This window comes from Rhinatrema bivittatum, chromosome 5 (genome assembly GCF_901001135.1).
Source record: "Rhinatrema bivittatum chromosome 5, aRhiBiv1.1, whole genome shotgun sequence".
Classification (NCBI taxonomy): Eukaryota; Metazoa; Chordata; class Amphibia; order Gymnophiona; family Rhinatrematidae; genus Rhinatrema; species Rhinatrema bivittatum.
Window position 1 is genome coordinate 3,540,011 of NC_042619.1, and position 122,500 is coordinate 3,662,510.

General features: G+C 47.5%; 2 protein-coding genes across 3 annotated transcripts; one reads left to right on the forward strand and one right to left on the reverse strand.

Annotated features, from left to right (window-relative positions):
• The first annotated feature begins 9,431 nt into the window (after nucleotides 1-9,431).
• Nucleotides 9,432-62,756, forward strand: HPX (hemopexin). Of its 2 annotated transcripts, none has more exons than XM_029601907.1 (10): nucleotides 9,432-9,564; nucleotides 22,579-22,688; nucleotides 30,944-31,021; nucleotides 33,472-33,614; nucleotides 40,717-40,870; nucleotides 43,905-44,120; nucleotides 53,636-53,752; nucleotides 57,169-57,299; nucleotides 58,514-58,658; nucleotides 62,286-62,756. In XM_029601907.1, exons 1-10 carry the CDS (start codon nucleotides 9,500-9,502, stop codon nucleotides 62,510-62,512), a joined length of 1,386 nt encoding a protein of 461 aa, XP_029457767.1. In that variant the 5' UTR covers nucleotides 9,432-9,499; the 3' UTR covers nucleotides 62,513-62,756. The 2 variants fall into 2 exon arrangements, with proteins under 2 accessions (XP_029457767.1, XP_029457768.1); XM_029601908.1 differs by having other exon boundaries at nucleotides 9,433-9,564; nucleotides 22,579-22,646.
• Nucleotides 62,757-71,452: 8,696 nt separating this feature from the next.
• LOC115091739 lies at nucleotides 71,453-84,652 on the reverse strand. The gene is made up of 2 exons (XM_029601909.1): nucleotides 83,668-84,652; nucleotides 71,453-72,783 (listed from the first exon to the last, which is right to left on the reverse strand). The coding sequence occupies exon 2, from the start codon at nucleotides 72,714-72,716 to the stop codon at nucleotides 71,583-71,585; it is 1,134 nt and encodes a 377-aa protein (XP_029457769.1). The 5' UTR covers nucleotides 72,717-72,783; nucleotides 83,668-84,652; the 3' UTR covers nucleotides 71,453-71,582.
• Between the last annotated feature and the right edge of the window lie 37,848 nt (nucleotides 84,653-122,500).

The following is a 122,500-nucleotide window of genomic DNA, read 5'->3' on the forward strand; positions in this document are numbered from 1 at the left end:
TGGGAAAAGTAATGGAGTCACTGTTGAAAGAGAGAATAGTGAACTATCTACAGTCCGGAGAATTGATGGACCAGAGGCAGCATGGATTCACCAGAGGAAGATCCTGTCAGACAAATCTGATTGACTTTTTTGACTGGGTAACCAAGGAATTGGATAGAGGAAGAGCGCTCGATATCATATACTTGGATTTCAGCAAAGCTTTTGATACGGTTCCGCACAGGAGACTGGTGAATAAAACGAGAAGCTTGGGAGTGAGTGCCGAGGTGGTGACCTGGATTGCAAATTGGTTGACGGACAGAAGACAATGTGTGATGGTAAATGGAACCTTCTCTGAAGAGAGAGCGGTTTTAAGTGGTGTACCGCAAGGATCGGTGTTGGGACCGGTCCTGTTCAATATCTTTGTGAGCGACATTGCGGACGGGATAGAAGGTAAGGTTTGTCTTTTTGCGGATGACACTAAGATCTGCAACAGAGTGGACACGCCGGAAGGAGTGGAGAGAATGAGACGGGATCTAAGGAAACTGGAAGAGTGGTCGAAGATATGGCAGCTGAGATTCAATGCCAAGAAGTGCAAAGTCATGCATATGGGGAGTGGAAATCCAAATGAACTGTATTTAATGGGGGGGGAAAGGCTGATATGCACGGAGCAGGAGAGGGACCTTGGGGTGATGGTGTCTAATGATCTGAAGTCGGCGAAACAATGCGACAAGGCGATAGCTAAAGCCAGAAGAATGCTGGGCTGCATAGAGAGAGGAATATCGAGTAAGAAAAGGGAAGTGATTATTCCCTTGTACAGGTCCTTGGTGAGGCCTCACCTGGAGTACTGTGTTCAGTTCTGGAGACCGTACCTTCAAAAAGACAAAGACAAGATGGAGGCGGTACAGAGAAGGGCGACCAGGAAGGTGGAGGATCTTCATCGGATGACGTACGAGGAGAGATTGAAGAATCTAAATATGTACAACCCTGGAGGAAAGGAGGAGCAGAGGTGATATGATACAGACTTTCAGATACTTGAAAGGTGTTAATGATCAAAAGACAACGACAAACCTTTTCCTAAGGAAAAAAATCAGCAGAACCAGGGGTCACGATTTGAAGCTCCAGGGAGGAAGATTCAGAACCAATGTCAGGAAGTATTTCTTCACGGAGAGGGTGGTGGATGCCTGGAATGCCCTTCCGGAGGATGTGGTGAAGACCAGAACTGTGAAGGACTTCAAAGGAGCGTGGGATAACACTGTGGATCCATAAAGTCAAGAGGCTGCCAATGAAGAGTGGGTGACTCGCCAGAATGATGGCTACTGCCTGGAGTCAATACCCTTATTAAATAAACATACACAGGCTTGACTCCAACATCGCTCTAAGCTTCAACAGCAAGAGGAAATGTGGAAAAAAGGATTCACACTCACAAAGAGGGGAGTAGCTGGCTTGTTACGGCGGTTACTACCCCAAATCAAATAAGCCTGATACTTCACTTTCAATGCATATACAGCATAGTTCTCTGATTCAACGGCAGGGGAGAAGAAAAGAGGGTTCACACTCACAAAGCGGGGAGTAGCTGGCTTGTTACGGCGGTTACTACCCCAAACCAAATGGGCCTGATACTTCACTTTCGATGCACATCCAGCATGGCTCTCTGCTTCAACGGCATGGGAGAAGACTTATACGTCACACATATCCAGCATAGCTCCCTGCTTCAACGGCAGGGGAGAAGAAAAACAACCAATAAGGGCTAATAACATAGTCTGGGTAAAACAAATAAGCATGGGTGCAGCTTGCTTATTGCGGCGGCTACTACCCCAAACTAATCAAGCTAGATATTTCACTTGGATGCAGCTCCATCACTGCTCTCTACATTAAAGGTGGGGATGGAAGGGAAATAGAACCAAGAGCTAAGAGAAACAGATAAGTATGAGAGAAAATATGTGTGAAGCTTGCTGGGCAGACTAGATGGGCCATTTGGTCTTCTTCTGCCGTCATTTCTATGTTTCTATGTTTCTATGTTTCATGGAATGCCCCCTAGTCGTTCTGTTATTCGAAAGTGTAAATAACCGAGTCACATCTACTCATTCAAGACCTCTCATGATCTTAAAGACCTCTATCATATCCCCCCTCAGCCGTCTCTTCTCCAAGCTGAACAGCCCTAACCTCTTCAGCCTTTCCTCATAGGGGAGCTGTTCCATTCCCTTTATCATTTTGGTTGCCCTTCTCTGTACATTCTCCATCGCAACTATATCTTTTTTGAGATGCGGCGACCAGAATTGTACATAGTATTCAAGGTACGGTCTCACCATGGAGCGATATAGAGGCATTATGACATTTTCCGTTTTATTAACCATTCCCTTCCTAATAATTCCTAACATTCTGTTTGCTTTTTTGACTGCTGCAGCACACTGAGCCGACGATTTTAAAGTATTATCCACTATGATGCCTAGATCTTTTCCTGGGTGGTAGCTCCTAATATGGAACCCAACATTGTGTAACTACAGCAAGGGTTATTTTTCCCTATATGCATCACCTTGCACTTGTCCACATTAAATTTCATCTGCCATTTGGATGCCCAATCTTCCAGTCTTGCAAGGTCCTCCTGTAATGTATCACAATCCTCTTGTGATTTAACTACTCTGAATAATTTTGTATCATCCACAAATTTGATAACCTCACTCGTCGTATTCCTTTCCAGATCATTTATAAATATATTGAAAAGCACCGGTCCAAGTACAGATCCCTGAGGCACTCCACTGTTTACCCTTTTCCACTGAGAAAATTGACCATTTAATCCTACTCTCTGTTTCCTGTCTTTTAACCAGTTTGTAATCCAGGAAAGGTCATCACTTCCTATCCCATAACTATTTAGTTTTCTTAGAAAGTGCAAGGTTTATACTGAGATTCTGTCTCTTCCTGTATAGATTCCAGACTTCACTCTCATATCTATATAGAATTGGTTGAACGAGCCAATCAAATAATTTTAATGGTAGTTTTACTCAATGGGTTGGGTTTTATAAAATTGCACAGAAGGACTTTGGACTGATTCTTATTGTCTCTTTGGCAGCCGATTTAAAGGCAAGGTCTATGCTGTTGTGGGGGTGTATAAGTGTTGTATGAAAACATCACTTTGCCTTGCCCCCCCCCTCCATATTTAGCTAGCTTCCCTTCCTCCCCAGACCCAAACATGTCTGTCTAGAGCTGCCACTGAGTATGGCTGTGTTAGAAGGTGTTAAGGGTGGTAGCAGGGATTATTTGGGAGGCAGTGTTAATAGTAGTAGGGTTGGTTGGGATGCATTATAAATGGTAAGAGAAGTGAATTGGGAGAAATTGCATTTGGGGATATATATGATAGGAGGCTTTAGGAGTGTAAGAGAGGTGGGAGGCAGAATGGATGGTAAGAAGGGTGTGAGAGGAGACAGTATGGAAGGAAGGAGCGGTGAGTTGGGAGACAGGGGTGGGATGGGAAGATATAGGGGTGAGTGAGGAGGCAATATGGTTGGTATAGAAGGCACGTTGGGAGGCATTATGAGTGATAGGAAGAATGGGTTGAGTTCAGTTATTATTGGGAGGCGGTATCTATTAGGAGATGTTATGGGAGGTAGAACCAGGTTGCAATCATTGTGGGTATATCGCTCCATGGTGAGACCACACCTTGAATATTGTGTACAATTCTGGTTGCCGCATCTCAAAAAGGATATAATTGCGATGGAGAAGGTACAGAGAAGGGCTACCAAAATGATAAGGGGAATGGAACAGCTCCCTTATGAAGATAGGCTGAAGAGGTTAGGGCTGTTCAGCTTGGAGAAGAGATGGCTGAGGGGGGATATGATAGAGGTCTTTAAAATCATGAGAGATCTTGAACGAGTAGATGTGAAGTTAGCATGTGGCACATTTAAAACTAATCGGAGAAAATTCTTTTTCACTCAACGCACAATAAAGCTCTGGAATTTGTTGCCAGAGGATGTGGTTAGAGCAGTTAGTGTAGCTGGGTTCAAAAAAGGTTTGGATAAGTTCTTGGAGGAGAAATCCATTAATGGCTATTAATCATGTTTACTTAGGGGCGGATTTTCATACACCGCGAATAGGCCTACTTTTGTTTGCGCTCCAGGCGGAGCCGCGCGTATCTGCTAAAAACCTGGATCGGCGCTCGCAAGGCTATCGATTTTGTATAGCCGGCGCGCGCCAAGCCGCGCAGCCTACCCCCGTTCCCTCCGAGGCCGCTCCGAAATCGGAGCGGCCTCGGAGGGAACTTCCTTTTGCCCTCCCCTCACCTTCCCCTCCCTTCCCCTACCTAACCCACCCGCCCGGCCCTGTCTAAACCCCCCCTTTACCTTTGTCGGGGGATTTACGCCTCCCGGAGGGAGGCGAAAATCCCCGCACGTCAGCGGGCCTCCTGTGCGCCGGGACGCGACCTGGGGGCGGGTCCGGAGGGCGCGGCCACGCCCCCGGGCCCGCCCCCGGAACGCTCCCAACACGCCCCGAAAACGCCGCGCGGTTCGGGCCCGCCCCCGACACGCCCCCCGACACACCCCCTCCGAAAACCCTGGGACTTACGCGAGTCCCGGGGCTCTGCGCGCGCCGGTAGGCCTATGTAAAATAGGCTTACCGGCGCGCAGGGCTCTGAAAATCCGCCCCTTAGGGAATAGCCACTGCTATTAATTGCATCAGTATTCACTGATCACTAACCAACCTCTTCCCCTTTTAATCAATTCACCATGTGAATGTAAGTGGGTGCGTACTATAGTACATTCTAACAGGTGCCACAAAAGGTTCAGTTACAATAAATCGTTAAAAACAATCAATTGTTTAGTGAATTAGGTCATGACCAAGTGTACCTGTAAGGTACGGTTCACGGGTAAAAATCATATTTATAGGGGTAGATTTTCAGAGCCCTGCTCGCCTAAATCCGCCCAAAACCGGGCGGATTTAGGTGAGCAGGGCCCTGCGCGCCGGGAAGCCTATTTTACATAGGCCTCCCGGCGCGCGCAGAGCCCCGGGACTCGCGTAAGTCCCGGGGTTCTCGGAGGGGGGCGTGTCGGGGGGCGGGTCCGGTCGTCGCGGCGTTCCGGGGGCGTGTCGGCAGCGTTTTGGGGGCGGGTACGGGGCGTGGCTACGGCCCGGGGGCGTGGCCGCGCCCTCCGTACCCGCCCCCAGGTCGCGGCCCGGCGCGCAGCAGGCCCGCTGGCGCGCGGGGATTTACGTCTCCCTCCGGGAGGCGTAAATCCCCCGACAAAGGTAAGGGGGGGGTGTAGACAGGGCCGGGCGGGTGGGTTAGGTAGGGGAAGGGAGGGGAAGGTGAGGGGAGGGCAAAGGAAAGTTCCCTCCAAGGCCGCTCCGATTTCGGAGCGGCCTTGGAGGGAACGGGGGGAGGCAGCGCGGCTCGGCGCGCGCAGGCTATACAAAATCGATAGCCTTGCGCGCGCCGATCCAGGATTTTAGTGGATGCGCGCGGCTCCGCGCGTATCTACTAAAATCCAGCGTACTTTTGCTTGAGTCTGATGCGCAAGCAAAAGTAGGCTGATCGCGCTTCTTTTAAAATCTACCCCATAGTGTTTACAATTACGTCTATTGTGAGGTAGAGTTCATAGATTATTAAAATGCACATTTATTTGAAACTTATTTATTTTATTTATTTGAAACTTTTATATACCGGCATTAGTATGCAAACATCATACCGGTTCACATTGTAACTAATAGGCTGAAAATACAATCAACAGGAAGGGGAAACGAGAGGGATTAAATACAAAGTGCAGAAGGCATTGAAAAATACAAGCATTAAAATTAAACTGTAACAGGCTATTTACAAAGGTCTATATATAAAGTGTTGAGTGGTAACAGGCTAATTACAAGAGTCTATATACAATTGGTCTATATACAATCTATATACACATTCTTAGAATAGTGCTGTGTGCTGGTGCTCTTCTGCCTATTCCTGTATATTTTCATCTCCGATCTCTTTATAAAAGGCTTGTTTAAAAAGCCGGGTTTTTAAACTTTTCTTAAAGGTTTTGAGATCTCTTTGCAATCTGATCTCTAGGGGCATTGTGTTCCAAAGTGTGGGGCCTGCTAAAGATAAGGCCCTTTCTCTCACTTGAGTTAGTCTTGCTGTTTTTGCTGAGGTTTCTGTGTAGGACGTGCACTCGCAATGCTGTGTTTAGCCAGTCCGATTTCTCATCATGTATTAGTTTATGGATGGTACATAGGGCTTTGTATTTAATTCTGTGTTCAATAGGTAGCCAATGTAATTCTGCCAGGGTTTCAGTTATATGGTCCCTCCTCCTTTTTCCGGTTAGTATTCTAAACTGCTGTGTTTTGAAGTATTTGAAGTGGCCTTAATGTTGAATTCGGGAGTCCTAGCAGCAGGGCATTACAGTAGTCCGTGCTGGAGAAAACTAGTGCTTGAAGTACTGTTCTGAAATCAGTTAGTGTTAGTAGTGGTTTTAGTTTTCTGAGTACCATGATTTTTGTGTATCCTTCCTTTACTTTTAGCGATATGTGCTGTTTTAGATTGATTTCTGGGTCCATTATTATTCCAAGGTTTCGTACTTTTCCTGCTAGTTCAATTTTCTGGTTGTATCTGCCTGAAACCCGAGCCATGACCGAATACATCCAGGAAAACCTGTCCAAGGGGTTTATCTGACTGTCTACCTCGCCTGCAGGAGCAGGTATTTTCTTCATCAAGAAGAAGGATGAGTCATTAAGACCTTGCATTGACTACTGCGGCCTAAATGCTATCACCCGTAAGGATCAGTACACGTTACCCTTGATCTCCAAATTGTTTGACTGCCTCCAGGGCGTTACTGTCTTTACCAAGCTGGACGTGCGGGGTGCCTACAATTTAGTCCGTATTCACCCAGAGGATGTCTGGAAGACAGCATTTAACACAAGAGATGGGCATTATGAATATCTCGTCATGCCTTTTGGACTCTGCAATGCCCCCCGCAGTATTTCAACGGATGATCAACGAGATCTTTCATGACCTCTTATACACCAGGGTCATCGTGTATCTGGATGATATCCTCATCTTCTCTAAGGACCTGGATTCCAATTGGGGCGATGTCCGCACCATGCTCCAACGGCTTCGTGAAAATCACCTGTTTGCCAAATTGGATAAATGTTTATTCGAGAAGTCCAGTTTGCCTTTCTTGGGATATATCATCTCCCAACGAGGATTTACCATGGATCCTAGTAAGCTATAGGGTATCTGCAACTGGCCTCAACCAGTAGGCCTATGGGCACTCCAAAGATTTCTCAGATTCACCAACTACTACCGTCATTTTATAGCAAATTACTCTGTGTTGGCCGCACCCCTCACAGCCATGACTAGGAAGGGCAGCGATACAAGAAACTGGTCTCCTGAAGCCTTGGCTGCCTTCCAAAATCTTAAGAATGCCTTCTTTTCTAGACCTTGTCTGCGCCACCTGGATCCAAGTCGCCCCTTCGTCATCAAGGTCAATGCCTCGGCTATTGGAGCTGGGGCAGTTCTAAGTCAGCACTCCACTCGAGGGACTCTCCTTCCTTGTTCCTTCTTTTCCCATAAGTTCTCCAGTATAGAACAGAACTATAGCATTGGAGACCAGTAATTGCTGGCCATTAAGCTTGCCCTTGAGGAATGGCACTCCTGGTTGAAGGGCGCGCAGCACAAATTTACCTTCTATACCGACCACAAGAATTTTGAACACCTTCAGCATGCCCAGCGTCTCAATGCTTGCTTGGCCCGCTGGGCTTTATTTTTCTCTCAATTTGATTTCGAGCTTCGATACCGTACGGCGGAAAAGAATCTCTTAGCAGATGCCCTGTCTCGTTCTTTTGACCCTGATGGCATTCAAGAAGAACCCAGCCATATAACTGATCCTGCTTGCATCTGTCTTTCTACCACCTTCACCGTCCCAGCCGGGAAAACCATTGTACCTCATCGGCTCCGAGAGAGGGTCCTAAGCTGGGCGCACAACTCCAAACTTGTTGGTCACCCTGGCACCTGGACCCTGGGGCTACTACAACGTTTTTACTGGTGGCCCACCATGGTTTCTGACACCTGTGCCTATGTGGACTCATGTGTCATCTGTGCGCAGCAGAAGCCTCCAGTTGGCCATCCTTGGGGCCTTCTCCAGCCGTTGCCTGCACCCGAAGAGCCGTGGACTCATCTTTTACGGATTTTGTCATAGACGTAATGCCATCTAAGGGAAATACTGTAATCTGGGTCATCTGGGTCATCTGGGTCATCTGGGTCATCTGGGCTTCTCCAAGATGGCCCATTTTGTGCCTCTGCCTGCCTTGCCCTTGGCTCCAGAGCTTGCACATGTCTTTTCCAACACGCATTTCATCTCCATGGCTTGCCCACAGATATTGCCTCAGACAAAGGACCTCAATTTATCGCTCGCTACTGGCACTCCCTCTGCAGGAAATTTGGTATAAACATCAGCCTGACAACAGCATACCATCCGCAAGCCAACAGCCAGGGTGAGCACACCAATCGCTCTTTGAAGAACTTCCTGCAGTCTTACTCCAATGATGAACAAGATAATTGAGCAGAGCTTTTACCGTGGGCAGAATTCTCACACAATTCCTATGTGGCACTGCCACTGGAGCTTCACCCTTCTCTATAGTCTACGGCAAACAACCGCGGCTCTCTTTACCAGTTCCATTGTCAGTGCCTTGTCAGGGTTGGTAGGAGCAGTGTGATGGAAGGCAGTATTAGTGGTAGGAGGGGAGGGATGAGATACATTATTAATGGTTGGAGGGTGGGTTGGGAGACAGTATGGATGGATGGAGAGGGTGGTTTAGGAAGCAGTGTGAGTGGTAGGAGGGGAAGGGAGGGGTGGGATGCATTATTTATGGTTGGAGGGTGGGTTGGGAGATAATATGGATGGAGGGGAGTGGTGGTTTAGGAGGAGGTGTGAATGATAGGAGAGGAGAGGTGGGATGCATATTTATGGTTTGAGGGTGGGTAGGGAGGCAGCATGGATGGATTAGGAGGCAGTGTGTGTTGGGGGGGGCTTTGTGAGGCATTATATGTTATAAGTGGGGTGAGTTGGGAGATAGTATGGATGGAGGGGGGTGGTTTAGGAGGATGTGTGAGTGATAGGAGGGGAGAGCTGGGTTGGAAATGTATGGTTGGAGGGTGGGTAGGGGGCAGCATGGATGGTTTAGGAGGCAGTGTGTGTTGGGGGTGCTTTGTGAGGCATTATATGTTATAAGTGGGGTGAATTGGGAGGTTGTATGTAGGCGACTGTAGGGCACTGCTGATTTGCAGCTTTGGGAGAATGAAAGGGGAAAGGTTTTGATGAGTCGTGGTTTACATGAAATCGATGTCACTGTTTATTTAGGATGGTCCTGGGGCAAGGGTCAATCCTGGGGGAGGGCATTGAGGTGAGAGTTATGTTGTAAGAAATTCCGGGATGCGAGTGTTGAAATCCCACGCTGTGGGACATATAAAGTGAGCAGGACTTGGGGACCCCTGCCTCCGTGTGTGTGACTCTCTGTACGGAGTGAGGGATCCTCTGCTCACTCTGGCAAGATGAAAGGCCTTTTCTTAATTTACTGCCTGTGTTGCAGCCTAGTGCTGGCTCTCACACTACCTATGTAAGTACAAACCGTCTGCATTTTTCATCTTTGTGCTATATACACGTATGTGGCTGTGCTCTATACATGTGTGTAGCTGTGCTATGTACGTAAATGTGTGAGTGCTGTTTGCACACATGTGGCTATGCTGTGTACATGTGTGTAGCTCTGCTATGTACGTAAATGTGTGAGTGCTGTTTGCACATGTATGTGGCTGTGCTCTATACATGTGTGTAGCTCTGCTATGTACATAAATGTGTGAGTGCTATGTACATGTGTGCTCTGTACATGTGTGTAGCTGTGCTATGTACGTAAATGTGTGAGTGCTGTTTGCACACATGTGGCTGTGCTGTGTACATGTGTGTAGCTGTGCTATGTACGTAAATGTGTGTGCTGTTTGCACAAGTATGTGGCTATGCTGTGTACATGTGTGTAGCTCTGCTAGGTACGTAAATGTGTGAGTGCTGTTTGCACATGTATGTGGCTGTGCTCTATACATGTGTGTAGCTCTGCTATGTACGTAAATGTGTGAGTGCTGTTTGCACATGTATGTGGCTGTGCTCTGTACACGTGTGTAGCTGTGCTATGTACGTAAATGTGTGAGTGCTGTTTGCACACATATGTGGCTGTGCTCTATACATGTGTGTAGCTGTGCTATTTACATAAATGTGTGAGTGCTGTTTGCACACATATGTGGCTGTGCTCTGTACATGTGTGTAGCTGTGCTATATATGTAAATGTGTGAGTGCTATTTGCACACATATGTGGCTGTGCTCTGTACATGTGTGTAGCTGTGCTATATATGTAAATGTGTGAGTGCTATTTGCACACATATGTGGCTGTGTGCTGTACATGTGTAGCTGTGCTATGTACGTAAATGTGTGTGCTGTTTGCACAAGTATGTGGCTGTGCTCTATACATGTGTGTAGCTGTGCTATGTACGTAAATGTGTGCGTGTTGTTTGTACATGTATGTGGCTGTGCTCTGTACAATGTGTGTAGCTGTGCTATGTACGTAAATGTGTGTGTGTGCTGTTTGCACACGAATCTGGCTGTGCTCTGTACATGTGTGTCTTGTATATGGTTTTTACTCAATGTTTGTAGACACAGTAATATCTTGTACTGTGTTTTTTAAATCTTACAGAATATTATTTTATCTGTATTCTGACACGTTAAAGCAGTTTACATTCAGGTACAGAAGCTACTTCCCTGTCCCCAGAGGGCTCATAATCTAAGTTTGTGCCTGAGGCAGTGGAGGAAGAAGTGACTTGCCCAAGGTCACAAGCAGCAGCAGCAGTGGGATTTGAACCCTGGCTTCCCTGGTTCTCAGCCCTCTGTGCTTAACAATAGGTTACTCCTATCAATAGAAGGAGAATCTAGGAGGTGTAGTGGAAAGCAATATAAAGCATTCAAATGGCATCCAATCATAAAAACATAAGAACATGTCAGACCAAGGGTCCATCAAACCCGGTATCCTGTTTCCAACAGTGGCCAATTCAGATCACAAGTACCTGGCAGGATCCCAAGGGGTAGAGAGATTTCAAGCTGCTTATCCCAGGAATAAGCAGTGGGTTTCTGCAACTCTGCCTTAATAATGGCTAATGATCTTTTCCTCCAGGAACTTGTCCAAACTTTTTTAAATGCAGCTATTCTAATAGCTTTCACCACATCCTCTGGCAATGAATTCCAGAGCTTAATTATGCATTGAGTAAAAGAATATTTTCTATTATTAGTTTTAAAAGTATCACCCAGTAAGTTCATTGTGTGTCCTCTGATCTTTCTACTTTTCAAAAGAGTAAACAACTGATTAATGTTTACTTGTCCCCTTCCACTCATGATCTTAAAGACCTCTCTCATATCTCCCCTCAGCCGTCTCTTCTCTAAGCTGAACAGCCCTAACCTCTTTAGTCTTTCCTCATAGGGAAGCTGTTCCATCCCCTTTATCATCTTGGTCTCCCTTCTCTGTACCTTTTCTAATTCTGCTATATCTTTCTTGAGATGTGGTGACCAGAACTGCACACTGTTAGGAAGCGCTAGGAGAGCGATTCCGCTTTCCAGGGGTTTGTGTGTCCTTGGACCACGGCTGGACCCCAGAGGAACTCCTAAGAGGTGCAGAGGCAGGCGAGGCATGCACGAGCATGGGCTGGACAGGAGCAAAGCTGGGCTGAAGACAGACGATGGAATCCGGAGCAGGAGCAAGACTGGAACGAAGACAATGATGACAAAGATACTGACCCTCCACCGGACCTGCACGCTTCGAGAAGATCATCAACACAATGGTGGTTGTATGAACAGTCTCCAACTGTTCCAAGCCCTTTCAGACCTGCTGCTGGGTAACGGCAAGAAGCGACAGGCTGGATGGAGGCCAGGGGCAAACGAAGACCTTGGATGAAAACTCAAGCGAAGACGTAGGTACTTGGACGAAGACTCAAGCGAGGACACTTGGACGAAGACGAAGGATCAGGTTCTGTAGACAAGGAGTCAGGAGCGAGGTTCAAGAGCAGGGTTGAGACTGTGATGCAGTGCACCCTACACAGCCCACCCACGGGGCTGGTCGCAGACCACGCTGGGACTGGCACAGACTCTAGATGAGATAGTGGAGTAACTGAGAAAGGCATGTTGCAGAAACTGTAGAGGCCTGCACCGGGGCGCGCCCTACACAGCCACCAGTACGGTACAGGTTCTGGCAGAGTCTTTAGCATGGACGGAGCAGGCACAAGGAATCCGAGGGCGAGCAAAGTTCAAGACACAGGGCCAAGACAGGACTTGGCTTCAAGAAGGGATTACCCTCCGGAGGCTTGAGCTGCAGAAGTGAGGAAGGGATTGTATCACGAAGCGCCCTACTCAGCCCACCCATGGAACTGGTCATGGACCATGACATGGCACGCCAGGAAAGGTGGCGACGAGGAAGCTGGGGTTCAGGACATCAGGGCTGGATCACAGACACCAGGAACGGAGGACGGACATCAGGGCTGGATCACAGATGTGAGGAAAGGAGGACGGACATCAGGACGAGACATGGAGCTCCGACAGGAAACAAAGAACACAGGACCTTGAAGAAGAGCTGGAACAACGAGACTCCTGGAGCAAAGGACAGGAATATCCAGGAGCATCTTACGAAGGCAACGCTGGAATGAACGCTGGGCCCTTTTGTAGGGCTGAAGAGGACAACGCCCAGGGAGGAGCCAGCAGGGGGCCACACCTGGCTGGCCCTTGAAATACCAAAAAGAGGCACGGGCCCGCACCTAAGGAAATCCAGGAAGCAGAGCAGGATCGCAGGTGGCGTCCTCAGCCACGTGGAAGGCCCGAGGAGAACAAGGCAGGCAGTGGGAGCAGCCCTGCCGTGGAGCTGGAGGAAGGCAGGCTGCAGGAGCGGCTTCCTGCCGCAAAGATGAGCAAAGACACCAAGAGTCCATCAAGCCCAGCATCCTGTTTCCAACAGAGGCCAAACCAGGCCACAAGAACCTGGCAAGTACCCAAACACCAAGAAGATCCCATGCTACTGATGCCACATTAGTAACACGAGCAATTTATCACTCTGTATCTACCTTACGGGCCGATACAGTAAAAATCGCGGGAGAGTAGGCAAGCACCCGCTCTCCTGTGCGTGCGATACAGTAATTTAATTTATTTAAATTAGGGCCGGCGGTAAAAAGAGGTGCTAGGGACACTAGTGCGTCCCTAGCACCTCTTTTCGGACAGGAGCGGCGGCTGTCAGTGGGTTTGACGGCCGATGCTCAATTTTGCCGGCGTCGGTTCTCGAGCCCGCTGACAGCCACTGGTTTGGAAAACAAATGCTGGCAAAATCGAGCGTCCGGTTTTCAACTCGCGAACCGTGGGCCTATTTCAAATTTTTTTTCTTTTACTTTTTTTAACTTTCGGGACCTCCGACTTAATATCGCCATGATATTAAGTCGGAGGGTGCACAGAAAAGCAGTTTTTACTGCTTTTCTGTGCACTTTCCCAGTGCCCGGAGAAATTAGCGCCTACCTTTGGGTAGGCGCTAATTTCTTAAAGTAAAATGTGCGGCTTGGCTGCACATTTTACTTTCTGAATCGCTCGCGAATACCTAATAGCGCCTGCAACATGCATTGGCATGTTGTAGGCGCTATTAGGTTCGGGGAGGGTTGGACGCGTGTTTTCAACACACTATTACCTCTTACTGAATAAGGGGTAAAGCTAGCGCGTCCAAAACGTGCATCCAATCACGGGTTAACAGTGCGCTCCGCCGGAGCACACTGTACTGTATCGGCCCGTTAGTAATCTGTATGCCTTATTACACTGCAGTTGCTTCTCTTATTATGCTATAGCCATTAGAGCCCCTGTAAAAGTAAAGCAAATTAATAATACCTTTTCAGACACCATAGGCCTCAAGACAGCAGTACCACAGGGAACTGCCCTATCGGCCACACTGTTCAACGTATACATGTTACCACTATGTCACCTACTGGCCGGATTAGGTCTCAGTCACTACATATATGCAGATGATGTTCAGATACTTGTACCAGTTCAGGATACACTGGATAAAACTTATGAACTCAGTTATGTATTCGAAAATCATTAAGCAGCTACTTACACAGATGAAATTGATTTTAAATGTTATCCTTTTAGAAAGGAAAACCTTAGATTTAGATCAAAAATGAACAGTACTGCAAGATAACTTCACGATTAAACTAGCAGATAATGTACGAGACCTAGGAGTCTGCATTGACCCTGAGCTTAACTTTAAAAACCACATAACAAATAAAGTAAAGGAAGGTTATAGTAAACTTATGATGCTTAGACGATTAAAGCCGTTATTGACACAAAGTGATTTCAGAATAGTTCTGCAATCTTTGATTTTTGATAGGACAGATTATTGTAATTCAGTACTACTTGGCCTTCCATCCTCTGCAGGTACTTCAGAATGCGGCAGCGAGGGTCTTAACGGGTAGTGGAAAAAAAGATCATATTACTCCTATTCTGATATCCTTGCATTGGCTGCCTGTTAAATATAGGATTCAATTTAAAGCACTTTGTACAATACACAAAGCAATTTACGACGAGAAAGTGGATTGAATTAATACGGTAATTCGGCTGCACACGCCGCAAAGAAATTTAAGGTCTGCAAATAAAGGCCTGCTCTCTATTCCCTCGGTAAACTCTGCCCGCCTCACCCAAGTCAGAGAAAGAGCGATCTCACTGGCCGGACCCAAACTATGGAACGCGTTACCTACAGACGTAAGATTGCAAGCAGATGTCAAGAAGTTTAAAAAGGATCTTAAAACCTGGCTGTTTGAGAAAGCTTACTCGATAGGAAACGGTGGATAACTTTAATATCTCTTAGTCTTATGGTAAAATGTTTTATGCTTCATTTTATCTTTTATTTCAGTTTATTAACTATATTTTATGATTAAGAGACTTTTCGTATGTATCACTGTGTATAGTGAATGTATTGCACTGTGTCAGTGAGAAGTGTGCACTTTAAATTATATTTTCATATGTTTTGCTGGAGACATATTGTTTGAAGGTAACAGAAGTTTGTGTTTTAGTACAGAAAGCAACTTGATGAATCAACATTTCTATCAATAAAGCTTCTTAAAAAAGTAAATCAAAGTTAAAATAAACTGCCTCCGACTCTCTTTAAAATAGCACTTTGAGTTTGGCGTAAAGCCGATTGTCCTGGAGACGGAATACCCAGCAGATGTCCCGGCAATGGGAAACTAGATCCTTGGAGAAGACTAAGATGTCATCAAAGTACACGACCAGTTACTCATATAGAAGGTCCCAGAAGATCTCATTCATCGTGTTTTGAAACACAGCTGGGTCATTGCACAAGCCGAACAGCATCACCATCATCATCAGGGGTGTTGAAGACTGTTTTCCATTCACCACTGTGACACAGTGAACGAATGGCATTGTAGGGCTCCCAGAGGTCCAAGTTACAGAAGATCTTTTGTTCCTTGTAGACGGTCAAACCACTCGGAGATTAAAGGCAAGGCATATAATGGTCCTTCTGGGTAACAGCTGCAGGGACAGAGAGTCCCACCCTTCTCTTCTACGAAGAAAAAGCCTGCACCAACTGCGGAAGTGGACCTTGTCCAAGTTCTCTTGTATATACTCAGACTTAACCTTCATCTCAGGTAGGGACAAGGGGTTCATCTTTCCCCGAGGAGGTTTGGCTCCAGCAAGCAAGTCAATGGAGCAGTTCTACTCTCTGTGAAGGGGGCAAGCTGTCTGCACGTTTTTTGGAAAAGACATCGGCATATTGCGCATACTGTGGAGGAAGGCCTGCCAGAGCAGCGGATGCAGAGAGACATTGCCAGGTCTCTACCCCCTTTAAAAAAGCAAACAGAATTTGGGAATTATTAGAAAGGGAATGGTGAATAAAATGCAAAATGTCATAATGCCTCTGTATCGCTCCATGGTGAGACTGCACCTTGAATACTGTGTACAATTCTGGTCGCCGCATCTAAAAAAAGATATAATTGTGATGGAGAAGGTACAGAGAAGGGCGACCAAAATGATAAAGGGGAATGGAACAGCTTCCCCTATGAGGAAAGACTAAAGAGGTTAGGACTTTTCAGCTTGGAGAAGAGACGACTGAGGGGGGATATGATAGAGGTGTTTAAAATCATGAGAGGTCTAGAACAGGTAGATGTGAATCGGTTATTTACTCTTTCGGATAATAGAAGGACTAGGGGACACTCCATGAAGTTAGCATGTGGCACATGTAAAACTAATTGGAGAAAGTTCTTTTTCACTCAACGCACAATTAAACTCTGGAATTTGTTGCCAGAGGATGTGGTTAGTGCAGTTAGTGTAGCTGGGTTCAAAAAAGGTTTGGATAAGTTCTTGGAGAAGCTCATTAACGGGTATTAATCAACTTTACTTGGGGAATAGCCACTGCTATTAATTGCATCAGTAGCATGGGATCTTCTTAGTGTTTGGGTACTTGCCAGGTTCTTATGGCCTGGATTGGCCAATGTTGGAAACAGGATGCTGGGCTTGATGGACCCTTGGTCTGACCCAGCATGGCAATTTCTTATGTTCTTATGTCATTTGTATGCTGATATGTTTGTTTTATTGTATTTTAGATTTTATGCTTATTTGGATTGAGAAGTGGTCTATACTTATTTATAAATAAATATCTGGCAGCTGACATGTGGCAGTGTTTTGAAGGGATCTATACTTGCTTGAAATGAATGTGCAATTTGAACCAAAAAGCCCATTTTTGGTTTGCTAATTTCAGATGAAGCAAATCCTCCTTAGTGCTTTCAAAAAATGAGAAAATGTTTGAATTTTTCATTTTGGCAAGTAACAGAACACATTATTATTTGCTGAAAAATGTGGAAAAAAAAATCTCGCCCTCGCTGAAGCTGTGTCTCTCTTTGGGGAGAGGAGCAGGAGCAATCCCGAGCCCCTCCTGCCCCGCTGGTTCCACCGTAGAAATGGCAGAGTGGAATTAGGTTTTAGCTGTAAAAGCCACTTGCTGCTAGCGGCTGGAGGGGAGCGATTCAGGGTGGTCGCTGCCCCTTTCACAGGAGAGAAAGAGATTCAGTGACAGAGCCGTGCTGCTGAATAGCCTTTGTAACAGGCCGATACAGTACAGTGAGCTCCGACGGAGTGCAGTGTTAATCCGCCCTGGGACGCGCGTTTTCTCTTACCCCTTATTCAGTAAGGGGCCAAAAACGCGCGTCCAACCCGCGGCACCTAATAGCGCCCTCAACATGCAAATATATGTTGATGGCCCTATTAGGTATGCGCGCGGGATACAGAAACTAAAATGTGCAGCCAAGCCGCACATTTTACTGTTCGAAATTAGCGCCTACCCAAAGGTCGGCGCTAATTTCTTCCTGCACCGGGAAAGTGCACAGAAAAGCACTAAAAACTGCTTTTCTGTGCACCCTCCAACTTTATATCATGGCGATATTAAGTCAGAGGTCCCGAAGGGTAAAAAAAGTAAAAAAGAAAAAAAAATTTGAAGTCGGCCAGTGGCTGTCCGGGTCAAAAACCGGACGCTCGATTTTGCCGGTGTCCGGTTTCCGAGCCCGTGGCTGTCAGCGGGCTCGAGAACAGACGCCGGCAAATTTGAGCGTTGGCTGTCAAACCCGCTGACAGCCACCGCTCCAGGCCAAAAGGAGGTGCTAGGGACGCGCTAGTGTCCCTAGCACCTCCTTTTGCCCGTTTCTACCGCCGGACCTAATTTAAATACTGAATCGCGAGCACAGGCGATGCAGTATTTAACTCACTTCTCTGGATTTTTTGCTTTTCGAGCCCTAAATACATAAACCCTGGAGGAGAGGAGAGGAGAGAGTGATAGAGACACTCAGATACTAAGAAAGGTGTAAATAAAGTAGAAAATGCAAATTTCTTTGGTGGAAAGTTCATTCTCTGATATGAGAGAGAAAGATTCAGGAGTAAGATAAGGAAAGGTTTTGCAGTAGAGAGAGCGATGATCTGCCAGGAGAGGAGGTGGTGGGTGCAGACACAGTGACAGGACTGGAGAGGCCCGGACGCTCCCCATCCTGAAGCCCAGAGATGAAACGGCAGCTGCAGCACAGAGCAGGAAGCTTGCACTCGCTGGGCAGGCCCGGGCTCTAGCTCCCTGCCCAGAGCTCTTTCAGCAGGACGGCCCCGTTTCTTAGGGGCCTGTGCATTTGAGGGTGCATAGTGATGCACATTCAGTATTTGTGTCTCGGACACACATTTCCAGCACAAATATTAAACAGAAATCTAGAAACAACAACTTTCTGAGCATAGGAAGGGGCTCCATGTGCATTAGATGAAGGAGCATCTTCAGCATTTCTATGTGCGAGTACGGTATCTGCAAGTGTTCTGCGTCTGCATCTGTCACGTGTCTGTACATGTACAGGGAGGGATCTCACAGCACATGTGTGCGAGCACGGTATATGCATGTGTTCTGCGTCTGCATGTGTCATATGTCTGTATATGTACAGGGGAGGATCTCACAGCACATGTGTGCACCCACGGTATCTGCATGTGTTCTGCGTCTGCATGTGTCACGTGTCTGTACATGTACAGGGAGGGATCTCACAGCACATGTGTGCGAGCACGGTATATGCATGTGTTCTGCGTCTGCATGTGTCATATGTCTGTATATGTACAGGGGGGATCTCACAGCACATGTGTGCGAGCACGGTATCTGCATGTGTTCTGCGTCTGCATGTGTCACATGTCTGTATATGTACAGGCTGGGATCTCACAGCACATGTGTGCGAGCACGGTATGGGCATGTGTTCTGCGTCTGCATGTGTCATATGTCTGTATATGTACAGGGGGGGATCTCACAGCACATGTGTGCGAGCACGGTATCTGCATGTGTTCTGCGTCTGCATGTGTCATATGTCTGTACATGTACAGGGTGGGATCTCACAGCACATGTGTGCGAGCACGGTTTCTGCATGTGTTCTGCGTCTGCATGTGTCCTATGTCTGTATATGTACAGGGGGGGATCTCACAGCACATGTGTGCGAGCACGGTATATGCATGTGTTCTGCGTCTGCATGTGTCATATGTCTGTATATGTACAGGGGGGGATCTCACAGCACATGTGTGCGAGCACGGTATCTGCATGTGTTCTGCGTCTGCATGTGTCACATGTCTGTATATGTACAGGGTGGGATCTCACAGCACATGTGTGCGAGCACGGTATCTGCATGTGTTCTGCGTCTGCATGTGTCATGTGTCTGTATATGTACAGGGTGGGATCTCACAGCACGTGTGCGAGCACGGTATCTGCATGTGTTCTGCGTCTGCATGTGTCATGTGTCTGTATATGTACAGGGTGGGATCTCACAGCACATGTGTGCGAGCACGGTATCTGCATGTGTTCTGCGTCTGCATGTGTCATATGTCTGTATATGTACAGGGGGGGATCTCACAGCACATGTGTGCGAACACGGTATCTGCATGTGTTCTGCGTCTGCATGTGTCACATGTCTGTATATGTACAGGGAGGGATCTCACAGCACATGTGTGCGAGCACGGTATCTGCATGTGTTCTGCGTCTGCATGTGTCATGTGTCTGTATATGTACAGGGTGGGATTTCACAGCACATGTGTGCGAGCACGGTATCTGCATGTGTTCTGCGTCTGCATGTGTCACATGTCTGTATATGTACAGGGTGGGATCTCACAGCACATGTGTGCGAGCACGGTATCTGCATGTGTTCTGCGTCTACATGTGTCGTGTCTGTATATGTACAGGGTGGGATCTCACAGCACTTGTGCGAGCACGGTATATGCATGTGTTCTGCGTCTGCATGTGTCACGTGTCTGTATATGTACAGGGTGGGATCTCACAGCACATGTGTGCGAGCACGGTATCTGCATGTGTTCTGCGTCTGCATGTGTCACGTGTCTGTATATGTACAGGGTGGGATCTCACAGCACATGTGTGCGAGCACGGTATCTGCATGTGTTCTGCATCTGCATGTGTCATGTGTCTGTATATGTACAGGGTGGGATCTCACAGCACATGTGTGCGAGCACGGTATCTGCATTTGTTCTGCGTCTGCATGTGTCATGTGTCTGTATATGTACAGGGTGGGATCTCACAGCACATGTGTGCGAGCACGGTATCTGCATGTGTTCTGCGTCTGCATGTGTCACATGTCTGTATATGTACAGGGTGGGATCTCACAGCATGTGTGCGAGCACGGTATATGCATGTGTTCTGTGTCTGCATGTGTCATGTGTCTGTATATGTACAGGGTGGGATCTCACAGCACATGTGTGCGAGCACGGTATCTGCATGTGCTCTGCGTCTCCATGTGTCACGTGTCTGTATATGTACAGGGGGTGATCTCACAGCACATGTGTGCACGCACGGTATATGCATGTGTTCTGCGTCTGCATGTCTCATGTGTCTGTACATGTACAGAGTGGGATCTCACAGCACGTGTGCGAGCACGGTATATGCATGTGTTCTGCGTCTGCATGTGTCATGTGTCTGTATATGTACAGGGTGGGATCTCACAGCACGTGTGCGAGCACGGTATCTGCATGTGTTCTGCGTCTGCATGTGTCACATGTCTGTATATGTACAGGGTGGGATCTCACAGCACATGTGTGCGAGCACGGTATATGCATGTGTTCTGCGTCTGCATATGTCACGTGTCTGTATATGTACAGGGTGGGATCTCACAGCACATGTGTGCGAGCACGGTATCTGCATGTGTTCTGCGTCTGCATGTGTCACGTGTCTGTACATGTACAGGGTGGGATCTCACAGCACATGTGTGCGAGCACGGTATATGCATGTGTTCTGCGTCTGCATGTGTCATATGTCTGAATATGTACAGGGTGGGATCTCACAGCACATGTGTGCGAGCACGGTATATGCATGTGTTCTGCGTCTGCATGTGTCACATGTCTGTATATGTACAGGGGGGGATCTCACAGCACATGTGTGCGAGCACGGTATCTGCCTGTGTTCTGCATCTGCATGTGTCCTATGTCTGTATATGTACAGGGTGGGATCTCACAGCACATGTGTGCGAGCACGGTATATGCATGTGGTCTGCGTCTGCATGTCTCATGTGTCTGTACATGTACAGGGTGGGATCTCACAGCACGTGTGCGAGCACAGTATATGCATGTGTTCTGCGTCTGCATGTGTCATGTGTCTGTATATGTACAGGGTGGGATCTCACAGCACATGTGTGCGAGCACGGTATCTTCATGTGTTCTGCATCTGCATGTGTCACGTGTCTGTACATATACAGGGTGGGATCTCACAGCACATGTGTGCGAGCATGGTATCTGCATGTGTTCTGCGTCTGCATGTGTCATGTGTCTGTATATGTACAGGGGGGGATCTCACAGCACATGTGTGCGAGCACGGTATATGCATGTGTTCTGCGTCTGCATGTGTCATGTGTCTTTATATGTACAGGTTGGGATCTCACAGCACATGTGTGCGAGCACGGTATATGCATGTGTTCTGCATCTGCATGTGTCATATGTCTGTACATGTACAGGGGGGGATCTCACAGCATATGTGTGCGAGCACGGTATCTGCATGTGTTCTGTGTCTGCATGTGTCATGTGTCTGTATATGTACAGGGGGTGATCTCACAGCACATGTGTGCACGCACGGTATATGCATGTGTTCTGCGTCTGCATGTCTCATGTGTCTGTACATGTACAGGGGTGATCTCACAGCACATGTGGGCACGCACGGTATATGCATGTGTTCTGCGTCTGCATGTCTCATGTGTCTGTACATGTACAGGGTGGGATCTCACAGCACATGTGTGCAAGCACGGTATATGCATGTGTTCTGCGTCTGCATGTGTCATATGTCTGTATATGTACAGGGTGGGATCTCACAGCACATGTGTGCGAGAACGGTATCTGCATGTGTTCTGCGTCTGCATGTGTCCTATGTCTGTATATGTACAAGGTGGGATCTCACAGCACATGTGTGCGAGCACGGTATCTGCATGTGTTCTGCATCTGCATGTGTCATGTGTCTGTATATGTACGGGGGGGATCTCACAGCACATGTGTGCAAGCACGGTATCTGCATGTGTTCTGCGTCTGCATGTCTCATGTGTCTGTACATGTACAGGGTGGGATCTCACAGCACATGTGTGCGAGCACGGTATCTGCATGTGTTCTGCGTCTGCATGTGTCCTATGTCTGTATATGTACAAGGTGGGATCTCACAGCACATGTGTGCGAGCAAGGTATCTGCATGTATTCTGCATCTGCATGTGTCATGTGTCTGTATATGTACGGGGGGGATCTCACAGCACATGTGTGCACGCACGGTATATGCATGTGTTCTGCGTCTGCATGTGTCATGTGTCTGTATATGTACAGGGTGGGATCTCACAGCACATGTGTGCAAGCACGGTATCTGCATGTGTTCTGCGTCTGCATGTGTCATATGTCTGTACATGTACAGGGGGGGATGTCACAGCACATGTGTGCAAGCACGGTATCTGCATGTGTTCTGCGTCTGCATGTCTCACATGTCTGTATATGTACAGGGGGTGATCTCACAGCACATGCCCTCTTTCTACAGGAAAAAGTCTAAACACGATGACACTGGAGCCAGCCTACACCCCAAAGATCCTGAAAGCTACAACACCAGTGAGTACCACACAGACCTTCACTGTGGCACAGAGCAGAGAGGTAATCATAGTGGGAATACAGTGCAGCTAAGACATGACATTCTCAGGGCTGGGATACAGCACGAATGCTGCAGGGCATCTCGGGGCTGGGATACAGCACGGATACTGCAGGGCATGTCAGGGCCGGGATACAGCATGGACACTGCAGGGCATGTCAGGGCTGGGATACAGCACGGATACTGCTGGGCATGTCAGGGCTGGGATACAGCACGGATACTGCAGGGCACCTCAGGGCTGGGATACAGCACGGATACTGCTGGGCATCTCAGGGCTGGGATACAGCACGGACACTGCAGGGTATGTCAGGGCTGGGATACAGCACGGATACTGCAGGGCATCTCAGGGCTGGGATACAGCACGGACACTGCTGGGCATGTCAGGGCTGGGATACAGCATGGACACTGCAGGGCATGTCAGGGCTGGGATACAGCACAGATACTGCAGGGCATCTCAGGACTGGGATACAGCACGGATACTGCAGGGCATCTCAGGGCTGGGATACAGCATGGATACTGCAGGAGACTCAGGGCTGGGATACAGCACGGATACTGCAGGGCATCTCAGGGCTGGGATACAGCACGGACACTGCAGGGCATGTCAGGGCTGGGATACAGCACGGATACTGCAGGGCATCTCAGAGCTGGGATATAGCACAGATACTGCAGGGCATCTGAGGGCTGGGATACAGCATGGATACTGCAGGGCATCTCAGGGCTGGGATACAGCACGGACACTGCAGGGCATGTCAGGGCTGGGATACAGCACGGATACTCAGGGCATCTCAGGGCTGGGATACAGCACGGATACTGCAGGGCATCTCAGGGCTGGGATACAGCACGGATACTGCAGGGCATCTTAGGGCTGGGATACAGCACGGATACTGCAGGAGACTCAGGGCTGGGATACAGCACAGATACTGCAGGCCATCTCAGGGCTGGGATACAGCACGGATACTGCTAGGCATCTCAGGGCTGGGATACAGCACGGATACTGCAGGGCATCTCAGGGCTGGGATACAGCACAGATACTGCAGGGCATCTCAGGGCTGGGATACAGCACGGATACTGCAGGGCATGTCAGGGCGGGGATACAGCACGGATACTGCAGGGCATCTCAGGGCTGGGATACAGCACGGATACTGCAGGGCATCTCAGGGCTGGGATACAGGACAGATACTGCAGGAGTCTCAGAGCTGGGATACAGAACGGATACTGCAGGGCATCTCAAGGCTGGGATACAGCACGGATACTGCAGGAGACTCAGGGCTGGGATACAGCACAGATACTGCAGGCCATCTCAGGGCTGGGATACAGCACGGATACTGCTGGGCATCTCAGGGCTGGGATACAGCACGGATACTGCAGGGCATCTCAGGGCTGGGATACAGCACAGATACTGCAGGACATCTCAGGGCTGGGATACAGGACAGATACTGCAGGAGTCTCAGAGCTGGGATACAGCACGGATACTGCAGGACATCTCAGGGCTGGGATACAGCACGGATACTGCAGGAGTCTCAGAGCTGGGATACAGAACGGATACTGCAGGACATCTCAGGGCTGGGATACAGCACGGATACTGCAGGGCATCTCAGAGCTGGGATATAGCACGGATACTGCAGGGCATCTCAGGGCTGGGATACAGGACAGATACTGCAGGAGTCTCAGAGCTGGGATACAGAACGGATACTGCTGGGCATCTCAGGGCTGGGATACAGCATGGATACTGCAGGAGTCTCAGAGCTGGGATACAGCACAGATACTGCAGGGCATCTCAGGGCTGGGATACAGCACGGATACTGCTGGGCATCTTAGGGCTGGGATACAGCACGGATACTGCAGGGCATCTCAGGGCTGGGATACAGCACGGATACTGCAGGGCATCTCAGGGCTGGGATACAGCACAGATACTGCAGGGCATCTCAGGGCTGGGATACAGGACAGATACTGCAGGGCATCTCAGGGCTGGGATACAGCACGGATACTGCAGGGCATCTCAGGGCTGGGATACAGCACGGATACTGCAGGGCATCTCAGAGCTGGGATACAGAATGGATACTGCAGGACATCTCAGTGCTGGGATACAGCACGGATACTGCAGGGCATCTCAGGGCTGGGATACAGCACGGATACTGCAGGGCATCTCAGGGCTGGGATACAGGACAGATACTGCAGGAGTCTCAGAGCTGGGATACAGAACGGATACTGCAGGGCATCTCAAGGCTGGGATACAGCACGGATACTGCAGGAGACTCAGGGCTGGGATACAGCACAGATACTGCAGGCCATCTCAGGGTTGGGATACAGCACGGATACTGCTGGGCATCTCAGGGCTGGGATACAGCACGGATACTGCAGGGCATCTCAGGGCTGGGATACAGCACAGATACTGCAGGACATCTCAGGGCTGAGATACAGGACAGATACTGCAGGAGTCTCAGAGCTGGGATACAGCACGGATACTGCAGGACATCTCAGGGCTGGGATACAGCACGGATACTGCAGGAGTCTCAGAGCTGGGATACAGAACGGATACTGCAGGACATCTCAGGGCTGGGATACAGCACGGATACTGCAGGGCATCTCAGAGCTGGGATATAGCACGGATACTGCAGGGCATCTGAGGGCTGGGATACAGCACGGATACTGCAGGGCATGTCAGGGCTGGGATACAGCACGGATACTGCAGGGCATCTCAGGGCTGGGATACAGGACAGATACTGCAGGAGTCTCAGAGCTGGGATACAGAACGGATACTGCAGGACATCTCAGGGCTGGGATACAGCACGGATACTGCAGGGCATCTCAGAGCTGGGATATAGCACGGTTACTGCAGGGCATCTGAGGGCTGGGATACAGCTCGGATACTGCAGGGCATGTCAGGGCTGGGATACAGCACGGATACTGCTGGGCATCTCTGGGCTGAGATACAGCACGGATACTGCAGGTGACTCAGGGCTGGGATACAGCACGGATACTGCAGGGCATCTCAGGGCTGGGATACAGCACGGATACTGCAGGGCATGTCAGGGCTGGGATACAGCACGGATACTGCTGGGCATCTCAGGGCTGGGATACAGCACGGATACTGCAGGGCATCTCAGGGCTGGGATACAGGACAGATACTGCAGGAGTCTCAGAGCTGGGATACAGAACGGATACTGCAGGACATCTCAGGGCTGGGATACAGCACGGATACTGCAGGGCATCTCAGAGCTGGGATATAGCACGGTTACTGCAGGGCATCTGAGGGCTGGGATTCAGCTCGGATACTGCAGGGCATGTCAGGGCTGGGATACAGCACGGATACTGCTGGGCATCTCTGGGCTGAGATACAGCACGGATACTGCAGGTGACTCAGGGCTGGGATACAGCATGGATACTGCAGGGCATCTCAGGGCTGGGATACAGCACGGATACTGCAGGGGATGTCAGGGCTGGGATATAGCACGGATACTGCTGGGCATCTCAGGGCTGGGATACAGGACAGATACTGCAGGAGTCTCAGAGCTGGGATACAGCACGGATACTGCAGGGCATCTCAGGCCTGGGATACAGCACGGATACTGCAGGGCATGTCAGGGCTGGGATACAGCACGGATACTGTTGGGCATCTCAGGGCTGAGACACAGCACGGATACTGCAGGAGTCTCAGAGCTGGGATACAGCACAGATACTGCAGGTGACTCAGGGCTGGGATACAGCACTGATAATGCAGGAGTCTCAGGGCAGTTTATAAATAAAATAGAATTGAACAGAATTTTTAACAACATTTTGCAGTTTAAGGTTTGTCCTGTCTTCCAAGCGTTTAGTTCGTCATAGAGCTCGATATACAGCGAGTTCAGAAGAGCAAGGGTAGGAGGAAACCTGAGAAAATCCTTCCTTATCTGAGGTAGAATTGAAAGCCATGCAGACGAATAAATGAATTCTGCCCGGCTAAAAGCACCGAAGCAGTCGCAGCTCAGCCCCCTTTTATAGCAGCATTGGGGGGGGGGGGGGGGGGGGGTCCGGATCAGGACCTGGTTGGGATTTTGTTATTGTGCCCCCAGCCTTGTCTGCAGGCGCGACATTACCCTCCCTACCCAGGCACCTTCAATTTGCAAATTAGCGGCAAGTTAAGTGCAATGCAAGTCACTTTCAATCAGTCCTAATGAAGGAAAGAACTGGGAGTTCCCCTGCACTGTGATCTGCAGCCCCGAGGCTCCCGAGTTAGTGAATCCCGAGGGGCGCTGGAGCCAGCCCCCTGCAACCCCTCCAGAATCAACAGCAGTGATGAGCTGACACCGGGGGATTCTGGACAGATTAACACACCTAATGCAATAAAGGCAGATAAAAACAACACAACAAACGAGAAGTAATAACAACCTATAATATTTAAGAACTGTGATTTCAATGAAAGCTAATGGCATCAACCAACTAATCGCAACAATAAGGCTTTCCTGACAAAAGAAAAGTACTAGGCAGATGCTTGCTGCAATAAATGTGTTTTTCAAGGACCTTGGGAAGATCAGATCCAGTCCTCACAGCCTCTGGCAGCAAATTCCATAGAACAGGTTCAGCAACATAAAAAAGTAGGAATTTCAAGTAGATTTTTGGAAGATGATGTGAGTAAGCACGAGGGACCATAGATCTTAAGAAATGAATTAAAACACAATGAAGCAATGCCATTAATTGCTTTAAAAACGAAAATGATATTCTTACATTTCAGCCACCAAGCAATAGGTAAGCAATGACCTTTAAAGAGAGCAGGCATAATGTGATCTCTTAACTTGGTGCCAGTGGTAAGGCCAGCTGTGGCTTTCTGTACCTAAATATAAGACATTGCAATAGTCCGCCTGAATGATTATTAAGGCCTGGGATACGGATCTCAGGTCAGCTTCCAGCCAGTAACCAGAGCTTATAAAAAACAATTGCAAATCAGGTTACTGACTGGGGTTTGAAAGGTAAAATCCCCAGATTCTGAAGCTTCCTAGATATAACTGTAGGAACACTTTCAAATGGAGATCAATCAACTGGAGAATAGACAGGAATAAAGTTGTGTTTTTTTTAAACATTGCATTAAGTGTGCCAGAAGACCAAAGAGCAAACGGAGAAAGCTTGCTTGGATAAGGTGTAATACCCTGCGATACTTCATCCTTAGCAGGAGAATCATGGACCCCTTAATTCTTTATCTGTTGTCAGTGGATTGGTGAAGGGAAAAGTTACCCAGTACCTGGATATTCAATGGAAAATACCACGGCAGGAAGTCCATTCAATATCACCCAGGGAGCTTGTAAGACAGCAGACGTACCCAGCGTTCACCAGCTAAACCTTTATCCACCTTCCCCAATGCCATCTCTTTTTTATCTGGGTACATTTTGTCCAGAGATGACACCCAGACAAAATGCTACCAGCCAGTGGGAGGAAATATTCACATCTCAGACAAATCCTTTTAATATTCACCTTCAGTTTACTGCAGCAGTGCAACGTCTCCTCTTTATCCAGTGGGGAGCTGTATTTGGATTTAACTTCTCCTCTTTATCCAGTGGGGAGGTGTATCTGGATTTAACTTCTCCTCTTTATCCAGTGGGGAGCTGTATTTGGATTTAACTTCTCCTCTTTATCCAGTGGGGAGCTGTATTTGGATTTAACTTCTCCTCTTTAACCAGTGGGGAGCTGTATTTGGATTCAACTTCTCCTCTTTATCCAGTGGGGAGCTGTATTTGGATTTAACTTCTCCTCTTTATCCAGTGGGGAGCTGTATTTGGATTTAACTTCTCCTCTTTAACCAGTGGGGAGCTGTATTTGGATTTAACTTCTCCTCTTTAACCAGTGGAGAGCTGTATTTGGATTTAACTTCTCCTCTTTATCCAGTGGGGAGCTGTATTTGGATTTAACTTCTCCTCTTTATCCAATGGGGAGCTGTATTTGGATTTAACTTCTCCTCTTTATCCAATGGGGAGCTGTATTTGGATTTAACTTCTCCTCTTTATCCAGTGGGGAGCTGTATTTGGATTTAACTTCTCCTCTTTATCCAGTGGGGAGCTGTATCTGGATTTAACTTCTCCTCTTTATCCAGTGGGGAGCTGTATCTGGATTTAACTTCTCCTCTTTATCCAGTGGGGAGCTGTATCTGGATTTAACTTCTCCTCTTTATCCAGTGGGGAGCTGTATTTGGATTTAAATTCTCCTCTTTATCCGGTGGGGAGCTGTATCTGGATTTAACGTCTCCTCTTTATCCAGTGAGGAGCTGTATTTGGATTTAACTTCTCCTCTTTATCCGGTGGGGAGCTGTATTTGGATTTAACTTCTCCTCTTTATCCGGTGAGGAGCTGTATCTGGATTTAACTTCTCCTCTTTATCCAGTGGGGGAGCTGTATTTGGATTTAACTTCTCCTCTTTATCCAGTGGGGAGGTGTATCTGGATTTAACTTCTCCTCTTTATCCAGTGGGGAGCTGTATCTGGATTTAACTTCTCCTCTTTATCCAGTGGGGAGCTGTATTTGGATTTAACTTCTCCTCTTTATCCAGTGGGGAGCTGTATCTGGATTTAACTTCTCCTCTTTATCCAGTGGGGAGCTGTATCTGGATTTAACTACCCAAGCACAGTTGGTAGGGCCCTGCCCTGGAGGGTCTACAATTTAAGGGGCTCATTTACTAAGCCGCAGTATTTTTTCCTGAGAGAAAAATATTGTAGGAACCCTTACACTTATACAGAATCACAATATGCAATGGTTCTCTAATCAATTCATCTTCTGCAACCCCCAAGAGACCTACCAGAACACACCATCAGGCGAAACTTGTTACACCATCACCCAAAACATACAAACTTAGATCCACAGGAGAACGCTCTCTCACCATTGCAGGAATAGCCCAATGGAATAAAATGCCCCCAAGCCTCCGACAGGAATCGTGCCACAGGAAATTCCTGCAAAACCTCAAGACCTGGCTTTGCAAGCAGTCATACATACGCTTGATCTTTTCCCTACCTTACCCACCCTCTGGCGCTTTCCCTTTTCCCCTGAATCACTGCCTTAGATAATTCATTTCCTTACACGTCCTCACTGCACATTTCTTCACTTCCACCTAATCATTCTCTATGTATGCACAACTACACTTACGCTCATACATATTTATGTTCATCTGTAATTATGATCTCATTATGATTATACACGTTCATATACATATTGCTCCTCGATTCTTATGCTTATACGTGCTCGTATATGCTCATACTGTTCCTTGCTCATTGATACTTATGTTACTATGTTTGCGTGTTTTATGTACTTGTTTCCAGTTATTATATTCTTGTGTTATATGTAAAGCCTGTTGTCTCATTATGTTTCAGTGTGAACCGAGGTGATGTTTCTAAACCTGCCGCGGTACATAAACTCACTTAAATAAATAAAGCCACAGTAATTGGCTCTGCCGCTTTGTGACTCCTGTGCTAATGTTCCTCATCTTTAAATACTACAGGGGGGAAACACCTCAGCGGTAAATGCCCTCCAAAGATCAGGCTTTGGCGGCTGCAGGACTGCGTGGCCGCCAGCACTTAAAGGAGCCGACAGCCCCTCCCGAAACTACAAAAAATCCCGGGGGTCTGCACAGACCCCCCTGTGCCACCCCCTGTGGGCAGCCTGTTTTCAAACTAAAAGTCTCCCTGCCTTTTTCTGCCCGTGTGGGGGGAGCATAGTGGGGGCCGTCAGCCCCTGTAAAACAGGGCCCTAGTTAATTAACATCCTGCTGCTCCCAGGGAAGGTCACCTGCGACTCGAGTTGTAGCTAACCTCAGGTCAAATAACGCTGCTTACTACTTTTTTGGCAAGCTGTGTCGATTTGCATTGTTTAAGGTATTTATGAGATGATTAGCATGCATTTGCATGGCATGGTGCTGGGGCTGAAATAAAGTGAAGTATTTGAAATATCTGGCACTATCCCCCACGTTAGGCTGTTTCTGGCCTAATGCGACTCAGTGGACGACTCCCTAAGTTTGTAGCATAAGCAAGGTCACAGGGCAATTCAGCGGGATCGGAAGCCTGGCTTCTGCTTTAATCAAAAGGTCGCTAGGGGACGTCACCACATGCTACACTCACTCCAATACTCGCAGTCCTGCCTTCCCATAGCTGGGGTTGTTGCTTCTCAGTGCTAGCAGTTAGTGCCGTTTTGTTACGGTAAGTTTGCTGTTTTTTGCAGGGTTTTAGTTGCAGGGAGCTTGTGTTGCTATTCCTGAGATATCAGCGGAAGATGAATTTTCATGTTCGCTACCCCCTGTTCTTGCCCAGGTCTGGCCGATCGCTGTACAGCTGAAGGCTTCGACGCAGTTTCTCTGGATGACAGTGGAATGATGAACTTCTTCCGAGGTAACGCACTGATGCTGGCTCCGAGGGTCTGTGTGATCTGTGATGAGCATAAGGGAAAGCCTCTTTCTATTTCAGTATAAAGCTGAGTTTGAAAGAACTGGTGGCAGGCAGGGTCCATGCAGAGTGAATTCTGGCAGTGTTCGAGTTTCACACCCTCATTTCACTGAGAAACAAGTTGCAAACAGACTCTGTAGACTTTCACTGAGTATCATCTGAAGAGCCTCCTTGTAGCTCAAAGGCTCTGACAGATTGAAACAGTAATCGTCCAGATGTGACTCCTCAGTCTAACGGTCCCTCACTGTGTCTAATCTCTGACCCCATCCATCTGACATCCCTTTGCTGTGTCCAAGCTCTGAACATCTGCCTAATGTCCCCTCTCTTTGTCTGACTTTTGACCCCATCACCCTGATATCCCCTCGCTATATCCAAGCTCTGATGGTCTCAGCCTAACATCCCCTCAATGTGTCCTACATCTGATCCCCCTCAGCCTAATGTCCCCTCGTTCTGTATCAGTTCTGACCCCTCAGCCTGACATCACTTCTGTGTCTGACCTCTGACCCCTCAGCCTGACATCATCTCCCTGTGTCTGACAGCTGATCCCCCTCAGCCTGACGTCTCCTCTCTGTGTCTGACATCTGATCCCCATCAGCCTGACATCACCTCTCTGTGTCTGACATCTGATCCCCCTCAGCCTGACGTCCCCTCTCTGTGTCTGACATCTGATCCCCCTCAGCCTGACGTCTCCTCTCTGTGTCTGACATCTGATCCCATCAGCCTGACGTCCCCTCTCTGTGTCTGACATCTGATCCCCCTCAGCCTGACGTCCCCTCTCTGTGTCTGACATCTGATCCCCCTCAGCCTGACGTCCCCTCTCTGTGTCTGACATCTGATCCCCCTCAGCCTGACATCTCCTCTCTGTGTCTGACATCTGATCCCCCTGAGCCTGACGTCTCCTGTCTGTGTCTGACATCTGATCCCCCTCAGCCTGACGTCTCCTCTCTGTGTCTGACATCTGATCCCCCTCAGCCTGACGTCTCCTCTCTGTGCCTGACATCTGATCCCCCTCAGCCTGACGTCTCCTCTCTGTGTCTGACATCTGATCCCCCTCAGCCTAATGTCCCCACGTTGTGTATCAGTTCTGACCCCTCAGCCTGACATCACTTCTGTGTCTGACCTCTGACCCCTCAGCCTGACATCATCTCCCTGTGTCTGACAGCTGATCCCCCTCAGCCTGACGTCCCCTCTCTGTGTCTGACATCTGATCCCCCTGAGCCTGATGTCTCCTGTCTGTGTCTGACATCTGATCCCCCTCAGCCTGACGTCTCCTCTCTGTGTCTGTCATCTGATCCCCCTGAGCCTGACGTCTCCTGTCTGTGTCTGACATCTGATCCCCCTCAGCCTGACGTCTCCTCTCTCTGTCTGACATCTGATCCCCCTCAGCCTGACGTCTCCTCTCTGTGTCTGACATCTGATCCCCCTCAGCCTGACGTCTCCTCTCTGTGCCTGACATCTGATCCCCCTCATCCTGACGTCTCCTCTCTGTGTCTGACATCTGATCCCCCTGAGCCTGACGTCTCCTGTCTGTGTCTGACATCTGATCCCCCTCAGCCTGACGTCTCCTCTCTGTGTCTGACATCTGGTCCCCCTCAGCCTGACGTCTCCCCTCTGTGTCTGACATCTGGTCCCCCTCAGCCTGACGTCTCCCCTCTGTGTCTGACATCTGATCCCCCTCAGCCTGACGTCTCCTCTCTGTGTCTTACATCTGATCCCCCTCAGCCTGACGTCTCCCCTCTGTGTCTGACATCTGATCCCCCTCAGCCTGACGTCTCCCCTCTGTGTCTGACATCTGATCCCCCTCAGCCTGACGTTTCCTCTCTGTGTCTTACATCTGATCCCCCTCAGCCTGACGTCTCTTCTCTGTGCCTGACATCTGATCCACCTCAGTCTGACGTCTCCTCTCTCTGTCTGACATCTGATCCCCCTCAGCCTGATGTCTCCTCTCTGTGTCTGACATCTGATCCACCTCAGCCTGACGTCTCCTCTCTGTGTCTGACATCTGATCCCCCTCAGCCTGACGTCCCCACTTTGTGTCTGACATCTGATCCCCTCAGTCTGACGTCTCCTCTCTGTGTCTGACATCTGATCCCCCTCAGCCTGACGTCTCCACTTTGTGTCTGACATCTGATCCCCCTCAGCCTGACGTCTCCTCTCTGTGTCTGACATCTGATCCCCCTCAGCCTGACGTCTCCACTTTGTGTCTGACATCTGATCCCCTCTCTGTGTCTGACATCTGATCCCCCTCAGCCTGACATCTGATTCCCCTCAGCCTGACGTATCCTCTCTGTGTCTGACCTCTGACCCCCTTAGCTGAGTGTCTGCTCCCTGCATCTGTGCTCTGATGCTGTCGGGCCTGTGTCATTTCCTCTCATCCTCGGCTTCTTTCTTTCCAGGTAATTATGTGTGGAAAGGCTTCAGAGGGACAGCAGAGTTAATAAATGCCACGTGGCCAGAAATTGATGGGGACATTGATGCAGCCTTCCGTATTCACCATAAGAACAAGCCAGAGGCTCATGAAAGGATGTATTTATTCAAGGTGAGCACCGAAAATGCCAACAAGACAGGGCAGAAACCCACTTCAGGGTCCCACATCCTTGTGCCATAGATTAGAGACTGAAATATACATCTGAAGTTTAAGAATAATGCAATTTGTTATACTGTCAGGCAGTGTCAGCTCCATATCTCACAGAGTAAAGACCTGATCACGTGAGTAACTACCTCGAGCCCAGCTCCATGCCCCAAAGATTCAGGAGCAGGTCTGAAACCCACTGACTCCACATCAGAATTTCACCTCAGGGGCCCAGCTCCACATCTGACAGAATCGGAGCCAGAATAAGCATCGCAGACGTGCCAAGGCATCAGAAGGGAGTCTCACGCTCGCCTCCACTCAAGCACTGGTGAAGATGAGTGCGTGGAGTCCTCACCCCCCACAGCGGCGGCAGGGGGATAATGTGCCCATGGAGGTCCCTTTCTCCATGAGCTGAAGAGGCAAACTGTGATGGCACCAAAGCTCATGCTCGGCAGATCAGAGGAGGTGAAGGCAAGGTGGACAGAGAGAGGGAAAGGAAGCGAGAGTGAAAACGTTTCACCTCCCCTCCCCTTCCCACTCCATCTCACTGCTCAGCTCACTTTGCCTTCCTTCCCACTGAGAAGGGAGGGGAGGAAACGATTGCTGAGCTGAGTAAGTAGAAGGGAAGGGAAGGAGTTGTGAGTGAGAGAGAAGGGAGAAGAAGTGAGAGGGAGAGGAAAGAGGATGAGAGGAGGAAAGGAAAGGGAGGAGAGGTGAGAGGGATGGAAGAGAGAAGAAGGGAACGAGAGGGGAGGGAGTGAGAGGGTTGGAAAGGAAGGAGGAGTAAGACAGCAGGAAGGAGGTGGCTGGGAAGGGAGAAGGAGTGAGTAAGAAGAGGAGTGAGAAAGGTGGGGAGGGGGGAGGAGTGAGAGCAGGAAGGGAGTGAGGGGAGGGAAGGAGGAGGAGTGAGAGATTAAGAACTGAATGAGATGAGAGAAGGGAGGAGTGAGAGGGAAGGGGTGGGAATTGAAGAGGGAGTGAGAGAGGGAAGGACATGAAAGGAGGAGGAGTGGGAGAGAGGGAAGGGCATAAGGACAGGGAAGGGAGGAGGAGTGAGAGATTGAGAAGAGAAAGGTAAAGTGAGAGGGAAGGGGTGTGAGGGGCAGAAGGGAAAGAGGAGTGAGAGAGAGGGAAGGGTGTGAGGGGCGGGAAGGAGGAGTGAGAGAGAGGGAAGGGTCTGAGAGCTGGGAAGGAAGGAGGAGTGAGAGGGAAGGGCTGAAGGAGGAGGAGTGAGAGAGGGAAGGGTGAGGGGAGGAAATGGAGGAGGAGTGAGAGAGAGGGAAGGGTGTGAGGGGCGGGAAGGAAGGAGGAGTGAGAGAGGGAAGGGTGTGAGGGGCGGGAAGGAATGAGTGAGAGAGAGGGAAGGGTGTGAGGGGCGGGAAGGAAGGAGGAGTGACAGAGAGGGAAGGGTGTGAGGGGCAGGAAGGAAGGAGGAGTGAGAGAGAGGGAAGGGTGTGAGGGGCAGGAAGGAAGGAGGAGTGAGAGGGAAGGGCTGAAGGAGGGAAAGGAGGAGGAGTGAGAGAGGGAAGGGCAAGGGGAGGAAATGGAGGAGTGAAAGAGAGGGAAGGGTGTAATGGGGAGGGAAGGAAGGAGGAATGAGAGGGAAGGGCTGAGGGGAGGAAATGGAGGAGGAGTGAAAGAGAGGGAAGGGTGTAATGGGGAGGGAAGGGAGGAGGAGTAAGAGGGAAGGGCTGAGGGAGGGAAAGGAGGAGGCGTGAAAGAGAGGGAAGGGTGTAAGGGGAGGGAAGGGAGGAGGAGTGAGAGAGTAAGGGTAGTGAGAGGTGTTGGAAGGGAGGAGGAGTGCGTGAGAGAGAAGGGGGTGAGAGGGGAGATGTCAGGGCACGACTGCCAGTTAGGGGTAATGCCTGGAAATGGAGCGAGGCTGGCCCTGAGTCGCCGAATCTTCTGCCTGTATGGGTCACCTCTCCCTCGAGTTCAGCTCTCAGGTTCTGGCGGCCGGCAGGACTTAACAGGAGGTGACCTTGAACAGAGACAGAAAGACTGGACTGCAGGGAAACAGGAACAAAGGAATGAACCAGGAGACAGGAGCAAACAGAGAGGACAAGGACAAGGCTAGAACAAACACACAACCTGAGGCCAAACAAGAAAGACAGAAAAACAGACAAGGCAGGAACAAACCCTGAGGATGCAAAGCTAAGGCCAAAGCAAAGAAGTCACAGAACTAGGGCCAGAGAGCAAGGTATTCATACGAAGGCTAAGGCCTGGGCAAAACAGAGTAGCAAGGACACAAGACCTGCACATTCCTGAGGGGGAGAAGCATGCGTGTGTGTGTGTGTGAGCATGTGAGAGAGTGTGGAGATTAAATATGTGTGTATATGAGGGAGAGAGGGCAACGTTTATGCACCATGCTTCCTCCCCCTATTAATCCACGACAGTCTCAGGAGGGCTGGAATTCCTAAGTTCCCAGGTATGGAGAGGGGCAATCTCTTTTCTCCTTCTTATTTTTAATTATTGGGTGTTATTTGATGTGTCTGCTCTTTTGTAATATTTTATTGATTTTTGGGAACTTTTTAAAAATGTTAATTATTGAATATTCTGTTTCTCAGCTGTTTTGGAATAAATCTTTTTCTTAGCATGTTTTTATTTTTATGCTTGATGTTTTAAATTTCTTAATTTTGTTGTTTGATGTTTTATGAGGAATGGTGATGTTTCTGTTTTTACATTGTTGCACTGCATACAGAGTCTGACTTGTTGCAGTTTTACAGTTCAGTTTTTGTCTGCATTTTTGCTTCTGCTTCATGGATTCTTTATTCTGTAATTGATGAGGGTCTCTCTGTGAGCCCAAACTGAGGTATTCTGCTAGCATGTAGTTTCTAGACTGACTTGCTCTGTTTTCCTAATAATAGGTGTATTAGTGTTTTATGGCCTGGTGTAATATTTGCAGTGTTGCCTTTTCATTGGTAGAGTTGTTACTGTTTGAGTGCTGGCAGTTAGTGCTGTTTTAGTATGGGAGGTTTACTAGATTATAATTCTAGTTTGGTTTATTTTTTACTTTCTGAAGGCCAAGCCCACACCCAACATGTGTTATATAGGCTTAGCGCCTCATGAGTTCAATTGTTTTGTTTTGTTTTTTTGCAAGGTTTTCTGGTTGGAACCACAGTAGTGCATGTAAATATAATATAATATAATATAATATTATATAAATATATATATATATATATAATTTTAAATTACAAAATCTGTTCTAAATACATAATTTTTAACTGTGGAGAGAGCCATGGCAGGGAAGGCTGTAAGGTTTGTCTAAAATGACTAATTCCCTTGCAGTGGCCCTGGTCCAGAGCCAGAAGCAGACGGTGCAGAAGGAGAGAAAGAGGAGACCATGGCAGTGCCCGGAGCCATGCATTGGCAGAGAGGAGACTGGCAGCTGGGAAGGATGCCAGTGATAGAGTCCCCACATTGCTAAGCACAGCAGAGGCTGACTGTACTTACTGTCCCATGACAGGGAAAATGCCATCTGCCTTCCACTTATTGAAAATAAATTCAGGGAGCTGCTCTCAGTCATATCCCAGATTCACCACCTAAAAAATCCTACTTACTGGCCTATAATCCCACCCTTGGCGTTTTTGGTTTGTTTTCAGGAGGGGTTTTTTTTTTACCACAAATTTTGGTTTTAGGATTGTTTAATTCGTTTCATTTGTGAGAAAAAAAATGAATAAAAAAAATAAAAAAAAATGTAAAAATGGCCAAAATATGAAAATGAGGCCTCCAGAGCACCCCCCCCCCCCCACCCACCCCCCACCAAGAAAAATGCCGGGGCTAGGATCCCCCGGGCTCCCAGTAACCCAGTCCAGTGGGGATGCGCCGGCGAGGCCTAGGCCAGGCTAAAGCTTTAGCCTTGCGTAGGCCAAGGGAGACACATGTTGCTGTGACCTCGGCCTACTGAAGGCCAATGTCTTGGCCAAACTCAGGCCTGAAGCCTCGGCCGAGGTCAGAGATTGGACCCAGGCCCGATGACACGACCCGGCCCAGAGACCGGGTTCCAATGCTGATACCTTGGCTCAGACCCTGGCCCGACGCTGCAATCTGGCCAGAGGCCAAGTGCTGATGCCAGGGCCTTAGCCCGGACCTAGGCCCAATGCTGTGACCCGACTTGGAGGCCACGTCACAATGCTGGGGCCTAGGTTCAGACCCAGGCCGGACTCCACAACTCAGCCTGGAGGCCATGCCCCAGTGCCGGAGCCTCAGCCACGACCCAGGCCCACGCGGTGACCCAACCCGGAGGCTGGGTTCCAATGCCGGAGCTTCAGAGTAACCCAAACCGATGCCTTGGCCTCGACCTAGGGTCAGACCCATGCTCAGGCCCAGAGACCAGGCCTTGCAGATGCTCCCGTATCGTCCTCTTCTTCATCATTTTGATGTATGGCAATGCTATTTGCAAGCCCTTCCCTCATGCCCAGCCTCTTTATTTTTCGGTTGTTTGAGAAGTCAGTACCCAAGGTTTCTGACTCCCCTTCTTAATCAAGCTGATAATCTGTTTGCTTCCTAGGACTCTTTTCTCTCAGTCAGAATTCTGCAATCCAGGACCTTTTCAGTCAAAGTTCTGTAACTCGGGATTTTTCCATCCGTTGGATTGAAAGAGATTTTTCACTGCAAGTTACCAGCAGTAGTCGAGGGGGCTTTGACATGCAAATCCCCTACCTCAGTCTCTGACTCATCAGTTCAGTGGTCATTTAGTCAGGGCTCTGGCAGCCTTTTCAGTCTCACTCTGGTTTCCCCCTGGGATGGTGGCTCATGTCACAGACCTGCATTGCCCTCTTTTGTTCTGTTGTAATTCTTGCTCTTTACCCAGCTCTCCCGTGAGGTGGGGGTCACCAGCTTCTGTTTCCTGGAAATGCTCTGTGTTCTCCTGCATGGATTGCACCAGTTATGCTACTTTACTGACAATAGTTTTGAGGCGACAGCCGAATTTAGCCGATATTATCTCGGCAATGGCTTCTATCAGGGACCTTATATAATCGGTGTCTTGCTCAGCCCCAGGTGCCTCCATGCAGGACTTCTCCCCTTCAGAAGCAGAGCCTTCACTTTGGCCTACTGATAGGGCCTCGGTGGCTTTGCCCTGCTTTTGGCTAAGTTTATCTCTGCGGCTCGCCCACATACATGGCAGAGAGAATGCTTACTAACTTCTCTAACTGCAGACATTATACTCTGCCGACCACTGCAAGCCAAGGATTACATAGAAACATAGAAATAACGGCAGAAGAAGACCAAACGGTCCATCCAGTCTGCCCAGCAAGCTTTCACACTTTTTTTTCCATACTTTTCTGTTACTCTTGTCCCTTTAAATAATTTTTTTTGGTTCTATTTCCCTTCCACCCCTGCCATCGTAGATAGCAGTGCTGGAGTTGTATCTAAGTGAAGTATCCAGCTAATTGGTTAGGGGTAGTAACCACCATAATAAGCAAGCTACTCCCATGCTTATTTGTTTACCCAGCCTGTGCAATTCAGTCCTTGTTGTTGTTGTCTGAATATAAATCCTATTTTCTTCATTCCCCCTGCCGTTGAAGCAGTGAGATGCGCTGGATATGCATTGAAAGTGAAGTATCAGGCATTTTTGGTTTGGGGTAGTAACTGCCGTAACAAGCAAACTACTTCCCGCTTTTTTGTGAATGCAAATCCTTTTTTCCACATTTCCTCTTGTCGTTGAAGCATAGAGCAATGTTGGAGTCGCATTAACCGTGTGTATGTTTATTGAATAAGGATATTCATCTCCAGGTAGTAGGTGTCATTCCAGAAAGCCATCCCCATGCCTCTTCATTCCCATCCTCTAGCCTTTATGGATCCACGGTATTTATTCCACGCCCCTTTGAAATCCTTCACAGTTTTGGTCTTCACCACTTCCTCCGGAAGGGCATTCCAGGCATCCACCACCCTCTCCGTGAAAAAATAATTCCTGACATTGGTTCTGAGTCTTCCTCCCTGGAGTTTTAAATCGTGACCCCTGGTTCTGCTGATTTTTTTCCAACGGAAAAGGTTTGTCGTTGACTTTGGATCATTAAAACCTTTCATGTATCTGAAAGTCTGTATCATATCACCCCAGCTCCTCCTTTCCTCCCAGATGTACATATTTAGATTCTTCAATCTCTCCTCATAAGGCATTCGATGAAGACCATCCACCTTTTTGGTCACCCTTCTCTGGACCGCCTCCATCCTGTCTGTCCCTTCGGAGATACGGTCTCCAGAACTGAACACAGTACTCCAGGTGAGGCCTCACCAAGGACCTGTACAAGGGGATAATCACCTCCCTTTTCTTACTCGATATTCCTCTCTCTATGCAGCCCAGCATTCTTCTGGCTTTTGCTATCGCCTTGTCACATTGTTTCGCCGACTTCAGATCATTAGACACTATCACCCCAAGGTCTTTCTCTTGCTCCGTGCACATCAACCTTTCTCCCCCCATCGAATACAGTTCATTCGGATTTCCACACCCCATATGCATGACTCTGCACTTCTTGGCATTTAATCTCAGCTGCCATATCTTCGACCACTCTTCCAGCTTCCTTAAATCCCGTCTCATTCTCTCCACTCCTTCCAGCGTGTCCACTCTGTTGCAGATCTTAGTGTCATCCACAAAAAGACAAACCTTACCTTCTATCCCGTCCGCAATGTCGCTCACAAAGATATTGAACAGGACCGGTCCCAACACCGACCCTTGCAGCACTCTGCTCAACACCGCTCTCTCTTCAGAGTAAGTTCCATTTACCATCACACATTAAGATGATGTGAGTGGGAAGTCTACCAGATGGCTGTCAACTTCCTCAGAGCATAACCGGAAGTCTGCATGACATATTCCTGATGGGAGGTGGATGGGGAGAAGCTGTGTGTGACAGCTGGATGAAGGGAGAGGGGAGAGGTGAGGTTGAAAGCTACAGGTCAAAATGAAGCACAAGAAGGTAAGGAGACAACATAATGGTTTTGAATATCAGAGCCAGGATTAGAACTCGGACCCCTGCCATAACCCACAGAGGGGCCACTATTATATCCGCTGATTCGATGCTGTGTAATTACTTCTCTCTGGGCATGGTGTGATTGGACACTTTATTTACAGGGTGAACATGTGTGGGCTTACTATGAGAGCAAGTTGGTGGCCGGCTACCCACTGAAGATCAGCGAGGAGTTCCCTGGTGTTCCTGACCACCTAGATGCGGCTGTAGAGTGCCACTCCGGAGAGTGCAAGTCCGACAGTATCCTTTTCTTCAAGGGTAAGAGACTTGGATGGGAGGGGGCAGAGCTGCCAGGTGGCAGAGAGAGTACTTCTTTGGTTATTGCATTCATTATCAAACCTATTACCTTATTATTCTTTTCCCGGGGTGCTACAGACTGGCTTCAGTTAGCCCATGGCACCAGATCCCTGGGTAATGAGCAGTGTGTCACTCTCTGGGAAGATCCCTGGGTAATGAGCAGTGTGTCACTCTCTGGGGAGATCCCTGGGTAAGGAGACACTGTGTCACTCTTTGGGGAGATCCCTGGGTAATCAGCAGTGTGTCACTCTCTGAGGAGATTCCTAGAGCATAAGCAATCTATCACTGTCTGGGGAGATCCCTGGGTAATGAGCAGTGTGTCGCCCTTTGGAGAGATCCCTGGGTAATGAGCATTGTGTCACTCTCTGGGGAGATTCCTAAGTAAGGAGACACTGTGTCACTCTCTGAGGAGATCCCAAGGGAATGAGCAGTGTGTCACTCTCTGGGGAGATTCCTGGGTAATGAGCAGTGTGTCACTCTCTGGGGAGATCCCTAGGTAAGGAGACACTGTGTCACTCTTTGGAAAGATCCCTGAGTAAGGAGACAGTGTGTCGCTCTCTGGGGAGATCCCTAGGGAATGAGCAGTGTGTCACTCTCTGGGGAGATCCCTGCGTAAGGAGTCACTGTGTCACTCTCTGGAAAGATCCCTGGGTAATGAGCAGTGTGTTACTCTCTGGGAAGATCCCTGGGTAATGAGCAGTGTGTCACTCTCTGGGGAGATCCCTGGGTAAGGAGGCACTGTGTCACTCTCTGGGGAGATCCCTGGGTAATGAGCAGTGTGTCACTCTCTGGGAAGATCCCTGGGTAATGAGCAGTGTGTCACTCTCTGGGGAGATCCCTGGGTAAGGAGACACTGTGTTACTCTCTGGGGAGATCCCTGGGTAATGAGCAGTGTGTCACTCTCTGGGGAGATCCCTGGGTAAGGAGACACGGTGTCACACTCTGAGGAGATCCCTAGGGAATGAGCAATGTGTCACTCTTTGGGGAGATCCCTGGGTAATGAGCAGTGTGTCACTCTTTGGAGAGATCCCTGGGTAATGAGCATTGTGTCACTCTGGGGAGATTCCTAAGTAAGGAGACAGTGTGTCACTCTCTGGGGAGTTTCCTGGGTATTGAGCAGTATATCATTCTCTGGGGAGATCCCTGGATAAGGAGACACTGTGTCACTCCCTGGAGAGACACTGGTTATGAGCAATGTGTCACTCTCTAGGGAGATCCCTAAGTAAGGAACAGTGTGTCACTCTCTGGGGAGATTCCTAGATAATGAGCAGTGTGTCACTCTCTGGGGAGATCCCTGGGTAACCTACAGTGTGTCACTCTCTGGGGAGATCCCTAGGTAAGGAGACACTGTGTCACTCTTTGGAAAGATCCCTGAGTAAGGAGACAGTGTGTCGCTTTCTGGGGAGATCCCTAGGGAATGAGCAGTGTGTCACTCTCTGGGGAGATCCCTGCATAAGGAGTCACTGTGTCACTCTCTGGAAAAATCCCTGGGTAAGGAGACAGTGTGGCGCTCTATGGGGAGATCCCTAGGGAATGAGCAGTGTGTCACTCTCTGTGTAGATCCCTGGGGAATGTGACAATATGTCACTCTCTGGGGAGCTCCTTGGGGAATGAGCAGTGTGTTACTCACTGGTGAGAACCCTGGGGAATGAGCAGTGTGTAACTCTCTGGTGAGAACCCTGGGGAATGAGGAGTGTGTCACTCTCTGGGGAGCTCCTTGGGGAATGAGCATTGTGTCACTCTCTGTGGAGATCCCTGAGGAATGAGTACTGCAGTGTGTCACTCTCTGGGGAGTCCTTGGGGAATGAGCAGTGTGTCACTCTCTGGGGAGTCCTTGGGGAATGAGCAATGTGTCACTCTCTGGGGAGTCCTTGGGGAATGAGCAGTGTGACACTCTCTGGGGGAGCTCCTTGGGGAATGAGCAGTGTGACACTCTCTGGGGGAGCTCCTTGGGGAAAGAACTGTGTGTCACTCTCTGGGGAGCTCCTTGGGGAATGAGCAGTGTGTCACTCTCTGGGGAGCTCCTTGGGGAATGAGCAGTGTGTCACTCTCTGGGGAGCTCCTTGGGGAATGAGCAGTGTGTCACTCTCTGGGGGAGCTCCTTGGGGAATGAGCAGTGTGTCACTCTCTGGGGAGCTCCTTGGGGAATGAGCAGTGTGTCACTCTCTGGGAAGCTCCTTGTGAAATGAGACAGTGTGACACTCTCTGTCGAGCTCCTTGGGGAATGAGCAGTGTGACACTCTCTGGGGAGCTCCTTGGGGAATGAGCAGTGTGTCACTCTCTGGGAAGCTCCTTGGGGAATGAGCAGTGTGTCACTCTCTGGGGAGCTCCTTGGGGAATGAGCAGTGTGTCACTCTCTGGGGGAGCTCCTTGGGGAATGAGCAGTGTGTCACTCTCTGGGGAGCTCCTTGGGGAATGAGCAGTGTGTCACTCTCTGGGGAGCTCCTTGGGGAATGAGCATTGTGTCACTCTCTGGGGAGCTCCTTGGGGAATGAGCAGTGTGTCACTCTCTGGGAAGCTCCTTGTGAAATGAGACAGTGTGTCACTCTCTGTCGAGCTCCTTGGGGAATGAGCAGTGTGATACTCTGGGGGATCTCCTTGGGGAATGAGCAGTGTGTCACTCTCTGGGAAGCTCCTTGGGGAATGAGCAGTGTGTCACTCTCTGGGGAGCTCCTTGGGGAATGAGCAGTGTGTCACTCTCTGGGGAGCTCCTTGGGGAATGAGCATTGTGTCACTCTCTGGGGAGCTCCTTGGGGAATGAGCATTGTGTCACTCTCTGGGAAGCTCCTTGTGAAATGAGACAGTGTGTCACTCTCTGTCGAGCTCCTTGGGGAATGAGCAGTGTGACACTCTCTGGGGGATCTCCTTGGGGAATGAGCAGTGTGTCACTCTCTGGGGAGCTCCTTGGGGAATGAGCAGTGTGTTTCACTCTTTGGCAGTCTTCGAGCTTATCATGCTCTTGCTGTAACTCTCGTCTTCCTTTTTCTCTATGCAGGGAACTCAGTTTACTTGTATGACCTCAGCGAGACCCCTGCAGTGAAGAAGAGGAACTGGCCCTGGTTTCAGAACTGCACCTGTGCCATTCGCTATCTGGAGAGGTATTACTGCGTGCAGGGAGTCAACTTCACCCGCTTCAACCCGGTGACCGGGGAGATTCCCCATGGCTACCCCCTGGATATGCGGGACTATTTCATGGATTGTCCTGGCAGAGGTGAGGGTCAGCGCCGCAGTCTCTCCCTGCCACACGCGTGTGATCCACACCCTCAGCTGATTCTCCAGAGAATACAGGGCAGGCGGGAGGCATGACGTAAGGGCTTAGGTGCCTAGATCTGGCAAATGGAAACATTTCCCACTTGGGTGCCTATTTTTAATATTTTTCCTAGACAAGTAAAGAGTGGGCAGGGCCTGGGGAAGGGTCAAGTCGGGGGGAATACATTTGGGGCCCAGGAGCCTGAAGTGCGAGTGACGTCAGCTGCAGGTAGGCATCGTCATTTTCCTTAACATCATCCTTAAAGCGTTGCAGAACAGAAGTAATGGGAACACTGGCCGGGTTCCTGTTTGGGCTGCTGTTTCTCCTCCTTTCCCCAGGACCGGACAGAGCTGCTTTAGGGATGCAGAGTCGGCTCAGTGTGTGGCCAGGGGGGAGGGGAGAGCAGCGAGACAGAAAGGAGGACTGCGGCACAGGGCGGAGACGGGCGGGTGCTGCCGCCTTCCCCCGCTCATCCTTTGTCGCCGGCCCTGAACCCTGCTGACGTCACCGGGACCGAGGCGCGCGCGCTCCCCCGCCTGTCCGCGTGCTGGCTCTCTGCACCGCCGGATTTATAATCCCATTGCAGCGCAGGATAACTTCAAGGGTCCCCCAAGCTCTTTCCAGGCAAATCTTTCCCACTGCTGTGCGGATTTAATTCCTGCACGTCCCAGGCGTTATTGTAAAGCAGATCTTCTGTGTCCCTCGGATGCTCTTATTGGGAACTCTGTCCACCGGCTTGCGTGGCTTTTCCCAAGCCAAGCCCTGTTATTTGTATGCTCTGAATGTTCCTTATTTAATTATCTAATTACGCAAAAATTGTTCCTTATTTAATTATCTAATTACGCAAAAATTGTAAAGCCTGTTGCTCAGTTCTGTTATATGTAAACCGACGAGATGTTCCCAACGTTCGTCGGTATATAAAAGTTACTAAATAAATAAATAAATAAATAAATAAACGAGGCAGCGCCCTATTCATTATTGCTAAAAACACACACGGATACTGATTTTCATTATGAAGGTTTGCATGGCTGCAGCCCTGTGTGATCTTCCCCAAGGTTTCTTGTCTCGTAATTTCTCGTCATTAACTGAAGTTTGACTTCATTGCCTGGCTGCTGAGAGGAATTTGCATTATTTTAATTGATTGCAATGTGTGTATTGCTAAGACGTCCCTTTCTGCATGTGATGGTTATAACAGCTATTGTTGATGCTATTATAGAAACATAGAAACATAGAAATGACGGCAGAAGAAGACCAACCGGTCCATATTGACTCACGAGCCAGCTCCTGTTGGGGGAGGGACAGGCGTTGCTATTTACTGGCGAGAAGGGGCCATGGACTGATCATTTTCTAATCCGTGCACAAATTAATGAACCACTGAGTGACAAGCTTGTAGCACATTCTCATAGATGTTCAGGACGTGTGTATGCATGGGGCTCCAAAGGTAATTTTCATCTCTTGGGACCTCTTTGACTTAGTTGCTAAATCCTGGGAGGGCAGCTTACAACATGAGTTAGATGAAGATATCTACTAGTACAATGCCAGGTACACAAACTAATGAAGAGGCAATTTCAAGCTGCTGAACACTGATGGCAAAAGCCCTCATTCGAGTTGTTTGAGTTGTTTCATGGGGTTCAGGTCAGCCCTCTGCCAGCTGCAGAGATCTTGCTAACTTTTCTCACAGTAAAGTTGTTGCCATTAATTCCTGTTTGACAGTGTGGTACTAGCACTAGTGCTGTGAATGACCATCTTTAGCAGACATTTCTGAAACATGGTCGCTGTGGAGGACGCTTGTCCGGTGAACGCCTGTGCAGTACCGGTGCTGAGTGGGGATCCGGGCACATTTCCTGGGCTGTAGACCATTTGCCTGAACATTTAGAGCGGGCTTCGGTTTGTCGCTTGACTCTCTGTCCTGCTGAATTATTGCCCAGTTTCGTGTTTCCCTTTTCTGGTGCAAGTAGTAGAGGGAGTTGTGCGTAAACAGCTACAGGAATTTTTGGATAGCAATGATATACTAAATAAGAATCGATTTGGATCCCTGTCAGCCCATAATACAAAACTAGTGTTATGCATGTGGTTTGCACATGGGTGCCAAAGTTTCTTTTTGCATTGCTGCTCTTGACATACTCGGTTATGCCATCTTGCTTGCTCAGTCGAGCGGTCCTGAAGAGGTTTAATGGTTAGGACCAGTGTAAGGATGTCCTCTTGGCTCCCGCTTAATACTGGGGGACCCCAGGGCTCAGCTGTTCTTGTTTGTAAGATACTTTCAGATTTGAGCGTCAGCTTTCATTTGCAAGGGATCTGTTAAATCTTTGGGTACTTGCCAGGTACTTGTAGCATGGATTGGCCTCTGTTGGAAACAGGATGCTGGGCTCGATGGACCCTTAGTCTGAGCCAGTGTTACAGTTGGTGGTCTGTGACGCAAGGCTGTGGACCACCGCTCTCACCTGCCTCCCAGACGCTGGCCTGGCCCCTCCTCAATGTGGCCGCTGCCACACTCACCTGCTCTCCTTGGCCCGGGGCCCTGCTCCTCTGCGCCACTGACTGCTGCGGCCCGTGGCAGGACACCAGGCTTAGCCTGCATTCTGTGATGCCTGATCGCCAGCACCTCCTAAGGCACATGTGCACGGCCGATTCCCCCCAAAGGACCAGGAGGGGCTCCCTGATGACCAGCCTGCCCTATAAAAGCTTCAGGCTGACTCCCATCCAATGCCTTGGCAATAGGTCATCTCGCTTTGCCTCCACCTTCCTGTTCCTGATTCTTTGTTCTGGATCCTGTTCCTGCTGGGTGTTCCTGTTTGCAGTCCGGTTCATCGTGAGTTCTTGTCTTCATGGCCTTGTCTGTCTTCAGCGTCTCAAGCTCTTGTGGACGTCCATCTTCCTCTTGTTCTCCACCCCCTGGACTAGATTTCTGGCTTGACCTCGGACCGGCTTTCACTCTGACTTGGATTGGATTTCTGGCTTGAGCTAGGACTGGATTTCACTCTGACTTGGATTAGATTTCTGGCTTGACGTCGAACCGGCTTTCACTCTGACTTAGGTTGGATTTCTGGCTTGACCTAGCACCGGCTTTCACTCTGACTTGGGTTGGATTTCTGGCTTGACCTAGGACCGGCTTTCACTCTGACTTGGGTTGGATTTCTGGCTTGACCTAGGACCGGCTTTCACTCTGACTTGGGTTGGATTTCTGGCTTGACCTAGGACCGGCTTTCACTCTGACTTGGGTTGGATTTCTGGCTTGACCTAGGACTGGCTTTCACTCTGACTTGGGTTGGATTTCTGGCTTGACCTCGGACCGGCTTTCACTCTGACTTGGATTGGATTTCTGGCTTGAGCTAGGACCGGATTTCATTCTGACTTGGATTAGATTTCTGGCTTGACGTCGGACCGGCTTTCACTCTGACTTCGGTTGGATTTCTGGCTTGACCTAGGACCGGCTTTCACTCTGACTTCGGTTGGATTTCTGGCTTGACGTCGGACCGGCTTTCACTCTGACTTGGGTTGGATTTCTGGCTTGACCTAGGACCGGCTTTCACTCTGACTTGGGTTGGATTTCTGGCTTGACCTAGGACCGGCTTTCACTCTGACTTGGGTTGGATTTCTGGCTTGACCTCGGACCGGCTTTCACTCTGACTTGAGTTGGATTTCTGGCTTGACCTCGGACCGGCTTTCACTCTGACTTGGGTTGGATTTCTGGCTTGACCTCGGACCGGCTTTCACTCTGACTTGGATTAGATTTCTGGCTTGACGTCGGACCGGCTTTCACTCTGACTTGGAGTAGATTTCTGGCTTGACCTAGGATCGGCTTTCACTCTGACTTGGGTTGGATTTCGGGCTTGACCTAGGACCGGCTTTCACTCTGACCTGGGTTGGATTTCTGGCTTGACCTCAGACCGGCTTTCACTCTGACTTGGATTGGATTTCTGGCTTGACCTCGGACCGGCTTTCACTCTGACTTGGATTGGATTTCTGGCTTGACTACGGTCTTCTCACCATGTCCGATTGAACTCTGCCTGCCTCCGACCACAGCCTGATCTTGACCGTGCCTGACTGCTGCTTGCCCTGGAATGGCTTCTTTCTCCTTGCTGGCCGGCAGTGTCTTCATCGTGTCAGATCATCACCTTCACAGAGGCCTGCACCTAAGAGCAGCCGGCCCCGGCATCTGAGGGCTGAACCTAAGGTGAACATGGGCTGGTATTGGTGAAGTTACAGTAGCAGCTCCGTCTGCCGACAGTGGGGACCTGCAGGTTGTGACAACTCCTTCTTGGCCCAAGAGTCAACATCCACAACACCCAATATGGAAAATCTTATGTTATTATGGATGCTGATGTGCAATTTTATGTTCCCATAACTTCTACTCTGCATGTCACATTGGTTTTCATAGCTAAATGCTTATCTTCCATTAAAGGCTAGATGATGTCTAATAAACTTGCTTTAAATATTGTAATATTCAAGGTCACCTTTCTCGGCAGGTTCTTACCTCGCGGCGTTCATTTTGAAGGCTGGATTATTCCAATTTCTTTGGCAGTGTGAAATTTTGGTGTAATGTTAGATCCAACTCTTTCAGTGCATCCTTAGGTGAAAGCTGCTGATAAACGTGGATTGCTTAAGTCGTGCATGTTGTGCAAACTTCATCCTTGCTTGGATGCAAATCATTTTCACACGGAACTTCAAGCTTTAGTTTTGTCTGCAGTCGAATACTGTAATCCCCAGTACAGGGAGCTCCCGTGGTCAGTGGTAAAGGCCCTGCAAGCAGTGCAGAATGCTGCTATCCGTGTTCTGACCAGACCTCGGAGAAGCAATTGTATTTCACTCTTCTCCAGTCAATGCAGTGGCATATTACATTTAAAAGTCTTTTATTCATCCATAAGGCATTAAATGGGAATACTCTTATCTGTTTTAGTGCAGCATTGATCTATAAACGTCCCCAATCTTTGAGATCTGCGGCGTACAACCAGCTGCATATTCCTCCTGTGCACCAGCAGGAACATTTATGGTAGCTGGCCCTGTTATGAACTTTCTGAGTTTTTAAGAATTAAAGTCTGCACTCAGACTTTTAGTGAACATTTGAAAACGTTGATCCCATCAATGTACTGACTGCTTAGGAATAAGGATACTGGTAATTTTGCTGAGGATTGGAATTTAATACAGAGAAGTATACACTTTATCAAGCAAGCTTACGTGCAATAATGTTAGCCGGTATATGTGTTATTTACCTTTTAACATGAATGCACTGCTTTATCTCACCTAGAACGTTGTGAGTTATAAATGTTTTAAAATAATTAACTAGTTGTTGAGCCAGAAAATCAAGCCAGAACCACTAATATACAACAGAAATCTCAAAACAACACACAAACAACAATAAGAAAAGAATGTTAGGAATTACATGGAAAGAAATAGAGAATAAAACGGAAAATATCATAATGCCTCTGTATAAAGATGCGACGGCACCCTGAGTACTGTGGGCAGTTCTGGTTATCCCCATCTCAAAAAAGATAGAGCGGACATAGAAAAGGTACAGAGAAGGGGGAGAAAAATGATAAAGGGGATGAAACAGCTCTCTTATCATGAAAGGCTAAACAGGCTTGAGCTCCTCAGCTTGAAGAAGAGACAGCTGAGAAGAGATCTGATAGACATCTATAAAATCACGAGTGAGGTGGAATGGTTATTTACCCTTTCCAATAATAGCAGGAGTACAAATTGGAGAAAGTGGTTTTTTTTTTTTGTTTTGTTTTGTTTTTCACTCAGAGCACAATTACAATGTGAAAGTTGTTGCTGGAGGATGTGATTAATGCATCTAGATTTTGTTTCTCAAATCAGATCTGTGTTAGCTAGCGGTTACTTTAAATTAAAACAATTACAGCATTTGAGACCATTGCTAGAGCACAATAGCTGTTAGCGTTCCCAGCCGTGGGCGGTCACGGCTGGCCCCTCCTACCTTCCTTCGTGGCGTTGGGACTGCCGCCGGCACCTCCGCGGCAGCAGGGAGACGTCCCCGATGCAGGCTCCTGGTCTCCTCCCTCCTGGCAGCTCCATCCACTGAGCCCCTGCCATGCTCTGCGGTGGAGGAGAGGTCCCTGGGCCTCCTCTCCGCGACGTCAGGCCGCACGCCAGCACTTCCTGCATTCCACAGCGGGACGTCCTCCAAGGCATGCGGCAGCGCCTCCTCACTAAAATTACCTTCAGCTGTCTGGATGACGTCAGGGCTCAGGGAGTATTTATAGAAGCTTCCTCTTCCTACGTCTCGGCTTGGCAACAAGTCTGCTTGCTTCAGTGAGTTCTTCTGTGCTCCGTTTGTGCTCTTGCTCCTGTTCCTGCCTTCCAGCTCCTGGACAGATCTTCTGGCAATCGGACTGGCGATTGGCGATTCTCTGGCTTCTGACCTTGGACCGAACCTCGGCGATTCCTTCGTCTTCTCAAAGGCCCACCTCAATCCAGCGGGCCCCACGCACCCAAAGGCTCAACCCGCGGGGAACGGGGTTGGTATTGGTGAAGCTCCAGCCGGCCCTTGCATCAGTTCAGCCTCGCCTCCCGACGGTGGGGACCTGTGGGAGTTCGCTCCCTCAGGTAGCGCCAACTCCCCCTCAGGCAAGGGGTCCACATCTCCTCTGTCAACACTACAATAACTTCGTGCAGCGGTTGGTGTTAACCACTATTGATTTCTGCAATGCTCTGTATGTGGCTGGCCAAAAGCTCACATGCAAGCATTGCAGTATCTTCAGAATTCAGATGCCAGACTGATAACAAATACTTGCAAATAAAGCATATTACTCAGATTCATGTAAACCCTGGGGGAGGAGCCCAAGATAGCCGCCGAGTGAGGAATGCTGTTAGAGGGCTCTCAACTCATTTACCTCTTTTCTCTGTTTTCCTCACTTCAAAATGCCTCAGATTAAAAGAAAGGCTAGATTAAGAGGGATTATATCAAGCTCTCCCTCTCTGGAACCATCTCAACCTTGTATTGAGGTCTTTCTTACAGCTACTCCGATAGCAATGCCGGGAGTATTGGTCGCAGCGGGGCCGATGGGGGAGCGAACATCATCCCCTTTGACCACCGATATCTCATTGAGCCCCGGTGCTCTGAACACGTCTTCTCCACCCTACCATGAACATATTGGTAACCCAGTCACTGCAACGATCTCCTCTGAAATATGTTGAGGAGATATGGTAGCCGAACAACGGCGAGAAGTCTCAACGAGGACCCAGGTGATACAAGCCGCCGATGGTACTTTGCCCAGGAGGCGTGAAGGCAACACGGGTCAAGGCTTCCTCGGAGCGGCGGGTCCCATGGATGATGTTTTTTCACCTATAAGAGGTATGGAGACTGGCTTAGGCACAACTTCGGGTGCAGGTGGTGCCTATTTAAATGTTCTGGATTCTGGAACTATTTTACCGCGTCCCCTGTAATAACACTTGACAGAATATGGACTGCTTTAAAATCTTTAGAGTCTTCAATTACTAAACTATTCCAAGTTACTCTTGATACTAAGAATCAGGTAATGGCAAATGCTAATTTGATTTCTTCCTTTAATCTTAAAGTAGATACCATGGAGTCAGCTTGCTTCAGTGCTCAGCACGCTAAAGACTCTGTATCTGCTCACCTTCTGCTCCAGCACCGCTGGACCCCACTAGCCCCAGTCTACTGGACTACCGTACCTTACTCTCTGCCCAGGCCTTCTGCTACTATAGAGACTTACACGGTGCTCCTAAGTCCCAAGGATCTAGGACCCTACGGGCTCCTCCTGGGGGGTTCCTGGTTCCCGGGTGAAGACCTTTGCCTGTGGCTCCGCCTCCCGACCTGCCCTATCTTGGGGTAGTTCGGCCTAAGGGTTCACTCCTGGTCTGCAGCTTCCTGGACTGCAACAGTAGATGTCACATCTATCTGCTACTGAAAAAATACAACAAAACCTGGTTCAATCTGAGTTGGTAAATAATAAAAAAACTGGAAAACATAGAAAATACTCTGAGATTCCATAACTTAAGAATATTGAACCTTCCGGTGATAAATTTGATGTCCCCGTTGGATCTTTCCAAAACATCTGTTTCCCAGGTGTTAAAGATGCCAGATACAGCAATGCCAGTGATAACGAAGGCCTATGATTTACCCCAAGCTTCCGAGAGTGGTGTCGATGCGCCAATGCAACGACCTTCACTGGATGTCTCGGGGATCCTTGAAATGTCCCAAGAAACAGATCGTTAGAAGAAGAGCACTTTTGGTCTCTTTCGCTTTTCTTATGGACCATAATAATATCTTCAGGCTCTTTTTCCGCAACAGACAGTCTCTATTCTATGGACAAGCGGTCTGGATTTACCCAAACCTTACCAAAACTACCCAAACTCGAAGGAAACATTTTTTATCCATGCATCCGGATGTACTTCAAAGAGGGGCACAATTTACTCTGCGATATCCATGCAAATGTTATGTTAGGCATCAAAATGTAAATTATATCTTTTTTTGAGCCTTCACAACTCAGAGCGTTTTCAGATACACACGCCTAGAGGCACCCTTAGCTGGTCTGGTATAAGGGTACGGCTGTTGTGATCCTCGCTCAGCTTTCCTGTGTTTTTCTCTTAAATATTTTCCTGATCGATAATTCGCTCATATTTCTGTGTCCTCCCATTTTTCCTTTATTTCTAGTGCATGTTTACTTGGAAGCAGTATTATTGTACTACCTTATTTGTGTTACCTGCTTTGCACTAACATTTCTGTACAAGATTTTCTCTTGAGTTAATTTGGAAAATTTTTGAAAATTAAAAATTAAAAAAAAAAAGATTCGGTTAAACCTACATTGGTCACCAGTTGCTCAGCGGATACAATTTAAAGTTATCCTACTAAGTGTTAAGTCATTCCAGGAAAATGCCCCAAGTTGTTTAACTAAATCATTTAAAAATTTATGTTCCTGCACAAGCTCTTCAGTCTTCTTTGCAACATCTTTTGAACTTGCCTGGTGTGAAGGAAGCTCATGTTCAGGAAGTAAGGAATCGTGCGATTGCATTATTTGGTGCTAAGCTATGGAATTCTCTTCCCAGAGAGATAAAGTCCATTACTGACCTCAAATTGTTTCACGAAAAATTAAAGGCAATATTATTTCAGGAATCTTTTTAATTTTTTAGCTAATAATATTATTGATATATGATGTTTTACTTTTTTTTTCCGTGTTGTGCTCTGCTTAGCATATACTGTTATAGGCGGAATATAAGTATTGTAAGAATAAATTGTAATAAATAGCATAGCTGGGTTGAAAAGGGTTTGGACAAGATTCTGGAGGATAAGTCCATTAGAAATTATGAAGCAGGTAGACTTGGGGATCACCATCTCTTGCTTCTGGGAATGAGTAATAGTGAACAGATCTCCCCATTACAATCTTCCAGGTACTTTCAAGTGACCTGGACTGGTCACTGCTGTAGTCAGGATACTGGGCTTGATGGAGCATGGGTCTGACCCAGCATAACATTTCTTATGTTCTTTTCTGTTACAGGTCATGGCCACAGTGTTCGGAAAAATTCCACCCTCATGTCATTCAAAGATCGATGTAGCAATAGGTCCTTTGATGCCTTCACTTCAGATGACTCTGGCAGGATCTACGGGTTCCGAGGTGAGGGAGCAAGAAGCCATGAAGGATGAAGGTTGGAGGAAGAGCAATCTCACTCAAAGGCACCAACTGTTGGGGGAGTCATTCTCCAACTCTGCTCACCTCTGGACTCTTATATTCTCCTCATTCTGCAGCTTTGTTCAGCCCTGCACTCTCATCACATTCTCCTCCCCATCCATATCCAGGAATTTACAGCAACTCCTTCCTGGAGTCAGTAAAGGACCTGTGCTCTGTACACAGATTGGTAGGGTTGGGTTTTCAGGTTGACACCAATAATGCCATAAAAGTGCAGGTCACTTAGTATCATGGAGAATGTGATACCTTTGTCCAGGAACTGGTCATTTCCCACCTGGACTACTGTAACTCTCTACTCTGGAGTCCCCGATACCCTAAATTACTGCCTGTAGCTTATACAATATACCGTGGTAATGAAGAAAAACTGATCCAACCATATAATCCCAGTCCTAAAAACCCTACACTGGCTCCTGACATACTACTGCACGAAATCCAAACTCTTGGTTCTAGCCTATAATCACTGAATGGCCTGGCCCTGATCTACCTCAGGAGATCTCTCACTCCCTACACACCAGCATGCACTCTGTGCTCACAAACTCAGGCATGTTTGGCGAGTCAACAAAACCAGGAAGAAAACCTTCACAGGGGCAACTCCAGCTATGGAATTCCTCAGCTTACATTAGACTCGCCCCAGATCTCACATCCTTCAGGAAACAGGTGAAAACCAAGTTTTGTCTCAATCAAAGACCTTCAGGCCGATGGAATATCGGGCGCTCAGGTCAGCACATTGCTTAACGTGGTTGAACGTGCGTTTTGGATGCGCTAGACTTACACCTGTTGCAATATGAGCATTTGTGCATCCAAAGTACGCATTCAGTCGCACGCGTAGCTAATAGCGCTCGTCACATGCAAATTCCATATAGATAAAGCTTACCCTCTAATGCCTATAATTGCCATGCAGCCAAGGCGTCCATTTTAACATGGCAAATTTAACACCTGCCTGGGAGCAGGCATTAAAGCATGCCGTACTCAAGGGCTCGTGAAAAAAACAATCCTGCTTTCTGTGATTCCTCCTATTAGTATCGTCACGATACAGCAGGAAGAACCACAGAAAACAGCAACCTCAAGTTCTGACGGATTGAAGGAGTGAATAAATTCATGTTAAGTGTCGGGCACTTAATATTAATTTATTCACTCCTTCACTTGCTGCCGATTGGTCCATTCACTGTCACATGTCAGGTTAACTCATCAAAATCCTTCCGTGTCACATGGCCATAGGAGCTTTGATAACTCAAATGATTCTTCCCAATGGGGAGTGCTACACTGCACTTACAGACCCCACTAGTCTGATATCACACTTGGGCTAAAGTCTGGAAAGACCTCCGACTCATACCTCTGGCAAGCCGAACTGTTGAGGCCACTGCTAGCATCAATCAGGGGCAACACTGCTAGTAAGGGGCAGATTTTGGCCATTGCCCAAACATTCAACCTCCTAGGCACCCTCTGCAGCCTGCCAGACAGCCCAGCTACGCGAGCACCTGCATTTCCTGCAGGACGTCTGCTAGACAGACCCGGCTGCTTGTTTAATTCCATCATCACGGCCTGATATAAATATTACTAGGGAACCTCCCACAGCCAGAGAGTGCCAGCTATATGAGTGCCTGCATTTCCATTAAGATAAGGCTTCTAATTGTTACAGAACTTGTAGCCTGCCAAACAGACCAGGCTGCCAGACAGTTCCACCACTGCAGCCTGGTCCACAGAGTTTGCTCAATTGTCTTAATCTCCTAACTTTTCCTCTCCTCCCCTTTCCACTTCCTCTTGCTAGATCACACGTATGTTTGAATACTGTCACCAGTAGACCAATCCATAGTCCATGATGTCTTGAATGTCCAATGGTGGCACTGCTATCACTGCATCTGCAGAAATGAGACAACTGACCTAGCATTTCCTAACGACTCAGTGACAGAAAGCACAGATTAAACAAGGCCCACATTTCCCTACGTGGAGATATAAATTTATTTATTTCAGAAACTTATGTGATGCCTGTTCTACATGGATCTAGGCGACATACAACAGAAACAAATTATATACTGATAGAATTAAAATCCTAAGAGAGCACCATAATTCAAAGCCTCTCTCCAATGATAAATTAAAATGAAGATAAATGAATAACAATTTCAGAAATCAGACTAAAAATTATAGGGCTGATATTAAAAAAATTAGACTCCTAAATGTAAGCCTGCTATTCATTAGCCTAGATTTAGACTCCTAAATGTACGCCTGCTATTCGTTAGCAAGATTTAGATTCCTAAATAAAAGCCTGCTATTCGTTAGCCTAGATTTAGACTATTAAATGTAAGCCTGATATTCGTTTGCCTAGATTTATACTCCTGAATGTAAGCCTGCTATTCGTTTGCTAGATTTAGACTCCTAAATGGAGCCTGCTATTCGTTAGCCTAGATTTAGACTCCTAAATGTAAGCCTGCTATTCGTTAGCCTAGATTTAGACTCCTAAATGTAAGTCTGCTATTCGTTTGCCTAGATTTAGACTCCTAAATGTAAGCCTGCTATTCGTTAGCCTAGATTTAGACTCCTAAATGTAAGCCTGCTATTCGTTAGCCTAGATTTAGACTCCTAAATGTAAGCCTGCTATTTGTTTGCCTAGATTTAGACTCCTAAATGTAAGCCTGCTATTCGTTAGCCTAGATTTAGACTCCTAAATGTAAGCCTGCTATTCGTTAGCCTAGATTTAGACTCCTAAATGTAAGCCTGCTATTCGTTAGCCTAGATTTAGACTCCTAAATGTAAGCCTGCTATTCGTTAGCCTAGATTTAGACTCCTAAATGTAAGTCTGCTATTCGTTTGCCTAGATTTAGACTCCTAAATGTAAGCCTGCTATTCGTTAGCCTAGATTTAGACCCCTTAGTTAGGGTCCTAATTCTGAAAATCAGTGCTGAGCTCCTAACTTTGTCCCCCTGTCCTGACTCCGCCCCTGTAGCCACATATATTTTAGGACACTAGATTCTGCCATAGTACATTCTCACTACAGCCACTTTAGGAGCAGACTCCGCGAGGCAGTGCAGGGCTTTCTTCATTCTCTGCATATTTTGATAAGAGGAGGTGACCCCCCTGATCAGAGTGCAACGTACAGTCTAAGATGATCTGCCAGCAGGGCAGGAGCCCTTACATAGGGCAGCATCTGAAAGACAAAACAGCCAGCAGAGCAGGCAGTTTACAAGGGGGGTAATTTCGTGCATCCCTGGCTCACGGGCTCTCATTTCTCATCTCCCCCTTCGTGTGGCACTTTGGGTGTTGGAGGGCAGGTGGGGCGTCCGAGCTTTCCAGGACATTGCTGCATCCCATTCTGCTCTTGTTGACCTCTGTTTCTTGCCGTTTGTTAGGAATCTACTTCTTCCGCACGGACTCCAGACGGGACGGCTGGCATGCCTGGATCCACAGCCACAACTGGAAGGGCCTTAGAGGGACAGTAGATGCTGCTTTTAACTGGGAAAATAAGATATATTTTATCCAGGTAACACTTCCTTCACTTTCTAGCCTTAAGTTTCCTTCCCTGGCCCAAGGTCACACCCCTAAACCTCAGTTTCCCTTCTTTGGACCTTGCCCCCAAGCATTGTGTTCCTACCCTGTCCTTGAGAGCCATCCCCTGCTCTCCAGCCATGTGTTCCTTCCCTGTCCTTTCTCTCCCCAGGCCAGAGAGCTGCCTCCATGCCCACTCTCTCTCCCCAGGCTAGAGAGCTGCCTCCCTGCCCACTCTCTCTCCCCAGGCTAGAGAGCTGCCTCCCTGCCCTCTCTCTCCCCAGGCTAGAGAGCTGCCTCCCTGCCCACTCTCTCCCCAGACCAGAGAGCTGCCTCCCTGCCCACTCTCTCTCCCCAGGCCAGAGAGCTGCCTCCCTGCCCACACTCTCCCCAGGCTAGAGAGCTGCCTCCCTGCCCACTCTCTCTCCCCAGGCCAGAGAGCTGCCTCCCTGCCCTCCCTCTCTCCCCAGGCTAGAGAGCTGCCTCCCTGCCCACTCTCTCTCCCCAGGCTAGAGAGCTGCCTCCCTGCCCTCTCTCTCCCCAGGCTAGAGAGCTGCCTCCCTGCCCTCTCTCTCCCCAGGCTAGAGAGCTGCCTCCCTGCCCTCTCTCTCCCCAGGCTAGAGTGCTGCCTCCCTGCCCACTCTCTCTCCCCAGGCTACAGAGCTGCCTCCCTGCCCACTCTCTCCCCAGACCAGAGAGCTGCCTCCCTGCCCACTCTCTCTCCCCAGGCTAGAGAGCTGCCTCCCTGCCCACTCTCTCTCCCCAGGCTAGAGAGCTGCCTCCCTGCCCACTCTCTCTCCCCAGGCTAGCGAGCTGCCTCCCTGCCAACTCTCTCTCCCCAGGCTAGAGAGCTGCCTCCCTGCCAACTCTCTCTCCCCAGGCTAGAGAGCTGCCTCCATGCCCTCTCTCACCCCAGGCTAGAGAGCTGCCTCCCTGCCCCTCTCTCACCCCAGGCTAGAGAGCTGCCTCCCTGCCCTCTCTCTCCCCAGGCTAGAGAGCTGCCTCCCTGCCCTCTCTCTCCCCAGGCCAGAGAACTGCCTCCCTGCCCTCTCTCTCCCCAGGCCAGAGAACTGCCTCCCTGCAACCCCTCCACTGCCTTGCCTCTGTCCCAAAGCAAATAAAAGTGAGCTTCATCCTTGCCTTAGAATAACCATGAGCCCATCTTTACTCTGAAGTAATAAAGAACTCTTTTTCCATTTTGTTTCTTAGGGGTCACAGGTCACGATCTACATCTCGGATCAGCTCTACACACTGGTGCAGGGATATCCCCTACCCCTGCAGGAGGAGCTGGGTGTTCAGGAACTGGATGCTGCTTTCACATGCCCCCATTCTTCCCTGTTGTATGTCATCAAAGGTGAGGATAATCAAAGGATACGGCCATACCGGGCTATAACTTGTTAAGGAAGGACAGAGAGGACAGAAAAGGGGGAGGAGTAGCTCTTTATGTCAGAAACAATATCCACTCGTATTAATCTCCGCCAAAATGAGACCAAAAAATCTTTAATCTTGTATCCAAAAAATAATAATCTCACCCTATTTTGCGTTTTTATAAAATAGCAATTTGTTGAGTAATGATTAAAAAAATAATTAGTTGCGGGATGGGGTAAGTTTCATATATTTTGACGCATGCCTCCACGGCCTTGCCTCATTTTTTGTGATATAATCATCAACTTACCTCCCTCCCACTTGCTTTATTTTGTTCAATTTTTTTAAATTTTATGGAATACTTTATTTTATTCAATTTATTAAAAAATGTGATATCTTCTTCACCTTATCCCCAAGTTCACCAAAAATTATGTCCTTCAATCTCTCTAAAATGTTTTGTTTCAAAAATCAAACTGCTTCCTTATTCATTGAAACTTTCTACCATTGGAGACTTTTAAATATTTGCTTGGTGTAAGGACTTGAATCTTATGACTTAACGGATGGGAAGTGATATCACATAAGATCTGACAGAGTAGAATGTTTTTGAAAACGCCAAAAAATCTTACAAATCACAAAGGCTTGTTTCTTATATGCTCACAAATGCCAATTCGATATTGTAAGTCACAAAAACTTATCAGTTTTTGTGACTTTCAATATCGAATTGGCATTTGTGATTATATAAGCATAGGGTGAGATTATTATTTTTTGGATACAAAAACAATATCCAAGCATCTGAGCTGCAAGGAAGATGGGGCTCCCTGGGATCATGGATTGATGCTCAGTTTGGAGGCTCGGTGGGAGGATCAGTGCTCATTCACTCTGTGACCGTCACTCCCGATCCCTGGGATCTTGGATTGATGCTCAGTTTGGAGGCTCGGTGGGAGGATCAGTGCTCAGTCACTCTGTGACCGTCACTCCCGATCCCTGGGATCTTGGATTGATGCTCAGTTTGGAGGCTCGGTGGGAGGATCAGTGCTCAGTCACTCTGTGACCGTCACTCCCGATCCCTGGGATCTTGGATTGATGCTCAGTTTGGAGGCTCGGTGGGAGGATCAGAGCTCAGTCACTCTGTGACCGTCACTCCCGATCCCTGGGATCTTGGATTGATGCTCAGTTTGGAGGCTCGGTGGGAGGATCAGTGCTCAAGCACTCTGTGGCCGTCACTCCCGATCCCTGGGATCTTGGATTGATGCTCAGTGTGGAGGCTTGGTGGGAGGATCAGTGCTCACTGCTCAGTCACTCTGTGACTGTCACTCCCGATCCATGGGATCTTGGATTGATGCTCAATTTGGAGGCTCGGTGGGAGGATCAGTGCTCAGTCACTCTGTGACTGTCATTCCTGATCCCTGGGATCTTGGATTGATGATCAGTGTGGAGGCTCGGTGGGAGGATCAGTGCTCACTGCTCAGTCACTCTGTGACCGTCACTCCCGATCCCTGGGATCTTGGATTGATGCTCGGTGGGAGGATCAGTGCTCACTGCTCAGTCACTCTGTGACCGTCACTCCCGACCCTTGGGATCTTGGATTGATGCTCAGTGGGAGGATCAGTGCTCACTGCTCAGTCACTCTGTGACCGTCACTTCCAATCCCTGGGATCTTGGATTGATGCTCAGTTTGGAGGCTCCGTGGGAGGATCAGTGCTCAAGCACTCTGTGGCCGTCACTCCCGATCCCTGGGATCTTGGATTGATGCTCAGTGTGGAGGCTTGGTGGGAGGATCAGTGCTCACTGCTCAGTCACTCTGTGACCGTCACTCCCGACCCTTGGGATCTTGGATTGATGCTCAGTGGGAGGATCAGTGCTCAGTCACTCTGTGACCGTCACTCCCGATCCCTGGGATCTTGGATTGATGCTCAGTGTGGAGGCTCAGTGGGAGGATCAGTGCTCAGGCACTCTGTGACCGTCACTCCCTATCCCTGGGATCTTGGATTGATGCTCATTGTGGAGGCTCAGTGGGAGGATCAGTGCTCAGTCACTATGTGACCGTCACTCCCTATCCCTGGGATCTTGGATTGGTGCTCATTGTGGAGGCTCAGTGGGAGGATCAGTGCTCAGGCACTCTGAGACCGTCACTCCCGACCCCCGGGATCTTGGATTGATACTCAGTTTGGAGGCTCGGTGGGAGGATCAGTGCTCAGGCACTCTGTAACCGTCACTCCCGATCCCTGGGATCTTGGATTGATACTCAGTGTGGAGGCTTGGTGGAAGGATCAGTGCTCACTGCTCAGTCACTCTGTGACCGTCACTCCCAATCCCTGGGATCTTGGATTGATGCTCAGTGTGGATGCTCGGTGGGAGGATCAGTGCTCACTGCTCAGTCACTCTGTGACCGTCACTCCCGACCCTTAGGATCTTGGATTGATGCTCAGTGGGAGGATAGTGCTCAGGCACACTGTGACCGTCACTCTCGATCCCTGGGATCTTGCACTGATCCTCCCACTGAGCATCAATCCTCAGGCACACTGTGACCGTCACTCCCTATCCCTGGGATCTTGGATTGATGCTCAGTGTGGAGGCTCGGTGGGAGGATCAGTGCTCACTGCTCAGTCACTCTGTGACCATCACTCCCGACCCTTGGGATCTTGGATTGATGCTCGGTGGGAGGATCAGTGCTCAGGCACTCTGTGACCGTCACTCCCGACCCTTGGGATCTTGGATTGATGCTCGGTGGGAGGATCAGTGCTCAGGCACTCTGTAACCGTCACTCCCGACCCTTGGGATCTTGGATTGATGCTCGGTGGGAGGATCAGTGCTCAGGCACTCTGTGACCGTCACTCCCGACCCTTGGGATCTTGAATTGATGCTCGGTGGGAGGCTCAGTGCTCAGGCACTCTGTGACCGTCACTCCCGATCCCTGGGATCTTGGATTGATGCTCAGTGTGGAGGCTCGGTGGGAGGATCAGTGCTCACTGCTCAGTCACTCTGTGACCATCACTCCCGACCCTTGGGATCTTGGATTGATGCTCGGTGGGAGGATCAGTGCTCAGGCACTCTGTGACCGTCACTCCCGACCCTTGGGATCTTGGATTGATGCTCGGTGGGAGGATCAGTGCTCAGGCACTCTGTGACCGTCACTCCCGATCCCTGGGATCTTGGATTGATGCTCAGTGTGGAGGCTCGGTGGGAGGATCAGTGCTCACTGCTCAGTCACTCTGTGACCATCACTCCCGACCCTTGGGATCTTGGATTGATGCTCGGTGGGAGGATCAGTGCTCAGGCACTCTGTGACCGTCACTCCCCGACCCTTGGGATCTTGGATTGATGCTCGGTGGGAGGATCAGTGCTCAGGCACTCTGTAACCGTCACTCCCGACCCTTGGGATCTTGGATTGATGCTCGGTGGGAGGATCAGTGCTCAGGCACTCTGTGACCGTCACTCCCGACCCTTGGGATCTTGAATTGATGCTCGGTGGGAGGATCAGTGCTCAGGCACTCTGTGACCGTCACTCCCGATCCCTGGGATCTTGGATTGATGCTCATAGACTGGGGGGGACGATGCTGAGTGGTTTTCTCTTGGATACCTCGGTAAAGATGTCTCTTCTCTGTTTCCATCTCAGGTAACAAGATTCGGATGGTGGATTTGAAGGCGAGCCCTCGCTCCCCAGGGACGGAGAGCACCCTCTTGCACTCTCATGTGGACAGCGCCATGTGTGACGTGCGTGGCGTGTTTATCTTTGACGGGCCATCCTTCTATCAGTACAAAGATGTAGCTTCCCTGCTTAATGCCAAAAATCTGCCGGACGCTCACCAGATCTCTACAGAGATGCTCGAGTGCAGCCAGTGAGTGGCACAGACTCACTCCCCCTGGCTTCATCTCTTTTCTCAGATGTTATTTTGTGCTTTAATGTTGTAATGCACTGAGAGAAGTTAATGAATCGGTAGAATACAAGTGTTTATGTAACTTCTAAGTGGGTCTCTCTCTTCCTTACTTTGCACCCACTCCGTTTACCCCTGTAAAAGCTGGCAAGAGTGCATGGAGCTGGTATCGAGCACACAATAAAGGTCTGGAGGAATCAGAGCATTCAGCACCTCTCTGTCTATTCCCGCTTCCTTGGCTGAGCCCTGGTTAATACTTTGGTGTGTGTCCTTCTGCAGGTCGTGTAAGGCTTAGAGCATTAACCTGACCGGGTCACTCTTTGGGGGGTTGCAGATGGACAGCACTCTGTACAGCCACAGATTCGGCTGTGGCTCAGGCCGGGGGTAGAGCATCAAACCGCTGGCCCTCCAACAAGCGAGTGTGCGAGGCAGAGCTGTGGGTGAGAGGGCAGCAGGGGCGCAGACTCTTGTGCAAGGGCTGTTTATTCAAACTAAACAAACTGACCTTGAGAGTGCAAGGATCCTGGCAGCTTCCTGCAGCCGTTTCCGCTCCATCTTCCTTGGAAGGTGCAGTGCACAGGGCAGAGACGCCATTAAGTGTCTGGAAAGTGCTCTGTAGTCTTAACACTGTGGACAGAGGCTGCATGGGTCAATTGGTCTGTTTTTTTTGTTTTGGTTTTATTTACCATCGACTACTACCTACTGGGTGGTCAATATTAAAAGGCTTTGTTCTGCTCATTTACGATGGTGGTTGGACAAAAGCCAAGCGCTGAATATTTTCTCCTGCTGAGTGAGTACATTTTGTGCTTGCACATCTGTAGGTGCACAGAAGTTATCCAGATGAAGAGAGGTGATGCCGGGGGAGGGGCTGAACCTTAGCTACTGTGTGCAGATAGCGCTGTCCAGGTAAAGTTACCTGTCTTAGCCTGGTCAGAAAAATAGCCGTCCTAAAGAAATCCGGGAGACGTTATGTGTAGGAATGCATCCGGGGGTATTCAGCAGCAGAGCGATGCAGATGTGGCCCCCTGAATGTCCCATTAAATCACAGGCAGAACTGTATCCAGGTAACTCACCTGCTCGCCGGCTCCCTGAGCATGGACCTCTGAGCCTACCCTTATGAAGGAGCGAATGTCAGGAAACAGCAAGCAACGTCTTTTCAGAAAAAGAGTGGAGGATGTAGGGGGCACAGGGGGAAGATGATGCAGTGACAGAGCTTTGCCTTTAAGCAGAGCGGATGCAAAGAGTGAGCAGCAGCCCAAACCCAGCAGTGTTTAAAGAGCCACACCTTGAGGCTGTCAGAATGAATAGCAAAGTGGTTAACATAAAATTCAAGTGGAAACACAGGCAACCCTGCGAGCAGAAGTGCCTGACAGGCTGCGAGAGTAGGTGCCCGGGGAATCTGCTCGGGCATGGGAGGGGAGGGGTGCTGGGGGGAGTGGGTGTTGCTGTGCCCTGGATGATGGAGCTGACACAGGGTCACCTTACAGGCCCTCACAGTGTACGACGGACAGCTGACATATATAATAATGTATGCTTTCCTGATAGGATGAGTAAGTTATATGGAGCTGGTTTATTCTTTTCTTTGATGCATGCTTGTATGCTGCTGCTCCATGCCTTCAGCACATTTTTGGAAAGAATAATAAGAATAAATATGCATAGATACATTCAAAACCTGACATTGATTGCAGAGGCTTTAAGAGGGGATGAAGCTATCTATCTGAGGCAGAGGGTGCTCTTAATACGTGCGCTGCAGACCACTAACATCGATACTTGCAGCCTCCAAAAAAGAAACGCAAAGAACCGATTCTCACAACCTGCCTTATGGATCTCTCTCCCTGCCCAGAAGAGCTCCAGGAAATACTGAGCTACTCTCGCTTCAGGACGCCAGTAAAAGTCTGACCCCTCCAGCAGGCCCATAGCTTCCTTCTCCCTAGAAACCGCCTGGCACCACCACACGTACCCTTTCATGTGCTGCTAGGACCTGTTGCCTTGTGGAAGTGTTGCTTATTTATTTATTGTAAATGTATTTTCAGGTAGTCCTTAGTGTGTAGCTTAATATGTTTGAGCTGCTAGAGGCCTCTGATTTCTCACTGCATTCCTAATATGTTATTCTATGATGAGTGCACGCTACTATCCTAATATGTTATACCACGACGACTGCAAGCTGCTATCCTAATATGTTATACCACAATGACTGCACGCTACTATCCTAATATGTTATACCACGACGACTGCACGCTACTATCATAATATGTTATTCCACGATGACTGCACGCTACTATCCTAATATGTTATTCCACGATGACTGCACGCTGCTATCCTAATATGTTATTCTATGATGAGTGCACGCTGCTATCCTAATATGTTATACCACAATGACTGCACGCTACTATCCTAATATGTTATACCACGACGACTGCACGCTACCATCCTAATATGTTATACCACGACGACTGCACGCTACCATCCTAATATGTTATTCCACGATGACTGCACGCTGCTATCCTAATGTTCTACCACGATGACTGCCCGCTGCTATCCTAATATGTTATACCATGACGACTGCACGCTACTATCCTAATATGTTATACCACGACGACTGCACGCTACCATCCTAATATGTTATTCCACGATGACTGCACGCTACTATCCTAATATGTTATACCACGACGACTGCACGCTACCATCCTAATGTGTTATACCACGATGACTGCACGCTGCTATCCTAATGTTATACCACGATGACTGCACGCTACTATCCTAATATGTTATACCACGATGACTGCACGCTGCTATCCTAATATGTTATACCACAATGACTGCACGCTGCTACCCTAAAGTTATACCACGATGACTGCACGCTACTATCCTAATGTTATATCACGATGACTGCCCGCTGCTATCCTAATATGTTATACCACGATACTGCACACTGCTAACCTAAAGTTATACCACGATGACTGCACGCTGCTATCCTAATATGTTATTCTATGATGAGTGCACGCTACTATCCTAATATGTTATAGTACGATGACTGCACGCTGCTATCCTAATATGTTATAGCACGATGACTGCACGCTGCTATCCTAATATGTTATTCTATGATGAGTGCACGCTACTATCCTAATATGTTATAGTACGATGACTGCACGCTGCTATCCTAATATGTTATAGCACGATGACTGCACGCTGCTATCCTAATATGTTATTCTATGATGAGTGCACGCTACTATCCTAATATGTTATACCACGATGACTGCACGCTGCTATCCTAATATGTTATACCACGACGACTGCACGCTACCATTCTAATATGTTATACCACGATGACTGCCCGCTGCTATCCTAATATGTTATTCTTTGATGAGTGCACGCTACTATCCTAATATGTTATAGCACGATGACTGCACGCTGCTATCCTAATATGTTATACCACAATGAATGCACACTGCTATCCTAAAGTTATACCACGATGACTGCACGCTACTATCCTAATGTTATATCACGATGACTGCCCGCTGCTATCCTAATATGTTATACCACAATGACTGCACACTGCTATCCTAATGTTATACCACGATGACTGCACGCTGCTATCCTAATATGTTATTCTATGATGAGTGCACGCTACTATCCTAATATGTTATAGCACGATGACTGCACGCTGCTATCCTAATGTTATACCACGATGACTGCACGCTGCTATCCTAATATGTTATAGCACGATGACTGCACGCTGCTATCCTAATATGTTATACCACGATGAGCGCATGCTGCTATCTTAATATGTTATACCACAATGACTGCATGCTGCTATCTTAATATGTTATACCACAATGACTGCACACTGCTATCCTAATGTTATACCATGATGACTGCACGCTGCTATCCTAATATGTTATTCTATGATGAGTGCACGCTGCTATCCTAATATGTTATACCACGATGACCGCATGCTGCTATCTTAATATGTTATACCACAATGAGCTCACACTGCTATCCTAATGTTATACCACGATGACAGCACACTGCTATCCTAATGTTATACCACGATGACTGCAAGCTGCTATCCTAATATGTTATCTTGTGATGACTGCACGCTGCTATCCTAATATGTTGTACCACAATGACTGCACGCTGCTATCCTAATATGTTATACCACGATGAGCGCATGCTGCTATCTTAATATGTTATACCACAATGACTGCACACTGCTATCCTAATGTTATACCATGATGACTGCACGCTGCTATCCTAATATGTTATTCTATGATGAGTGCACGCTGCTATCCTAATATGTTATACCACGATGACCGCATGCTGCTATCTTAATATGTTATACCACAATGAGCTCACACTGCTATCCTAATGTTATACCACGATGACTGCACACTGCTATCCTAATGTTATACCACGATGACTGCAAGCTGCTATCCTAATATGCTATACCACGATGACTGCCCGCTGCTATCCTACTATGTTATACCACGATGACTGCACGCTGCTATCCTAATGTTATACCACAATGACTGCAAGCTGCTATCCTAATATGTTATACCACGATGACTGCACGCTACTATCCTAATATGTTATTCTATGATGAGTGCACGCTACTATCCTAATGTTATACCACGATGACTGCCCGCTGCTATCCTACTATGTTATACCACGATGACTGCCCGCTGCTATCCTAATGTTATACCACAATGACTGCAAGCTGCTATCCTAATATGTTATACCACGATGACTGCCCGCTGCTATCCTACTATGTTATACCAAGATGACTGCACGCTGCTATCCTAATATGTTATACCACGATGACTGCCCGCTGCTATCCTACTATGTTATACCACGATGACTGCCCGCTGCTATCCTAATATGTTATACCAAGATGACTGCACGCTGCTATCCTACTATGTTATACCACGATGACTGCCCGCTGCTATCCTAATATGTTATACCACGATGACTGCACGCTGCTATCCTAATGTTATACCACGATGACTGCATACTGCTATCCTAATGTTATACCACAATGACTGCAAGCTGCTATCCTAATATGTTATACCACGATGACTGCCCGCTGCTATACTAATATGTTATACCAAGATGACTGCACGCTGCTATCCTAATATGTTATACCATGATGACTGCACGCTGCTATCCTAATGTTATACCACAATGACTGCAAGCTGCTATCCTAATATGTTATACCACGATGACTGCCCGCTGCTATCTTACTATGTTATACCACGATGACTGCCCGCTGCTATCCTAATATGTTATACCAAGATGACTGCACGCTGCTATCCTACTATGTTATACCACGATGACTGCCCGCTGCTATCCTAATGTTATACCACGATGACTGCATACTGCTATCCTAATGTTATACCACGATGACTGCACTCTGCTATCCTAATATGTTATTCCACGATGACTGCCTGCTGCTATCTTAATATGTTATAGCAGGATGACTGCACGCTACTATCCTAATATGTTATTCCACGATGACTGCACGCTGCTATCCTAATATGTTTATAGCATGATGACTGCACGCTGCTATCCTAATGTTATAGCACGATGACTGCACGCTGCTATCCTAATCTTATACCATGATGACTGCACGCTGCTATCCTAATATGTTATAGCACGATGACTGCACGCTGCTATCCTAATATGTTATAGCACGATGACTGCACGCTACTATCCTAATGTTATACCACGATGACTGCACGCTGCTATCCTAATCTTATACCATGATGACTGCACGCTGCTATCCTAATATGTTATAGCACGATGACTGCACGCTGCTATCCTAATATGTTATCTCATGCTGACTGCACGCTGCTATCCTAATATGTTATAGCACGATGACTGCACGCTGCTATCCTAATATGTTATAGCACGATGACTGCACGCTGCTATCCTAATATGTTATACCACGATGACCGCATGCCACGATGACTGCCCGCTGCTATCCTAATATGTTATACCACGATGACTGCACGCTGCTATCCTAATGTAATACCACGATGACTGCATACTGCTATCCTAATTTTATACCACAATGACTGCAAGCTGCTATCCTAATATGTTATACCACGATGACTGCCCGCTGCTATACTAATATGTTATACCAAGATGACTGCACGCTGCTATCCTAATATGTTATACCACGATGACTGCACGCTGCTATCCTAATGTTATACCACAATGACTGCACGCTGCTATCCTAATATGTTATACCACGATGACTGCCCCCTGCCTGCTATCTTACTATGTTATACACGATGCCTGCCCGCTGCTATCCTAATATGTTATCCCCAGATGACTGCACGCTGCTATCCTACTATGTTATAACACGATGACTGCCCGCTGCTATCCTAATGTTATACCACGATGACGCATACTGCTATCCTAATGTTATACCACGATGACTGCACGCTGCTATCCTAATATGTTATTCCACGATGACTGCCTGCTGCTATCTTAATATGTTATAGCAGGATGACTGCACGCTACTATCCTAATATGTTATTCCACGATGACTGCATGCTGCTATCCTAATGTTATAGCACGATGACTGCACGCTGCTATCCTAATCTTATACCATGATGACTGCACGCTGCTATCCTAATATGTTATAGCACGATGACTGCACGCTACTATCCTGTTATACCACGATGACTGCACGCTGCTATCCTAATCTTATACCATGATGACTGCACGCTGCTATCCTAATATGTTATAGCACGATGACTGCACGCTGCTATCCTAATATGTTATCTCGTGCTGACTGCATGCTGCTATCCTAATATGTTATAGCACGATGACTGCACGCTGCTATCCTAATATGTTATACCACGATGACCGCATGCTGCTATCCTAATATGTTATCTCGTGATGACTGCAGGCTGCTATCCTAATATATTGTACTCTACTTTTATTCCAAAAGGCAGGGAATAAATCCAATAATAAATCCATAGAAAAATGGTCCCTTCCTAGTGCCTTCGGTGTCTCCAAGGAGAGTGGGAGGTGAGATACTAGGGAGTGGGTGTATCTCACAATCCCCAGTGAGAGGTGTTGGTCTGCCTGCAGTGAAGGCCCTGAGAGCACTTAGTTTTGCATTATTTGGGGATTGTCTCCCGGAGGCAGAGGACTGTTCTGCTTACCTCCTGTCCAGAAAGGGTGGCTGGTGGACTCAAAGGTGGGGTTCACAGCTCCTGAGTCCTGGGGCTTCATGAGTGGAGTTCTGAGATAGTCCAGGGAGCCAGAGGAGGTGGTCGTTGCTCCTGTCCCAGAGAGCTGCTGCTGCTTCAGCCCAGGAGGAGTCTGCATGCAGTTCGGAGGGAGGGTCCCGTGTGAAAGGACCTGCTGCTAGGGAGTGCACACTTATCGCTGACTCTAACTGTGATTTTTCTTCTGGGACTTTGTTTTGTGTGTATTGTTGTGCTCTAGGCAATAGTGAACTCCTTGTGATTTTATTCCTGCAAGCGCGTCTCTGTGTCTCTGCTGTTGTAAGGTTGCAGAAGATTCCTCCTTTCATCCCTGTTGGGAGAAATGGCTCAGAAAGCGGTGTCAGAATTCCCCCCGGCTCCCTGATCCCAGTAGGCTGGCAGGACAGAGGTTTTTCCTGAAAGTCGGCTAAACAAGTTTAATAAACTACACTAAACAAAAAATAACCGTGCCCTTCACTCAGTTAGAGGTTAACTCCTGGCAATTTAAATTAAATTCTTTAGGTTGTTTTAAAATTTTGGTGGATGAGTGGCTTAGTGTTTAGAGCAGCAGAGTTCAAATCCCACCACCATTCCTTGTGACCCTAAGCACAGAAAGGGAGAAAAAGCCTTTATAAGTCAGGCCCTTAGCTTGTGAGCGCTCTGGGAGCAGGGGATACCCACAATGGAAAGCATTGAGCCCAGTCATGTCCTGGAGGAGGAGGCTCAGAGGAGCCAGAATATGATATCACGTCTGCTCCCTTTCCTTCCTATTGCAGTATCACAGGCCATTGCTCCTTCACAGCTAAGGATCCTCAGCACTTCCCCCAAGCTTCTCAAATCCTGTTACTGGTTTTGCCACAGAGAAATATTTTCTGATGATACCGCTGAGCCCATTTCTTTGCAGCGTTGTACCATAGCCTCTTGTCCTAGAACATTTCTTCCTCTGAAAATATGCTTGATTCTTGTGCATCATTTATACCTTTGATGTATCTGAATGTTTGTTATCATGTCAGCGCCCTCTCCTTTCCAGCCTAAGTCCTAGATGACTCTGTACTATTTAAACTCAGTGTAACTCCCCTGTTTCCTCACTGACCTGATGAAGTCAGGAAAGCTTGCAAAAGCTTATCAGAGATGTATTGAGATCAGTAAGAAGATCTCACCCCAATTTCTACACATGCTAGATAAAACCTGATCTAAGGCAGGTGTTAATTTTTTCCCATTTACCAAACCCACAGGAAATAGTAGGCGAGGGCGGCATACTACGCTATTTATCGTGGGTCCTGTAAAGTCCAATTTTCATTTTCTACTTCCTCATTTGCATGCGAGGCCATGCTAATTTTAGCACAATCTCACTAATGACAAAGGGGAGCATGTGAACATGCAGGTTATGGCCTTACTGCATATCATTCTGTTTTATGTGTCTGCCTGCTAAAGTTTATTGCATAGGCCCTTCTTCAGACACAAGTCATAGATGGGTCACATCTGAAAACGAGAATTATGTCATCCTTAGATTCTTTCTATTGGGCCAATATAAGACTTATCCCAGCCTCCTCAAGAGGCAGTATTGTTTCCAGTGTCTGTCTGACTGAATGGATAGCTCGACAATGAAACAACCCCAAAGCACTGTTCCAGCAGAAAGTTAAACGGAATCAGCCATGCAAGACGACATGTTTGCTACATTTAGGAGGTCTTTATTGATTTAGCTAAGAAACAAATCATGAGTATAATGAATACAGCAGTAGCTCCGAGCCACTCAGTGACACAGACCATAAGCACTGACATTTATTTCTCTTGGAAGACCAGTTCCCCATATGGACCTCACCCAAAGATGCACACAGTGCCAGTAGCCAGCCGGTGCTTGTATTCGTAAAGAACAAAGGTTGCTTGAGGAAAGTTGCATTTCATGTCTAGCTTCCCAGGGACAGCATGAACAGTAATCCCTTCTCCTAGACCTTCCCCCAACTTCTGAAGCATCCTCTGGGCCAAGTAGGACTTGGCATAGTCTGGGTTGGCTTCAATATTAGCATATACATCTGGTGGTGGATTGGGTAACTTCCATTCCAGGTCCCCAATTAGTTGGTGGATTTTGTTCTTCTCGAGGAAGGAAGGACTTTCACTGTAACATGCCACCACCTGAATGCCACACTCATACCTCGCTGAGATGAAGTTTCCTCTCACCAGAATCTCCTGGGTGCTCTCCTCAGAGTAGTTAGAGACCATCACTGACCACTTAAGCCAGTCATAATTCTTTTCTAGTTTCTTCAGAATGCCAGTTGCAATCTCCTCATTCCTCAGCTTTTCTTTGACCTCTGACTCTAGGAACTTCTCTACATCCTCCTTTGCCTGCTCCTTGAAGTAGTGTACACACTCATAGGACGCTGCCTTCATACGCTTGTACAGGACCTCCATCTTGTCCGACCAGCGGGACATCATTAGGGAGCTATCCCTCCCAGTGAGGGAGCCATGGGTAAAGAGACAGAGAAGACCTATCCCAATCACAAAGTTGATCTTCTCACAGAAGGCCAACATCTCCCATCGCCGTGGCTTGTGCTCCAATATCACCTGCTCCAGCAGTGTGGTTTGATTGGCTAGGACAGAGACCCCCAGTAGGCGATTGTACAAAGCATTCAGTTGCCTCTCAATTTTATAATCTACAACATACTGCAGAAAGACCTCTGTCTCTCTTTTTGTGAACTGCTGATTGGCTCGGACAACCGTGCCTAACTGGTAGTAGACCACTGTGATGTTGTCTTCACAGTGTACCACGTCTGCATCATGCATTAGGCCTTTCCCAGAGGCCAGTTGTCTATCAATAGCATCCAGGTTCTTTCGGACAAATTCCAGCTCCTCAGATTTGGCAGTGCCTTGCAAGTAAGCCTCAATCCCTAGGACCACTGACCTCATGGACTGCAGGTACCCTACAGGCTCCAGCACCTTCCCAAACAGTGCCATCCTTTGCCTGGCACAAGGTCCAAATGATTTCTTCTCTCAGGAACTAACTCTGCAACTTTGAGATTGACTGCAAAAAAAAGGGTTTTGTTTAGAAAGCTAACGTCAAGTGGTTCTTTCAGTTTTAGCATTTATTGACTGGAAAATACAAATTGACATAAACATCTTGTTTTCAACTCAGTCCTAAAGATCAGTGGCTCACCACCCAATCCTTGAGATCCACCTGGCTACTCTGGCTTTAAAGAGTTCCAGAATGAATATGCATGAGATATTTGCATGCACGGACCCCCTACATCCCAATATTTCTCATACATACTCTTTGGCCAGGTTGGTCCCAAGGACTCGTGTAAGGCCCTGGGAGATAAAGTGAGTTGTGCAAGATCACACAGTCAGTGACAGGGCATTCTGCAGAGGAATACAAAGAACTATGGCACATGGAGATAAAGTGACTTGCTGAGGGTCATACTGAGAATTAATGCCAGAGCTCGGAGCAGAACAGAGGTGCAGAGAGCTCTCACACAGAGGAGTCTTGAATTCATGACCCAGGATTTATCTTGAATTGTAGCCAAATATTTTCCCCATTAGACCATTTCTCCTGAAAGCTTGAGTGGAGATGAGAAGTCTTTATCAATGAGTGGCTTTTTCTTCCCTGAAGACCTTAGTGATGGGTTTTAAGCACATAAGAACATAAGAAATTGCCATACTGGGTTGGACCAAGGGTCCATCAAGCCCAGCATCCTGTTTCCAACAGTGGCCAATCCAGGCTACAAGTACCTGGCAAGTACCCAAACACCAAGAACATCCCATGCTACTGATGCAATTAATAGCAGTGGCTATTCCCTAAGTAAACTTGATTAATAGCCATTAATGGATTTCTCCTTCAAGAACTTATCCAATCCTTTTTTAAACACAGCTACACTAACTGCACTAACCACATCCTCTGGCAACAAATTCCAGAGTTTAATTGTACATTGAGTGAAAAAGAATTTTCTCCAATTAGTTTTAAATGTGCCCCATGCTAACTTCATGGAGCGCCCCCTAGTCTTTCTATTATCTGAAAGAGTAAATAACCGATTCACATTTACCCATTCTAGACCTCTCATGATTTTAAAGACCTCTATTATATACCCCCTCAGCCGTCTCTTCTCCAAGCTGAACAGCCCTAATCTCTTCAGCCTTTCCTCATAGGGGAGCTGTTCCATCCCCTTTATCATTTTGGTAGCCCTTCTCTGTACCTTCTCCATAGCAACTATATGTTTCTTGATATGAGGCGACCAGAATTGTACACAGTATTCAAGGTGCGGTCTCACCATGGAGCGATACAGAGGCATTATGACATTTTCCGTTTTATTCATCATTCCTTTTCTAATAATTCCCAACATTCTGTTTGCTTTTTTGACTGCCGCAGCACACTGAACCGACGATTTCAATGTGTTATCCACTATGACACCTAGATCTCTTTCTTGGGTTGTAGCACCTAATATGGAACCCAACATCGTGTAATTATAGCATGGGTTATTTTTCCCTATATGCATCACCTTGCACTTATCCACATTAAATTTCATCTGCCATTTGGATGCCCAATCTTCCAGTCTTACAAGGTAGGGATGTGCAGAGGGACGTCATACGATGCATTCGTGATTCAGATTCGTCGGGGAGCAAATGCGTTGCATTCGGCCATATGGCGCCCCGATGCGTTAATACGGTGAGTTATATTCGTGTCCCAGCTAAAATTAAAATTAACTACAACCCCCCACCCTCCTGACCCCCCCAAGACTTACCAAAACTCCCTGGTGGTCCAGCGGGGGGTCCGGGAACTATCCCCTGCACTCACACCCTCGGTGCTGGTTTCATCATGGCACCGATAGCCTTTGTCACAGGGGCTACCGGTGCCATTGGTCAGCCCCTGTCACATGGTAGGCGCACAAGATGGCGCCGATGGCCATGTGACAGGGGCTGACCAATGGCACCGGTACCCCTGTGGTAAAGGCTATCGGCGCCATGATGAAACCAGCACCGAGGGTGTGAGTGCAGGGGATAGTTCCCGGATCCCCCGCTGGACCACCAGGGAGTGTTGGTAAGTCTTGGGGGGGTTCAGGAGGGTTTGTTTAAATTTTTATTTAGGTGGCCGAATAAAACAGAAATCTGTTTTATACGTGGGGAGTCACGATGCGTTTCACCTCCCCACGTATTTAACAGATAGGACAAAATACATTGCGGATCACAAATACGTGGAAAACGGATGCACACCCCTATCACAAGGTCTTCCTGCAATTTATTACAATCTGCTTGTGATTTAACTACTCTGAACAATTTTGTGTCATCTGCAAATTTGATTATCTCACTCGTCGTATTTCTTTCCAGATCATTTATAAATATATTGAAAAGCACCGGTCCAAGTACAGATCCCTGAGGCACTCCACTGTTTACCCTTTTCCACTGAGGAAAAGAGAGGAAACTCTGTTTCCTCTCTTTTAACCACCTTGCAATCCACAAAAGGAAATCGCCTCCTATCCTATGACTTTTTACTTTTCCTAGAAGCTTCTCATGAGGAACTTTGTCAAACGCCTTCTGAAAATCCAAGTATACTACATCTACCAGTTCACCTTTATCCACATGTTTATTAACTCCTTCAAAAAAGTGAAGCAGATTTGTGAGGCAAGACTTGCCTTGGGTAAAGCCCAAAAAGCAACAAGGTAGGCAATCTAGAAAAGCCGTGAGCAATCGTAGGAAAGTAGATGCCAAAGAATGTCTTTTTCAATATCTTTATTGGATGGAGACATATGAAAGCAATAAAAGAAGAAGAATTGATTTTAGTTACATTAGATATTGAAGCATTGTATACTAATATACCTCAAATGGCAGCATTAGATATTATTTCACAAGTTTTAACGGAACGTACAACACATAAACGCATTCCTAATGAATTTGATAAACATAGCTGAAATTGCATTGACAAAAATTTTTTCTGTTTTATAATAAGATTTATCAACAAATTAAAGGCGTAGCTATGGGCTCCACAATGGCCCCCTCAATAGCGAATCTGTATGTGGCTAATTTTGAAAGTATTTTCCTCAATGAGCATATTTTTAAGGACAACATTATAATGTGGAAGAGATGGGCGTTTTTATTGCTTTCATACTCTCCAGCCAATAAAGATATTGAAAAAGACATTCTTTGGCATCGCCTTGGGTAAATCCTTGCTGGATGTGTTCCATTAAACCCAAATCTTTCTATATGCTCTGTAATTCTGATTTTTAGAATAGTTTCCTCTATCTTTCCTGGCACTGAAGTCAGGCTAAGTGGTCTATAGTTTCCCGGATTGCCCCTGGAGCCCTTTTTAAATATTGGGGTTACATTAGCCACCCTCCAGTCTTCAGGTACAATGGATGATTTTTCATGATATTTACAAATTTTTACTAATAGGTCTGAAATTTCATTTTTTTAGTTCCTTCAGAATCCTGGGGTGTATACCATCCGGTCCAGGTGATTTACTACTCTTCAGTTTGTCAATCAGGCCTACTACATCTTCTTGGTTCACCATGATTTGGTTCAGTCCATCTGAATCATTACCCATGAAAACCTTCTCCAAAACGGGTATCTCTCCAACATCCTCTTCAGTAAACACCGAAGCAAAGAAATTGTTTAATCTTTCCACGATGGCCTTATCTTCTCTGAGTGCCCCTTTAACCCCTCAATCATCTAACGGTCCAAATGACTCCCTTACAGGCTTTCTGCTTTGGATATATTTTAAAAAGTTTTTACTGTGAGTTTTTGCCTCTAAGGCCAACTTCTTTTCAAATTCTCTCTTAGCCTGTCTTATCAATGTCTTACATTTAACTTGCCAACGCTTATGCATTAAACTATATTCTTCTGTTGGATCCTTCTTCCAATTTTTGAATGAAGATCTTTTGGCTAAAATAGCTTCTTTCACCTCCCCTTTTAACCATGCCCGTAATCGTTTTGCCTTCTTTCCACCTTTCTTAATGTGTGGAATACATCTGGACTGTGCTTCTAGAATGGTATTTTTTAACAATGACCACGCCTCTTGGACATTTTTTACTTTTGTAGCTGCTCTCAGTTTTTTCTAACTATTTTTCTCATTTTATCAAAATTTCCCTTTTGAAAGTTTAGCACGAGAGCCGTGGATTTGCTTACTGTCCCCCTTCCAGTCATTAATTCAAATTTGATCATATTATGATCACTATTGCCAAGCGGCCCCACCACCGTTACCTCTCTCACCAAATCCTGTGCTCCACTGAGAATTAGATCTAAGAGCGGTCTCTCCTACTGGTGGCACTGACTTCAGCAGAGCTCTCTCTCCTACTGATGGCAGTGGCTTCATCAAAGCGCTCTCCTGCCTACCAGTGGCAGTGACTCCAGCACAGCATTCACTCCTACAAATCACAGTGGTTCCAGCACTGCTCTCCTGCCTACCAGTGGCAGTGTCTCCATCATAGCGTTTAGTCTCTTAAAGGATAGGTTTGTGAATACAAGCGTGACTCTTAGCATACAATATTGAGGTAGCAGGTAACGGCATAGACAGACTACTATCGGTTACAGAATGGGTAGAAGTCCATAGGGTAAAGTTCACTTGTTGGTAATTGGATTCCATTCTGTAGACGTATTGACATTGTTCAGGCTTAGTTGAACTGGTAGTGAAAGTCACTGGCGTTGAGAAGTATTGCAGGCACAGAAGTTCTGTAATTCCCATTTAGGAGTGGGCCCTTAGGCAGGGTAGAATCTTAGCAATGCTTGGCGAGTTGATACTCGAGCTGGAGCGGTCCTTGACTGATGGTAGAAGATGGACATCCTCTGGACTACTTGAGAGCAAGCGGGGTGTAGATGTATCTTGGAAAGGCACACTTGGACAGGCACCTAGTTGGATGTTGAAGCTTGCAGAGGATTCCAGAGAAGAGATCGCTGGACTTGAGCTCGGGGTGGTGAGCGAGGCAAGCATGTGGTAACTGTGAGTACTGAAGAAACTGAGCGGGAAGAGCGAAGAAATTTGCTGGTTCAACTCAAAGAGATGACCGATGCTCCAGGCCCCATTGGATGGATGACAACAGATGGGGTGCCTCCTGCACGTTGTCTGGAGAGAAGTGCCACAGGCTGGCGAGTTCAAGACATCTCTTGCAGGATGGTGAACTTGATGGATGAGATGTGCAGGATTCCAGCAAGATAAGCTCTACGGAGCAGGCGAGTCCTGTGAGTAGAACAAGAGTGCTCAGAAGGAAAAGAATAAAACATTCTGGACAAGATGGTCGTGCAGAACAGGAACCAGATGCTGCAGCTTGGAAGATGATGGTAAACCTGGGTGCAGGTGCCTTCTGCAGGTCATACAGCAAGTGTACCCAGGCCAAACAAAGTTTCAAGAAGGCACTCGGTGGAAGCAGATGCTAGAGCCTCTAGCAGTAAAGAAAAATAAATTCAAAGCAAGCTGGCGCCTCCAGCAGGTCGGTAGAAAATTTGAGCAAAGGTTTAAGAAAATGTTTCTTGGCAAAGAAACTCTGGAACTTGGCATAGATCCACCACAAGGACATGAACGCCGAACACATGGCCTTCGCAATCTGTTAGGAAGCGCTAGGAGAGCGGTTCTGCTTACCAGGAGATGTGTGTTCTTGGACCACAGCTCGACCCCAGAGGAACTCCGAAGAGGTGTCGCAGTAGGCGAGGCATGCCCGAGCATGGGCTGGACAGGAGCGAGGCTGGACAGAACACTGGAGATACTGACCCTCCTCCGGACCTGCACACTTCTGAAGACCAACAATGCAATGGTGGTCGTATGAACAGTCCTCCGACCGTTCCAAGCCCTTTTGGACCTGCCGCTGGGTAACGGCAAGAAGCAGCAGGACGGATGAAGACCAGAAAATGGAGATTCAAACGAAGACTCAGGAACAAGGTACTTGGCTGCACAGACGAAGACTCAGGAACGAGGTACTTGGGTGCACAGACAAAGACTCAGGAACAAGGTACTTGGATGCACAAGGTATTTAGAAGACTCAAGCAAAGTACTGGGTTGAGACTGCGATGCAGCGTGCCCTACATAGTTCACCTGCGGGACTTGTCGCAGTCCATGCTGGACTCGAAGAGCCTCTAGACGAGATGATGGAAACTGATACTGGAACATGGCGAAGATATTGAAGAGGCCTGCACCGAGGCGCGCCCTACACAGCTGCCAGTGGCTGGTCATGGACCATGCTGCAATGGAGCAGGTTCAAACAGGGTCTTAGGCATGGACGGTGCAGGCACAAGGTATCCGAGGGCAAGCAAAGTTCAAGACACGGACCAAGACACGGCTTGGCTTCAAGCAAGGGATTCCCTCCGGAAGCTTGAGCTGCAGTAGTGAAGAAGGCATTGTACCACGAAGCTCCCTACTCAGCCCACCCATGGGACTGGTCGCGGACCACAACATGGCACGCCAGGAAAGGTGGTGACGAGGAACCTGGGGTTCAGGACATCGGGACTGGATCATAGACATCAGGAACAGGAGACTGACAGTTAAATCACAAGCAGATTGTGATAAATTGCAGGAAGACCTTGTGAGACTGGAAAATTGGGCATCCAAATGGCAAATGAAATTTAATGTGGATAAGTGCAAGGTGATGCATATAGGGAAAAATAACCCATGCTATAATTACACAATGTTGGGTTCCATATTAGGTGCTACAACTCAAGAAAGATCTAGGCGTCGTAGTGGATAACACATTGAAATCGTCGGTTCAGTGTGCCGCGGCAGTCAAAAAAGCAAACAGAATGTTAGGAATTATTAGAAAGGGAATGGTGAATAAAATGGAAAATGTCATAATGCCTCTGTATTGCTCCATGGTGAGACCGCACCTTGAATACTGTGTACAATTCTGGTCGCCGCATCTCAAAAAAGATATAATTGCGATGGAGAAGGTACAGAGAAGGGCTACCAAAATGATAAGGGGAATGGAACAGCTCCCCTATGAGGAAAGACTAAAGAGGTTAGGACTTTTCAGCTTGGAGAAGAGACGGCTGAGGGGGGATATGATAGAGGTGTTTAAAATCATGAGAGGTCTAGAAAAGGTAGATGTGAATCGGTTATTTACTCTTTCGGATAGTAGAAAGACTAGGGGGCACTCCATGAAGTTAGCATGTGGCACATTTAAAACTAATCGGAGAAAGTTCTTTTTTACTCAACGCACAATTAAACTCTGGAATTTGTTGCCAGAGGATGTGGTTAGTGCAGTTAGTGTAGCTGTGTTTAAAAAAGGATTGGATAAGTTCATGGAGGAGAAGTCCATTACCTGCTATTAATTAAGTTGACTTAGAAAATAGCCACTGCTATTACTAGCAACGGTAACATGGAATAGACTTAGTTTTTGGGTACTTGCCAGGTTCTTATGGCCTGGTTTGGCTTCTGTTGGAAACAGGATGCTGGGCTTGATGGACCCTTGGTCTGACCCAGTATGGCATTTTCTTATGTTCTTAGGACTGGATCACAGACACCAGGAACAGGAGACAGACATCAGGACTGGATCATAGACATCAGAAATGGATCACGAACGTCAAGACGAGACATGGAGCTCCGACAGGAAACGAAGAACACAGGACCTTGAAGAAGAGCTGGAACAGCGAGACTCCTGGAGCGCAGGACAGGAACATCCAGGAGCATCTTACGAAGGCAACGCTGGAATGAACGCTGGGCCCTTTTGTAGGGCTGAAGAGGACAACGCCCAGGGAGGAGCCAGCAGGGGGCCACACCTGGCTGGCCCTTGAAGAGCAGGAGAGAGGCGCGTGCCTGCGCCCTAGGAAACTGGAGAAGGGAGAATGAAGAGAAGACTTGCTGGTGGCGTCCCCAGCCACGTGGAGAGCCCAGGATGGAGCAGCCCTGCCGTGGAACTGAAGGAAGGCAGACTGCGAGAGCAGCTTCTAGCCACGAAGAGAGCAAGCAGGAAGAGCAGGAGAACTACAGGCACCGGCAGGGACGGCTTCCCTGCTGGGCGAGGACCCCGAGGACGGCAGGAGCAGCAGCGGCAGTCCCTGTTGCGAAGAGAGGAGAGCATGATCTGCAGCGGCTGACCCAGCCGCATAGGAGGCTCCCGGCGACTCAGCCCTGCCACGCAGGGCAGGAGAACGCAGCTCCCTTGCCGTGTTGGAAGAAGGCAGCGCTAGCAGCCTGACTGCCGCGGGAGGTAAGGGACCTGCCTGCGCTCCTCGCGGGCAGGTTCACAACACCTTGCTGTAGTTACACAATGTTAGATTCCATATTAGGAGCTACCACCCAAGAAAGAGATCTAGGCGTCATAGTGGATAACACATTGAAATCATCAGTTCAATGTGCTGCGGCAGTCAAAAAAGCAAACAGAATTTGGGAATTATTAGAAAGGGAATGGTGAATAAAACGGAAAATGTCATAATGCCTCTGTATCGCTCCATGGTGAGACCGCACCTTGAATACTGTGTACAATTCTGGTCGCCGCATCTCAAAAAAGATATAATTGCGATGGAGAAGGTACAGAGAAGGGCTACCAAAATGATAAAGGGAATGGAACAGCTCCCCTATGAGGAAAGGACTAAAGAGGTTAGGGACTTTTCAGCTTGGCAGAAGAGACGGCTGAGGGGGGATATGATAGAGGTGTTTAAAATCATGAGAGGTCTAGAACGGGTAGATGTGAATCGGTTATTTACTCTTTCGGATAGTAGAAGGACTAGGGGACACTCCATGAAGTTAGCATGGGGCACATTTAAAACTAATCGGAGAAAATTCATCTTCACAATGCAGAATTAACCTCTGGAATTTGTTGCCAGAGGATGTGGTTAGTGCAGTTAGTGTAGCTGTGTTTAAAAAAGGATTGGATAAGTTCTTGGAGGAGAAGTCCATTACCTGCTATTAAGTTCACTTAGGGGTAGATTTTAAATACTTGCGCGAATGCGTACTTTTGTTCGCGCACCAGGCACGAACAAAAGTACACCAGATTTTATAAGATACGCGCGTAGCCGCGCGTATCTTATAAAATCCGGGGTCGGCGCGCGCAAGGGGGTGCACATTTGTGCAACCTGCGCACGCCGAGCCCAGCGCACGCTGCCTGTTCCCTCCGAGGCGGCTCCGATTTTGGAGCGGCCTCGGAGGGAACTTTCGTTCGCCCTCCCCCCACCTTACCCTCCCTTCCCCTACCTAACCCACCCCCCCAGCCCTATCTAAACCCCCCCCTTAACTTTGCACGCGTCGGCCAGCTGCCCCGCTCCGTGGTCCGGTCCCGGGGGCTGTTCCGGAGGCCGCGGCCACGCCCCGGAACGCCCCCGGGCCAAACCCACGCCCACGTCGCCACCCCCGAAACACTGCGCCCCGCCCCCTAAACGCTGCATCATCCCACCACGCCCCCGACTCGCCGACAGGAAGCCCCGGAACTTACGCACGTCCCGTGGCTTTACGCGCACTGGTGGCCTATGCAAAATAGGCCACCAGTGTGCGCAGGGGTTTTAAAATCCGCCGCTTAGAGAATAGCCACTGCCATTAGCAATGGTTACATGGAATAGACTTAGTTTTTGGATACTTGCCAGGTTCTTGTGGCCTGGATTGGCCACTGTTGGAAACAGGATGCTGGGCTTGATGGACCCTTGGTCTGACCCAGTATGGCAGGTTCTTATGTTCTTAACACATTCTCCCAATTCCTAACACACCCTCCCAACCTCACACACAACAGAAAAATGCAATCTCCCAGTCCCTTACAACCATTACACACTTCCGACCTAATACACAAGAGAGCAACACATTCTCCTAGTCCCTTACACACCATTATACTCTCCCAACTTCACACAGCAAAGAGCACAGTCTCTCAGTCCCTCACACAACCTCACACACAACAGGGCAACACATTCTCTCATTCCCTAACACACCATCACACCCTCCCGAACTCTCACAGCAAAGAACACAAACTCTCAGTCACCAACAAACCATCACACCCTCCCACGCTCACAGAATAAAGTCTCCCCGTCCCCAACACATTATCACACCCTCACACACAACAGAACACAATCCCCCAGTCCCTAACACACCACACCCTCCCAACCCCCAACACATTATCACACGCTCTCACACAACAGAACACCACAATCCCCCAGTTCCTAACACACCACACAATCCCCCAGTCCCTAACACACCAAGGAACACAGTCATCACACCCTCCCAACCTCACACACAACAGAATAACACATTCTCCTAGACCTTAATATACCATCACCTCTTGACCTCACACAGCAAAGAACATAATCTGCCAGTCCCTAACACAATACTGCACCCTCCCAACTTCACTCACAACAGAACACAATCTCCCAGTCCCTAACACACCACACCCTCCCAACCCCCAACACATTATCACATGCTCACACACAACAGAACACCACAATCCCCCAGTCCCTAACACACCAAATCCTTCCAAACCCCAACACATTATCACACGCTCACACACAACAGAACACAATCCCCCAGTCCCTAACACACCACACCCTCCCAACCCGCAACACATTATCACACGCTCACACACAACAGAACACCACAATCCCCCAGTCCCTAACACACCTACACCCTCCCAACCCCCAACACATTATCACACCCTCACACACAACAGAACACAATCCCCCAGTCCCTAACACACCACACCCTCCCAACCCCCAACACATTATCACACCCTCACACACAACAGAACACCAGAATCTCCCAGGCTCCAACACATCCTCACAACTTCACACAGCAAAGAACACACTATCACACTCTCTCACCTTCACTAAGCGCAGAACGGTCTCCCAGCCCCCGACGCATCATCACACACATCCCCACCAATCTCACACGGCAAAGAATAACACAGCCTCCCAGTCCCCATGAGAACCTTCTGCTCTTTTATAGAAAAGGAAGTTACCATAGCCCCCTCCCAATCCCAACCAGCAGGCTCACCTTCCCCTCATTTCTCTTATTCCTGTCACTTACTGTTGTGTCTCACTCCGTCTGCTCTTACAGTTTCAGCCACTGCAGCTTCTTACGCTGGCACCAATGTGAGGGAAGGACACCTGCTCCTTCAGCCTCTGACGCTGGCACTGAGGTGTGGGAAGGACACCTGCTCCTTCAGCCTCTGACGCTGGCACCGAAGTGTGGGAAGGACACCTGCTCCTTCAGCCTCTGCACTGAGGTGTGGGAAGGACACCTGCTCCTTCAGCCTCTGACGCTGGCACCGAAGTGTGGGAAGGACACCTGCTCCTTCAGCCTCTGACGCAGGCACTGAGGTGTGGGAAGGACACCTGCTCCTTCAGCCTCTGCACTGAGGTGTGGGAAGGACACCTGCTCCTTCAGCCTCTGACGCTGGCACCGAGGTGTGGGAAGGACACCTGCTCCTTCAGCCTCTGACGCTGGCACCGAGGTGGGGGAAGGACACCTGCTCCTTCAGCCTCTGGCGCTGGCACCGAGGTGTGGGAAGGACACCTGCTCCTTCAGCCTCTGACGCTGGCACCGAGGTGTGGGAAGGACACCTGCTCCTTCAGCATCTGACGCTGGCACCTAGGTGTGGGAAGAACACCTGCTCCTTCAGCCTCTGACGCTGGCACTGAGGTGTGGGAAGGACACCTGCTCCTTCAGCCTCTGACGCTGGCACTGAGGTGTGGGAAGGACACCTGCTCCTTCAGCCTCTGGCACTGAGGTGTGGGAAGGAAACCTGCTCCTTTAGCCTCTGACACTGGCACTGAGGTGTGGGAAGGACACCTGCTCCTTCAGCTTCTGGCGCTGGCACCGAGGTGTGGGAAGGACACCTGCTCCTTCAGCCTCTGACACTGGCAGCAAGGTCTGGGAAGGACACCTGCTCCTTCAGCCTCTGACGCTGGCACTGAGGTGTGGGAAGGACACCTGCTCCTTCAGCCGTTGACACTGAGGTGTGGGAAGGACACCTGCTCCTTCAGCCTCTGGCACTGAGGTGTGGGAAGGACACCTGCTCCTTCAGCCTCTGACGCTGGCACTGAGGTGTGGGAAGGACACCTGCTCCTTCAGCCTCTGACGCTGGCACTGAGGTGTGGGAAGGACACCTGCTCCTTCAGCCTCTGGCACCGAGGTGTGGGAAGGACACCTGCTCCTTCAGCCTCTGACGCTGGCACTGAGGTGTGGGAAGGACACCTGCTCCTTCAGCCTCTGACGCTGGCACTGAGGTGTGGGAAGGACACCTGCTCCTTCAGCCTCTGACGCTGGCACTGAGGTGTGGGAAGGACACCTGCTCCTTCAGTCTCTGGCACCGAGGTGTGGGAAGGACACCTGCTCCTTCAGCCTCTGACGCTGGCACTGAGGTGTGGGAAGGACACCTGCTCCTTCAGCCTCTGGCACTGAGGTGTGGGAAGGATACCTGTTCCTTCAGCCTCTGACGCTGGCACTGAGGTGTGGGAAGGACACCTGCTCCTTCAGCCTCTGACGCTGGCACTGAGGTGTGGGAAGGACACCTGCTCCTTCAGCTTCTGACGCTGGCACCGAGGTGTGGGAAGGACACCTGCTCCTTCAGCCTCTGACGCTGGCACTGAGGTGTGGGAAGGACACCTGCTCCTTCAGCCTCTGACGCTGGCACTGAGGTGTGGGAAGGACACCTGCTCCTTCAGCTTCTGACGCTGGCACCGAGGTGTGGGAAGGACACCTGCTCCTTCAGCCTCTGACGCTGGCACTGAGGTGTGGGAAGGACACCTGCTCCTTCAGCCTCTGGCACCGAGGTGTGGGAAGGACATTCTACCTTTGAAACTATTGTTATCTCTCCGAGGCAAATATTAAAATTTTCTTCATGTGATGTCAACAGGATCAAAAGTAGTAAGGAACAGGATGTCTGGGAGTGGCATATTGCCCCCATATTGCTCACCCCCATCAGGTCAAGAAAGGTGGCAGTGACTTTCTAAAGGCAGGTGTTATCTCTGCAGGAGAAGCCTGAATAAGACCAGTGATTACAGTAATGTGGAACTGTGTTCATTACCCACGGTATAAGCACATCCTAGTCCCTCTTACCAGCATCCCACAGTGTACAGACAGCCTCCAGTCCCCCTCCCATCCCTCCACGTTATACACACAGAGCCTCCAGTTCCCCTCCCATCACTCCACGTTACTGTGTTCAGTTCTGGAGACCGTATCTCCAAAGAGACAGAGACAAGATGGAGGCGGTCCAGAGAAGGGCGACCAAAAAGGTGGAGGGTCTTCATCAAATGACTTATGAGGAGAGATTGAAGAATATAAATATGTACACCCTGGAGGAAAGGAGGAGCAGAGGTGATATGATACAGACTTTCAGATACTTGAAAGGTTTTAATGATCCAAAGACAACGACAAACCTTTTCCGTAGGATAAAAATCAGCAGAACCAGGGGTCACGATTTGAAGCTCCAGGGAGGAAGACTCAGAACCAATGTCAGGAAGTATTTCTTCACGGAGAGGGTGGTGGATGCCTGGAATGCCCTTCCTGAGGAAGTGGTGAAGACCAGAACTGTGAAGGACTTCAAAGGGGCGTGGGATAAACACTGTGGATCCATAAAGTCAAGACGACGTCAATGAAGAGTGGGTGGCTCGCCAGAATGACGGCTACTGCCTGGAGACAATACCCTTATTAAATAAACATACACATGGTTACTGTGACTCCAACATCGCTCTAAGCTACAACAGCAAGAGGAAATGTGGAAAAAAGGATTCACACTCACAAAGAGGGGATTGGCTGGCTTGTTACGTCGGTTACTAACCCAAACCAAATAAGCCTGATACTTCACTTTCAATGCATATACAGCATAGCTCTCTGCTTCAATGGCAGGGGAGAAGAAAAACTGATACTTCACGCATATCCAGCATAGCTCTCTGTTTCAAAGGCAGGGGAGAAGAAAAACTGATACTTCACGCATATTTATTTATTTTATTTATTTGAGGTTTCTTTTATACCGATAGCCGTTTGCACATCGTATCGGTTTACATACAACTAATAACTTATGGGCAAAGCCCCTTACAAAGAACAGTATAACAATGTGGAAACAAATATACAGGAGATATAATTGTAATAAAATAGAACTATACAATAAAATACAAGAGATATATATGTATGTGCGAGTAGGGAGTATAGGAGTTACTTAGGGAACTATATTCAAGAGGATATCTTAAGGAGAACACTTATGCTGGAGGGGTCATGAAATTATCAATACAATAACTTCAAAACTATAACACATTGTAGGTACAAGGTGTAAAAAACAGCAGTGAGGAGCAGAGTAATTTAGAGATTCAAATGGAGGGTAGGGGAAAACAAAAATGGAGATAAGGGGGTGGAAGAGAGAGAAAGAGGGTGAGGGAGGGCAGAAAGGAGGGCTTATAGATGGTAGGAGAGAGGGAGATTCATGAGCTATAAGGGGGTGTCAAAGGGGTTGTGAGGGTAGCAGGAAACGCTTAGGGGGGTGAGAATCAGAAATGAGGGTTGGCTTAACAATATCGAGTTGAAGGATATCGTGTTGAAGGGTCTTCCTCATTGGGAGGGGGGAGCATGTGGGTAGGCCTGTAAGAACAACCATGTTTTTAGTTTTTTTTTTAAGTTAGGGGTTGAGGTCTCAGTGCGTATATCAGGCGGTAGGGAATTCCATAGGGTAGGGCCAGCAAGGGAGAATGCTCTGTTCATGGTGGAGGTAAGTTTGATCGTTTTGATTGTAGGAGTACGGAGGGTTCCTTGTAGGGCGGGGCGGGTAGGTCTGATAGATGTGCGTGGATGTAGAGGGGGGGGGGGGGTGATCCAGTTAAGGTTTTCATTAATCAGACTTTTATGTATGAGGGAGAGGGCTTTGTATAAAATGCGTGATTGTATAGGGAGCCAGTGGAGTTCAATCAGTGTGGGTGTGAGGTGGTCCCTTTTTTTGGAATTGGTGAGGATACGTGCAGCGGCATTTTGTAAGAGTTGTAAAGGTTTGGTATATGTTGAAGGGAGTCCAAGGAGGAGGGCGTTACAGTAGTCTATTTTCGAAAAGATAATAGACTGGAGGACTGTGCGAAAATCAGAGAAGTGTAGACGTGGTCTGAGTTTTTTAATCGTTTGTAGTTTGAAATAGCAGTCTCTGATAATAGCGTTGATAAATGGTTTGAAAGAGAGTTGATTGTCAATGATGACACCAAGGTTGCGAGTGTGTGATGAGAATGATGTCGATGTGTGTGAGAGGGGGATTGCTGGTGGTGGCTGCTTGTTGGAAATGATAAGGAGCTCAGTTTTTTGGGGGTTGAGAGCAAGATGCATGTCTGTGAGGAGCTGGTTAATGGAGGAAAGGCAGGATTCCCAATTTTGAAGGGCGGTTTGGAGGGAATCAGAGAAAGGGAAAAGAATTTGCACGTCATCTGCATATATGAAGTGCTTGATACGCAGATTGGTTAGAAGAGTGGTGAGGGGAAGCAAGTAAATGTTAAAGAGGGTAGAGGAGAGGGAGGAGGCCTGGGGGACACCTTGAGGGAGATTGATGGGTTCGGATTCAGTGTTATCAAAAAGGACAGTGAAAAGGCGGTTTTGTAGGTAAGACTGTAACCAAGATAGTGCGTTTCCAGCATAGCTCTCAGCTTCAACGGCAGGGGAGAAGAAAAACTGATACTTCACGCATATCCAGCATAGCTCTCTGTTTCAAAGGCAGGGGAGAAGAAAAACTGATACTTCACGCATATCCAGCATAGCTCTCTGCTTCAACGGCAGGGGAGAAGAAAAACTGATACTTCACGCATATCCAGCATAGCTCTCTGTTTCAAAGGCAGGGGAGAAGAAAAACTGATACTTCACGCATATCCAGCATAGCTCTCTGCTTCAACGGCAGGGGAGAAGAAAAACTGATACTTCACGCATATCCAGCATAGCTCTCTGCTTCAACGGCAGGGGAGAAGAAAAACTGATACTTCACGCATATCCAGCATAGCTCTCTGCTTCAACGGCAGGGGAGAAGAAAAACTGATACTTCACGCATATCCAGCATAGCTCTCTGCTTCAACGGCAGGGGAGAAGAAAAACTGATACTTCACGCATATCCAGCATAGCTCTCTGCTTCAACGGCAGGGGAGAAGAAAAACTGATACTTCACGCATATCCAGCATAGCTCTCTGCTTCAACGGCAGGGGAGAAGAAAAACTGATACTTCACGCATATCCAGCATAGCTCTCTGCTTCAACGGCAGGGGAGAAGAAAAACTGATACTTCACGCATATCCAGCATAGCTCTCTGCTTCAACGGCAGGGGAGAAGAAAAACTGATACTTCACGCATATCCAGCATAGCTCTCTGCTTCAACGGCAGGGGAGAAGAAAAACTGATACTTCACGCATATCCAGCATAGCTCTCTGCTTCAACGGCAGGGGAGAAGAAAAACTGATACTTCACGCATATCCAGCATAGCTCTCTGCTTCAACGGCAGGGGAGAAGAAAAACTGATACTTCACGCATATCCAGCATAGCTCTCTGCTTCAACGGCAGGGGAGAAGAAAAACTGATACTTCACGCATATCCAGCATAGCTCTCTGCTTCAACGGCAGGGGAGAAGAAAAACTGATACTTCACGCATATCCAGCATAGCTCTCTGCTTCAACGGCAGGGGAGAAGAAAAAACTGATACTTCACGCATATCCAGCATAGCTCTCTGCTTCAACGGCAGGGGAGAAGAAAAACTAATAGTTCATGCTTATCCAGCATAGCTCTCTGCTTCAACGGCAGGGGAGAAGAAAAACTAATAGTTCACGCTTATCCAGCATAGCTCTCTGCTTCAACGGCAGGGGAGAAGAAAAACTGATATTTCACGCATATCCAGCATAGCTCTCTGCTTCAACGGCAGGGGAGAAGAAAAACTGATACGCATATCCAGCATAGCTCTATGCTTCAACGGCAGGGGAGAAGAAAAACTGATACTTCACGCATATCCAGCATAGCTCTCTGCTTCAACGGCAGGGGAGAAGAAAAACTGATACTTCACGCATATCCAGCATAGCTCTCTGCTTCAACGGCAGGGGAGAAGAAAAACTGATACTTCACGCATATCCAGCATAGCTCTCTGCTTCAACGGCAGGGGAGAAGAAAATCTAATAGTTCACGCTTATCCAGCATAGCTCTCTGCTTCAACGGCAGGGGAGAAAAAAAAACTGATACTTCATGCATATCCAGCATAGCTCTCTGCTTCAATGGCAGGGGAGAAGAAAAACTAATAGTTCACGCATATCCAGCATAGCTCTCTGTTTCAAAGGCAGGGGAGAAGAAAAACTGATACTTCACGCATATCCAGCATAGCTCTCAGCTTCAACGGCAGGGGAGAAGAAAAACTGATACTTCACGCATATCCAGCATAGCTCTCTGTTTCAAAGGCAGGGGAGAAGAAAAACTGATACTTCACGCATATCCAGCATAGCTCTCTGCTTCAACGGCAGGGGAGAAGAAAAACTGATACTTCACGCATATCCAGCATAGCTCTCTGCTTTCAACGGCAGGGGAGAAGAAAAACTGATACTTCACGCATATCCAGCATAGCTCTCTGCTTCAACGGCAGGGGAGAAGAAAAACTGATACTTCACGCATATCCAGCATAGCTCTCTGCTTCAACGGCAGGGGAGAAGAAAAACTGATACTTCACGCATATCCAGCATAGCTCTCTGCTTCAACGGCAGGGGAGAAGAAAAACTGATACTTCACGCATATCCAGCATAGCTCTCAGCTTCAACGGCAGGGGAGAAGAAAAACTGATACTTCACGCATATCCAGCATAGCTCTCTGTTTCAAAGGCAGGGGAGAAGAAAAACTGATACTTCACGCATATCCAGCATAGCTCTCTGCTTCAACGGCAGGGGAGAAGAAAAACTGATACTTCACGCATATCCAGCATAGCTCTCTGTTTCAAAGGCAGGGGAGAAGAAAAACGGATACTTCACGCATATCCAGCATAGCTCTCTGCTTCAACGGCAGGGGAGAAGAAAAACTGATACTTCACGCATATCCAGCATAGCTCTCTGCTTCAACGGCAGGGGAGAAGAAAAACTGATACTTCACGCATATCCAGCATAGCTCTCTGCTTCAACGGCAGGGGAGAAGAAAAACTGATACTTCACGCATATCCAGCATAGCTCTCTGCTTCAACGGCAGGGGAGAAGAAAAACTGATACTTCACGCATATCCAGCATAGCTCTCTGCTTCAACGGCAGGGGAGAAGAAAAACTGATACTTCACGCATATCCAGCATAGCTCTCTGCTTCAACGGCAGGGGAGAAGAAAAACTGATACTTCACGCATATCCAGCATAGCTCTCTGCTTCAACGGCAGGGGAGAAGAAAAAACTGATACTTCACGCATATCCAGCATAGCTCTCTGCTTCAACGGCAGGGGAGAAGAAAAACTAATAGTTCATGCTTATCCAGCATAGCTCTCTGCTTCAACGGCAGGGGAGAAGAAAAACTAATAGTTCACGCTTATCCAGCATAGCTCTCTGCTTCAACGGCAGGGGAGAAGAAAAACTGATATTTCACGCATATCCTAGCATAGCTCTTCTTCAACAGCAGGGAGAAAGAAGGAAAATGATAATTCACGCATATCCAGCATAGCTCCTCTGCTTCAACGGCAGGGAGAGAAGAAAAAAACTATTACTCACGCATTATCCAGGAATAGCTTCTTGCTTCAACGCAGGGGAGCAGAAAATCTAATAGTTCACGAGTATCCAGCATAGCCTCTCGCTTTAACGCAGGTGAGAAGAAAAAAAACTTAATAGTTCACGGCTTATCCAGCATAGCCTCTGCTTCAACGGCAGGGGTAGAAGAAAAAAACTGATACTGCACACATATCCGAGAATAGCTCTCTGCTTCAACAGCAGGTGGGCGAGAAGAAAAACTAATAGTCACGCTTATAAAGCCATAGCTCTCTGCTTCAACGGCAGGGAGAAGAAGAAAAACTGATACTTCACGCATGATCCAGCATAGCTCTCTGCTTCAACGGCAGGGGAGAAGAAAAACTGATACTTCACGCATATCCAGCATAGCTCTCTGCTTCAAAGGCAGGGGAGAAGAAAAACTGATACTTCACGCATATCCAGCATAGCTCTCTGCTTCAACGGCAGGGGAGAAGAAAAACTGATACTTCACGCATATCCAGCATAGCTCTCTGCTTCAACAGCAGGGGAGAAGAAAAACTAATAGTTCACGCTTATCCAGCATAGCTCTCTGCTTCAAAGGCAGGGGAGAAGAAAAACTGATACTTCACGCATATCCAGCATAGCTCTCTGCTTCAACGGCAGGGGAGAAGAAAAACTGATATTTCATGCATATCCAGCATAGCTCTCTGCTTCAACGGCAGGGGAGAAGAAAAACAACCAATAAGGGCTGAATAACATAGTCTGGGTAAAACAAATAAGCATGGGTGTAGCTTGCTTATTGTGGCGGTTACTACCCCTATCTAATCAAGCTTGATATTTCACTTGGATGCAGCTCCAGCACTGCTCTCTACAATAATGGTGGGGGTGGAAGGGAAATAGAACCAAAGAGCTAAGAGAAACAGATAAGTATGAGAAAAAAATGTGTGAAGCTTGTTGGGCAGACTGGATGGGCCGTTTGGTCCTACATAGGATTTTAGACAGTGCTGGGGAGGAGCCGGCTGTCGTGGTACACGTGGTCACCAACGACATAGGAAAATGTGGGAGGGAGGTTCTGGAAGCCAAATTTAGGCTCTTAGGTAGAAAGATTAAATCCAGAACCTCCAGGGTAGCATTCTCTGAAATGCTCCCTGTTCCACGCGCAGGTCACCAGAGGCAGGCAGAGCTCCGGAGTCTCAATGCGTGGATGAGACGATGGTGCAAGGAAGAGGGATTCAGTTTTGTTAGGAACTGGGGAACCTTTTGGGGAAGGGGGAGTCTCTTCCGAAGGGATGGGCTCCACCTTAACCAGGGTGGAACCAGACTGCTGGCGCTAACCTTTAAAAAGGAGATAGAGCAGCTTTTAAACTAGAACAAAGGGGAAAGCCGACAGTCGCTCAGCAGCGCATGGTTCGGAGAGATGTATCTTTAAAGGATACTAATGATGCATTAGAATTAGGGCATCCCGACAGTGAGGTTCCAATAATTAGAAAAGTAGTCCAAGTGCCTGTAACTAAAAACTCACCTGAGCTAAAAAATTATCCCTATCAATTAAAAAGCAGAATAAAAATACAAACAAAAAACAAACTTTGAAATGTTTGTATGCTAATGCCAGAAGTCTAAGAAGTAAGATGGGAGAATTAGAATGTATAGCAGTAAATGATGACATAGACTTAATTGGCATCTCAGAGACATGGTGGAAAGAGGATAACCAATGGGACAGTGCTATACCGGGGTACAAATTATATCGCAATGACAGAGAGGAGCAGTCGGGAGGAGGTGTGGCGCTTTATGTCCGGGATGGCCTAGAGTCCAACAGGATAAACATCCTGCATGAGACTAAATACAAAATTGAATCTTTATGGGTAGAAATCCCTTGTGTATCAGGGAAGACTACAGTGATAGGGGTATACTACCGTCCACCTGGTCAAGATGGTGAGATGGACAGTGAAATGCTAAGAGAAATTAGGGAAGCTAACCAAATTGGTAGTGCAGTAATAATGGGAGACTTCAATTACCCCAATATAGACTGGTAAATGTATCATTGGGTCACGCTAGAGAGATAACGTTCCTGGATGGAATAAATGATAGCTTTATGGAGCAATTGGTTCAGGAACCGATGAGAGAGGGAGCAATTTTAGATCTAATTCTCAGTGGAGCACAGGACTTGGTGAGAGAGGTAACGGTGGTGGGGCCGCTTGGCAATAGTGATCATAATATGATCAAATTTGATTTAATGACTGGAAAAGGAACAGTGTGCAAATCCAAGGCTCTCGTGCTAAACTTTCAAAAGGGAAACTTTGATAAAATGAGAAAAATTGTTAGAAAAAAACTGAAAGGAGCAGCTACAAAAGTAAAAAATGTCCAAGAGGCGTGGTCATTGTTAAAAAATACCATTCTAGAAGCACAGTCCAGATGTATTCCACACATTAAGAAAGGTGGAAAGAAGGCAAAACGATTACCGGCATGGTTAAAAGGGGAGGTGAAAGAAGCTATTTTAGCCAAAAGATCTTCATTCAAAAATTGGAAGAAGGATCCAACAGAAGAAAATAGGATAAAGCATAAACATTGGCAAGTTAAATGTAAGACATTGATAAGACAGGCTAAGAGAGAATTTGAAAAGAAGTTGGCTGTAGAGGCAAAAACTCACAGTAAAAACTTTTTTAAATATATCCGAAGCAGAAAGCCTGTGAGGGAGTCAGTTGGACCGTTAGATGATCGAGGGGTTAAAGGGGCACTTAGAGAAGATAAGGCCATCGCGGAAAGATTAAATGATGTCTTTGCTTCGGTGTTTACTGAAGAGGATGTTGGGGAGGTACCCGTAATGGAGAAGGGTTTCATGGGTAATGATTCAGATGGACTGAATCAAATCACGGTGAACCTAGAAGATGTGGTAGGCCTGATTGACAAACTGAAGAGTAGTAAATCACCTGGACCGGATGGTATACACCCCAGAGTTCTGAAGGAACTAAAAAATGAAATTTCAGACCTATTAGTAAAAATTTGTAACTTATCATTAAAATCATCCATTGTACCTGAAGACTGGAGGATAGCAAATGTAACCCCAATATTTAAAAAGGGCTCCACGGGCGATCCGGGAAACTACAGACCGGTTAGCCTGACTTCAGTGCCAGGAAAAATAGTGGAAAGTGTTCTAAACATCAAAATCACAGAACATATAGAAAGACATGGTTTAATGGAACAAAGTCAGCATGGCTTTACCAAGGGCAAGTCTTGCCTCACAAATCTGCTTCACTTTTTTGAAGGAGTTAATAAACATGTGGATAAAGGTGAACCGGTAGATATAGTATACTTGGATTTTCAGAAGGCGTTTGACAAAGTTCCTCATGAGAGGCTTCTAGGAAAAGTAAAAAGTCATGGGATAGGTGGCGATGTCCTTTCGTGGATTGCAAACTGGCTAAAAGACAGGAAACAGAGAGTAGGATTAAATGGGCAATTTTCTCAGTGGAAGGGAGTGGACAGTGGAGTGCCTCAGGGATCTGTATTGGGACCCTTACTGTTCAATATATTTATAAATGATCTGGAAAGAAATACGACGAGTGAGATAATCAAATTTGCAGATGACACAAAATTGTTCAGAGTAGTTAAATCACAAGCAGATTGTGATAAATTGCAGGAAGACCTTGTGAGACTGGAAAATTGGGCATCCAAATGGCAGATTAAATTTAATGTGGATAAGTGCAAGGTGATGCATATAGGGAAAAATAACCTATGCTATAGTTACACAATGTTGGGTTCCATATTAGGTGCTACAACCCAAGAAAGAGATCTAGGTGTCATAGTGGATAACACATTGAAATCGTCGGTGCAGTGTGCTGCGGCAGTCAAAAAAGCAAACAGAATGTTGGGAATTATTAGAAAAGGAATGATGAATAAAACGGAAAATGTCATAATGCCTCTATCGTTCCATGGTGAGACCGCACCTTGAATACTGTGTTCAATTCTGGTCGCCGCATCTCAAAAAAGATATAATTGCGATGGAGAAGGTACAGAGAAGGGCAACCAAAATGATAAGGGGAATGGAACAACTCCCCTATGAGGAAAGACTAAAGAGGTTAGGACTTTTCAGCTTGGAGAAGAGACAGCTGAGGGGGGATATGATAGAGGTGTTTAAAATCATGAGAGGTCTAGAACGGGTAGATGTGAATCGGTTATTTACTCTTTCGGATAGTAGAAGGACTAGGGGGCACTCCATGAAGTTAGCATGGGGCACATTTAAAACTAATCGGAGAAAGTTCTTTTTTACTCAACGCACAATTAAACTCTGGAATTTGTTGCCAGAGGATGTGGTTCGTGCAGTTAGTGTAGCTGTGTTTAAAAAAGGATTGGACAAGTTCTTGGAGGAGAAGTCCATTACCTGCTATTAAGGTCACTTAGAGAATAGCCACTGCCATTAGCAATGGTTACATGGAATAGACTTGGTTTTTGGGTAATTGCCAGGTTCTTATGGCCTGGATTGGCCACTGTTGGAAACAGGATGCTGGGCTTGATGGACCCTTGGTCTGACCCAGTATGGCATTTTCTTATGTTCTTATGTCTTCTTCTGCTGTCATTTCTATGTTTCTATGTTACACACGCACAGCCTCCAATCCCCCTCCCAGCCTATTTCTAGTTTAGAGGCACTCTTGGTAGTCTGAGGCATTAGTCTTAGATCTTTTTTGGCAGCCGCTGCCTCTTTTTTTTTGTCTGGGTAGTGAAAATATATTGTAAGGATGTAGCAGTAGTTGCTTAATCAAAGCAATGTCAGTGTGTTTAAGGCAGGTTTCTGTTATTGCACAAATGTCTGGCTTCAAGTCTAGTAGATAGTCGTTGAGAATGTGAGGTTTTTTTGTGAGGGATTGAGCGAGTGTTAGTGAGAAGAGAGTGAGTCCAAGGAGTTGTGTAAGGGGGGAGGTACCATGATGGGTATAAGGGATCTCGTTAGGTGGGTTTGGGTGGGGTTAGATGGTTTTTTCAGGTTGCGGTAGAGATGATTGATGATGGGGATGGGGAAAGTTTGCATCATTGTTATGGTGTAGAGGGAATGATGTGGTAAAGAAAGGAGTGTGGACGGGGTGGGAGCAGTTTAGTGAGGCACCAGGAGACCGGGGGTGGGGAGGAGGGGTTGAGGTAGTGGCGCCCTTCAGTGGAGTCACGAAGGGGCGCACAAAGGGGCAGGCCCCTTTGTCGCTCAGTGCCAGAGGCTCACTGCTGCCTCTTTTATAGTCCATTCCTGTCCCACGTCGCCGCCTTGGGAGCGTCGGTGGGCGGAGTCTTAGGTGGGCCGGCGGAGGGAGGGCTCGTTGGTGCTCTGTTGGGCCTGCGGGGGCTTGCTGCGGCGTCGTTCCAGGGCGGCGTTGGTTAGCCAGAACACCCATATGTTACCTAGCTAACTTTTAGCTGCATAATGAGTTAAGTGGCTAAAATATAACTGGATAAGTTTCCAAACTATTCAAAAGAAAACAGAGCCCAGTGTGATACCTGAATGTCAGAGATGTGACTGTCAGTCTCTTATTGTGGTTCTCTGTACAGTATGATATAAATCACAACAAATTGGCCCAAACACACAGTGTATTCCAGAAACCTTACGTACAAGTACAAAATATCAAAAATGCTTTGCCCGTGTCCCTGGATGTAACTGTTCTATAAGTAACCATCTTAAATCTGTGAAGGTGTGTTGTGCTGCCAAACAATGTTGGACAAGGGGTGCTGTTCATCTTGCAGTTTTTATACAGCTCCGGTGTTCCTTAAGTCTGGTGCGAATCTTCCTTTTAGTGCGCCCCATGTATACCAAATCACAAGGGCACTGTATAATATACACAACACATTCAGGATCACATCTTGTGGGTGACGTCAAATTTATTATTAGATTCGCACCAGACTTATTGAACACGGGAGCTGTATAAAAACTACAATATTAACAGCACCCCTTGTCCAACATTGTTTGGCAGCACAACATACCTTCACAGATTTAAGATGGTTACTTATAGAACAGTTATATCAAGGGACACGGGCTGGAGACATTCAAACAGGCTTGAATCAGCCAGAACATTATTGGATTTTCACATCGCAGTCAGTTTGTCCTCAAAGTCTCAATGAGAAAATCAATTGGTATACACGAATTTGATTTTTCATTTTTGGTTTGCAAATTGAGATGGATTGATTTTTTTGATGTTGTGTTTTTCAAAATATTTTTGTTTATTCAGATAACCTTCAGTTTCTTTAATTAATTTTTTCATGAGATTTTCATTTGATTTTTGTTTTTTGGATAATTTTTTTCATGAGATTTTCTTTTTGATTTGATTTTTGTTTTTTGGACTATTTTTACAAAAGAGTTCTTTTTCTTCTGTTTATTTTATTTACTATCAGAAGCCCTCGATATAGACCTGGTTGAAGACTATAAGAAGGTTCTCTTTCTACATATCATCTTATGGGCATTCTGACTACCTGTTTGAGCACTCACTGTATGTATAGGACTTTAGACTACCTGATTGAAGACTTACTAGGAGTTGGGAGATGAGACTACCTAAAGGGCCCTCTATACGGACCTTGTTGAAGACTACAAGTGTTAGTAGGTCTCTTTCTCCCATATTTTCCGATGGGTGCACAGATGACCTTATTGAGAACTCGAGACTACCTGATTGAAAACTTACTAAGAGTTGGGAGAAGAGACGATCTAATTGGACAGTCAGCTTGATGTCACATCCGGAGGAAGTATAAAAGCCCTGTTAGGTCGCCATGTTTTCTAAGTTTGCAGGACTGAAAGCAGACCGCTGAGGAAGGACTTAAGCAGCCACTATCTATGCCACTAATAGAAGATTGTTTCTGCAAGATGTGATGATTTCTTTGAAGTAGACGTACATTTGGTGTTTCCCCTGAAGCAGACCCATTGGTTCGAAACGCGATCAAGTCGAGATCTTACCTTGAGTTAAGTACTGTGACTGTGTTCTTTTGAATGGACATTTTATTAGGGTTGTTTTGACGTCTGGATTATTTGATCAAAGTGGCTTATTAGTCTGTTTTGCACTGAGTCTCCTGTGGCAGTATGGAACATTTTAAGACATAATATACAAAAAATTGTAAAAATAGCTCAAATATAAAATAAAGTAATGTGACCATTCCATGGTGCGTCTGATTGACATACAGACTCTTTGCGTATTGGTACTACAAAACTACAAAATGTATTACATTTAATTAATATTGATATAAAGAGTTACCAGCAAACTATTTTTGATATTTTGTCTCTGTACAGTATGTCAGGCAGTCTGTCTTGCTGTAGCTGACAGTATGTCTGTAGGTCAGTTTTGTTCAGTCTGGATGTATATATGTCAGTGAATCAGTCTCTCTTAGTGTGTGTGCCATGATACATGATATCAGCAAGACTCAGTGACTCTGCCATGTTATGTGATGACAGTCAGTATTCTCTGTGTGCCACGTAACGTCAGTAAGTCTCTCTCAGCATCTCTGCCAGTCTCTCTCAGGGTGCCTGCCACAGTATGTGCTGTCAGTATTCCCTCAGTGTGCCTGCCAGATTACATGATATCAGTTGGTATTCTCTGTGTGGCTGCCACGTTACATGTCAGTCAGTCTCTCTCTCAGGATGCCTGCCACATTTTGTGATTTTAGTATTCCCTCAGTGAGCCTGCCATATTACATGATATCAGTTGGTATTCTCTGTGTGGCTGCCACATTACATGTTGTCAGTCAGTCTCTCTCTCAGGGTGTCTGCCACATTATGTGATTTTAGTATGCCCTCACTGTGCCTGCCATATTACATGATATCAGTTGGTATTCTCTGTGTGGCTGCCACGTTACATGTTGTCAGTCAGTCTCTCTCTCAGGATGCCTGCCACATTATGTGATTTCAGTATTCCCTCAGTGAGCCTGCCATATTACATGATATCAGTTGATATTCTCTGTGTGCCTGCCACGTTACATGTTGTCAGTCAGTCTCTCTCTCAGGATGCCTGCCACATTATGTGATTTTAGTATTCCCTCAGTGAGCCTGCCATATTACATGATATCAGTTGATATTCTCTGTGTGTCTGCCACGTTACATGTTGTCAGTCAGTCTCTCTCTTAGGGTGTCTGCCACATTATGTGATTTTAGTATTCCCTCAGTGAGCCTGCCATATTACATGATATCAGTTGGTATTCTCTGTGTGCCTGCCACGTTACATGTTGTCAGTCAGTCTCTCTCTCAGGATGCCTGCCACATTATGTGATTTTAGTATTCCCTCAGTGTGCCTGCCATATTACATGATATCAGTTGGTATTCTCTGTGTGGCTGCCACGTTATATGTTGTCAGTCAGTCTCTCTCTCAGGATGCCTGCCACATTATGTGGTTTTAGTATTACCTCAGTGAGCCTGCCATATTACATGATATCAGTTGATATTCTCTGTGTGCCTGCCACGTTACATGTTGTCAGTCAGTCTCTCTCTCAGGGTGTCTGCCACATTATGTGATTTTAGTATTCCCTCAGTGAGCCTGTCATATTACATGATATCAGTTGATATTCTCTGTGTGTCTGCCACGTTACATGTTGTCAGTCAGTCTCTCTCTTAGGGTGTCTGCCACATTATGTGATTTTAGTATTCCCTCAGTGAGCCTGCCATATTACATGATATCAGTTGGTATTCTCTGTGTGCCTGCCACGTTACATGTTGTCAGTCAGTCTCTCTCTCAGGATGCCTGCCACATTATGTGATTTTAGTATTCCCTCAGTGTGCCTGCCATATTACATGATATCAGTTGGTATTCTCTGTGTGGCTGCCACGTTATATGTTGTCAGTCAGTCTCTCTCTCAGGATGCCTGCCACATTATGTGGTTTTAGTATTACCTCAGTGAGCCTGCCATATTACATGATATGTTGATATTCTCTGTGTGCCTGCCACGTTACATGTTGTCAGTCAGTCTCTCTCTCAGGGTGTCTGCCACATTATGTGATTTTAGTATTCCCTCAGTGAGCCTGTCATATTACATGATATCAGTTGATATTCTCTGTGTGGCTGCCACGTTATATGTTGTCAGTCAGTCTCTCTCTCAGGATGCCTGCCACATTATGTGATTTTAGTATTACCTCAGTGTGCCTGCCATATTACATGATATCAGTTGATATTCTCTGTGTGCCTGCCACGTTACATGTTGTCAGTCAGTCTCTCTCTCAGGGTGTCTGCCACATTATGTGATTTTAGTATTCCCTCAGTGAGCCTGTCATATTACATGATATCAGTTGGTATTCTCTGTGTGCCTGCCACGTTACATGTTGTCAGTCAGTCTCTCTCTCAGGATGCCTGCCACATTATGTGATTTTAGTATTACCTCAGTGTGCCTGCCATATTACATGATATCAGTTGATATTCTCTGTGTGCCTGCCACGTTACATGTTGTCAGTCAGTCTCTCTCTCAGGGTGTCTGCCACATTATGTGATTTTAGTATTCCCTCAGTGAGCCTGCCATGTAACATGAATTCACTGGGTATTCTTTATATGTCTGCCATTTAACATGTCAGTCAGTCTCTCTCAGGGTTCCTGCCATGTTATATGCATTTGATGAGTGAGTAATTTTGGCACATTCATACATCGATGGCTTATTTGATATAGGATTGCTGACCAGAGAAACTGCTGCTGTGGTTATTTTCCCACTAATGCTGTCAGTGCTTCACCCCTATTGGTGGCTCTGATGTAACAAAGTGGTATTTTAGACTGAGGTGCAATATCCACAAGAGTCCCATCTGTGTGTCTATGCCGACGACATACAGTGTTTTTCACCTTTGGATTACTTGACACATATCTAAACACTATTCACGCATGGCTCGCTCATAATAAACTTCAACTAAATATTGATGAAACAGAAATTATCCTACTCTCAACAAGCAGCCACTCACAATAACTTTCTCATTTAAAGGTCAATGCATAGCTATCAGAAAGCGAGCACGCACTCTATCTAGGAAAACATACAGTAACAAATTCATTTTTCAAACTTTATTTAAAAACCTGAACTCCAAGATTTCCGTTCAGAGCTACAAGCACTTAATACTGAATGGATTGCACTACTGTAATGCTCTTTTGTTAGGTCTCCCATCCAATACCATAAGAGCATTTTAGATTATCCAAAACTCTGCTGCTCGCTTATTTACAGGTACCAGGAAGCATGGAGATATCACTCCCCTCCTTTTGTTATCACCCTGGCTCCCCATGGAATCCAGAATCCAATATAAAATATTTTCAGCTTTGCATAAGGTAACCCAAAACGAGTCCATTCTGTGCTTCAACTCCACATTAAGAATAAATAAACCAAACCAAGGATTGCGCTCAGGAAACAAAAATTTGTTAGAAATTCCATCCATTAAAGTGGCAAGAATGAGCATAGAGAGAGAGCATTCTCTGTGAGCACTGCCGAGATGTGGCACTCTCCTCCGGAGCAGATTCGGCTGATTTCCTGCAGTAAAGGCATTAGGACAACATTCAAATCCATCTAAATACAGAGTCCTCTATTTGACATATGTTTACTCCAATTTCTGTATTGTTTGACTGATTAACTTTGTTATTAATTATGTATGTTGATGTGTAAACTACTGTGAAGTCTATAAATCAATGTTAAATAAAAATAAATAAAATGATCCGGTTAGGTGAATTTTTCAACATGACAGGAATTACACCGGCACTTTGGAATATTGCCAGGAATTCTGTTCCGCAGCCCGGGATTCTTTATTCTGCATTACTGGGTTAGCCCTAGGGAACCAAGGGCAACTCACTGTATTGTTATCATCTTAAAGATTATTCCCTGAAATAAGTGAAATTTGGCATGTCAGACTTCAGTTTTAATTCTTACACTCGTAAGAATATTTGAATCTTTCATGCTTTTATTAATATGGTTTATATGTATAGACTATTTGTGTTTTATCTATGCTATCATTACATATTCTGTGTTACCGAAACATGGCTGAAAGACAGTGATAATGTCCTCTTAAACCAAACTGATAACCCAACCGATGATACCTTTCACTTCCCCAGACACAAATGGAAATGTCTCTTAATAATCTGCAAAAAGGAACTTAAACTTAAATCCTGCAAAGTAGAAATAAACCCACCCAATGAGATTGCTATACTAAAATCCCACTTCTAAATATTGGTTTGATCTATAGCCTACCTGGGACTGTCCAAAAAGACTGCTCACCCCTAATCAAACTCTTCGCTAAATCGTTTTCAGCTCCAGAATCAACTCTAATCGTAAGCGACTTTAACCTTTATGTAGTCAGCATCCACAGCATGTGAAACATTTCTAGACACTTTGGAAGCCGTCTAGAACCTAACCTGCCTAAATTCAAAAAGGGGCTCAAAACCTGGCTCTTCACATTAGCATATCCACATGTTGACCAAACTTAGCTTGCACTCTAACCCCGCAGTCCACCCTTTCCCCTCTCCTCCTCTTTGCCTCTCCTTTTCTCCCCCTTTCTTCACCCCAAGCAAAGACTCCAAAACATAGTGTTTCTCCCCCCTAAGCAATGAGGCCTAAATTATGTTACGCCTACCCTACCATCCCCCCCCGCCCCCCCACCTCTCCCTGTCACTGCCATCACTGGTCTGGGACCTACCAGCCCACCTGTACATAGTGTCTATTGTTAATTTATATTCTTCTAATGTTCCTATCAAATTTCTCTCTTTCCCTCTCCTTCCTACTGCTGTCCTCTCTCCTCTTTCATTACTGCTCCCCCTTCCCTGTTTATTGTATTTCTCTCTCGTTATTTTGTTACAATGTAAACCGGCATGATGTTCCGACGAATGTCGGGATATAAAAACCAACAAATAAAATAAATAAATAAATAAATGTGTTGGTCACAATTCTTATCCAACCCCACCCATAAAGCAGGACACATCTTTGACTTAATTTTCACCAATCGAAATAACTGGGTAATCAATTCTTCCCACAAAATATTGCCCTGGTCTGATCACCAGCTAATAAAAGTTGAAATAACTCTCATCACCACACAAGCAAAGCCACAGAACAATCAATCCTTCACCTACAAAAAAAAGCTAGAAACTGAAACACTTGAAGACACTATTAAAAATAAAATAACTGAATTCAGCCACCATAATGCCTCCTCATCTTTTGACTCCTGGGATAAAATCATCAATGAAATAGCAGATATCCTATGTCCAATCCAGACCTAAACTTTCTGAATTGAAGGAAACCTAACCAAACAAAAGAATCCTTGGTATACTGAAGAACTAAGACACACCAAATAGACCCTGAGAAAATCCTAAAACAATGGAGGAAATGCCAGTCTAAGGAATCCCTAGAAAAATTAAAATCCCTATTAACAAAATACCGCATACAAATCAATAAAGCAAAAAAAGGAATACTATGCAAAGCAGATTCATGATATATTATTTAATTCAAAACTACTCTTTGAAACTGTGAAAGACCTAACCACAGACCCATCCTCCTCCATCTCAAATAACTACTACTTTACAAAAAACTCATGCAATGAATATGCTAATTCATTATTAAACAAAATCAATACACTTAAATCACAATTCTCCCATTGCTTACCAACAAAAGAGCCTGAAGAAAAACCAGATCAAGTGAAATGGAACTCATTCGACCCAGTATCTAAACTCGAAGTAAACCATATCATCACTAGAATGAAACTCGCTTCCCACCTCTGGAACCTATCCCTGCAAGAGCACTGAAAACTGTAAAGAGCGTAATAGCCCCAATATTCACAACCATAATAAACCACTCACTACCAGAAGGATTAGACCCCGATAGAGAAAAACAAGCTGTAATTAAACTGATCTTAAAAAGCAAAACTGGAAGAATTGATGATTGGGACAATTACCGACCAATCTTCAACCTACCTTTCATCTCGAAAGTTCTTGAGAAAGCAGTTTTATCATAACTAGAAAACCACCTCGAAGACAACAACATACTATAGCCAAACCAATTTGGATTGAGAAAAAAACGCTCCACAGAAACCCTTCTCATTTCCTTAGCTGATCCTGTACTACAAGGCTTTAACAACAATGAATCGTATATCCAGGTACTAATTGATTTAACAGTGGCAGTTGACCATACACTTCTATGCCATCATCTAAGAAAAATTGGAATAGATAGAAATGTTAACAAATGGTTCTCCTCCTTCCTAAAAGATAAAACATTCCAAGTCAACTGGGGAATCAAATTTCAGACACCTTCCCAGTCCATACAGGTGTCCCCCAAGATTCAGCACACTCGGCCACACTATTCAACATATATATTATCTGCCAATATGCGCATTACTAGCTATCCTAGGACTTAACTTCTTCCTATATGCAGACAACATACAATTCTATATCCCATTTGACAAATTTGAAAAAACTTTGTTGTCTCTGTCAACATATATGAAAGCCATACAACAAAAGCTTTCTCAACTGAAACCAACTCTAAACCCCCAAAAAACTGAAATAGTGTGGATTAAAGGAAAGTCAACATGATAATCAAACCACCAACCCTAGACCTAGGAATCACTAAAATTACTCTCTCAGATCAAGTACACGACCTGGGAATTCAGATCGATGACAACTTCACTATGAAACAGTATATAAGCAAATTAATCAAAACAGGCTACTCCAAACTAATATTACATCGATTGTAATCCTTGTTAACAATTCAAGAATTTCGTACTGTCCTACAAACACTTATATTTTCAAACTTAGACTACTGCAACTCTCTTTTACTAGGCCTACCATCGAGTCCACTAAAACCACTACAGCTACTTCAAAATGCCTGAGAGACAGACTGTGCAGGGAGGTGACTGGGGTATGTGTGAGAGACAGACACTGGGCAGGGAGGTATCCGGTTTATGTGTGAGAGAGCGATAGCAGGGAGGTGACTCGGTGTGTTTGAGAGAGAGACAGCAGGGAGGTGACTGGGGTGTGTGTGAGAGAGAGACAGCAGGGAGGTGACTGGGGTGAGTGAGAGAGAGACAGCAGGGAAGTGACTGGGTTGTGTGTGAGAGACAGAGATGGCCTGCGAGACGTGAGTCATTGGCCCAACAAAGTACTCTCTCTCGGAGGCGGCGAGGAAATACACTCAGGGTCAATGATGTGAGCTGGTGTATCAGGGGTATCTTCTGGCTCTACTGAGCGAGAGAGTGCTTCAACCTGGAGATTCTTCTCAGCCGGGGGATAACGTAGCTCAAAGTTTTTCACTCAATGCACAATTAAACTCTGGAATTTGTTGCCAGAGGATGTGGTTAGTGCAGTTAGTATAGCTATGTTTAAAAAAGGATTGGATAAGTTCTTGGAGGAGAAGTCCATTACCTGCTATTAATTAAGTTGACTTAGAAAATAACCACCGCTATTACTGGCAATGGTAACATGGAATAGACTTAGTTTTTGGGTACTTGCCAGGTTCTTGTGGCCTGGATTGGCCTCTGCTGGAAACAGGATGCTGGGCTTGATGGACCCTTGGTCTGACCCAGTATGGCATGTTCTTATGTTCCTATATTCTTATAAGACTCTTTCTAGAGACAAGGAAATTTGAACACATCACTCCCTCATTGATTGCCCTGCACTGGCTTCCCATACAATCCAGAATTCAGTATAAACCGGGGTGATATGTATATTATACAGGAACCTCCGGTATATAAATCCTTAAATAAATAAATAAAATAAATAAAGTTTTATCACTAATATTCAATATCATCAACATTAGCCCAAGTTTATTAGGAGTGACAATTCAATAGTACACACCACAGAGAGAACTAAGATCACAAAACAAAGGACTACTAATGGTACCTTCCACTCAGAACACACACCTAACACACAAATAAGAGACCAAATGTTTTCCACAGCAGACCACAAGTTGTAGAATTGACTTCCAGAGTCATTATGTCTGATAACAGAGTTTCAAGTATGAACTGAAAATATGGCTCTTTAGAAATGCATACGATTTAACGTAAAAGACCAATAATCTGATAACAACCGCATCAGTACCAGAGATAATGTTAATGGAGCGAACAATGAATGATGTTAATAGATCAAGCAATAAGTAATGAATGATGTGAAGTGCATTGATGTTAATGGAGCGAGCAATAAGTAATGAATGATGTGATGTAGATTGTTAGTAGGATTAGAACCTGTATTCCTCTTAGGTCGACCATGAAATTACCTTACACACACCTTATTAATTACCTTATTGTACCCATATTTACCTACCTATGACGCTCTACATCCTATTTCCCTTATTACTTTCACAACAATGCAGTTCCATGTAAATATAGAATGTATATAGTTGCAATACCACAAAACATTTATTTAAGACAACACCTCTCCCCTAATTTCTTGTTATAATGTAATAAGTTTATTTTGCTCTGTTTTATGTAGCCAGTTGTTATTACTGTAAACCATTGTGAAGGCTTGCTCCAAAAACGGTATATAAAAACCGACAAATAAATAAATGAAAATGCATGAATATGAACTAGAATATACAGTACCTAGTGTAATTCCCTAAAATACTTATGATTTTGAACCTGAACAGGTATACAATGCAGTGTTGAACTAGAAGGTGAACGCTAATACACAGTATGTGATCATTGACATAAGAACATAAGAACATACCATGCTGGGTCAGACCAAGGGTCCATCAAGCCCAGCATCCTGTTTCCAACAGTGGCCAATCCAGGCCATAAGAACCTGGCAAGAACCCAAACACTAAGGGGCGGATTTTCAGAGCCCTGCTCGCGTAAATCCGCCCAAAACCGGGCGGATTTACGCGAGCAGGGCCCTGCGCGCCGGGAAGCCTATTTTACATAGGCCTACCGGTGCGCGCAGAGCCCCGGGACTCGCGTAAGTCCCGGGTTTTCGGAGGGGGCGTGTCGGGGGGCGGGCCCGAACCGTGCGGCGTTTTCGGGGCGTGTCGGGAGCGTTCCGGGGGCGTGGCTACGGCCCGGGGCGGACCGGGGGCGTGGCCGCGCCCTCCGGACCCGCCCCCAGGTCGCGTCCCGGCGCGCAGGACGCCCGCTGACGCGCGGGGATTTACGCCTCCCTCTGGGAGGCGTAAATCCCCCGACAAAGGTAAGGGGGGGGTTTAGACAGGGCTGGGCGGGTGGGTTAGGTAGGGGAAGGGAGGGGAAGGTGAGGGGAGGGCAAAGGAAAGTTCCCTCCGAGGCCGCTCTGATTTCGGAGCGGCCTCGGAGGGAACGGGGGTAGGCTGCGCGGCTCGGCGCGCTGGCTATATGAAATCGATAGGCTTGCGCGCGCCGATCCAGGATTTTAGCGGATACGCCCGGCTCCGCGCGTATCTACTAAAATCCAGCGTACTTTTGTTTGCGCCTGGAGCGCAAACAAAAGTAGGCTATTCGCGCTCGTTTTAAAATCCGCCCCTAAGGGGCGGATTTTCAGAGCCCTGCTCGCGTAAATCCGCCCAAAACCGGGCGGATTTACGCGAGCAGGGCCCTGCGCGCCGGGAAGCCTATTTTACATAGGCCTCCCGGCGCGCGCAGAGCCCCGGGACTCGCGTAAGTCCCGGGGTTCTCCGAGGGGGGCGTGTCGGGGGGGCGGGCCCGGTCGTCGCGGCGTTTCGGGGGGCGTGTCGGCAGCGTTTTGGGGGCGGGTACGGGGGCGTGGCTACGGCCCGGGGCGGTCCGGGGGCGTGGCCGCACCCTCCGTACCCGCCCCCAGGTCGCGGCCCGGCGCGCAGGAGGCCCGCTCGCGCGCGGGGATTTACGCCTCCCTCTGGGAGGCGTAAATCCCCCGACAAAGGTAAGGGGGAGGTTTAGACAGGGCCGGGCGGGTGGGTTAGGTAGGGGAAGGGAGGGGAAGGTGAGGGGAGGGCAAAGGAAAGTTCCCTCCGAGGCCGCTCCGATTTCGGAGCGGCCTTGGAGGGAACGGGGGTAGGCTGCGCGGCTCGGCGCGCGCCGGCTATACAAAATCCATAGCCTTGCGCGCGCCGATCCAGGATTTTAGCAGATACGCGCGGCTCCGCGCGTATCTACTAAAATCCAGCGTACTTTTGTTTGCGCCTGGAGCGCAAACAAAAGTAGGCTATTCGCGCGCCTTTTAAAATCCGCCCCTAAGAAGATCCCATGCTACTGATGCTAGAATATATGTATGCAGATTTTGTAAACCGTTGTTATCTTCATTTGGAACGACGGTATATAAAACGCCTAAATTAATAAATAAACATAAGATTTCTTGCTATATTAACTTTTCTTTTAATTTCAATAGCATTTTCAGGCTTTGGTAACATTTTTAGGTTGTGTAACAGAGTGATTTCCACTGCTTTCTTCTTTGTCATACTCTTGATGTGCCTCTCACATTACCCGCTGTCCATCAGCTTTTTTCAGCATGACTGCCACATTACCCGCTGCCCATCAGCTTTTTTCAGCATGACTGCCACATTACCCGCTGTCCATCAGCTTTTTTCAGCATGACTGCCACATTACCCCGCTTCCCATCAGCTTTTTTCAGCATGACTGCCACATTGCCCGCTGTCCATCAGCTTTTTTCAGCATGACTGCCACATTACCCGCTTCCCATCAGCTTTTTTCAGCATGACTGCCACATTACCCGCTTCCCATCAGCTTTTTTCAGCTCTTTTTATCATCAACCTATCCCTCGAGCAAGGAATCTTCCCAGACAAACTCAAAAACGCCATCATCAAACCAATCATCAAAAAACTGCAACTCGACAAATCTGATCCTGCAAACTACAGACCAGTCTCCAACCTCCCATTCCTAGCAAAAATCATCGAGAAAACTGTCAACAATCAACTCACAGACCACCTCGACGCCCACAATTTTCTCCATCCAACACAGCACGGCTTCAGAAAATTCTACAGCACAGAAACCCTCCTCCTCTCCCTCACCGACACCATCCTCCGAGGTCGAGACAGTGGCAAGACATTCCTACTGATCCTCCTCGATATATCAGCCGCATTTGACACCATCAACCACAGAACTCTCCTCACCAGACTAAAAGAGATCGGTCTGCAAGACACTACACTCAACTGGTTCAAATCATACCTCTCTAACAGATCATTCATTGTCAAGACAAACTCTTCTGAATCCTCCCAAGTGCCCCTCACCCATGGCGTCCCTCAAGGTTCTTCACTATCCTCGACCCTCTTCAACATCTACCTCCTCCCACTATGCAAATACCTCTCTGATGCCAACCTCACCTACTTCGTTTATGCAGACGACATTCAAATTCTACTCCCCATCACCAAATCCATTGAACTCACCATGGAAAGATGGAACAAGCTCAGTTCAAATCTATCTCAACTGCTATCACAACTATCACTCTGCCTCAACCAAGCCAAAACAGAAATCATTCACATCCAGGACGACCGTCCCTCTACCCCCCTCGAGAGCACCCCCTCAAACAACCCAGGAAGCGCAAACAACACTGGGATGCCAAACTTATCAAGAACCGCACTCACACCATCCACAAAAAACCTAGGAGTAACCATCGACAGCCAACTCAACTTTAAACGACACATCTCCAATATAATCAAAGATGGATTTTTCAAACTTCAAACACTTAAAAAACTCAAACCTCTCCTCCATCCGCATGATTTCCGAACAGTACTACAATCAATTATTTTCTCAAAACTCGACTACTGCAACTCCCTCCTCCTTGGACTTCCTGAAATCCACATCAAGCCCCTCCAAGTACTACAAAACGCCGCCGCCAGAATTATCACCAATCACAGAAAATCCTCCCACATCACACCCACTCTCAAAGACCTCCACTGGCTGCCCATCACACAAAGAATCCAGTATAAAACCCTCACCCTTCTTCACAAAAAAATAAACAACAACAGAATGGTCTGGCTAAACAACACCATCCAACCATATATCACACAAAGAAATCTCAGATCCTCCAACTCAGGTCTCCTCTCCATCCCTACCCTTAAAAATGCTCACCTCAACACAACACGCAAACGAGCCGTTACAATAGCTGGCCCTACCCTCTGGAACTCCCTCCCCCCACAGCTCAGAAACGAACCCTCACCGCAAGTCTTTAAAAAAACAGCTCAAAACATGGCTGTTCTTGAAAGCATTCCCTCCTGAACCCCAACATCCTAAAATAAACGCTCTTGAAAGCCTTTCCGCATAACTTCTACTCTGCACGAACGCATAACCCCTCCTCCCCCTCTCTATCCTCCCTTTTTCCCTGTCCCCCACCCTACTCGTAACCCAGTCATATTGTACATATTGTATATAGGCTATATGCCATTTCTATATACCCAGAGGGGCGGATTTTCAGAGCCCTGCTCGCCTAAATCCGCCCAAAACCGGGCGGATTTAGGCGAGCAGGGCCCTGCGCGCCGGGAAGCCTATTTTACATAGGCCTACTGGCGCGCGCAGAGCCCCGGGACTCGCGTAAGTCCCAGGGTTCTCCGAGGGGGGCGTGTCGGGGGGCGGTCCCGGTCGTCGCGGCGTTTTCGGGGCGTGTCGGCAGCGTTTCGGGGGCGGGTACGGGGGCGTGGCTACAGCCCGGGGCGGTCCGGGGGCGTGGCCGCGCCCTCCGTACCCGCCCCCAGGTCGCGGCCCGGCGCGCAGGAGGTCCGCTGGCACGCGGGGATTTACGCCTCCCTCTGGGAGGCGTAAATCCCCCAACAAAGGTAAGGGGGGGGGCGTAGACAGGGCCGGGCGGGTGGGTTAGGTAGAGGAAGGGAGGGGAAGGTGAGGGGAGGGCGTTAGAGGATTCCCTCCGAGGCCGCTCCGATTTCGGAGCGGCCTTGGAGGGAACGGGGGTAGGCTGCGCGGCTCGGCGCGCGCCGGCTATACAAAATCCATAGCCTTGCGCGCGCCGATCCAGGTTTTTAGCAGATACGTGCGGCTCCGCGCGTATCTACTAAAATCCAGCGTACTTTTGTTTGCGCCTGGAGCGCAAACAAAAGTAGGCTATTCGCGCTCCTTTTAAAATCCGCCCCACATTTAATATTTAATTTTAATTTTATTCATATGTTACAATGTTCCTTATATTAATTGTTTAATCAACTGTTATCTTGTTACAATGTAAAATAGGGCAGTTCGGCTCTATTCAACCTGTTATCTGGAAACCGATGTGATATCTCGATCGAATGTCGGTATACAAAAGAAATAAATAATAATAATAATGACTGCCACATTACCCGCTTCCCATCAGCTTTTTTCAGCATGACTGCTACATTACCCGCTGTCCATCAGCTTTTTTTAGCATGACTGCCACATTGCCCGCTGCCCATCAGCTTTTTTCAGCATGACTGCCACATTGCCCGCTGCCCATCAGCTTTTTTCAGCATGACTGCCACATTACCCCGCTTCCCATCAGCTTTTTTCAGCATGACTGCCAACATTACCCGCTGCCCATCAGCTTTTTTCAGCATGACTGCCACATTACCCGCTTCCCATCAGCTTTTTTCAGCATGACTGCTACATTACCCGCTTCCCATCAGCTTTTTTCAGCATGACTGCCACATTACCCACTTCGATCAGCTTTTTTCAGCATGACTGCCACATTGCCCGCTGTCCATCAGCTTTTTTCAGCATGACTGCCACATTACCCGCTTCCCATCAGCTTTTTTCAGCATGACTGCCACATTGCCCGCTGCCCATCAGCTTTTTTCAGCATGACTGCTACATTACCCGCTGCCCATCAGCTTTTTTCAGCATGACTGCCACATTACCCGCTTCCCATCAGCTTTTTTCAGCATGACTGCCACATTGCCCGCTGTCCATCAGCTTTTTTCAGCATGACTGCCACATTGCCCGCTGCCCATCAGCTTTTTTCAGCATGACTGCCACATTACCCACTGTCCATCAGCTTTTTTCAGCATGACTGCCACATTACCCGTTGCCCATCAGCTTTTTTCAGCATGACTGCCACATTGCCCGCTGCCCATCAGCTTTTTTCAGCATGACTGCCACATTGCCCGCTGCCCATCAGCTTTTTTCAGCATGACTGCCACATTACCCGCTGCCCATCAGCTTTTTTCAGCAAGACTGCCACATTACCCGCTGCCCATCAGCTTTTTTCAGCATGACTGCCACATTACCCGCTTCCCATCAGCTTTTTTCAGCATGACTGTCACATTACCCGCTGCCCATCAGCTTTTTTCAGCATGACTGCCACATTACCGCTGTCCATCAGCTTTTTTCAGCATGACTGCCACATTCCCGCTGCCCATCAGCTTTTTTCAGCATGACTGCCACATTACCCGCTGCCATCAGCTTTTTTCAGCATGACTGCCACATTGCCCGCTGTCCATCAGCTTTTTTCAGCATGACTGCCACATTGCCCGCTGCCCATCAGCTTTTTTCAGCATGACTGCCACATTGCCCGCTGCCCATCAGCTTTTTTCAGCATGACTGCCACATTGCCCGCTGTCCATCAGCTTTTTTCAGCATGACTGCCACATTGCCCGCTGCCCATCAGCTTTTTTCAGCATGACTGCCACATTGCCCGCTCCCATCAGCTTTTTTCAGCATGACTGCCACATTACCCGCTGCCCATCAGCTTTTTTCAGCAAGACTGCCACATTGCCCGCTGCCCATCAGCTTTTTTCAGCATGACTGCCACATTGCCCGCTGCCCATCAGCTTTTTTCAGCATGACTGCCACATTACCCGTTGCCCATCAGCTTTTTTCAGCATGACTGCCACATTACCCGCTGTCCATCAGCTTTTTTCAGCATGACTGCCACATTACCCGCTGCCCATCAGCTTTTTTCAGCATGACTGCCACATTACCCGCTGCCCATCAGCTTTTTTCAGCAAGACTGCCACATTACCCGCTGCCCATCAGCTTTTTTCGGCATGACTGCCACATTACCCGCTGCCCATCAGCTTTTTTCGGCATGACTGCCACATTACCCGCTGTCCATCAGCTTTTTTTCGGCATGACTGCCACATTACCCGCTTCCCATCAGCTTTTTTCGGCATGACTGTCACATTACCCGCTGCCCATCAGCTTTTTTCGGCATGACTGTCACATTACCCGCTGTCCATCAGCTTTTTTCGGCATGACTGTCACATTACCCGCTGTCCATCAGCTTTTTTCGGCATGCTTGCCACATTACCCGCTGTCCATCAGCTTTTTTCAGCATGACTGCCACATTACCCACTGACCATCAGCTTTCTTTGGCATGCTTGCCACATTACCCACTGTCCATCAGCTTTTTTCAGCTTGACTGCCACATTACGCACTGCCCATCAGCTTTTTTTCGCCATGACTGCCACATTACCTTCTATTCTCTGCTTTTCTCAGCGTGCTCGTAAAACTGAGAGCCCATATTCCTAACCCACACACAGGGCACCCGATCATGAGGAGGCACTAGGGATGCACAAATTCCCCTATCGTCTCCTTTTTAATGCAGCAGCTGATTACCCTACTGCATCTCGTACCCGGGAGAGGTGGATGGGCGCGCATTAGGAAAGTGCCCATTTTTTGCACGCGCCGGATACTGCATCGGCCCCGTCAGTGTGTCAGTCACATTATGTGCTCTCAGTCTCTCTCCCTTGGTTGTCCCCAGCCACATAACATTCTTTCCCTCAGTATCTCTTGATGTGTCTGCCAGTTTTCATGCAGTTATTGACACTCTGTCCTACCTCAGCAGTTGGTATTTTTTCTAGCAGACATTGTGCATGTTTTGTTAATAAGTGACTAGCAGCAGAGCTCAAGAGACTCTGCTATCTCCAAGCAAAGAGCCAGGGGACAGCAGTCTGTGTATCTGCAAGTCCCATTGCAAGAGATAAGAGTCAGCAGTTCCTTTGGCTAATGCTGAACAAATAAGAGTTGAGAGCCAGGCAGATAAACAGTCAAGGGTAGGAGAGGGTCAGAGACACCTACAAACCAGTGAGAATAGTTAAATATTCTGAAAGCAGGTTTATCTGTACAAAAATTCTGCTGACATGAGAAAACTGGCAGCAGAAATTGGGATAAAAGTACAGACCTTCATCCACAAAACATGGACTTGTATGCACGTTCTGATGGAGGTGTCCCAGGGCGGGCTTAGGCTCAAACACTCATTTTACAGGAAAGAAGAGGTGGAGAAATACTTTTTCTTGGGCAATGTGAAAAGGCAAAGTCTGTGTGCACCTTCTTCCATTTAGGATATTGGGAGGTGACAGCTTTATAATGAGGGGAGGGATTCACTGAGAGGAGATAGAAGGTGTGAGAATTGACAGCCTTATAGTGAGGGGGCTGGGGTCACTGAGAGATGAGAGGAGTTAGTGTTGCATGTACTGGCCGTGGCAGGCCTGCGGCCAGGCCCTCTTACCCTCTGCTGTCTACTCCAGCGTCTGGCTCCACTTCCCTCACAGCTGGGGGCGCCATCTCCATCCTTAGGCCATCCCCAATGCTTCTGTTTTGACGTAGGACTCCTGTGGTCCACGGAGAGACGCCACCATCCCACGCCGTGCCCCTCCCTAGGCGCGCGCATCTCAGTTCCTTATGAAGGGCCTGTGGCAGGAACTTAGCCACAGCCCCAGATGATGATGTCATTGAATCTCCGGTATACAAGGCCAGGCTCAGCTCCTGTTAGTCGCCTTTGCAACAGTTCTCCATGCTGGACGTGTACTTCATTGCCTCCTGGTGATTCCCTCGTGTTCCTGGTTCCTGTTCCCGGTTTTGTCTTCTCCGTTCCTGCGCTTCGTGCTACCCAGCTTATCCCTATGGACTGATCTCCTGGACCTGACCACTGCTTTGCCTAACTACGCTATTGATCTTTGTTGCATCTGTCAGTCGCAGACGGCTGCGACCGCTCTGCCTCACCTCTCTTTTACCCTTTTCCTCCTCCATTGGAAGAATGACTGTCTCCGCTGCTGTTTCCCGAAACCCTCGGCATCTCTGAGCCAGCATGGATGTCCCCGTCTGCCATGCTTCTTCCTGAAGCCTCCTAGGGAACGTGCACACATGCTGCCTACGTTTTTGAATACTCGCCCTCCAGGGTTAATCTGCCTAACCTTAAGGACACCCGCTCCTCGGGTTTCAGATGGACCCCAAGAAATTAGAAAGCATCCGAGATTGGCCCCAACCTACAGGCCTAAAGGCACTGCGCTGCTTCATGGGCTTCACCAACTACTACCGTTCCTTTATCAAGAACTATTCATCATTGACGGTCCCTTTCACTGCAATGACCAGAAAGAGAGCCAACCCTGCCAACTGGTCTCCTGAAGCAATATCGGCCTTCCTGTCTCTCAAAGAGGCTTTCCAAAAGAAGCCTTGCCTCCACCATCCAGACCCGCATTGCTCTTTCATCGTCGAGGTCTACACATCGGACATCAGCGTGGGGGTGGTTTTGAGCCAGTACAGCAAATTCAACATGCTCCATCCCTGCTGCTTCTTCTCAAGGCAGTTCTCGCCTGCCGAAAGAAATTACGGAATCGGAGACAGTTACTTGCAATTAAGCTGGCCTTTGAGGAGTGGCGTCCTTGGCTGGAAGGCGCACAACATCAGATAGTAGTGTACACTGATCACAAGAACTTGGAGTACCTCAGACATGCACAACGACTCAATCACTGTCAAGCAAGATGGTCACTGTTCTTTAAAAGATTCGATTTCCTTTTGAAATACCGTCCAGGAGAGAAGAACACCCGGGCTGATGCCCTGTCACGATCCTTCTCCCCTCAGGATGTGCCTGATGAATCCCGTCACATTATTGATCCCAGGAAAGTGGTTCTTGCAGGCACTCATGTTGTACCCGCTGGGAAGACGGTTGTGGCTAGAAATCAAAGGAAGAAACTGTTGAAGTGGGTGCACGATTCCCTCCTGGCTGGCCATCCTGGACAGGGTCGTACTTTGGCCATGTTACAGCGGTATTACTGTTGGCCAACCATTAAAAAGGATGTACAAGCTTATGTGGGTTCCTGCGCTGTCAGCGCCAAGCAAAAGCTGCCAGCCGGAAGTCCTTGGGGCCTGCTTCAACCTCTGCCAGTGCTGGATGAACCCTGGACACATATAGCAACCGATTTTGTGGTAGACTTACTACTCTCCAATGGGAACAATACCATTTGGGTCACCGTGGATTGCTTCTCTAAGATGGCACATTTTGTAGCCTTACCAGGATTACCTTCAGCCGTGGAGTTAGCGAGACTCTTCATCAAACATATCTTCCGCCTTCATGGAATGCCCAAGCATATTCTGTCCGACAGAGGAGTACAATTCACTGCTAAGTTCTGGAGAGCCCTATGTCAAAAGTTTGACATCTCATTGGACTTGACCTCCGCTTACCACCCTCAGTCTAATGGACAGACTGAAAGAATGAACAGAACACTTAAACAGTTTCTACGGTCCTACGTTAATTCAAGACAGAGTGAATGGGGGAACTGCTGCCTTGGGCAGAATTTGCTATCAACTCGCATCCTGCTACATCTACAGGGTCTTCACCCTTCCAACTCATCTATGGACGATAACCGCTTCCTCTTCTACCAATTCCCTTATCAGTGGCTTCTCCTGCCGCACAGGCCACTGAAGCATAATTATCTCAGCTTTGGAAACAAACGAAGGATCTACTCCTTAAAGCAGGACAGAAAGCAAAAAAGATCTACGATTCTCACCATCGAGAGGCTCCTCAGTTCCAGCCTGGAGACAAAGTCTGGTTGAGTACCAAGTTCCTCCATCTTAAACTTCCTTCAGCATGTTTTGCACCTCGCTATGTAGGACCTTTTGCTATCCTTCGGCACTTGGGAAATCTGACGTATAGTTTGAAACTACCCCCATCAATGAGAAGACATAACACCTTCCATGTCTCTCTGTTAAAACCCTTGAGGCTCTCAGAGTTCTCTAAAGACCCCAGAACCTACTAACCTGGACACAGAGGACGATATTGAATATGCTGTAGATGACATCTTGGATGTCTCTAAGAGAGGAAAGACGTAGGAATACCTCATCTCCTGGGAGGGTTATGGACCAGAAGAAAACTCATGGGAACCTCTGGCCAACATCATGGATAAAAACATGGTACATCAATTTCGTCTCGCACACCCTCGAAAACCCAGACCACCTGGAAGAGGTCCTGGAAGGGGCCCTTTGAAGGGGGGTACTGCTGCGTTCGTTGGTCGCAGACGGCTGCAACCGCTCTGCCTTACCTCTCTTTTACCCTTTTCCTCCTCCATTGGAAGAATGGCTGCCTCCGCTGCTGTTTGCCGAAACCCTTGGCATCTCTGAGCCAGCATGGGCATCCCCGCCCACCATGCTTCTTCCTGAGGCCTCCTAGAGCATGTGCACGCACGCTCCCTATGTTTTTGAATACATCATGGTGGGAACCTTGGGGGCGGCCCCACCGCATGACGTCAGTACCTCCAGGTATTTAAACCTCCACTCCGCTCCAATTGAACAAGTTAGCAAGGACTTCGGTTTTTACTCTGACCACTTCTAAGCTGCTCGCTTGGATTCTTCTCTGCCTTCCGGGGTATCTCGCTATTAGGGAAGCTCTGGGTACCCGCTCCTCGGGGGCCTACTTACCCTCCAGGGTTAATCTGCCTAAACTTAAGGACAACCGCTCCTTGAGGGTCCTGTCTGCTTTCTTTCAGGAACTCTTGGCGCTCCTAGGTACTCGCTCCTTGAGGTCCTAATCTGCTCAGGGTATCCTGCACCTCGGACCTCGGGTCCCTCTCTTCATTCAACTACCAAAGGAAGTATCAGCACTGCTACTCTGTGAGTATCGCTACGCTCCAGCTCTCCTCATTCCACCCTTCAGGTTCACAGCCTATCCCGCGCTGCGGAACACTACCGGGCTTTTGCTACATCTGGGTGAGACTATCATCTACAGAGACTATCTGAGCACTGTGATATCTCTGTACAGCACTGTCCACTCCTTGGACAAGATTCTACTCATAAACTGCAGTATAATAAAGCTTTCTCTCCTCAGTGTCAGCTTACTAGAGTCTAGCCAATCGTTGTGGTTCCCCACGGGGTCCCTCCCCATGGGAGGAGTCATTGCCACTTCGACCAAGAGTCCACAATATGCCACAAACCCAACAATCTTCTCCTGGACCCAACCACTGCTTTCCCTGACTACGCTATTGATCTTCTCCTGGACCCGACCACTGCTTTGCCTGACTACGCTATTGATCTTCTCCTGGACCTGACCACTGCTTTGCCTGACCACGTTACTGATCATCTCCTAGTCCAGACCTCTGCTTCGCCTGACCACGTTACTGATCATCTCCTAGTCCAGACCTCTGCTTCACCTGACCACGTTACTGATCATCTCCTAGTCCAGACCTCTGCTTCACCTGACCAAGCCACTGATCATCTCCTAGTCCAGACCTCTGCTTCACCTGACCACGTTACTGATCATCTCCTAGTCCAGACCTCTGCTTCACCTGACCACGTTACTGATCATCTCCTAGTACAGACCTCTGCTTCACATGACCACGTTACTGATCATCTCCTAGTCCAGACCTCTGCTTCACCTGACCACGCTACTGATCATCTCCTAGTCCTGACCTCTGCTTTGCTTGACCACGCTACTGATCATCTCCTAGTCCTGACCTCTGCTTTGTCTGACCACACCATTGCTTCTCCCCTGGACTTGACTTCAGCCTTGCCTTGCCACCACTCCTTGACTGCCGCCTGCCCTGACTTCAGCCTGTTCTACAATGCCTCTACAGTCTTAGTCCTGGACTTGGCCTTTCAGGCTTCGTCCTGCTCTTGCTTGGGCGCCCCCTGTCAGGCTTTGGTTCCTATTGGTGCCCGGGTCTCCGGGACTTCACCTCGTCCAGTACAGACTCTTCAGTTCTGCTGTTGCCGTCCCTGGGCTGACCTATCCAACTTCTCATCGATGACTACGCATGGAGGCCCACCTAACTCCAGCCAGCACCGGTACCCAAAGGCTCAACCTGCGGGGAACGAGGGCTGGTATTGGCGAAGCTCCAGCCGGCCTCCATCAGTCAGTCCACTCTGCCTGCCGACAGTGGGGACCCATAGGACCTCTCCTACGGGTAGCGTCAACCCCACCTCGGCCCAAGGGTACACCTCCTGCACAACAGGTAGAAGGTGTGAGAGGTGACAGCCTTATAGTGAGGGGTATGGGGCCACTGAGAGATGAGAGGAGGTAGAAGGTGAGAGGCGACAGCCTTATAGAGAGGGGGATGGGGTCACTGAGAGATGAGAGGAGGTAGAAGGTGTGAGATGTGACAGCCTTATAGTGAGGGGGTGGGGTCACTGAGAGATGAGAGGAGGTAGAAGGTGAGAGGTGACAGCCTTATAGAGAGGGGGATGGGGTCACTGAGAGATGAGAGGAGGTAGAAGGTGTGAGATGTGACAGCCTTATAGTGAGGGGGTGGGGTCACTGAGAGATGAGAGGAGGTAGAAGGTGAGAGGTGACAGCCTTATAGAGAGGGGGATGGGGTCACTGAGAAATGAGAGGAGGTAGGGGGTGTGAGGGGGGATGGGGGATGGGTCACTGAGAGATGAGAGGAGGTAGGGGGTGTGAGGGGTTGGGGGATGGGTCACTGAGAGATGAGAGGAGGTAGGGGGTGTGAGGGGGTTGGGTCACTGAGAGATGAGAGGAGGTAGGGGGTGTGAGGGGGTGACACCTTATAGTGAGGGGGATGGGGTCACTGAGAGGAGATAGGAGGTGTGAGGGTGTGGCAGCCTACCAGCCACTACCAGACAAATAGTGAATTCACTAATACATTTAAAGGACGTTAGACACATTCCTACTCCCATAGCAACCTAAAACTTAAGTAGGAACTGATCAAAATTGAGATGAAGGCAGCAGTCCAGCAGCAAGAGGGGGGCTTCCCAGTCTTTTTCATCGAGTGTCACATGTATGATTTTTTACCCACCGGTGAGAAGTTGTACATGTGCATGCGATGCAAAGAGCTCCTGGCTCTCAGAGAACGAGTCCGATCTCTGGAGGCTGGAGTGGCAGACCTGGAGGAGCTGAAGCAGACAGAGAGGTATATAGATGAGACCTTCAGGGACATAGTAGTCCAGTCCCAACTTCAGACTGGCAGCCCTGGTGCTGCCTTGGAGGAAGAAGGTCTCATGATGGGAGAGCAGCAACCAGGTGTAGCAGGAAAGGATCCTGTAGCAAGGACCTGCTCTCCAGGTGGTGCACTGTCCTTTCGCACTGAGGATATCTCCCCAAGGCCTACTGCCCAGGAGGGAAGGGTTAGGTCGGTCGTCATAGTTGGTGATTCGATTATTAGGAATGTAGATAGCTGGGTGGCTGGTGGGCGTGAGGATCGCCTGGTAACTTGCCTACCTGGTGCGAAGGTGGCGGACCTCACGCGTCACCTAGATAGGATTTTAGATAGTGCTGGGGAGGAGCTGGCTGTCGTGGTACACGTGGGCACCAACGACATAGGAAAATGTGAGAGGGAGGTTCTGGAAGCCAAATTTAGACTCAGGTAGAAAGCTTAAATCCAGAACCTCCAGGGTAGCATTCTCTGAAATGCTCCCTGTTCCACGCGCAGGTCACCAGAGGCAGGCAGAGCTCCGGAGTCTCAATGCATGGATGAGACGATGGTGCAAGGAAGAGGGATTCAGTTTTGTTAGGAACTGGGGAAACTTTTGGGGAAGGGGGGAGTCTCTTCCGAAGGGATGGGCTCCACCTTAACCAGGGTGGAACCAGACTGCTGGCGCTAACCTTTAAAAAGGAGATAGAGCAGCTTTTAAACTAGAACAAAGGGGAAAGCCGACAGTTGCTCAGCAGCGCATGGTTCGGAGAGACGTATCTTTAAAGGATACCAATGATGCATTAGAATTAGGGCATCCCGACAGTGAGGTTCCAATAATAAGAAAAGTAGTCCAAGTGCCTGTAACTAAAAACTCACCTGAGCTAAAAAATTCTAACTTATCCCTATCAATTATAAAGCAGAATGAAAATACAAACAAAAAACAAACTTTGAAATGTTTATATGCTAATACCAGAAGTCTAAGAAGTAAGATGGGAGAATTAGAATGTATAGCAGTGAATGATGACATAGACTTAATTGGCATCTCAGAGACATGGTGGAAGGAGGATAACCAATGGGACAGTGCTATACCGGGGTACAAATTATATCGCAATGACAGAGAGGAGCAGTCGGGAGGAGGTGTGGCGCTTTATGTCCGGGATGGCATAGAGTCCAACAGGATAAACATCCTGCATGAGACTAAATACAAAATTGAATCTTTATGGGTAGAAATCCCTTGTGTGTCGGGGAAGACTATAGTGATAGGGGTATACTACCGTCCACCTGGTCAAGATGGTGAGAAGGACAGTGAAATGCTAAGAGAAATTAGGGAAGCTAACCAAATTGGTAGTGCAGTAATAATGGGAGACTTCAATTACCCAACTTACACAAAGGGAGTCAGTGGTTGACCACAACAACAAATCAAGTAACAAAAATGTGGAACCCAAAATATTTTAAATTATAGCCTAAGAAGGTGTCAGCAAGCCTGAGAATTAGATCTAAAATTGCTCCCTCTCTCTTCAGTTCCTGAACCAATTGCTCCATAAAACTGTCATTTATTCCATCCAGGAACGTTATCTCTCTAGCATGTCCCGATGATACATTTACCCAGTCAATATTGGGGTAATTGAAGTCTAGTAACAAAAATGTGGAACCCAAAATATTTTAAATTATAGCCTAAGAAGATGTCAGCAAGCCTGACGTTATATGTCTCATGAATAGACACTAACCGGTCTTCTCAATCATCCACTTTCATCATCCTTTAATACTTCAAAAAATTTTTTTTTTATTTTTTCTTCTTATTAAGTAAAATAGTCCTCCATTCATAGCAATAAAGATGGGCGATGTTAATATATGATTGTCAAGAGTCTGAGTCATCTTTATTGCTATGGATGGAGGACTATTTTAATTAATAAGACTGGGTAAATGTATCATCGGGACATGCTAGAGAGATAACGTTCCTGGATGGAATAAATGATAGCTTTATGGAGCAATTGGTTCAGGAACCGACGAGAGAGGGAGCAATTTTAGATCTAATTCTCAGTGGAGCACAGGACTTGGTGAGAGAGGTAATGGTGGGGCCGCTTGGCAATAGTGATCATAATATGATCAAATTTGATTTAATGACTGGAAGGGGGACAGTAAGCAAATCCACGGCTCTCGTGCTAAACTTTCAAAAGGGAAACTTTGATAAAATGAGAAAAATTGTTAGAAAAAAACTGAAAGGAGCAGCTACAAAAGTAAAAAGTGTGCAAGAGGCATGGTCATTGTTAAAAAATACCATCCTAGAAGCACAGTCCAGATGTATTCCACACATTAAGAAAGGTGGAAAGAAGGC

Excerpts from the sequence above, each read along its gene's own strand:
- HPX (XM_029601907.1), top strand. The coding sequence starts at position 9,500 with ATGAAAGGCCTTTTCTTAATTTACTGCCTGTGTTGCAGCCTAGTGCTG. Across the intron at positions 9,565-22,578 it reads CTGGCTCTCACACTACCTAT|GAAAAAGTCTAAACACGATG; the intron begins GTAAGTACAAAC and ends CTCTTTCTACAG. Across the intron at positions 40,871-43,904 it reads CAGTATCCTTTTCTTCAAGG|GGAACTCAGTTTACTTGTAT; the intron begins GTAAGAGACTTG and ends TTCTCTATGCAG.
- LOC115091739 (XM_029601909.1), bottom strand. The coding sequence starts at position 72,716 with ATGGCACTGTTTGGGAAGGTGCTGGAGCCTGTAGGGTACCTGCAGTCC.